The sequence below is a fragment of the Mobula birostris genome, chromosome 15 (assembly GCF_030028105.1).
Source record: "Mobula birostris isolate sMobBir1 chromosome 15, sMobBir1.hap1, whole genome shotgun sequence".
Classification (NCBI taxonomy): Eukaryota; Metazoa; Chordata; class Chondrichthyes; order Myliobatiformes; family Myliobatidae; genus Mobula; species Mobula birostris.
Genome location: NC_092384.1, coordinates 18,262,719 through 18,373,891, shown reverse-complemented (window position 1 = coordinate 18,373,891; position 111,173 = coordinate 18,262,719). Strand labels below are relative to the sequence as shown.

General features: G+C 42.9%; 1 protein-coding gene and 1 long non-coding RNA gene across 4 annotated transcripts in view; both read left to right on the top strand.

Moving 5' to 3' along the window:
• Window positions 1–29,462: 29,462 nt before the first annotated feature.
• LOC140210435 (palmitoyltransferase ZDHHC1-like) lies at window positions 29,463–85,048 on the top strand. 3 transcript variants are annotated; one of them, XM_072279388.1, is made up of 11 exons: window positions 29,463–29,549; window positions 49,521–49,724; window positions 54,491–54,666; window positions 56,689–56,790; window positions 60,848–60,972; window positions 69,094–69,249; window positions 72,300–72,412; window positions 76,535–76,605; window positions 77,812–77,896; window positions 79,848–79,950; window positions 84,298–85,047. In XM_072279388.1, the coding sequence occupies exons 2-11, from the start codon at window positions 49,521–49,523 to the stop codon at window positions 84,684–84,686; spliced, it is 1,524 nt and encodes a 507-aa protein (XP_072135489.1). In that variant the 5' UTR covers window positions 29,463–29,549; the 3' UTR covers window positions 84,687–85,047. The 3 variants fall into 3 exon arrangements, with proteins under 3 accessions (XP_072135489.1, XP_072135488.1, XP_072135490.1); XM_072279387.1 differs by having other exon boundaries at window positions 77,812–77,914; XM_072279389.1 differs by lacking the exons at window positions 29,463–29,549; window positions 49,521–49,724; window positions 54,491–54,666 and adding an exon at window positions 51,179–53,597 and having other exon boundaries at window positions 77,812–77,914; window positions 84,298–85,048.
• Window positions 85,049–110,027: 24,979 nt separating this feature from the next.
• The window catches only part of LOC140210249 (uncharacterized), a 16,658-nt gene continuing 15,512 nt past the window's right edge, over window positions 110,028–111,173 (top strand). Inside the window, exon 1 of the long non-coding RNA XR_011889187.1 lies at window positions 110,028–110,135. This is a non-coding gene — a long non-coding RNA (uncharacterized lncRNA). The remainder of the gene's footprint in view (window positions 110,136–111,173) is intronic.

Below are 111,173 nucleotides of genomic sequence, written 5' to 3'. Positions count from 1 at the left end.
GAAGCTGGAGGTCACGGTGTCAAAAGTAGTGTCACGTTGGAAGGAGGAAACGGATGAGGTCCTCCGTGACTGCTTCGAATCAGTGGACTGGTTAGTATTCAAGGACTCGGCAGCTAACCTCGATGAGTATGCCTCAGCTGTCACAGACTTTATTTGGAAATGCACAGAGGGCTGTGTGTCTCGCAAGATGATCCAGGTATTCCCAAACCGGAAACCTTGGATGAATTATGAGGTCAAGTCCCTTTTAAAAGTTAGAGTTGCAGTTTTTAGGTGTGAGGATACCAATCATGCACGGAATCCAGGCGTGAACTCTGGAAAGCCATTAAGGGTGCCAAGAAGCAATATTGAGCCAAGTTGGAAGCCCAGGCTAACCAGAGGGATGCCAGTAGACTATGGGAGGGTCTAAATGAGATCACTGGATGCACAGAAAAGGCTGGGAATATCAATAACTGTGGCGCTTCTCTTCCTGACAAACTTAACGTATTATACGTAAGATTCGAACAGAAGAGGAGCTCCCTCCGGGTGAATCGGACCTGGTGGCATCGAGATTCATCGTCACTGAGGAGGACGTTAGAAGGGCCTTCCTGAAGACAAATCCAAGGAAGGCGACGGGCCCAGATGGCGTCCCAGGACGGGTTCTCCGGGCCTGTGAAAGCGAGCTAGCTGGAGTGTTTGCTGACATCTTCAACTGCTCCTTGCTTCAGTCTAAGATCCCCTCGTGTTTTAAGAAGGCAACGATAATCCCAGTGCCGAAGAAGAGCAAGGTGGCATGCCTGAATGACTATCGACCTGTGGCTCTGACATCAATTGCTGTGAAGTGCTTCGAGAGATTGGCTATGGCACACATCAACCACAGCCTACCAGTCAACTTCGACGCTTTGCAATTCGCCTACCGGAGCAACAGGTCAACGGCAGATGCCATCTCTCTGGCCCTATATTCCTCCTTAGAACACCTGGAGAATAAAGATGCATACGTAAGGCTCCTTTTCATTGACTACAGCTCTGCCTTTAATACCATCATTCCAAATAAGCTGATTCCTAAGCTCCGGAACCTGAGCCTTAGCACTCAGATCTGCAGCTGAATCTTCAACTTCCTCACAGACAGGACCCAGGCTGTTAAAACAAGGGACAAGCTCTCCTCTACAATCACTCTGAGCACCGGTGCCCCACAAGGCTGTGTACTCAGCCCCCTACTGTACTCACTGTACACCCATGATTCTGTAGCCAAGTTTCCGTCAAACTCCATATATAAGTTTGCTGATGACACAACAATTGTAGGCCGTATCTCGGGTAATGATGAGTTTGAGTATAGAGAGGAAATTAAGAACCTGGTGGCATGGTGCTAAGACAATAACCTATCCCTCAATGTCAGCAAGACGAAGGAATTGGTTGTTGACTTCAGAAGGAGTAGCGGACCGCACAACCCAATTTACATCGGTGGTGCGTAAGTGGAACAGGTCAAAAGCTTTAAGTTCCTCGGGGTCAATATCACAAATGACCTGACTTGCTCCAACCAAGCAGAGTTCACTGCCAAGAAGGCCCACCAGCGCCTTTACTTCCAGAGAAAACTAAAGAAATTTGGCCTGTCAAGCATTCTTCTAGGGTGCATCACAACCTAGTATGGAAGTTGTCCTGTCCAAGACCGAAAGAAGCTGCACAAGATCGTGAATGCGGCGCAGCACATCACACAAACCAATCTTCCGTCCGTGGACTCACTTTACACTGCACGCTGTCAGGGCAGTGCTGCCAGGATAATCAAGGACACGACCCACCCAGCCAACACAGTTTTCGTCCCTCTTCCCTCCGGGAGAAGGCTCAGGAGCTTGAAAACTCGTACGGCCAGATTTGGGAACAGCTTCTTTCCAACTGTGATAAGACTGCTGAACGGATCCTGACCCGAATCTGGGCCGTAACCTCCAAATATCCGGACCTGCCTCTCGGTTTTTTTGCACTACCTTACTTTCCATTTTTATATTTTCTATTTATGATTTGTAATTTAAATTTTTATATTTACTAATTTTAAACTATTTTTAATATTTAGTATTTGTAATCCAGGGAGCAGGAAGCGCAGAATCAAATATTGCTGTGATGATTGTACGTTCTAGTATCAATTGTTTGGCGACAATAAAGTATAAAGTCAAGTCACGGGAGAAAGCCTGCCATTCCCTTGCCTACCTGTCTCAATGTTTGTTTCGGTAACACATATAGAACTGCAGAGCATAAGAGGGAACTTATTTTGCCATGCCATGCAAACCCTACAGTAACGTCCATTTGCCCTATTCTTAACCCATGACCCCTCAGGCAACAGTTATACCAGTGCCCAAGAAAAGCAGTGGGAGCTGCCTTCATGACTATCATCCAGTTGCACTCATATCTATGATGAAGAAATGCTTTGAGAGGTTGGTCCTGGCTAGAGTCAACTCCTCCCTCAACAAAGACCTGAATCCACTGCAGTTTGCCTAGCACCACAATAGGTCTACAGCAGACGAAATCTCAATGGCTCTTCGCGCGGCCTTAGATCATGGAAACACCTATGTCTGAGTGCTGTTCTTTGACTATCAGTGCAGTGTTCAACACCATTATTCCTGCAGTCCTGATCGAAAAGCTCCAGCAGCTGGGCCTTTGCAATTGGATTCTCGACTTCCTAACTGGAAGACCACTATCTGCGCGACTGGTATAACATCGTCTCCTCGCTGACAATCAACACTGGTGCACCTCAGGGATGTGTGCTTAACCCACTGGTCTATCCTTTCTATAACCATGACTGTGTGGCTAGGCATAGCTAAAATGCCATCTATAAATTTGCTGACGATGCAATCATTGTTGGTAGAATTTCGGATGGTGACGAGAGGGCATACAGGAGCGAGATATACCAGCTATCGAGTGCTGTTGCAGCAACAACCTGGCACTTGATGTCAGCAAGACCAAAGAGCTGATCGTGGACTTCAGGAAGGGTAAGACAAGGGAACACGGAACAATCCCCAAAGAGGGATCAGAAGTGGAGAGATTTAGTAGGGGAGGGGAGGGGGGCAGGGGCAGACGTGAGGGCAGAACTGGGACTCCTAATCGCACGAGCGTCAGGAGTGGAAAGCGGTCGCAAGGAACAGCGCGCGCAACTCAGGGGCGGCCATTGTGTAGATTAGATTAGATCAGATTCAACTTTATTGTCATTGTGCCGAGTACAGATACAAAGCCAATGAAATGCATTTATCATCTGACCGGAAATGCTAGAAAAGAATAGTGTTATTTACAAAATAACTGCGAGTAAAAAAAGTGCTACAGCACACAGATATAAAAGTACTGAGACAGTACAATACGAATGCAATACTGCTTAGCTCTGTGATGAGAAGTTCAGCAGTGTCACAGCCTCAGGGAAGAAGCCCTTCCTGTGCCTGCTGGTGTGGGAGCGGAGGCTCCTGTAGAGCCTACCGGATGGAAGGAGAGTAAAAAGTCCATGGTTAGGGAGAGATGCATCCCTGATGCACGCGCGTAGCGAGAGAGGCCGGTATTCCAAGGTGCACGCGCAGGGCGAGAGACCGGAGGGTCCTGGGTGCACGCGCAGGGCAGGAGGCCAGTGGGTCAAGAGTGCGCGCGCAGGGCGGGAGGCCAGAGGGTCATGGGTGCACGCGCAGGGCAGGAGGCCAGTGGGTCAAGGGTGCGCGCGCAGGGCGGGAGCTCGCTGTGTCGAGAGTGCGCGCGTGTCTTCGGGATGGTTTTGTTCAAAATGTTTGGAGGGGTCGCGGGAGGGAAAATCAAACGGACATGGGACGTGAATTGATTCGGGCTGCGATGCTGAAGTAACCGGAGACTGAGGTAAAATAGCGGACCAAGGTGCGACTAGCATGATATAAAAGTGTTGTTTTAGGCACTGCTGATTAACACCTTGTCTGGTAGTGAATGATTAAAAAATCTCCTTAAGCCTACCCTCCGCCACCTCCAGTTTAAATTCCATGCGGAATATTTTGGAGGATCAAGAACCAAGAATCTACAAAACTATTTTTGTCCATTCCAACCCGGGTTTAAACAAGGATATTCTTTAGGGAGAGAGATTAGTTGAGATCGTCTCTCAGTGGAGGAGCTCAGAAAAGCTGAAATGGAGATTGGTTCTTGGTTCTTGATCCTCCAAAATATTCCGCATGGAACTTAAACTGGAGGTGGCCGAGGATGAGCTTAAGAAGGAGATTTTTGAAGAAGAAAAGAAATCACTGACTTTTGGCAAAGAAAGATTTTCAGATGAATTTTCGAGTTTACAAAGGGGGTGAGAAAGCTCCTCAATTCTACCATGAATATACAGAATTTCCACACAGCTCTTTGTGAAGTGCAGGCTATTATCAATGGTCCTTCGATCCTAGTCATCGGAAAGCATTAATGCCCAACCATCTGTTGCTTCTGAAGGCTTCATCGTCCTTACCACCACAAGATTTCCAAAAGGAAAATGTTTATGTTCTTTCTAGACGAAAGCAAGTCCAATATATGTCAAACTTGGGTAACCTTAAGGTTCAGCTAGCGGCGTTAGTCTAAGGGAAGACAGTCTCTGGCCCCGCCAAACTTGTGAAATCTCAAGCAACACACATCAAAGTTGCTGGTGAACGCAGCAGGCCAGGCAGCATCTCTAGGAAGAGGTGCAGTCGACGTTTCAGGCCGAGACCCTTCATCAGGACTCTCGGCCTGAAACGTCGACTGCATGTCTTCCTAGAGATGCTGCCTGGCCTGCTGCGTTCAACAGCAACTTTTATGTGTGTTGCTTGAATTTCCAGCATCTGCAGAATTCCTGTTTTTTGTGAAATCTCGTTTGTTTGGATGCTGCGTGGTGTGTTACCCTTGGTTCTTGATCCTTCAAAATATTCCGCATGGAATTTAAACTGGAGGTAGCGGAGGATGGGGTTAAGAAACAGGGCTTAATCCTGTTACAAATCAGTGCCACGAAATATCAGATATATGCAATTAAACGATTGAACTTTATAATTTGTAATAGGGTTAGTAAAGAAAACGAAAAAGAAAAAGGGGCCCATTTTAATGGAACAGTCTAATGTGCATGTTGGAGCTCACGGTTTTCCCATCCGTTAATTCTCCATCGATTTCCTTTGAGCGTCGTTGACTCCCGACCCCATTCCAAGGTCCACTCCTTCCTGCTGTTTACAACCTCTCAGTTCTGACATCTTCTCTCTCCATCTTCCGCCGAACAAAAGATCTCGAACAACTTGCTTCTCAGGCACACAACAAGAAAAAAACAATCCCTTCATTGGATGGCAGAACATTCCACAGCCCCTGTTATCTCTGCTCATAACCCAAACACTGCTGCTGCAGAACAACCCTTACGTTAGCAGTGAAACCTTTCCCAGGGCGTTACACTTGTTTTGGAAATGGTGGGTCAAGGAGTAACTAAGTAACCAAAAGGCAGGGGTTTGAGGAGCTACAGTTCTGGAAGCTTCGTAATTTTGATTTGACTTACTGACTTGACAGAGTAGGGGTAAAGATCACTCTGTACTGGGCTAAATACTGGTACCATCTGGCCTAGATGACTGTTGCAGGACTCATCTGGAAGAAGAAAGAGGACACTTGTATGAATGTTAGCATTTCATGGCATAATTTACATATTACTATTTAACTCCTGGCATAATTTACATATTACTATTTAACTATTTATGGTTTTATTACTATTTATTATTTATGGTGCAACTGTAACGAAAGCCAATTTCCCCCGTGATCAATAAAGTATGACTATGACTATGTCTCCTATTTTTCAGTAGTATATAGTTGTAATTATTATAGTTTAATAAAACTAAACAACAAAGATTTTGCTTCCTGACTATCTTTGGGTGTATTTTATTGATTTGGGGCTGCTCATCATGAAAATCACCATGAAATTTCCCTTTTGCACACCATTGTTTTGAAATCGTCTATGTATGTTATTTCAATTCATAATGCAAATCAATTAAATTGTTGCCTACAATGTAAGCTGAAAAGTTGAGGCAGGATGTATGCTGCATGTTAGGGCAGGTTTTAAAAAACAGGACATGGAGTCAAGAGGAGGCAGACGAAGATGCCAGGATGCTTGAACAGGAATGGAAACTGACACTGATACACAGATTTTGAATGTCTAGTGAGACTCAGATAACTTAATCTGAGTTAAGTGACCTGGTCAGAGACTTGAGTTTTTCAATGGCAAAAGCAGAATTACTGGGTTCAAGACTGCAGGGATGGAATCTGCTGTCACCAGGCACAAAAATCTCCATGAAGGATTTTATTTATGACTTATGTATCCCAGAATAACTAATGCTAAGATTAAGGAAGGATTTTTTGTTGGTCTACAAATCAAATAGGTCATCAATAACAGGCAATTCAAAGAACTTCTAGTGGGACTGGAGAAAGTCGTATGGAAGGCATTCAAGGATGTTGTTGAAAATTTTCTTGACAATGACAGAGCACCAAACTACATGTAGCTGGTTGACAATATGCTTCAAACATACAAAACCATGAAGTGCAACTTGTCACTAAAAATTAATTTTCTGTATTCCATTTAGACTTCTTCCCTGCAAATCTTGATGCTGTCAGTGATGAGCATGGTGAAAGGTTTCACCAGGAGATTGCGATCATGTAGAAGCAGTATCAGGGCATCTGGATTCCAAAAGTGCTGGCAGATTATTGTTGGACACTTAAGTGAGAAGCCTCAGACACTGAATACAAATAAAAATCATCAACAAAACATTTTAGCTTAGTTGAACTATTGCAAAGCGTCAGCAACGTTATGCAATTAAAATCATTATATTCATTAAAAGTTAATTTATTCTTTCTCCAAATTCCTATATGATATAAGTAGTCTGAAATTTTGTACTTGTGTTCAGCTCCAAGCAGTCTACCATAAACAGAAAACAAAAATCTGATGAAGCAACACTTACAAAAATATTTGTTGCCCTGTGTAATTAAGGACTAGGGTATAAGGGGCCATGTATCTATTTTCTGTCTGTCCATATTGTATTTTGTATTGCACATTTTTTGAGTGAAGAGTATAGTTACATATTCGTGCTTTGTCTTTCAGTTTTAGTCTGGTTAGAGTAGGGAGTAAAGGGAATTATAATTTTTTTATTTAGTGCTTATCATTTAAATATGTTTAAGAATGCTTAAGTACATTTGAAGAAACTTAGAATGTTTATTTTGTTATATCATTAGTGTTATTGTTACAAAACAATTTGTTTTTGCTGGTTTTCTTATTAAAGAAATGAGCCTAATTTCTTCAAGTTAGACTTTTGTTTTTGGAGTGCATCATACAGTGTCAACCCGCAACCCCCCCCCCCACCCCCCATGCTTAGTCGCTGAGTGGTTTTGAATTGTTTTTAAATTACCTGCTACTGGAGAATTAAAGCGTTAACATCTCTGCATTATGTGGGAGCAATCTTGATTATGTTTAGGTATTTTGCGCTGAAGGGACAAGGGGCTATAAGACATTTGAATGGCTCTTAGTGCAATAAGATGAATTCTTGACCTTATAATCCACCTAATTTTGATTTTGCATCTTATTGTCTATCTGCACTGCACTTTCTCTGTAGCTGTTGCACTTTATTCTGTATTCTGTAATTGCTTTTATCTTGTACTATCTCAATGCTCTGTATAATTGGTCTCTATGAATCGTATGCAGGACAAGTTTTGCACTGTACCTCAGTACATGACGATAGTAACCCAATTCCAATTCTAAACAAATATTCATCTGTCTATCATGAGTAAACTGTTTCTAAGTTCTGTTTGTTTAATCTAGAGTATATGTGGTACAAAGTACTTAAATAATTTGATACAGGAGCTAACTGTAATGTGCTTCAGAAGAATAACTAAACATTATTTTCTGTTTAATTTTAAAGCAGTTCCACCAAAGGGAAGAAATATAATGGCACCAGGAGACTATCAAGAAGAAGATTCTGTGTATTTCAATGTAGGAGGCTGGCTCTTTTCAATTCCAAAGTCAAAACCTTTACAGTTCCGTGACTCAGTATTGTGGCAAGAAGCTTCCAGCCTTCTTCATTCTGAAGATGCCAGACTTTTTATTGACCAAGATGGATATACTTTCCGCCATGTTCACTATTATTTGCATATATCAAAGCTGTCTTCTTCTTGCCTTTCTGAAATTGGTTTCTTGTCATAGTCATACTTTATTAATCCCGGGGGAAATTGGTTTTCGTTACAGTTGCTCCATAAATAATAAATAGTAATAGAACCATAAATAGTTAAATAGTAATATGTAAATTATGCCAGTAAATTATGAAATAAGTCCAGGACCAGTCTATCGGTTCAGGGTGTCCGAAGCTCCAAGGGAGGAGTTGTAAAGTTTGATGGCCGCAGGCAGGAATGACTTCCTGTGATGCTCAGTGCTGCATCTCGGTTGTATGAACAAGCTACAGCAATGTGTCTAACACCTTTGCAACAAGTATTAGTAACAGATAATATGTAGAGCAGTGCATGATTGCAAGCCCAATAGAACAATGTTTGTATCCTTGTGGACAGTAATATCTCTACCCTGTAAAGGTCATCCCCAGGTTAAGAACTCCCAACTTACAGCTTCCCTTGCACTCAAGTAAGATCCAATGATATTAAGTTCAAAAATCTGACTTGCGTATGTACGTTTGTTCCTATGAGAACCAAAATTACTGTTATTTCCCATTTCTTTCCACTCTTAGAAATTGTTTTCTCAACAGTCATGTGCTTTTCATGCCATTCATTACAATATTGTAGAGCTATGGTTATCATAATGAATTTTTTTTGTGCATTTTCTGACTTATGAACATAATTGGTTAAAAATGGAACCTGTTTGTTACCTGGGGACATCTTGTATTGTGCTTTGTTGCAGAAGACATGATCAAAAAATAGTTGAGTGTGTTCATCAGACATCTAATATTCCCATCAATATGGTGAGCAACTAAAATATGGTAATTATGAAATCATTCATATACAAGTCTGTAGATGCGGATTTGAACAAACAAAGATGGTCCAAAAATTTAGCAAGATTTATAGCGATATTAATTGATTTGTCATAGAAAATATGTTCAACCTGAATTTAGATTTAATTACTAAAAATTCCTTAGAATTGGAAAGGCTGGTTTAGTTTCTTTGGATTTGCTTGGGAGCAACAGGTATAAACAACATGGCCCTACAAACATGTGAACTCCACAAATTTCAGGAGTTTAGATTTTATTGTTCAGATTAACATTAAAAACCAGCTGTTTATACGTTCCACGTACAATTAAAAGTGATAGGGTTGAATGGTGTAATTTTCACATTCATTAATAATTCACGTTAGTCAGCACCATTTTTATTTATTTTTAAAATAATATTCTCATGTTTGGTAACAGGGACATTGAGTTCATTGCCATGCCTAGTTTCCTGAAACAAATGGTGAATAGTACAATTTTGTGTTTTTTTTACAAAAAGATTCAATCAGTTTGTGATAAGATGTACTAAATAAGAGGTAGTCCTGCACATTGTGGTTTGGCTGCATCAAATCATACCAGTGCACCTGGATGAAAGAAAACTGCCTGAGATCCTTTGTAAAAGGACAGGTATTTGCAGTGTTTGGTGGTACCCTTGATAATTTGCATTGTAACTTAGTACAGCTGCTAGCACTTTGCTTAGTTACTTGACATTCGAGCGCCAGCCCTCAAAATCAATACTCTACTAAGGCAATAGAACAGTGGTGAGAATACTTACAGGGAAGAGAATATACACACTTTCCTTGACATGGGCCTCCTTAACAGGGATGTGTTGGAGCACAAATTATTTATCCTCTTTACCAAAACAGAATTGAAAAGGAGGTGGCAGAGAATTTCTGCTGGAGTGTCCTCTGGAATCTTAGAGTAATGGCTCAAGAAATTCCATGATTTTCCAAGATATGCCAAGTTAAGTGCTACAACATTTTGAACCTGCGCCATATTTATACTGATTTCAAATACAATACGGTTACATAGAAACATAGAAAACCTACAGCACAATATAGCCCCTTTGGCTCACAATGCTGTGCCGAACATGTACTTACTTTAGAAATTACTTGGGGTTACCCATAGCCCTCTATTTTTCTAAGCTCCATGTACCTATCCTAGAGCCTCTTAAAAGACCCTATTGTATCCACCTCCATCACCGTCACCAGCAGTGAGTGTATTCCATGCACTCACCACTCTCTGCATTTAAAAATGAACTTAACCCTGATATCTCCTCTGTACCTACTTCCAAGTACCTTAAAACTGTTCCCTCTCGTGTTAGCCATCTCAGCCCTGGGAAAAGTCTCTGTCTATTCACACAATCAATGCCTCTCATCATCTTATACACCTCTATCAGGTCACCTCTAATCCTCAGTTGCTCCAAGGAGAAAAGGCCAAGTTCACTCAACCTATTCTCATAAGACATGCTCCCTAATCCAGGCTACATCCTTGTAAATTTCCTCTGCACCCTTTCTATAGTTTCCACAACCTTCCTGCAGTGAGTTGACCAGAACTGAGCACAGTACATAGTTACTTGAAAGTTGCAACACAACTGGACAGAGGGATGAAGGTTTGCTTTTCCAGTGAAAATATTGGGGTGGCAGGGTGGAGATTCATCTCTACCAAAGGAGGTGTAAGGTGCTCATTCCCTCCGCTGGCCTGCAGGTCGCCTTTGGGCATGTGCAGCAGCTGCTTAGCCACCTGATCATGTTCATGTAAAGCCATGGGAGCAGGTGGTGGTTGGTTATATGAGTAGCTGGAGCATATCAGAAGTCCTGGTTATGTGACCCACTGATGCCAGGTGATCTCTGAAGTGTAGTGGTAATAGCTGGGCTGCCTGTCTTGTAAAAGCACTGCCCAGAAGATGATGATGCCCAAAAAATTCCTTTGGAAAAATTTGACAAGAACAATCATGATCATGAAAAGACCATGATCGCCTATGTCATACAAGATGGTATACAGTATAACGAATGAGTCAGGATATTGAGTACAGGAGTTGGGACATGGTGTTGCAGCTGTACAAGACATTGTTAAGGCCACGTTGGGAGTCTATCTGCATTTGTGGTCACCTGTTATAGGAAGGATGTCATTAAACTGGAGAGGGTATAAACAGGATGTTTCTGGGACTGGAAGGCTTGGGTTTATGAGAAGAGTCTGGATAGGCTCAGGCTGTTTACTCTGGAGTGTGAAAGGCTGTGGGGTGACCAAACAGAGGTTCATAAAGTCATTAAGGGTGTTTGTACGTTTATATATAGGATGCTTAAAACCTCTGCACGATACTGCAGTAATTCTTAAAGATTAAAGTATGTCACGATACTTGTGGCCCATCAGGCCAGTGCTTATGCCGGTTTCCGTAGCGTGGGTAGACTGGAGCATTGTGTGGTAAGTGCCTTGCTCAAGGACACACACGCTACCTCGGCTGAGGCTCGAACCCACGACCTTCAGATCACTAGTCCAAAGCCCTAACCACTTGGCCACGCACCACACACTGCAGTAATTTAATGTATTTCAATGTACTGCCGTCGGAAAAAGAAGCAAATGTCATGACGTGTGAGTGACGATAAATCTAATTCTGATATGGGTCTCCCTTGTGGACTGAGAGTGGGAAATGAGCAGGGAGAGGGGAATCATAGTTGGGAAAAGGAGAAGGGAGTGGGGAGTGAGTGGGAGGCACCAGAGAGACATTCTGTAATGATCAATAAACCAATTGTTTGGCCTGGTGTCTCAGGGCCGGGTGTAACTGCACCTGCGCCACCCCCTGAGATGGCACTCCTCTATCGGCTTTCCTGCACCCCTTCTGCAGTGCTTCATTCTCACCATTCCCAAAGTCCTTTGCTCTCTCGCGATTTACCTGTGCAAGTACAGTACTGGGCAACAGTCTTAAGCACCCTAGCTATAAATATGTACCTAAGGCTTTTGCATAAAACAGATGGTGTTGTGTGAAATAAGCTGCCAGAGAAAATGATAGAGGTGGGTACCATTACAGCATTTAAAAGGCATTTAAACAGGTGCGCAGATCGGAAAGGCTTAAGAGGGATAAAGGCCAAAGGCAGGCAAATAGGATTAGTTCAGTTTGGCAACTTGTCTGTGCAGATGAGTTGTGTCTGTTTCTCTGCATCCAACTCTATGATAACCAGTGGCAAACTCAAATTTTGCATAGGCTGCCATCTTTCTTCTCTGGCAGTCAATATCCTGCGTTTGGTAAGTCAAGGTTTAAGATCTCCTTGGTGTTTTTACAGCAACACTGCAGGTAGAAATATTTTTTAAGTTTACTAATTAGTACATTCTTGTACTTCTGTGGCAGGCAACCTGACATGCTACATGCTTTCTGCATTTTTTTATGTTTTGTAAATATCTGCATTTTGATTTTTATATTCCTCATGAGTCTCACTGTGTGAATTAATACTTGATGCCTACCTAATAATGGCTATCCAACTGCAGAATCTGTTGTACTGTAGATCTGGGTCACAGAATTATAACTTCCCTGGCTTTGTCAGTAGTGATATTGAGAGAATTATGAATATCATTGTTTTCATAAAGTATCACAGGTTAGTGCAGCTCATAGAATTTCATCCTGAGGATGCCGATAGTGTTCTCTTGTTGGATCTTTGGTGATCCCTTTGCAATAATTAAAATGGCACTCTGATTAACATAGATTGGAGGTGGATGGCAAGGAAGAAGCCTTTGTCCACAAAACTCTCAAGTATTCTCATGGGCAACTGCAAATTGTATATTCAAAATATGTAAGCCTCTGAAATTCATAAAGAGTTCCTGATTCATAGTTGTAATGTATTTAAGTAAACAGTGAGGTCTGATTTACCCCACCTTGAAAATCAGCAGAAATGTGTACTTGTGCCTGAACTCTGGATATGTTGTTGCCTAACATAGAATATGCCATTCTTGTAGAAATAACAGTCTGACTGTAGAACATGGAAGAACCATCAAAATCTCCCACATCCCCTGATGATCTCATGATTTCAGTGTCTGAAGCTGACGTGCGAGCTGCCTTCAGGAAGGTCCGTCCATGGAAAGCATCCAGGCTGGATGGAGTACCTGGCCACGTAATACAGACATTCTGATCAAATGGCTGGTGTATTCACTGAGATATTTAACTTCGCATTTTATCAGTGTGTGGTATCCACCTGCTTGAAGCAAGCTTCAATTATACTGGTGCCCAAGATGAGTGTTGTGACCTGCCTTGACGACTATTGCCCAGTTGCACTTACATACACGGTGATGAAGTGTTTTGCCTGAGAGGCAACTTAGGTCTACTCCAAATTGTCTACCGGAGTAACAGGCCCACATAAGATGCCATCTCCTTGGTTCTTCACTGAATCCTGGAACATCTGGTCAGCAAAGATGCATACATCAGGATGCTGTCTATTGACTACAGCTCAGCATTCAATACCATTATCCTCAAAATGAATCAATAAGCTCTAAGACTTGACCTCAATACCCCCTTGAGCAATTGGATCCTGGATTTCCTCACCTGTAGATCCCAGTCTCTTCGAATTGACAACAACATAGCCTCTATATTCTCCATCAGCACAAGTATGCCTAAGGCTGTTTGCTTAGCCCCCTACTCTACTGGACTTACACATATGACATTGTGGCCAAGTACAGCTCCAATGCCATATTCCAAATTTGCTGAGAAAACCACTGTTGGTTAAATCAAAAGTAGTGATGAATAAGCATATAGATGTGAGATTGAAAATCTGTCTGAATGGTATCATTACAACAACTCAATGTCAGACCAAGGAACTGATTATAGACTCCAGGAGAGGGAAACCAGAGGTCCATGAACCAGTCCTCATCAGAGAATCAGAAGTGGAGAGGGTTAACAACTTTAAATTCCTGGTGTTACTATTTCAGAGGACCTATCCTGTGCCCGGCACATAAGTGCAATTGTGAACAAAGCACGCAGTGCCTCCACTTCATTAGGATTTTGTGAAGATTGCGGGCTGACATTTAAAACTTTGATAAACTTCTGTATCTGTGTAGTGGTGAGTATATTGATTGGCTGCATCACAGCCTGGTATGGAAACAACAGTGCCTTTGAACAGAAGATCCTACAAAGACTTGTGGATTTGGCCCAGTACATTATAAGTAAAGCCTTCCAAACCATTGAGCACATTGACTTGAAATGCTGTCACAGGAAAACAGCATTTATCATCAGAGATCCCCACCACCCAGGTCATGCTCTCCTTGCACTGCTGCCATCAGGAAGAAGGTACAAGAGCCTCATGACTTACACCAACAAGTTCAAGAATAGTTACTACCCCTCAACCAACAGGCTCTTGAACAAAAGGAGATAATGACACGCAACTTCACTTGCCAGAGCATTGAAATGTTCCCACAGCCAATAAACTCACTTTCAAGGACTGTTCATCTCATGTTCTCATTATTTTTTGCTATTTATTTATATTTATATTTACAGAGTTTGTTGTCTTCTGCACTCTGCTCAATCTTTTGTTGATCCTGTTATAGTTAATATTCTATAGATTGTTGAATATGCCCATAAAAAATGAATCTCAGGGTTGTATATAGTGACATGTATGTACTTTGATAATAAAATTAACTTTGAAATAATGTGAATATGAGAAAAGAGTACAAAAAGATAAAATTTGCATTTGACATTTAGAAATTGTGTTTTGAAAAATGTATTTCCAATTTTTCCTATTTTCTCAACCATTGGTGTATTTTTGGTGACATATTTTGACAAGCAGAAAACTATACAACGATGCAGCAAAACCTATAAAAATTAGCTTTACTGTTAATAAAGATTAACGACCTTGTATGAAAATATCTGTAAATATGTGGTAATACATCAAATTGCAAGTAGTTCTGTTATAATGCAAGAATTTTATTCCAAAGAAACTTTGCATTATAGCAAGTCAGGTTATTGGCAGAACAAAGCACAAACTTTAAACTAGTTTTCCCAATCATGATGGTGCTGTAATCAATTCAGTCCCACATAATGCTGTAATAGTGGTCCCAATTCCATCAATCACCTTATAACTAATTTGCATTATGGAAATGAACATTAGCAGAACTATGTATGCTAATACATAGCAGCTGAGCGTCAAGGTGTGTTCTTTAAATTGGCACTCGAAGTGCTCAAGTATTAAGATTTCACATATTGTGGTCCTGATGAAGGGTCTCGGCCCAAAAGTCAACTGTTCACTCTTTTCTATTGATACTGCCTGACCTGCTGAGGTCCTTCAGCATTTTATGTGTTTTGCTTTGGATTTCCAACATCTGCAGATTTTCCTCTTGTTTGTCATATAGTGATAGTCATACTTTATTGATCCCAAGGGAAATTGGTTTTCGTTACAGTTGCACCAATCAAGAATAGAGTATAAATATAGCAATATAAAACCATAAATAATTAAATAGTAATATGTAAATTATGGCAGGAAATAAGTCCAGGACCAGCCTATTGTCTCAGGGTGTCTGACCCTCCAAGGGAGGAGCTGTAAAGTTTGATGGCCACAGGCAGGAATGACTTCCTATGATGCTCAGTGTTGCATCTCGGTGGAATGAGTCTCTGGCTGAATGTACTCCTGTGCCCAACCATATATTTTAGATGTTGCTTTAAGGATGAGCTTGACATGTATCACTTGATATGAGTCTTTTGTTGCCAGATCAGGAAGAAAATGTATGCCAAGTTACTAGCTCCCCAGAAAGCTGAAGTTGCAATGTGTTTTGTTGCTGAGGACCTGAATGAGGGCTTCAGTGGAGGAGCCAAAACTACAAGCCTAGTAAGTGCACAGAAGATGTATGCTGTAGTATTAAGCCTCTGTGACAAGAAGCATGGATGATCCAGCTCCAAATCTATAACTGGCTTTACACAGTGTAAATATTGGCTGGTCTTTTTCAACACTTGCAGATGAGCAAATCATACAGTTGCTATGATACAGTGGCTTTCATTGCAGTATAAATGGAAAACTGTAGAAGAACTTGTCTTCATGCCTCAATTCATTGTGCCTCCCGGAAGGTCAACCTGCAGGTTGAGTTGGTGGTGAGGAAGGCAAATGCCATGTTAGCATTCATTTCAAGAGGTCTAGAATACAATGTGATATTGAGGCTTTATAAGGCAGTGCTGAGGCCTCACCTTGAGTACTGTGAACAGTTTTGGGCCCTTCATCTTAGGAAAGATGTGCTGGTGTTTGTGAGGGTCCAGAGGAGATTCACAAAGATGATTCCAGGAATGAAAGGGTTATCATACGAGAAACGTTTGATGGCTCTGGGTCTGTACTCACTGGAATTCAGAAGGATGAGTGGGGGATCTCATCGAAACCTTTTGAATGTTGAAAATCCAAGACAGAGTAGATGTGGAAAGGATGTTTTCCATGGTGGGAGAGTCCAGGACAAGAGGGCACAGCCTCAGGACAGAGCGGCACCCTTTCTAAACAGAGATGCTGAGAAATTTCTTCAGCCAAAGGGTGGTGAATTTGTTGCCATGTGTAGCTGTGGAGGCCAGGTTATTGAATGTATTTAAGGCAGAGACTGATGGGTTCTTGATTGGACATGGCACGGGAAGAAGGCCGGGAACTGGGGTTGAGGAGGAGATAAAAAAGAGGATCAGGCATTGATTATGGGGAGCAAGGACATGGCAGACCAATTGAATAATTACTTTGGTTCTGTCTTCACTAAGGAGGACATAAATAATCTTCCAGAAATAGTAGGGGACAGAGGGTCCAGTGAGATGGAGGAACTGAGCGAAATACATGTTAGTAGGGAAGTGGTGTTAGGTAAATTGAAGGGATTGAAGGCAGATAAATCCCCAGGGGCCAGATGGTCTGTGTCCTAGAGTGCTTAAGGAAGTAGCCCAAGAAATAGTGGATGCATTAGTGATAATTTTTCAAAACTCATTAGATTCTGGACTAGTTCCTGAGGATTGGAGGGTGGCTAATGTAACTCCACTTTTTAAAAAAGGAGGGAGAGAGAAACCGGGGAATTATAGACCGGTTAGCCTAACGTCGGTGGTGGGGAAACTGCTGGAGTCAGTTATCAAAGATGTGATAACAGCACATTTGGAAAGCGGTGAAATCATCGGACAAAGTCAGCATGGATTTGTGAAAGGAAAATCATGTCTGACGAATCTCATAGAATTTTTTGAGGATGCAACTAGTAGAGTGGATAGGGGAGAACCAGTGGATGTGGTATATTTGGATTTTCAAAAGGCTTTTGACAAGGTCCCGCACAGGAGATTAGTGTGCAAACTTAAAGCACACGGTATTGGGGGTAAGGTATTGATGTGGATGGAGAATTGGTTAGCAGACAGGAAGCAAAGAGTGGGAATAAACGGGACCTTTTCAGAATGGCAGGCGGTGACTAGTGGGGTACCGCAAGGCTCAGTGCTGGGACCCCAGTTGTTTACAATATATATTAATGACTTGGATGAGGGAATTAAATGCAGCATCTCCAAGTTTGCGGATGACACGAAGCTGGGTGGCAGTGTTAGCTGTGAGGAAGATGATAAGAGGATGCAGAGTGACTTGGATAGGTTGGGTGAGTGGGCAAATTCATGGCAGATGCAATTTAATGTGGACAAATGTGAAGTTATCCACTTTGGTGGCAAAAATAGGAAAACGGATTATTATCTGAATGGTGGCCGATTAGGAAAAGGGGAGGTGCAACGAGACCTGGGTGTCATTATACACCAGTCATTGAAAGTGGGCATGCAGGTACAGCAGGCGGTGAAAAAGGCGAATGGTATGCTGGCATTTATAGCGAGAGGATTCGAGTACAGGAGCAGGGAGGTACTACTGCAGTTGTACAAGGCCTTGGTGAGACCACACCTGGAGTATTGTGTGCAGTTTTGGTCCCCTAATCTGAGGAAAGACATCCTTGCCATAGAGGGAGTACAAAGAAAGTTCACCAGATTGATTCCTGGGATGGCAGGACTTTCATATGAAGAAAGACTGGATGAACTGGGCTTGTACTCGTAGGAATTTAGAAGATTGAAGGGGGATCTGATTGAAACGTATAAAATCTAAAGGGATTGGACAGGCTAGATGCAGGAAGATTGTTCCCGATGTTGGGGAAGTCCAGAACAAGGGGTCACAGTTTGAGGATAAAGGAGAAGCCTTTTAGGACCGAGATTAGGAAAAACTTCTTCACACAGAGAGTGGTGAATCTGTGGAATTCTCTGCCACAGGAAACAGTTGAGGCCAGTTCATTGGCTATATTTAAGAGGGAGTTAGGTATGGCCCTTGTGGCTACAGGGATCAGGGGGTATGGAGGGAAGGCTGGGGCGGGGTTCTGAGTTGGATGATCAGCCATGATCATAATAAATGGCGGTGCAGGCTCGAAGGGCCGAATGGCCTACTCCTGCACCTATTTTCTATGTTTCTATGTTTCTATGATTGAATGGTGGAGCAGACTTGATGGACCAGATGGCCTTATTCTGCTCCTATGTCTTATGGTCTTATTATGTGCCGCATTGTAGGATGTGGATGATCATGGTCTTTCCATGACCATGATTGTTCTTGGCAAATCTTTTTACATAAGTGGTTTGCCATTACCTTCTACTGTGGACTATGTTTACAAAACAAAGTAACCCAGCCATTATCAATAGTCTTCAGAGATTGTTTATAACTGGAACTTATGGTATACACCAGCTGCTCATGCGACCAGCCAAAATCTCTTCCCATAGCTTCATATGACCCTGATCGGGGGGGGGGGGAGGGGCAAAACAGCTTCTACACTTTGTCCAAGGCTGACCTGCAGGCTAGTAGATGGAAGGAGCACCGTGCACCTCTTTTGAGATGTATCTTCACCCCACCACCCTCATGCTTCTAATACTAGTGTTTAAATGTGACTTGGCATTTCCAGAGGGGTCTGGCAATGCAGTGCACTGGCTTCATATACTGGTAGTATATATTGGAAAACTGAGCATACTGCCCATAGTTTATTTATCTTGCATTTATGTATGAGTAAGCTGCCTAGTGTCCAGCAAGTACTCAGAAATACCTCAGTGGTAATCATCCTCACTAAGCAGACTGTTTTGCAGATAAAAGCAATCCACTGCTTTCAATAATATTGAAACATCAGGCTATAGAGGGACACCTAGCTAGCAAAAATTCTAATCTTCAGTTTTTAGTAATGGAAAAAAGAGCTAACTGATTTGTTTTGTGCTACTTGCATAATTTTAGTTTGATTACTAAGCAGCAAGCACTGTATGGTGTTACTAGAATCAATCACTTGCTTGATTTCTTGGCTCAAGAATGATGTAATTGGTTGCAAAAGCCAATGCAGGAAAAGTGTTCACACAAAATGCTGGAGGAACTCAGCATGCCAGGTAGCATCTCTGGAAAAGAGTACAGTTGATGTTTTGGGCTGAGACCCTTCAGTAGGACATTTTCGGCCCGAAACGTCAACAATTAGATCATTGTTGACTTTTGATAATTGTAAAGAAAATTATTTGTAATGCCTTGGGTAAGGTTTCTACTGCTATGCTGTGAGGTATTTTTATTTTAGCAGTTTTCTTTAAAAGCAGTGTGTCTTGCTTTAAAAGAGTGTTTTGGCTTCGGCTAAGCATAAGGAGCCATGTTGCTCAACTTAAGAAAGTTGTGTCAGCCAATTAGGACTGTCTGTGTACATGTTGTAACTTTCTGCCCAGTGAGATATGAGAGAAGATTCTAGAGAACTGGATGGGATGAGATTTCTGAAGGACAGTAGTCTGGTTTGGGTTTTTTTTGGGTGGGAGATGTAGAGAACACCAGGGAAGATGCCTGGAGGATCCTATGCAAAGGGGAGACCATAATGTAAGAAGTGCTTTGAGAATCGAAGGATTCCAAGAAAGGAAGTTCTCCCTGTGGTTGGTGATGGGAATTCAGCGCCGTGAGTAAAGCGATACACCTATCTTCTATGGAAATGAGCTGCAATGTTTATGTGCACATTTAGACTGGTTTAATTGTCATGGGCCCTTTTATCTTTCTTTTCTTTTCCTGTTAACCATTTGGTAAAGTTGAAAAATTGGTGAATATATTTTCTTTATAATTTTATACTGCTGTACAATCTGTCATTTCTTGGCAACTGATAATTGTGTGTGAGCAGTATTTGCACAGCATTTGCTACAATCAATGTTCCTAACTTTCTAACTTTCCTATTTGGTTGAACCCCAAATCATACCAACCCTAGACATATATTGTTTATGAAAGGTGGCCTTCTCACCACTGAGTCACGTGGCTGTTAGCAGAATTAGTTAATGAGCCAAGTTTGTATATGAGTCCGGTGAGAAAGTTGCATTGGTGGGGTGGTCATTCAGGTTTTGGATGCTGTGTGAATGCTTTATAAAGATTCATTAAGTACTTTATTTGTGTGTTTATTTAAGTCAAAGTTTAAACTAGTGTTTATGGAAGGTATGTTGTAATTAAGGTACTTTATTATGAATGCTGCAGGGATAAAGGTTTGGTGCGATTCAAAGAGGTTATCCATAAGTAATGCTTGTGTTGTGAGTGGGGTGGGTATTTGAACACCCAACGAACTGCTACTTAGAGTGCTGAATTCTGTAAAAGTATTGAGGAAAGTTACCCTTGTTGAACAATGTTTTGACTAATCAGCTGGTGAGAATGTCATGTTAGTCCAGGCTACCCATGATATGACTGAAGTTGTGCTGTCTGATAGATGGGCAGGGCCATGGGAAGTCCATATTTTTTAAAGGGAGAGGGGAATAGCTGAGGGTGAAGAATTTAAAGTGAAGTGTTCTTGTTTCTGTGAAGTCAAGGAAAAGAATTGTCTGATGTGAAAGATCTAAAGAGTCCTTCAGCGATTGATTTAAATTCTGAGCTGATTTCAGCTACTATATCACCAGTTGATAAATGCCAATGTATACCTGCAGAGAGCCAAACTTATTGAAGTCTGAGAGTGTTCTGTACAGGAAGAAGAATATGAGGCTTTGGCGGAGCAGACAACTCAGTTACTGGATGAGTGATGGTGTTCAGTTAATATGAAAAAACAATGACTGTAGAGAGTTTCAAAAGTTAAGCTGCTGAGGTGGTGAGGTCCTTAAAACAGAAAACTCGTTGGCCACGTCTGTGGACTACATGCATGCATTAGAAAATGTTTTTGGCACGATGGCCCAACTGATCTTATGATGAGGTTTAGGCACACGTTCCAGGAGAAAGGAGAGAAACCTTCTACCTATCTTTCCAGGTTAGAGATTCAGCTGCATTGCTTGTGCTGTAAAGGGGGCCATTGAACTGGCTGAGATAAATCAATTAAGGGTGGAGCAAGTTGTGAAGGGTGCACAGTCACATGAGGTGATTGCTTTAAGTATTCAAATATCTCATAAAATGTGCCCCTCTCTTGTTTGTTGAACTGTTCAGAGAAGTAAAAGAGGAGGAAAATATGTTGGAGGAGTGGAAGGCCTTCACTAGTCGGGCAATGTCCTCAGTGGTAGCCCCTGTTGCTGAAGCAATTCCTGATGCCACACAAGTGGAGATTTTGTAAGATGAAGTGGAAAAACCTGCAGTCAAGGTATCTCGGCTGATGTCAGCTAATGCTGCAACCAAGTGTGACAAGTCCGATAGGAAACCTGACCCAACCGTAGGACGTGCAAAACAAAGGAATGGTGCTGAAAGGAGTCTTTTGATGGGGGAAACGACCAGTATTTTCTGTTACATCTGTGGAGAGGACGGACACTTCAAGTGGGTATTTATGCCAGAGCTATACTTGGCACAGGTTGTCAAGTTACTTCACAAATCCTTTTACAACTGGTATTTGATGTATTTACCATTGACTCCACTCAGTGCCCTAGAAATTTGGGGCCTTGGTACTGATGATTATCCATATAAAGGTTACTTGTAGTTAGAACTGGAGTTTTTGGAAGCAGATGTTAGAGTAGCTGAGACCCTTGATACACTAGTGTTGGTCTGTCTGGATCCAGTTGAAAAAGGGGAAGCTTCCATTCTTGTGGGAACAGATGCCTCCATCGTGAGAATGCTCTTGTGAGCATGCAAAAAGAGAGAGGGAGGAAATTTTTTGAAAACCATGTCCATTCACTCGATGAGCTGTTTTTGAGAAGGTCCAAGTTCCTTCTAAGCAGGATGATGAGTATAGACGAGGAACTGTGTGGTTTACCCAGTCCAAACCCATCATGTTATGTCCAGGGGAAGTAGCTAGAGTGACGGGAATCCCCAAGTTCCCTGGAATGCCCAACACCGAGTCCCTCCTGGTGAATACTCCAGAGAATCACGAAGAAGAGTTGTATTTACCTGTCAGAGTGCTGGTGAGACCTGAACCGCAGAAACCTTTGGCTATCCGTCAAAACAGGATGACAGTGATTGTCAGAAATACCTGAGAGAGAGAATTTGTCCTCAGACAGAAGATGCTGATGGCAGATCTTTTCCCTGTGATGGTAATGTTTTGTTTTCCGGTGAGAAAACAGGGAGAGAGACAGTGTTTTGGATTGGGAAAGTTAATAGTAAAGTTATTCAACTTTGGTGTCTCCCTGGTAGCAAGGAATGGAAAAGGAGACTGACTGAGAAGATGCTGAAGCTCGAAGATGTCCTTTCTACTGAAAGTTTTATGGTGGGTGCTCCAAGAGTACTTGCCACACTATTAGAGTGACAGAGGACTCCCCTTTCAGAGAAACTTCTGGATGGTTATTACCAGTGGAGATTGAAGGTGCTCAGCAGCACCTGCTGAAACTGAAGGAAGCTGGCATTATCACTGAGTCCAGAAGTCCCTATTGGTCACCCATAGTGGTGAGGAAGAAGAATGGGAAGGAACGGATGTGTGTTGACTATTGGACACTGAACAGACGTACAGTCCTTGACCAATATACTGTTCCATGGATCAAGGATGCTCTGGCCTGCCTGAGTGTGTTGGATCTAAGGAGTAGGTATTATCAGATACGCATGAGTGAAGCTGATAAAGAGAAGACTGCATTCATATGTCCACTTGGATTCTTTCAGTTGAAAGAATGCCCCAGGGCATATGAGGAGCACCAGCTAATTTTCAATGTGTTATTGAGAAGACTGTTGGAGATATGAACCTGTTTAAGGTACTCATGTACTTGGATGATCTCATAGTGTTCAGGACCACACTGGAGGAGCGTGAAGTGAAGCTACTGAAGCTATTAGACCATCTGAAAGCTGAAGGTTTAAATCTGTCACTGGACAAGTGCCAGTTCTGTAAGACGTCAGTTATGTCAGACACATAGTCTCTCAGGATGGAGTGGCTATGGATCTGTCCAAGATAGAGGCGGTAACCACATGGCCAAGGCCCAAGAATGTGAGTGTCCTATGTTCATTTCCTCTTTGTGTACTACCTGAGATTTGGGAAGAGCTACTCCAGAGTAAACCACCCTTTGAATCAGCTTCTGTGTGATTACTCTCCCTTGGGAAAGAAAGGGAGAAGAAGGTAAGGTTTATCTTAGACCTTCAGAGCCTTTTGGGGAAAGATGGAATGCCAAGTGTGAAGAGGTCTTTCAGCTGCTGAAAGAATTGCTGACTAAAGCACATGCTGGCCTTTGCAAACCCTCAGTTGCCATATGTACTGCATACAGACACCAGGCTTGAGGGTTTAGGCAGTGTCCTTTATCAAGACTTTTGCTTTTGTTCACCGGGGTATGTCAGTATCTGATTGAAACTGTCCTATGCACAAATTGGAGTTTCTGGCAATGAAATGGACAGTGGTGAATAAGTTAAGTAACTATCTATATGGTGCCAAGTTTCAAGCAAGAATCAACAGCAATCTACTGACTTGTATCCTGACCTTGGTGAAATTGGATGCCACAGGTTATCGCTGGTTGGCAGAGTTGCCTGTGTATGATTTCAACCTTCAATATCGGCTGGGGAGTTGGAACATTGATGTGGTTGCATTGTTCCGGCATTCGCATGAGGTGCTGGAGATGGATGGAGAGTGGGAGGGCATTCCTGCCTCTGGTGTTTAAGCAATGTGCCAGTTTTCCACAGTGGGGAAATCAGAGGCAAGGCTATGGCCTGATAGAGCTGTGGATCATTTGGGGGCTTCTAGTCATGCCATTTCTGAAGCTTATTGCAATTTGACTGTTCTGAATACAAAGCAGTTGTCCACAATGTTGTGCCAACCCGGCTAAAAAGCAAATCAAAAATACCCAAACACTAATCCCTCCAAATACACAATGTCCATATTCCTCCATCTCCCTTACATCCATATGCATATCCAGACGCCTCTTAAAATCCTCTAACATATTTGCAAGTGTCAATAATCAAATTTCAGTAAACATGGACATATGAACCGATTCAATAATTATCAACAGAACAAGGAGAGCAGGAAAGACCATTTATTTAACAGATGTTGGGTTGGGACATTTGGGATTTTATACCTGAGTGAGATTTGTTGAGAAGCTGGATAGCTACAGGAAAGAAGCCTTGGAGATGATGTGTAGTCCTGGTGGTGATGGACTTGTAGCATCTTCATGATGGCAGATTGGTGAATGTATGACCGGTGGATGGAGTCAGCAGTATTTTTTTAGCTCCTCTCTTTGCTCAGTCGAGGAACAGGTTTTTAACAATAAAGTTCAACGTAAAATTTATTATCAGAGTCATATGATTAGGAATAGTCAGCATGGCTTTGTCAAAGGCAGGTCGTGTCTTAGGAGCTCGATTGAATTTTTTAAGGATGTGACAAAACACATTGATAAAGGTAGAGCAGTAGATGTATTGTATATGGATTTCAGCAAGGCATTTGATAAGGTACCCCGTGCAAGGCTTATTGAGAAAGTAAGGAGGCATGGGATCCAGGGGGACATTACAATGTGGATCCACAATTGATTTACTCACAGGAGGCAAAGAGTGGTTGTAGATGGGTCATGTTCTGCATGGAGGTCGGTGACCAGTGGTGTGCCTCAGGGATCTGTTCTGGGACTGTCTCTCTTCGAGATTTTTATAAATTACCTCGATGAGGAAGTGGAGGGATGGGTTCGTAAATTTTCTGACACAAAGGTCAGGGTGTTGTGGATAGTGTGGAGGGCTGTCAGAGGTTACAGCAGGGCATCAATAGGATGCAAAACTGGGCAGAGAAGTGGCAGATAAAGTTCAACCCAGATAAGTGTGAGGTGGTTCACTTCAGTGGTCAAATATGATGGCAGAATATAGTATTAATGGTAAGACTCTTGGCAGTGTGGAGAATCAGAAGGATCTTGAGGTCCGAGTCCATAGGACACTCAAAGCTGCTGAGCAGGTTGACTCTGTGGCATTGGCCTTTATCAACCGTGGAATTGAGCATAAGAGCCGAGAGGTAATGTTACAGCTATATAGGACCCTGGTCAGACCCCGCTTGGAGGACTGTGCTCAGTTCTCATCACTCACCTCACTACAGGATGGATGTGGAAACTATAGAAAGGGTGCAGAGGAGATTTACAAGGATGTTGCCTGGATTAGGGAGCATGCCTTATGAGAATAGGTTGAGCGAACTTGGCCTTTACTCCTTGGAGCGACAGAGGATGAGTAGTCCTCAGGAATTGGAATGACTTGTTCAGACACCGCCTGGACATTAATTTCCAAGGTGAGGGTAGGGTGTTGTTGACAAAAGTCAATCTTCATTTCCTTTGTCTTTATACATGAGGCTCTGAGTTGTTACAAGCATACCATGCAGCAAAGTGGTCTACCTCTCTTTGATAGCCAACTACAGTCCTGTCATCAGCGGACTTCAGAATTTTAATGGATTTGTGTGTGGAGGTACAATCACTTGTATAAAGTGAGAACAGGAGGGATGAAAGAACACAGCCCTGGGGACTGCCTGTGCTTACAGACATTGGATAGGACAAGTTGGACCTCAGCTTTTCTAACTGCTTACTTTCTGTCAGTATGTTTGCAATCTACTGACAGATGCTGTAGGGTTCGCTTGGTGTGGAGCAGCTCCGGGATAATAAAATAAAATAGACAATAGACAATAGGTGCAGGAGTAGGCCATTCAGCTCTTTGAGCCAGCACTGTCATTCACTGTGATCATGGCTGATCATCCACAATCAGTACCCTGTTCCTGCCTTCCTCCCATATCCCTATCGCTATCTTTAAGAGCTCTATCTAACTCTTTCTTGAAAGAATCCAGAGAATTGGCCTCCACTGCCTTCTGAGGCAGAGCATTCCACAGATCCACAACCCTCTGTGTGAAAAAGTTTTTCCTCAACTTCGTTCTAAATGGTCTACCCCTTATTCTTAAACTGTGGCCTCTGGTTCTGGACTCTCCCAACATCGGGAACATGTTTCCTGCCTCTAGCATGTCCAATCCCTTAATAATCTTATATGTTTCAATCAGATCCCCTCTCATCCTTCTAAATTCTAGTGTATACAAGCCCAGTCGCTCCAATCTTTCAACGTATGACATTCCCACCATCCCTAGAATTAATCCAGTGAACCTACGCTGCACTCCCTCCATAGTAAGAATGTCCTTCCTCAAATTTGGAGACCAAAACTGCACACAATACTCCAAGTGGGGTCTCACCAGGGCCTTGTACAACTGCAGAAGGACCTCTTTGCTCCTATATTCAACTCCCCTTGTTATGAAGGCCAACATGCCATTAGCTTTCTTCACTAAGTAAAACATTAAAGAGAAGGCAGCAGAAAGGTTTAAACAAGCAGCTGGTTAGTACTTTATCTATTACTCAGCCTGCTCTGGCTAAATCAGTGAGCAAGAGAGAAAGGAGCAGTAGGAGGCCATGGCCTGGTATGTGCTGGGAAGTGGTCTCCAGAAGTTGCTGGATGAAAATCAGATTTAGCTGTGGTGGAACGCTTAGACCAGTGATTCCCAGTGGGGGCGGTACCACCCCACATGAGGGTGGCTACCTGTCCTAAGGATTCTTGGGTGGGGGGGGTGGTAAGCGGCGCCCCAAGTTGAGGCACTTCCAAACAAAAGGATGAGCCACTGGAACACGGGAAGAACCACAGGTCTGCAGGCGGTGAGCACTCGTCGTCACAATGCATCTGAAACTCGGTAATCTCATCCGACCTTACCGACCAAACAGACGTTATTGGTGATGCATAAATTAGCAACCGCAGTGCCCAACAGTTCTGCTTGACTCGCGGCACTGAACTAGTTCATGCAATTTAACATTTGGTAAGTGAAGTACAGATATACCGGAAACAGGTGAAATAGAACCTGCCTACCCTGAGGATTCCTCCTGAGGTGTTCAAAGCGACCTCGGCTGCATATGTGCGGTCAACGACCATCTTATGGTTTTATGGGACCTTACGTGATTGATCAATCGCGCTAATTGGAGTGGTAGAAAGGTAGCTTGCCGAACACCAGCTCTGTCCCGACTAACATTCAGATCCCAATCTGAATCCTCGTCAATGTAATTTTCACTGTTGTGATCATCTTCAACTTCGCCTCGCCGTTCCTTTGCATGCCGCTACCATCGTTTCGTCCATGTCAACCCGCTGCTGTCGTCAACATCCAATAGGCATTTCCAGATTGTGTTCATTTTTTAATTTTAGCTTATTCCTGATAACGATGGATAAATATCCTGCTGAGAAATAGAAAGTGCGTCAATACAATGTTGGAGTACGGTTTTATTCGGTTCTCATCAGATCAGCAATGCTCCATGCGTCGTATTTGGATTGTCTAATGAAGGAATGAAACCATCAAGATTGTAGGGACACTTCTGTAAAAGACACCCTGAAAAGACCACTTATGGTATTACTCAGTTCCAGAGGATGAAAGAAGCATTTGAAAAGCATTGCACACTCAGTTACTTTCCCAAGAAAACTAAAAATGACCTTGATATTGGTCTCATTGCTTCTTACAACATTTCCAAAATTATAGCAAAGTGTGGAAAATCTCATGGAATAGGTGAAAGGTTAATAATGCCACTGCATCAGAAATGCTCACCACTGCTCTCAAAATGGATACCCCTATTTTAAAATCAATTCCTCTGAGTAATAACTCTGTAGCTCGTTGTATTGACAAAATGAGTGACGACATTGAGAATCATTTATGCACAGAGGAACAAAAACAATATTTGTGATACAGCTGGATGAATAAACAGTGCGAGGCAATGATGCATTGCTAATGGCATATGCACTATTTGTCAAAATTGGAGAAGTTTATGAAGAGATTTTGTTTTGTAAAAAGTTAAAAACAAATATCAACAGAGAATCAATTTAGGACGAGTTCAAAATGTAAATTGAGGATAAAACTATTCCAATTAGGAACATGATTTCTTGTGCAATGGATGGAACACCATATATAACAGGGAAGCAATGCTGGTTTAGTGGCATATATGAAGAAGGATATTCCAAGTAATTTGCAATCCATTGTGTAATTCATCGTCATCATATCGTAGCTAAAAACCTCAGCCAACTTTTTTTAAACCATTATGTTATCACAAAATTAAAGCTCATCCGTTAAACAGCAGAATATTTCACCAGTTACCCTAAGATAACGTGTTTGAACGCTTGCTTCTTCACATTGGCTGTCAAAAGGCTGCTGCTTAACACGTTTCTATGATCATTTTGACACAGAGGTTCAATCTTTGCTCCAATTCAACAAGAGCTTGGGAAGCAAGATTAAGCTTCTATATGGAGCTGTGGCATACCAAGCTGATCTGTGTGATGAAATGAACGTTCTAAATATGAAACGGTAGGGTGAGAATTTTAATTTAATCCAGGCAAAAAGCAGTGTCCACTATGGGTAAGGAGTTGAAAATTTGGAAATAAATAAGCAAAACAATGGGAGAAGAATGTTCTCACAGTTTCCCTGCATTGAAAGTCTGGCACCCTCTTTCACATATGGTGATTTGCAAGAGTACTGCTTACATCTGCAGTCACTGAAGAAGGACTTTCAGAATTGATTCAAGGATTTGAACGATCTGGAAATTCTGGACTGGGTAATTAACCCACTTCTTTGCAAGGTGGAAGAACAGGGAGAGCGCTTGCAAGAAGAAATGATCAAAATTCAAAATGATAAGTAATTTTTTTTCAAAAATGTTGGCTTTTGTGGTGTGTGGTTACACTGTCATACAAAGTTTTCTGGTCTTTGGAGAAGAGCCAAACTGCTCTTCATTGCATTTCCCTCCTCCTACCTTTGTTGAAAGAGGCTTCAGTGCAGTGAACCACACGCAAAAAAAAGAGAAACCGCTTGGACATTGTTACGCCTGGGACTTAAGCCTTTTGCTACCGCAACTTGAACCAGAGATTTCAACTCTTGCTAAAAACCTTCAAGCTCAAAGGTCACAATGATATCGAAGATGCTGTACAACGTAGTGTGTAAGATAGGTTTAAAGACCGATAAAAAGTTAAAGCAGAATCACTTTAGCATAGGGTAGACTTGTTTTTACACTATGGGGGCGCCGGAAAGTATATTGTGCCTAAGAGGGGCGTTGGCAAGTATGAAAGTGCTCTAGGGTTAAGAAAGGGTCGGAAAACACTGGGACTATTCGGGAAGGGGAGGAGCGGGCAGACGATCAGAGGGAGTACGGAGTTGGAAGAAGAAAACATCCTTTCTCGGCACAAATCCTCTCCCACGCCCCGCAAGCGTCGGGACGCGCAGGCGCAGTTCGCTGCATTGTCGCGTCACGATGAAAGGAAGTTTGAGACGTAGACCGTGGTGACCGTGGGTGTTTACCGTTCTAATGGCTCAGAACACCGTTGAGAGGTACGGAGGATGGATGTGTTTTCCACTTGGGGAGTAGAGAGGGCGGGCAGTCACTGTCCGCTGTGGCAGGGTTCATGCCAGGTGAAATCATTGCTGGTCTTTTAACCCGCCCTCCGGGATGGTGCGGGTGGCCGTCCGGCCGCTTCGATTGCAATCAGTGCTGAGCCCCGGGTCGGGCTGCCTGTCCGTGGGAAGAGGATGGTTGTGTATTGCTGAACCGAGTTATTTTTCACAGTAACGGATTTAACCATAATGATCCGCTTCGCGCTTTGTAAGGATCTCAGACCCAGAGCCAATGTCACGGCCCAAGGTAGGAGTGTCGCACTTGTAAACTTGCATTGCAATTGCCTTGTCGCCAACCTCGTCTAGTACTCTTATAATACTTCCCCGAACGCGTGAAGAAGTGACCAGGTATGACGTTCACACCACCCTAGCCAGTTTTCTTTCAATTGTCAGCACAAGTATTCATCTTCATCATCGTTACATGCCGTGTCAGCCAAAGTATTAGTGTTGTCATATGGGACAATCTCCCGTAACCTGGGCTTGGGTGCCCATGCCTGGTTTTGCCTGGATCACACAGTCTAGGTGCAAATGTAGATGAGACAGCAATTTTCCAGTAGTGAGGTGAGAGTGACCAACATTGAGGCAATTCAGGGTCTGCGATGGCTTGTGGTATCAAGGAGTCCTGGTACATTTGAAGCCTGCTGGTATCACTCTTCTAGCCCAGATAGTGCCAGTGAACAATGCCACCTCAGGTTGATGTCCAGTCACAGACTGGAGAAAATCTGCAGATGCTGGAAGTCCAAGCCACACACAAAACGCTGGAGGAACTCAGCAGGCCAGGCAGTGAGTACAGTTGACGTTTCTGGCCCGCTGTACGCTTTTCCATAGATATTGCCTGACCTGCTGAGTTTCTCCAGCATTTTGTATATGTTGCTCAGGTCGATGTTCTTGTTGCTGTTTGCAGGATTTGTTTGTTGTGCGGTGGGGGGGGGGGGGGAGTGATGTTCTTGTTGCTGTTCAGGGGATTTTTTTTGCAGGGGGAATGTTTGTTTTTTTTTGAATGGGTTTTGTGGCTGTCTGTGGAGAATTTAAGTCTCAGGGTTGACTACTGCATGCAATCTTTATATAAATATACTTTGACCTTTGATCAAAGGGACAGTAGAGAGATAGTAGAGATTAGGAGTGCTGGAAATCTGCAGCAACACGCGTGCTGGATGCTGGAGGGGTTTAGAGGTCAGGCAGCAGCTCGGAGGGAAATGGACAATCCCTTCATCAGGGCTGGAAGGGAGGAGGACATGAGCAAGAAGGAAAGGGCGAGAGGGGAGGAGGTGGTGATGGGCAAATCCAGGTGGAAGGTAGGTAAGTGGGGTTACTGTCAGGTGGAAGAGGCAAAGGGTTGATCAAGATGGAATCTGATAGGAGAGGGCAGTTGACTGTGGAATAAAGGGAAGGAGGTGAGGAATCAGAGGGAGGAATATGAAGGCGGTGGGCTGTGATGTTGATGCAGGTTGGAGTCTATCAGGATGGTATTGCTTCTAGCAAGCCTAACACTCTAACGTGGTAGTCGAGGAGGCTGTGGACAGATACATCAGTGTGAGAATTGGAAGTGGAATTGAATGGCTGCTCACGAAGATATCCTGACCTTTGGGGCAGCTGGAGAGAAGGTGCTCAATGCAGTGGTCCCCCAGTCTGCTTCGGGTCTCTGCAATGTAGAGGAGGTCGCACTGGGAGCACTAGATGCAATAAATGTTGTTGATGGAGTCACATGTGAAAAGCTACCTCTCCTGGAAAGATCGTTTAGGGCCCTGAATGCTGGCGAGGGATGATGAGTAGGGGCAGGTTGCTGGGATAAGAGCCTGGAGGGGAATTAGCGAGGGCTGAGCAGATAAGGGAGTTGTGGTGAGTGATCGCTGCAGAAAGTGGAGAGGGGAGGAATATGTGCCCTGTAGTGGAACTCTTGTAGTTGTTCACTCACATTTTGGACTGGGTCGGGAGTTTGCCTTTTCATTGCAGTGCTTATAAATCAATGAGATTCTCCATTGTCCCAATGCATTGGAGCTGATCGACTATCTTCATAGCTGAGACTGACAGCTTTTGGCAGAATGATTACATGTTATAACTCTTCAGTCTTTATATCAACTGTTCAATCTCAGCAGTCTTCAGAAAGAATTTTAAATTACTTTATATATTTAAAACAGTTTCCAGTTGCTACCTACATGATAATATCTTGTAGTTACCTTCCATTTCAAAAAGCTATCAGTCACACTGAGTGCCTACAAGCTGATGGGCTGGGAAATTTCAAACATTTTTTACCCTCTCAGTGAAAAGGTCTTTGTCACTCAGTCCTAAGTGATCGTTATCTCCTTAGATTTAAGTCTTTATTTTCAGAATATACATCAAGGCTCATAGATTTTTAAAGCCTATTGCAAAAATGTTTCAGTGTGGTCACCACTGGCTTCTTTAAACTGAATGGGATGGGCCTGTTTGGATATATGGAGTAATTTCCTTATCTCCAGAAACAGGAAAGTGCTGGATGCTTTTGGAAAGAGGTTAAAGCTAAGGTGAAGGCACAGAAAAGAATGATTTGTTGGAGTGAAAGGTTTTATATATTATGACAGACTTAAAAATAACTTGTTTTCACAAAGAGAATGTTAAATGAAATCTAAATGTGTTGTTTGAATTTGGGAGGTTTTAGTAAAACAGGAGTGTGGCTGACTGAAAGATAAAAATCAGAATCAGGTTTATTGTCACTGACTGCTAAGTCATGAAGTTTGTTCTTTCGTGGCAACAGTGCAACACAAAGATACAGACTACTATAAGTTACAAAATAAATAGTGCAAAAATAGAACTAATGAAGTTGTCTTTGTGGACTATTCAAAAATCTGATGGCAGAGGCAGGAGGCTTCTGTACCTCCTCTCTGGTGGTAATTAATAGAAGCGGGCATGCTTGAGTGGTGAGAGCCCTTAATGATGGATGCTGCTGCCTTCTTGGGACACCATCTCTTGAAGATATCCTTACTGGCGAGGTGGCCTGTGCCCATGATGGAGCTGGTTTAGTCTACATCTCTCCGTGTCCTCTGTCAATCCTATGCTATCAGTCAGAATGCTCTCCACCACACAACTAGAGAAATTTGTGACATGCCAAATCTCTTCAAACTCCTAATGCAGTATAGCCACGAAGGTGCTTTATTTCAATATTTTGGGCCCAGGATAGATTCTCTGACACACAGAAGTTTGAAGCTGCGTACCCTTTTCCACTGCAGACCCCTCAATGAGGACTGGTGTGGGTTCTCCCAGCTTCCTCTTCCTGATGTGCACAGTTAATTCCCTGGTGTTGCTGACGTTGAGTACGAGTTTGCTGGACATCACTTCTCAACCAGCTGGTGTACCTCACTCCCTCATGTCTTTCATTTTCAGATTACTAAAAGAACATGGGGAGGTTATACTAGATTCTTCTGCACAAAGGGCTGTTCGGTTAAGCATTCAGACAGTTCTCAGTTTAACTTAATATCCCTTCATAACCTCTCTCCTCATTCCTGTAGTGCTGTCCAAAGGTCTTAGGTACCCTAGAGTTTTTTAATATAAATTTTGATTTAGATGTTTATTTTGTCTTCTGTATTAGCGTGCCAGTAGAAAAGAGAGAATTTTAGATTCATTTCCCCAAAAAATTAAAGGTTACACAGATTTTTTTTGGTGTCTTATTAACACAAGTACCATGTAAAAACTTAATTTGTAAGCATATAGCTCAGCGCATGATTAAACAGAGGTAACAACAGGGGCTAATGATCAATGACATAACGCGTTAAACAGAAATGGGTGTAGAAGGAATCAAACTGGGTGAAAGACAACCAAACTAGAAGGGAGGGTGTGACGGTTTGGCATAATCTGAACTGTGAGTGGGTCGGGCTGGCAGATAGTCTTTCTGGAATGGAAGAGAAGGATGTCAGGGACATGTGGAGTGGAAGAAAGTGCAGACAGATAGGAAAAGTGGAAGTAGAGGAGAAAATGATAAGGATGATGAGAACAACGATCAACTTGAAAGAAGGTGACAGGAGAGGAGTGTAAAGTAATGTGTAAGTCTAAGCAAGGCAGTGAAGTAAATGCATTGAGTCCACTAGCAGTGACTAACAATCTAAAGAAGGTAACAGGAGATGTAAGTATTGCAAAGGTTCTGTATGATGGAACAGAGGGACAAAGTAATGAAGGTACTAAATATTGTCAAAAAGAGAGGTTATGGAAAAGAGAGTGTAGTGGAAAAATGGTATTGAAGAGGTGACAACGTGAATACCAATTAGAGAAAATTTAGAGGAACTAAAGAAAAATATTAAAACCGGATTGGTGACTGAAATTAAGAGATTAAAAGCAGTGAGGAATGGAGAAAAGGTCAATAGCACATCTGTTATATTAATATTTCAGGGTTCAATCTTAGCAGAAAAACAAACCATTGGATTCATATGCTTTAGTGTCAGAGCCTATGTTCCACTGCACTTAGGTGTTATAAATGGGCATGTAGCACGGGTATGTAAAGGAAGGCAGAGATGTGGTAGATGTGGAGCGGAACGCATGTATGAACTGTGCAGACAAGGTGAACTGGTAAAATGTCATTGTGGTGGGGCCCAGACAGTGTCCAATGGGGGATGTGAAATTAGAAAAAAAGCAATGGAAGTCCAACAATTGAAGGGACAGCGTAATATGTCGTATGTGGAAAAGGTTTGGATAGTGAACAACAAGAGAAGAATGAAAAAAGGAAATAATGCAAATGCAAGACAAGGTCAGTCAAATAATTCAGCATTAGTGATTAGTGCAGATAAATTAGTTTTCATGGTAAATGTTATTGTTATGAACAGCAAAAACTAAATTGGGGAAGATAAAAACAACGGTGAAGGCAGCAGTGAGGTTTTTGAATATAAGAGAGCTATCATGGGAGCAAGTGCAGGTAGAACTGGGTTGGAATGATCCAAGTTTTGAGGCTTATTTGCAAGGTAACTAATACTCATCCTGTAAACTCTTCCGAGGAATGCTGGAAGTTGAATAGCTGTTGGACAGGAATTTAAGAGTCATGTGAGAGATTTTGCTAAGACACCAGATGTGATATGTGTGCAAGAAAGTTGGCTTAACCCAACACTAGATTTTGTAATTAATGGTTATGATAGTGTAAGAAATGAGAGAGTTATTGCAAGGGGGGCAGGTGTGTGTTTTTGTGTGTGTGTGTGTGTGTGTGTGTGTGTGTGTGTGTGCGCGACTTCTGTTAAAAAAGCTTTTACAGTATTGACAGCTAAAGAAAGGAGAAGAGCTAGAGTACCTAGTAACCAAAGAATGGCCAAAGGAAATTACAATTAAAATCGTTAATGTCAATAGTCCTTGTAAAAAATTAGGAAAAGGTTTGGAGAAGCAAATTGGTACCCAGGGAAGTACAGTATATGTGGGAAGCATGATAACATTAATGGAGCAGTGATAGAGCTTATGGAAGAGGAAAATCTGGCATGATTAGATTTTGGAAGTGGGGCAAAAGTAAATTTTAATGCAGTTTCTGAACCAACAATCGATTTAACATTAGTTACAGCACCTTTATCAGGAAAATGTTGATGGGAGGATTTGAAAGAAACAACAATAGGCAGTTATCATTATGTCAAATCGAAATGGAAATCATGATAGATCAGGAAGTATGCTGGAACGCTGGCTTTTGAAAAGGCTGACTGGGGAAAATTTAAAGATTTAAGTGATAAAGAATTACAGAATATTGAAATCAATCTGCATGTAGATCTTTTATGTGACAAGATTGTAGAAGGGATAATGACAGCGGCAGCAATAAGTATACCAAGGAAGTAGAGTACGGCTCAAATGAAAGACATCGCAATAGACCAGTTAGGGTGTTTAAAGAGGAGGCACAATTTGCAAAAATTAACTTGAGTACAGAAAAATGCAAACAGTAGTAAAAAAAAAATGGAAATTGGAGTAGGTTTTGCAACTTGAGGAATACAGACACGTACTGAGAGAGTTTGGGAGGTGATAAAAGAATGAATAATCTGACCAGGGAAATTGGATTCCCAGTGTTTTATGATGGAGAGAGAGCTGTAATATCAAAGGTAGAGAAAACTGAAATGCTAGTACATACTTTTGTTAAAATACACAGTTCTGACAATACGAGTAATGAAGGAAACGGAGAAGAGAGGAAAGATTATTAGAGAACTTGGGAGCATTAAGCACAAAAACATTAGAGATGGGTGGAAATTTTGAGGGTTTATTAAATGTGATGTTCTCCATGACAGAATTTAGTAGTGTTTTAGAAAGACAAAGGAAATATCCCCAGGAAGCATCAACTAAGTTATCTAATTTGAGTGAGAAAGGGAAGGAAGTTATTTAGTCATGTATGGGGGAGAAGAGAAACTTCCTAAAGCATGGAAAGAAGCAATCATAGTTCCAATACATAAACTAAACAAAAATCCTAACTATACAGAAAGTTACAGAGCACAAACAAGAGAAAATCTGCATTTGCTGGAAATCTGAGCAACACACATAAAATGCTGGAGGAACTCAGCAGGCTAGGAAAAAAAGTACAGTCAACATTTCGGCCAAAACCCTTCAGCAAGGCTGGAGAAAAAAAGTTGAGGAGTAGATTTAAAAGGTGTGGGGAGGGGAGAGAGAACCACCAGGTGATAGGTGAAACCTGGAGGGGGAGGGCTGAGAAGTGGATTGGTGAGAGAGGGAAAAGGGGAGGGGGGTTGGGGGGCATTACTGGAAGTTAGAGAAATCAGATTGAAGACTACCCAAATGGAATATAAGGTGTTGTTCCTCCAACCTAAGTGTGGCCTCATCCCAACAGTGGAGGAGGCCATGGATTGACGTATTGGAATGGGAATGGGAAGTGGAATTAAAATGGGTGGCCATTGGGAGATCCCGCTTGTTCTGGCGGACAGAGTGTAGGTGCTCAACGAAGCGGTCTCCCTGATATACAGGAGGCCACACCGGGAGCACCGGGCACAGTAAATGACCCCGACAAACTCACAGGTGAAGTGTCGCCTCACATGGAAGGACTGTTTAGGACCCTGGGTGGTAGTGAGGGAGGAGATGCAGGGGCAAGTGTGGCACTTGTTCTGGTTGCAAGGATAAGTGCCAGGAGGATGATCAGTTGAGGTGGACGAATGGACAAGGGAGTTGCGTAGGGAGAGATCCCTGCAGAAAGCAGAAAGTGGGGGGGCGGGGTGGGGAGAGGGAAAGAAGTGTTTGGTGGTGGGATCCTGTTGGAGCTGGCAGAAGTTTCGGAGAATTATGTCCTGGATGTGGAGGCTGGTGGGGTGGTAGGTGAGGACAAGAGGAACCTATCCCTGGTAGGGTGGCAGGAGGGAGGGGTAAGAGCAGATGTGTGTGAAATGGAAGAGATGCGGTTGAGGGCAGTGTTCATGGTGGAGGAGGGGATGCCCTTTTCTTGGAAAAAGGACAACATCTCCTTCATTGTAGAATGGAAAAACCTCATCCTGAGAGCAGATGTGGTGGAGATGGAGATATTAAGAAAAGGGGATGGCGTTTTTACAAGTAGTAGGGTGGGACAAGGTGTAGTCTAGGTAGCTGTGAGAGTCCATGTGTTTGTAATGGACACCAGTGGATAAGCTGTCTCCAGAGATCGAGAAAGGGAAGGGAGTTGACAGAAATGGACCAGGTGAATTTGAGGGCAGGGTGGAGGTCCCCAGAAAAGAACAAACAAAAGGCCTTCCTTGTGGGGGATAGAGGTGTATAGGGTCTAGATGTCCATAGTGAAAATGACCAATAGGATTAACCTCATGTTTATGTAAAACCATGGAAAAATCATTAATAAGAGATTGACATATAACATTGAAACAAGATGGGGTAGTTGTAAATATCAGAGTGTATTTAGGAGTGGAAGAGGAGCCATGGATTCAGTTTGATGCCTAAAACATGAGGTGAGGAGGGCTCAGTTGAACAGAGAAAGCATAGTAGCAGTCTTTTCTGATGTAGAGCAAGCATATGAAGTGATGTGGAAGGAAGGTTTGATCTTAAATTATATAAATCGGGAATTAGAAGTTGAATGCTAAATAGGATAAAAGGTTTTTTAATTAGTAGATCCATCGTGGTGCAAGTAGGGAAATCTATGTCAGGTAAACAAATTAGAAAATAGAGCCCCTCAGGGAAGTGTTGTTAGTCCACTATTATTTGCTAGGGACATGCCTGTCCTAGCATGCAAAGTCAGCTGCGGCAGCCGGAGCAGATGAGATCTACAGTGAGATCCATCAGCTAGGAATGTGGTAGTGCAACACTCCGTGGAGTGCAAAATGCATGACACAGCACAGAAGATGTGATGGTCATCCACTACAACCAAGGAAGACCCCAGCTTATGACACTTATTTGTAGCACTGGACCCAGACTTCTGAGGTCAAGAGAGTAGAACTGTCCCAGTGCAACAGTTCTTCCATTTTCAAAACTCTCCTGCACGGGTTTCCTGTCATCATTGGATACGATGGACAACCACCATTATTTGCTATGATGATAAATGATATCTTTTCTAATATAAATAGTAGCATTGGAGTATTATTATTTGTGGATGATGGAGTGATGTGGAAAAGGGGTGGGAACATAGAATTTATAACATGGAGACTTCAGGAGGCAAAAGTTAAGGTGGAAGATTGGGCATGAAAATGGGGATTCAGATTTCCAGCAGAGAAATCCAAAATAGTGTTTTTCATAGAGGATAAAACAACACTTAAAACTAAAACTTTATGATACAGAATTTGAAAGTGTGAATGCCTTTAAATTTATAGGAATTTGGTTTGATAAAAGACTCGCATGGTCAACACATTAAAGAATAACAACCAAAAGTAAGAAAGGGCTAAATGTTATGAGGTGTTTAATATGAAAGGAATGGGGAGCTGATTGGAAATCCTTGACAGTAAGCTATATGGGATTAATAAGATCAATACTGGACTATGGAAGTATGATATATGGATCAGCATCACACTGTGTGCTCAATAAGCTGGATATAATTCAAAGTCAAGCATTAAGGTTAACCAGTGGGGCAATAAGGACAACACCAGTGGTGGCAATGTAGGTGGAGTTGGGAGAGACACCTCTGAAACTGAGAAGAACAGAGCTTGTGTTAACATATTGGGTACACCTACAAGAACCTGGAGAAAATCATCCAACTACAAAGCTTTTAGATTCATGCTGGGAAAAGGAAAGAAAGAAAATCAAAAGTTTTGCATGGATTATTGAAGGAAAAGCAAAAAGGACAGGGATTAGTAATAAGGTTGTGAATGATACAGTGCCTTTCCCTGGGGTGTGTGGTAAGCACCAGAGGTAAATCTTAAATTATTCAAAAGCAAACAGGAAATAGCAAAGTGATTTTAAATCAAAATATAGTTGAATCTTCTGTAAGCAGGAATTGTTAATGGATATGTACACGGATACTTCAGAAATAGTAATAATTGTTGAGGGGTAGGACCCGTGTGCCTGATTTTAACATGAAAGAGCAGGTAAGGATAGATGATGCTTTCTCAATGTATACAGGTGAAATGACGGATTTGCAGTGGGTAGAGGAAGTGCGACTAGGGAAAGTGGGAATATTGTCTGATTCTAGAACAACAATCAGCAGTCTAAGAGATTTACAGTTAGATGCAGGACCAGACATTATGTGTGAGATAGTACAAACCTTGTTTAGACTTCAAATGATGGGACTCTGTGTATGTTTTATGTCAATTCCAGCACATGTTGGTATTAGAGGGAACAAGCAGGTGCATAAATTAGCAAAGGAGGCAACTAGACAAGCTGAAGCGGACATTGAAATAAATTATAGTAAAGGAGAAATGAAAACATTATTAAAAATGAAATTTAAAAAATGTGGAGAAAACAATTTGATGAAGAGAGAAGAGGAAGACATCCTTATAATATCCAGAAAGAAGTGGGATGGCTGAGGAATGCAGTGGGGAGGAGGTGATTATATCAAGATAAGAGTGAGGTTTGGGCACATGAGGTTAAGTAATACATTGTTTTTAATGAAGAAACCACAATAATGGGAGGTGTGAATATTGTAATCAGTAAGAAATAGTTGAGCATGTACTGGTGAGGTGTCCAGTTGTAGAATGCACTTCTGGTGCTGCTTGGACACGTCTTCAGTGATGAACCCGGGGTCATAGGGTGTTTCGGATCTTTAATCATCAGACACCCCCGCCCAGTCAACCCAGCCGGGGGTGATCAGCCCCCGACTTGTGTCCAAGAGGCCTTTTCAGCAGTGTCCAGAATGTTCTTGGTGGCTCTTCTGCACTGCAGTCCTTTGACTCCAGGGGGTTTAAGAGTCCGCTGTAATGAATGATCAGCAAAGCCCCGGCACCCAACTTCGACTGGCTCACAGCAAGCTCTCCAGCCATTGCTCCAGCATTCTGCAACAAGATCTGTGTATTTAGCCCTCTTGCACTCGTTGGCCTCTTCAATCCGGTCTTCCCAGGGGAGAGTAAGTTCCAGCAGGACACTTGCTTTGTAGACTCCGATATTAACATCATGTCCAGGCGGAGCATAGTAGCTGCAATATTCTCTGGGAACTTGAGCTGCCTCTCTAGATCGACTTGGAGCTGCCAGTCTCGTGCAGTGGTAAGAAGCCCTCCCGAGGAGCTAGGCCGATGCTGAGCCTTCTCCCCCGCTCTAATAAAGGTGATGGGCTGTTTGGGAGCATACTGATTTTTGCTGTCTTGAATAGCTGTGCTGATCGTATCTGCCATGGACCTTAGGACTTGGTCATAGCGCCAGCGGTATCACCCTTCCCCCAACGCCTTTGGGCAACAACTGAGGATATGCTCCAAAGTGCCCCTCTTCTGGCACAGTTGGCATGCTGGAGTGTTTGCCATTCCCCACCTCTGCAGGTTGCCCGGGCTTGGGAGAACGTCATAAACTTATTGGATGAGAAACTTGATGCACAATGGTTCGGCTCTCCAGAGCTCTGTCTAGGAGAACTTGCTCCCATCTAGTCCAGGCTGGCCATCTTGCTGTATCGTTCTTCCTCCACTTCTGCTCGTATCTCGTCCTGAACAAGTTGACGCTTCACCTTTCCGTGGGTTTTGTTGTAGCGTGGTTTGGGACAACAGCCCAGTCCTGCTCGCCCCACCGCCACAGTGCCCACCAAAATATTGTGCCGCGGCCATGCTTCCGCTCTGTCGACAGCTTTCTGTGCCTGCCACTTCCTTCCGGTCTTTACACGGATTTCTGCCGAAGCGACTTTAATGTCAGAGGAGTCTCGGTACATCATAACCTCCCTGGCTCAAGTGACTTTGAATTCCTCTGATAGGCTGCTGATGAGGAGCTGCAGCTTGGTGGATTGCCCATACGGGGCAACGCTGCTCAAGGTCCGGGGCAGTGCCAACCACCTCCGAAAAAACTGACTGATGGTCTTCTCTAGAGCTTCCACTGTTGACATTGACACCTCGTAGACTAGAAGGGGCCAGGGTGGCCTTGGCAAGACTCTGTGTTGGTACATCCAGGCTTAGAATTTTCCTGGAAGCCCCGATTTGTCCAATCGCAGTGAGCCAGGTTATCAAGTTGCTTCTAGTTTGCTGAAGTGCGGCTGTGTCCTTCAGGGAACTGTCAAAGATCCTGCCTAGGCTCTTGACTGTTTTTTCTGTCACCGTTGGAATCTGGCTCCCTCCCAGGGTAAAGCGGAACCGGTCGGCCACTCTTTCCTTCTTCAGGACCAGAGACCTGGACTTGGCTGGTTTAAAGCTCATCCTTGCCCATGAGATGAGCCGTTCCAGCCCTTGAAAGAGCCATCTGCAACCAGGGACGGATGTTGCCATCACTGTCAGATTGTCCATGAATGCTCTTATGGGGGGCTGCTGAGTGCCAGATCTAGACTTGGGGCATATACATATATATATAGTGTCCAATATATAATTAAGTGAGCATGGTTAATTTTAAAGTTATCATGGAATAAAATACAACAACATTAGCAGTATTTTGCAGAAAGGGTCTCAGGATTATTGATTTAAATATATAGTGCAGTTCCTTAGAATACAGGCCGAGTCTCCACTTAGCAGCTCATGGAGTAAGACGTTTTTGTCATAGCTCCATCTTTTACAACTTACTTTCCATTGCTAGATTCGTTTCAAGTTTGAAGATTTATTAATTTTGCTGAAGGATTTACGATTTAATTACGATGGCTGATATTCGATCTGGAACCAAATTAAGAAGTGGCAAAACTCTTCCCAAAGCTCAACAAACAAAGAAATCAGAGGAAGTTTCTACTTCAGAAAGAATGCTCTCTTTAATAGAAGCTATTAATGCGAAGATTGGTATGGTGGATACCAAAATCAATAAATTGACAAACGGTAGTGAAATGCTTGAAAAAACTATTCTCGCTGTTCAGGAATCTGGAAGATCGATATCTGATGCTTAAGCAGAGCACTCACAGAATTGAAAGAGAACAGGAGTTAAAGTCTCAAGCTATTAATGAGCAGGATTTGAAGATGGCTTTTATGGAAAAGAAAATTAATGAGACTACTTCGGAGTTATCAAGAATTAAGAAGAAAACGATTGATCTGGAAGGCATAAGTCGCAGGATGAATTTACGCATACTAGCTTTGCCTTAAAATACGGAATTCGGTGAGCCATTAAAGTTTTTTTCAAACACTTTATACTCACTCTTTAGTGACATTCTCGAAGCCTGTCTGATATTGGACAGAACCACCAAATTCCACGTCTTAAACCTTCAGCTGAAATGAAACCACGTCCTGTAATTCTGTGTTTGCATTATTTCACAACCAAAGAAGCTGTTCTTCGGGATGCAAGGAAAAGGGAAAGCTAATTTATAACGAAGTTAAGATTCGTATAGTTGAAGATTTTACCCCAGAGATTTATGCTGAAAGAATTAAATATCGGGAAGTTATGGCTGAACTTTTTAAGATTAACTGTTGCCCTTCTCTGCATTATACAGCTCGTCTAAGATGTATTGACTCTCCAGAAGACGGTTGGAAATTTATAAAGGAGTTTAAGTCCATTTCATAAGCAATTTGAAAAGTGGATCCTTAGCTGGGAGTTGTTTGTAACGGCTTTGATGAAAATCCGCTCCACGTTTTATGAGTGCCCAGACACGGACGTGGTTGATTCACTTAGATCTGTTGTTGTTTGCTTTAACAGTTAATATAGGTTTGGATTTAATGTATATAGATTTACTTTTTTTTCTTTGATTTGAGTTAATTTTTGGTTGGGAGTTGTTTGTTACGGTTTCGATGAAAGTCCACTATATGTCTTACGAGAGCTAAGATATGGATTTTGTTGACTTTAATAGTTAATGTAGTTTTGAATTTAACATATATGTATTCACTTTTTTTTAAATTTGTAAGTCTTTAAAATTAGTTGTATATTAGTTGGTTGGATTTATCCTTTTTTTGAATACATGGTTGCGTATTTCAAATGGATTTAAGATGGCCATCGGTAATTTGTTCTTAACTGTTGTTAGACATAATATGAAAATATTTGGAATCTGTTTACTTTATGTATTCTTTGTTATGTCTTTTTCATGGTGGTAATGTGTTACTTTGTAAGCAGGGGCTGCTATCTGGAAACGGGTTAAAGGTTATTAGAACAGCATGCCATTCACCTGTTGGATGGTTTTAGGGTTTCCGGGGGAGGAGGGTCAGTCTATTAAATTAGTTTTTTTTTGACTGGGCAGTCCTGAGGATTTTTTTGTCACTCGTTTTGCTTTTCTTTCTGATCGAGTCATGCTTCTCCCTTTTCTCGGACTTAGTTGGCGCCTGCACATTAGTTTATAAAAATTTTAAATTAAACTTTAAATATGGATCTTAATAAAATGAATATAATATCTTGGAATTTAAATGGTATGAACCAACCTATTAAGCACAGAAAGATTTTTAAGAGATTAAAAACATTTTGTGCGGATATTATTTTTGCGCAGGAGGCTCATGTCCGCAGGCAGGATGAAGCTCGTTTTTTTAAAATTTTGGAAGGGACCCTTATTTCATTCTTTATCAGTAAATAAAATAAGAGGGGTATGTATTTTTATTAATTCTAAAATCCCTTTTGTTCATTTTAATACTATTATTAATTTAATTGGAAGATATTTAATTGTCACTGGTTTGTTATATAGTTAAAAGATGGCTTTGGCGTGTGTATCTGCACCTAATATAGATAGCCCTGAATTTTAAAAAAAATTATTTTTTGTATTGCCGAATTTAAATGAATATAAGTTGATCATGGGCGGTGACTTTAACTGCTGTCTCAGTCTGTCGATTGACGGAGCGTCCACCAATCTGTCACTTCCTAATAAAGCTGCGACCTGTATTAATTCTTTTTTATTAGAGTACGGTTTGGTGGATATTTGGAGATTTAAATATCCTAAAGAAAAAGACTTTTCTTTTTTTCACATGTATACCACAAATATTCAAGAATTGATTATATTTTGCTGGACACGCGATTGGTGCCCTCTGTTGAGTGTGCATATGATGTGATTGCGTTGTCAGAACCTATGAAACTAACTTTGAAGTTTTCTGATAATATTCAGATACCTCAGTGGAGACTTAATGTTTCCTTGTTACAAGATTCAACCTTCGTAAATTTTATTAAAGAGCAAATTACTCTATTTTTTGAATTAAATACAACTGAGGGAATGTCAAATTTGGTTATTTGGGATTCGATGAAATCTTTTCTTAGGGGACAGATAATTTCATACTCAGTAGGTTTAATAAGGAAAACTAAGGCGGAACTTTTACTGAGTACTAATAGGATTAAAAAAAATAAGGTTTATTCAGTCATGCCTAGTGAAGATCTCTTTAAGGAAAGGGTGGAACAGATATGAATACATTAGATGCACCTATTAAACAAGAGGAAATAGCAAGAGTTATATCTTCTTTCCAATCAGCTAAGACTCTGGGACCGGATGGATATACAGTGGAATTTTATAAGACTTCCACTGACATACTTACACTTCATTTATGTCAAATTTTCACTGATTCTATATCCTCTGGGACTCTACCGAAAACTTTTTATGAAGCTTCAATCTCTACTTTCTAAAAAAGGTAAATATTATCTGAATGTGCTTCCTATAGACCAATCTCTCTATTGAATGTGGATTTTAAAATTCTTTCTGAGATTTTGACTAATAGACTTGAGAATATTTTACCTACTGTTATTATGTGTGTTGCTTGAATTTCCAGCATCTGCAGAATTCCTGTTGTTTGGATTTATTAAAAATAGGTATTCACATTTTAACATTGGAAGATTATTAAACATTATTCACTCTTCTCCATCCAAAGAATCTGAATGTGTTGTTTCTCTTGATGCAGAAAAAGCCTTTGATAGGGTGGAGTGGTTTTACTTATTTGACGTTTTGGAAAGATTTTAATTTTGGCCCGGGATTTACTTCCTGGATCAATTTGATCTATCATGCCCCTATGGCTGCCGTTATAACTAATAATCAAAAATCTCCCTATTTTAAATTATGTAGGAGTACTCGGCAGGGATGTCCTCTTAGCCCTTTATTATTTAACTTGGCTTTAGAACCCCTTGCTATTGCTCTTAGAGATTCTAATACTGTTCAGGGTTTTAAGAGAGGGGACAAAATACACAAGGTTTCGTTATATGCAGATGACCTGTTAGTTTATATTTCAGATCCTAGGAAATCTATTCCTTCTATGTTATCTATATTTTCTGAATTCAGTAGATTTTCTGGGTATAAATTAAATTTACATAAAAATGAGTTATTTCCTATTAATAATCACTCAGATCCAAATCATCAAGTATTGCTATAAATTACTTTACCTATCTTGGTATTAAAATTACTAAAAGTTTTAGGGACCTCTATAAATATAATTTTTTTCCATTAATTGAATACACCAAACAAATGCTTTCTAAATGGTCGCCTATGACATTATCAGTAATAGGTTGAGTTAATGCTATTAAAATGATAGTTTTGCTGAAATTCTTATATATATTTCAGGCAGTTCCTTCCTTTGTTCCTAAAATGTTTTTTGACAGAATAGAATCCATAATCTTATCTTATATTTGGAACAATAAAAATCCTAGATTGAGTAAACCCTTATTGCAGAAATTAAACAAGGATGGTGGTATGGCTTTGCCAAATTTTAGAATGTATTACTGGGCAATTAATATTCGATATATTACTTTTTGGATTCACTATTCAGATATACATGAATGTCCTTCACGGTTGGATTTGGAGGAAAACTCGGTGAAAAGGTTTTCTTTGGCCTCTTTACTGGGAGCTCCTCTTCCTTTTTTGTCTTCTAAGATCAGTAGATAAGATTTTAATCCCATTATTAAGCATACATTAAGAATTTGGTTTCAGTTTCGTAGATTTTTGGAGTTAAGTAATTTTATTCTTTCTAGTAATATCCATCTTAATTTTTTTTAAACCATCAATTTTGGATAAGGCCTTTTTAATTTGGAAAACCAAGGGAAGAATAATTTTCTCAGATTTGTTTTTAGGGGATTGTTTAATGTCTTTTTCTCAGTTAGTGGATAAATATGATTTATCTAACATACACTATTTTAGATATTTACAAATTAGGAATTTTTTATGTGGTTTGTTGCCAGATTACCCTTCTGCTTATCTACCTAATATGATAGATACCCTCTTTCAGTTTAAGCCATTTCAAAAAGGGTTGATAGCTATAATCTATAAAGTTATTGAATTCATGAATGATATCTAATGATAAAATTAAACGTGCTTGGGAATTGGAATTTCAAGAGTCATTTTCAGATAATCAATGGAGTAAAATATTTCATTTGGTTAATAATTCATCTATGTGTGCCCGTCAGTCCTGATACAGTTCAAGGTAGTCCATCGGGCCCATATGTCAAAGGATAAACTAGCGCGTATTTTTTCCAATATTAATCCTATTTGTGGCGGATGTAATATTGAGGTGGCCGCTTTAACTCATATGTTTTGGTCTTGTATAAAGCTAGATAACTTTTGGAGAGATGTTTTTAAAATGCTATCAAAAGTCTTGGATCTTGTTGTACAGCTACAGATTGGCAGGTATGATATTGTGGCCATCACTGAGACCTGGCTAAAGGATGCATGTCTCTGGGAGCTGAACGTCCAAGGATACACGGTGTATTGGAAGGATAGGAAGGTAGGCAGAGGGGGAGGCATGGCTTTATTAGTGATAAATGATAGTAAATCATTAGAAAGAGGTGATATAGGATCGGAAGGTGCAGAATCTTTATGGGTTGAGCTAAGAAATAGCAGGGGTAAAAGGACCCTGATGGCAGTTATTTATAGGCCTCCAAACAGCTGCAGGGATTTGGACTACAAATTACAACAGGAAATAGAAAAGGCTTGTCAGAAGGGCAGTGTTATGATAATTGTGGGGGATTTTAACATGCGAGTAGATTGGGAAAATCGGGTCAGCACTGGATCTCAAGAGAAAGACTTTGTAGAAAGTCTGCGAGTTGGCTTTTTGGAACAGCTTGTTGTTGAGCCCACTAAGGGATCGGCTGTACTGGATTGGGTATTGTGTAATGAACCGGAGGTGAATAGAGAGACTGAGGTGAAGGAACCCTTAGGAGACAGTGATCATAACATGATTGAGTTCACTGTGAAATTAGAAATAGAGAAGCAGAAATCTGATGTGTCGGAATTTCAGTGGAGTAAAGGAAATTACAGTGGCATGAGAGAGGAACTGGCCAAAGTTGACTGGAAAGGGACACTGGCGGGAAAGACAGCAGAGCAGCAGTGGCTGGAGTTTATGCGAGAAATGAGGAAGGTGCAAGACAGGTATATTCCAAAGAAGAAAAAATTTTCGAGTGGAAAAAGGATGCAACCGTGGTTGACAAGAGAAGTCAAAGCCAAAGTTAAAGCAAAGGAGAGGGCATACATGGAAGCAAAAATTAGTGGGAAGACAGAGGATTGGGAAGTTTTTAAAACCTTACAAAAGGAAACCAAGAAGGTCATTAAGAGAGAAAAGATTAACTATGAAAGGAAGCTAGCAAATAATGTCAAAGAGGATAATAAAAGATTTTTCAAGTATATAAAGAGTCAAACACAGGTGAGAGTAGATATAGGACCGATAGAAAATGATGCTGCAGAAATTGTAATGGGAGATACAGAGATGGCAGAGGAACTGAATGAATATTTTGCATCAGTCTTCACTGAGGAAGACATCAGCAGTATACCGGGCACTCAAGGGTGGCAGGGAAGAGAAGTGTGCGCAGTCACAATTACGACAGAGAAAGTACTCAGGAAGCTGAATAGTCTAAAGGTAGATAAATCTCCTGGACCGGATGAAATGCACCCTCGTGTTCTGAAGGAAGTAGCTGTGGAGATTGCAGAGGCATTAGCGATGATCTTTCAAAAGTCGATAGATTCTGGCATGGTTCCGGAAGACTGGAAGATTGCAAATGTCACTCTGCTATTTAAGAAGGGGGCAAGGAAGCAAAAAGGAAATTATAGACCTGTTAGCTTAACATCGGTGGTTGGGAAGTTGTTGGAGTCGATTGTCAAGGATGAGGTTACAGAGTACTTGGAGGCATATGACGAGGTAGGCAGAACTCAGCATGGATTCCTTACCTATTACAACTTTTTGAGGAAATTACCAGTAGGCTAGACAAGGGAGATGCAGTGGATGTTGTATATTTGGATCTTCAGAAGGCCTTTGACAAGGTGCCACACATGAGGCTACTTAACAAGATAAGAGCCCATGGAATTACGGGGAAGTTACATACGTGGATAGAGCGTTGGCTGATTGGCAGGAAACAGAGAGTGGGAATAAAGAGATCCTATTCTGGTTGGCTGCCAGTTACCAGTGGTGTTTCACAGGGGTCAGTGTTGGGGCCGCTTCTTTTTACATTGTACATCAACAATTTGGATTATGGAATAGATGGCTTTGTGGCTAAGTTTGCTGACGATACGAAGATAGGTGGAGGGGCCGGTAGTGCTGAGGAAATGGAGAGTCAGCAGAGAGACTTGGATAGATTGGAAGAATGGGCAGAGAAGTGGCAAATGAAGTACAATGTTGGAAAGTGTATGGTTATGCACTTCGGCAGAAAAAATAAACGGGCAGACTATTATTTAAATGGGGAAAGAATTCAAAGTTTTGAGATGCAACGGGACTTGGGAGTCCTCGTACAGGATACCCTTAAAGTTAACCTCCAGGTTGAGTCAGTAGTGAAGAAGGCGAATGCAATGTTGGCATTCATTTCTAGAGGAATAGAGTATAGGAGCAGGGATGAGATGTTGAGGCTCTGTAAGGTGCTGGTGAGACCTCACTTGGAGTACTGTGGGCAGTTTTGGTCTCCTTATTTAAGAAAGGATGTGCTGACGTTGGAGAGGGTACAGAGAAGATTCACGAGAATGATTCCGGGAATGAGAGGGTTAACATATGAGGAACGTTTGTCCGCTCTTAGACTGTATTCCTTGGAGTTTAGAAGGATGAGGGGAGACCTCATAGAAACATTTCGAATGTTGAAAGGCATGGACAGAGTGGATGTGGCAAAGTTGTTTCCCATGATGGGGGAGTCTAGTACGACAGGGCATGACTTAAGGATTGAAGGGTGCCCATTCAGAACAGAGATGCAAAGAAATTTTTTTAGTCATATGGTGGTGAATCTATGGAATTTGTTGCCACAGGCAGCAGTGGAGGCCAAGTCATTGGGTGTATTTAAGGCAGAGATTGATAGGTATCTGCGTAGCCAGGGCATCAAGGGTTATGGTGAGAAGGCGGGGGAGTGGGACTAAATAGGAGAATGGATCAGCTCATGATAAAATGGCGGAGCAGACTTGATGGGCCGAATGGCCTACTTCTGCTCCTTTGTCTTATGGTCTTATGGAAAGTGAATTGAAACTACATAAGAACTACTATGAGAATTCATTTTACACTCATGACTGGGTATAAAGTTAACGCAGTGTAAACTGAATTGCCTCTACAGTGGAACTACATAACCTTCATTGCCATTTCAACGTTAGCTTAGATATGACTTTTTGATGTTACATTGCAGATGGAGGGTAGTGAAACTGCACCAGAGGAAAATCGTCGTACTGGAAGACGCTGCACCCCCAGGCGCCCAAAGATCAATGGTTGGAGCTGGCCACCACATCCCTATCAGATATTGGCTTGGACAGCCTACTTGTATTTTCTTATCGTTGTAGTTGGTGTACTTATCCCTCTTCTTCCACGGCATTGGATACCTGCTGGCTACATTGTATCCTTTTTAACAGGACCGTAAGACCTTACTAGTACACGTTTAAGGAAGTAATTGCACAGTCTAACCTGTTTCCTTACAGTGATTTTATTTGCAAGTTGCATCATGCAAAGATGCTGGTTTCAGTTTTGGTGAGCATGGAAATGTAGGTGCATTTGAACTGATAAAGAACTGTAGTAGAAGTGGGTATTAATCATTGTGTAAAAATATACTGCATGAATTTTATAATTAAGTTTATTCTTCTGACTTAGCACATTTTTCTGTAATAAAGTAGAGTCTAAAGTATTAAAGTAACTACAAGACCAGGAAATGTTATTGCAAATGGCGAGCAAGGACTGCCTGTCCCTGCAGGCAAACAGACAAGGGAACCCTATCATAGAATGGTTACAGCATAGGAGGAGATCATTTGGAGAATTGTGTTCATGCTCGTTTTCCATTCCAGTAGCTTGTTAGTTCTACACATTGGCCATTTCTCTGCAGCCTTACAAGATTTTCCTCAACATTTATTGATATTAAGGGAGAGAAGGTGTTGGAGTTGTTAAAATACATTAGGACGGATAAGTCTCCGGGGCCTGACGGAATATTCCCCAGGCTGCTCCATGAGGTGAGGGAAGAGATTGCTGAGCCTCTGGCTAGGATCTTTATGTCCTCGTTGTCCACGGGAATGGTACCGGAGAATTGTAGGGAGGCGAATGTTGTCCCCTTGTTCAAAAAAGGTAGTAAGGATAGTCCGGGTATTTATAGACCAGTGAGCCTTACATCTGTGGTGGGAAAGCTGTTGGAAAAGATTCTTAGAGATAGGATCTATGGGCATTTAGAGAATCATGGTCTGATCAGGGACAGTTAGCATGGCTTTGTGAAGGGCAGATCGTGTCTCATAAGCCTGATAGAGTTCTTTGAGGAGGTGACCAGGCATATAGATGAGGGTAGTGCAGTGGATGTGATCTATATGGATTATAGTAAGGCATTTGAGAAGGTTCCACATGATAGGCTTATTCAGAAAGTCAGAAGGCATGGGATCCAGGGAAGTTTGGCCAGGTGGATTCAGAATTGACTTGCCTGCAGAAGGCACAGGGTCATGGTGGAGGCAGTACATTCAGATTGGAGGGTTGTGACTAGTGGTGTCTCACAAGGATCTGTTCTGGGACCTCTACTTTTCGTGATTTTTATTAATGACCTGGATGTGGGGGTAGAAGGGTGGGTTGGCAAGTTTGCAGACGACACAAAGGTTGGTGGTGTTGTAGATAGTGTAGAGGATTGTCGAAGATTGCAGAGGGACATTGATAGGATGCAGAAGTGGGCTGAGAAATGGCAGATGGAGTTCAACCCGGAGAAGTGTGAGGTGGTACACTCTGGAAGGACAAACTCCAAGGCAGAGTACAAAGTAAATGGCAGGATACTTGGTAGTGTGGAGGAGCAGAGGGATCTGGGGGTACATGTCCACAGATCCCTGAAAGTTGCCTCAAAGGTAGATAGAGTAGTTAAGAAAGATTATGGGGCATTAGCTTTCATAAGTTGAGGGATAGAGTTTTAAGAGTCGCAAGGTAATTATGCAGCTCTATAAAACCCTGGTTAGGCCACACTTGGAGTGCTGTGTCCCATTCTGGTCGCCTCACCATAGGAAGGATCCTCCTTCTCTTTGGAGAGAAGGAGGATGAGAGGAGACATGTTAGCAGTATAGAAGATATTAAGAGGAATAGATAGAGTGCATAGCCAGCGCCTCTTCCCCAGGGCACCACTGCTCAATACAAGAGGACATGGCGTTAAGGTAAGGGGTGGGAAGTTCAAGAGGGATATTAGAGGAAGGTTTTATTACTCAGAGAGTGGTTGGTGCGTGGAATGCTTTGCCTAAGTCAGTGGTGGAGGCAGATACACTAGTGAAATTTAAGAGACTACTGGACAGGTATATGGAGGAATTTAAGGTGGGGGTGTTATATGGGAGGCAGGTTTTCAGGGTCAGCATAACATTGCGGGCCAAAGGGCCTGTACTGTGCTGTACTATTCTATGTTCTATTTATTTATGCAAGGACAGAATGGAAGCTGCCTGTATCACATATGCAGATTACTCTCATTCCAGATTCTCACTGGCCACTTTATTGATGACAGGAGTGGAACTTAGTGTGGCTTTCTGATGCTGGAGCCCATCCACTTCAAGGTTCAGACATGTTGTGCATTCAGAGATGCTCTTCTGCACACCACTGTTGTAATGCATGGTTACTTGAGCTACTGTCACGTTCCTGTCAGCTTGAACCAGTCTGGCCATTCACATTTCTTCCCTTTTCTGATGTTTGGGCTGAGTGTCAACTTCATTGATTAATTCACTTAATTAATTAACTCTTAATTGATTTTCCCTTAGTTATATACAGTTGAAGTCAGAAGTTTACATACACTTTAGCCAAATACACTTAAACTCAGTTTTTCACAATTCTTGACATTTAATCCTAGAAAACGTTCCCTGTCTTAGGTCGGTTAGGATCACTACTTTATTTTAAGAATGTGAAATGTCAGAATAGTAGTAGAGAGAATGATTTATTTCAGCTTTTATTTCTTTCATCGCTTTCCCAGTGGGTCAGAAGTTTACATACACTTTGTTAGTATTTGGTAGCATTGCCTTTAAATTGTTTAACTTGGGTCAAACACTTTTTGTAGCCTTCCACAAGCTTCTCACAGTAAGTTGCTGGAATTTTGTTCCATTCCTCCGGACAGAGCTGGTGTAACTGAGTCAGGTTTGTAGGCCTCCTTGCTCGCACACGCTTTTTCAGTTCTGCCCACAAAATTTCTATCAGATTGAGGTCAGAAAATGATGTCAAGTCTGGTTCATCCTTGGGAGCAATTTCCAAACGCCTGAAGGTACCACATTCATCTGTGCAAACAATAGTACGCAAGTATAAACACCATGGGACTACGCAGCCGTCATACCGCTCAGGAAGGAGATGCATTCTGTCTCCTAGAGATGAACGTACTTTGGCGCGAAAAGTGCAAATCAATCCCAGAACAACAGCAAAGGACCTTTGAAGATGCTGGAGGAAACAGGTAGACAAGTATCTATATCCACAGTAAAATGAGTGCTGTATCAACATAACCTGAAAGGCTGCTCAGCAAGGAAGAAGCCACTGCTCCAAAACCGCCATAAAAAAAACTACAGTTTGCAAGTGCACATGGGGACAAAGATCTTACTATTTGGAGAAATGTCCTCTGGTCTGATTAAACAAAAATTGAACTGTTTGTCCATAATGACCGTCGTTATGTTTGGAGGTGTATGTAAACTTCTGACTTCAACTGTACCTGTGACTTTTAGTTCTTTACCCCTTCACCAAAGGGGACAGCCTCCTACTATCCCCTCTGTCCAGACGCCTCATCACTATCAAATCTACACTCAAGAGTCCTCTAAGAAAAGTGGTGCAAACTTTTGTAATATCTCTAATTGTTGTATCACATTCCAGGAATCACTCTCATAAATTTTTTTTATTGCACTCTGTAAAACCTTCACATCTTTGCTGTCATGGGATGACCAGTACTGAATGTGATGCATATGTTTATAAAGGGTCTGCATGACTTCTGAGTCCAGTGTAACTTTCATATCCCTCCATGGGTTTACTCCCCCAATTCATTCTGGTGAAACTTTGAACTTTGTTGCTCACTGTTTGTTGTACACCTTTAGTCCACCTAAAACGTGTTCCAATTCTAAAACTCCCTCTCCCCCTCTCCCCCATTGTGGCGCTCTTAAACCGTACTACTTTAACTTGTTTAAATTTCTTCAGGTACAACACCATGAAATTTGATGATGCTCTGTTGAAGTATGGCTTACCAGTCTACTGGATCAGACACCTTCTCTCTGGAAGAAGGGGTTTTCTCGTTATTTTTCCCGCTGGTGTGAGTGTCGTGCAAACATATCAGCCACATCAGCAATTTCTGAACCACAACTATACTTGTGTTTAACCCCTTAAGGCTGATCTAAATCCTACCCCTCCTCCTTATGTGCAGCAACAGTTATAATATAATCATGGTGCACCTTCATTTGCATGTGGGTGGGCAAAGTGACTGAGCTGCAAAGACATGCAGGACAAATTTATGAATTATGAGAACCTTTAGGTTGAAAAACCCACAAGGAAGTATGAATTAATGACAGAATATTAAGGAAGAATGGTCAGTATTATCAGAGATTTGCTTCAATATTAAATCTAAGCTTTAAATCTGAATACACTACAAAACATGCAACATAAGTTGGGGGAAACTACATTAAAGAATATAATAGTAAACAAACAATGCAACAAGCCATAGAGCATCTATAGAAAAGAATAAAGAGTTGATGCTTTGGGCCGAGGCCCTTAGTTAGGACTGAGACGTCGACTCTTTAGTAGAGCAGGGTTTAATACAAGCAGCCTAATGATTTTACCACCTTAGAAGAACTTACAAATGTTTTTTCAATATTCATGCATATATTTTGGAACTATTCACTTTTACAGTCCTAAGAAATATTAGCATGGATCAAATTGATTAAACTATTTTACTTGGGTGTTGGTTTGACCAGCTTAACACCAATAATGCAAGGCATTTAACTTGGATCAAAGCTGAAATAGCTGACTTGCATGTCTTAATACGTGTATAAAACTACTGTATTTAGTACTTCCAGCTTTAAAATTATAGGTGGTTGTTATTTGGTTTGGTCATGTCTAATTTTACTTCAGTGTTTTAAAACTGACGTGCAAAGAGTTACAAAATTTCATCCATAGCATTCAGAACATTTTAACCTTAATCCGTTTTAGTATTTTGGCGCTGCTTTTACTTGGCACTTAGCTTTTTATGTGATTGCGACCATCATTGACCCAGCTGATGATAGCGTTCGGGCCAAGGGATATAAAAAATTACCCCCAGTGTTTCGCCACAGAGCACACAAAACTAGTATCCGGAATCGTTACTGCCTGCTTTGTGAAGTTGACGTGTAAGTACCGAACCGAGTAATGCTTCTGTTGCTTAGAACTGAAAAATATACAAAGTAGAGGATCATCATTTGATCAATGGCAGTGTGACAGCTGGAGTAACACTTTATAGCACTAGCTGTAAGATGGGGTTCAATTCCCAACACTGTAAGGTGTTTGTATGCTCTCTCCGTGACTGCGTGGCTTCCCTCCAGGTACTCTGGTTCCTCCTATATTCCAAAATGTATGGGCTAGGGTTACTAAATTGTGAGTATGCTACGTTTGTGCCCGAAGCATGCTGGTACTTGGGGGCTGCCCCCAGCACACGTGATGGAGTTGTTCTGACTGTGTTGGCCGCTGAGACAAAACAGTGCGTTTTACTGTATGGTTTGATGTTTCAATGTACATGTGACAAATAAAGCTGATCAGATCAGGTTTGAAGAACTTTATACCTAACCTCCGACCTTATGTCTTTGTAGACCTATGATGTCGTAAGCTATTAGAATAATACAAAATTAGGTATATTATTCAATGCAGATATAAAATTGTCTAAACTGATTTCTTTATGTCTACACCATTAATACTAACAGTTTTGGCCTCCAACCAGTAGTTATTTGATACCTTTCTAGTAACTGCAAATTATTGCATTGTAAAACTGATTGAAAAAACTTGCAACAAAGAAATTATTTCTTTAAGTTCACTGCACTACTGTTTCAAAGTTCAAATTAAATTTATTATCAAAGTGCATGCAAATGCAGTATGTTACCATATACAACCCTGAGATTCGTTGTCTTGCCTATATACACAGTAAATGCAAGAAACACAATAGAATCAATGAAAGATTGCAACCAATAGGACGGTCAAACAACCTTCACGCAAAGGGCAACAAGCTGTGCAAATATAAAAGAGAAAAGAAATATATAACTAAGCAATAAATGTTGAGAACATGAGATGAAAGAGTGTTTGAAAGTGAGCCCATAGGTTGTGTGGGAACAGTTCAGTGACGGTACGAGTGAAGTTGCCCCTGGTTCCAGAGCCTGATGGTTGAGGGGTAATATCTGTACCTGGATCTGGTGATGTGGACCCTGAGGCTCCTGCACCTTCCTGCTGGCAGCAGTGAGAAGAGAGCTTGTGCGAGGTGGTGGGGATCCTTGATGATGAGGCCGTTATCCTGCGACAATGCTCCACAGGTACTTTTGATATTGAAGAAAAAGATGCAAATACTAAGTAAGGTTTTAGAAAGCATGATATTCAGAACATCTAGAGTAAAACAGCACGGTACTGTATTATCTATCAAACATAATACATTGGAGCACAATTAGGCCATTTGGCCCATCAAGCCTGCTCTTCCATCCATCATGGCTGATTTATTATCCTGCTCAACCCCATTTTCCTGCCAACTCCCCATAAACTTTGACACCCTTACTAATCCAGAACTTGTCAACCTCTGATTTAAATATTACTTGGCCTCCATAGCTATCCGTGGCAATGAATTACACAGATTCAGCACTCTGGCTGAACAAGAAGTTCCTTCTCATCTTTGTTCAAAATGGAGTCCTTCCATTCTGAGGCTAGACTCCCCCGCTACTGGAAACATCCTCTCCATGTCCAATCTATCTAGGCCTTCCAATATTTGAATGAGATTCCTCCTCATTCTTCTGGACTCGAATGAGTACAGGCCCAGAGCCATCAAACTCCTCTTCATTAACCCCTCCACTCCCAGGATCATTCTTATGAAGCTCTTCTGACGCTCCTCAATGAATATTCTGATCTGTGCTCTCCTTGAGACTTTGACTGTTCATCTGTTACAACTTCCCGCCATGTAGTTTCGTTACAGATGCTGTTTTAGAATGCTCTACAATTTGTAGGCTATTTGCACTGCAGTGTTAGTGCAATTTATTCGTATTTTGACTAAATCAGAAGTACACTAGGACCCTACAGTTATTCCTCTGTGGGAAAAGTATAGAAGTTCCTATTTTTTCATATTTATTATAATTTTAGGATAATAGATCATTATAGATTTTTTTTGTATATCTGATTCACAGGGGTAAAAAGTCCAAGCACTGCAAAAAATGCAACAAGTGTGTCTGTAATTTTGATCATCATTGTAAGTGGCTCAACAATTGTGTAGGAAGCAGAAATTACCGGTAAGTCAGATTTTTGTATGCTTGTCTTTTCTTTTTCAATATTTTTATTGATTTCTTACATGAAAGAATACAGAGTACAGTAGGATATATAATATATATCGATTACAATATATTGGAATCACAAATATAGTCTCATTACCCCATATCCATATTAATTAAATTTAAACATAATATTGAAAAGAGATAATTTTATTATACAAAAAAATCTAAACCCAGTACTGGAAAAAAAACAGCTGTTTGGTTAAAAAAAAAAGGAAAAAATCCCTATCATATATTAAAACATATTATTAGCCAACATCTGTGCTTAATAGCAAATCATAGATTTTGAAAATAATTCAAAAGAAGGTCCCCACAATGTTAAAAAAAAATCTTGTCTAGGTTCAGAAATTGAACAGCGAATCTTCCCTAAATTTAAGCATGACGTAACATCATTTAACCATTGAGCATGAGTAGGCGGAGTGGCATCCTTCCACTGAAGCAACAATGTCCTCCTGGCTGTAAGAGAAATAAAGGCCAAAATATGCAAATCATGTGTCTCCAAAATAATATCATTTCCTCCAACAATACCAAATAAGGCAGTCAAAGGATTAGCTTTAAAATTTACTTTAAAAAGCACCAAGAAAGTTTGGAATACTTCCTTCCAATATTTTTCAAGACTCGGACAAGTCGAAAACATATGAATTAGTGAAGCATCTCCATTGTTACATCTATCACAATAGAGAAATATATCTGAATAAAAACGAGACAGCTTATCTTTAGTCCTGTGGGCCCTATGAACCACTTTAAATTGTAGAAGGGAATGACAGGCACATAACGATGCGGTATTAACCAATTTAAAGATTTCATTCCAAGTATCCTCAGAAATTGGAATCTCTAAATCTTGTTCCCAGAGATTTTTAATTTTGTCTAAAGGAATATTTCTCATTCCCAACAATGTACCATAAATATTAGATATAGATCCATTATGAAAGGGTTTCAAATTAAAAATTGTATCAAGTAAGTTCTTATCTGGACTTTTAGGAAATGTATGTACTTGAGAACACAAAAAGTCTCTAATTTGTAAATATCGAAAAATGTGGGTTTTAGCTGACAGTTGTTCAAATGAAGAGAGACTATCTCCAACAAACAAATCCTAAAAACATTTAATACCCAATCTATTCCACTCTTTAAAAACTACATCAGTCATAGAAGGTTTAAAAAAAAGTTAGAAAAAATGGGACCTGGAAGTGAAAAACTCAATAAACCAAAATATTTTCTAAATTGTACCCAAGTCCTCAAAGTGTGTTTAACTACAAAATTATCAGTTAAGTTACTTAAAGATAAAGGAATTGAGGATCCTTTTCCAAAATGATTCTGAGACAAGCAGGGTCACAAAGAGAGGGTTTAAAACCTTTATTACACAATTCCGACATAACCTTTTTAAACTTGAAGTGTTCATTCGACACCTGGGATGAAAAATCCTCCACAATTCTGATATCTGGCCTTCATAATCAATCATACCTTTCCAACGAAATTCACAAATTAAAAGTTCCTTTGTTTGAAAGTCGTGAAGAAAAATTAACACTGAACGAGGTCGTTCTCCTGGAGGAGGTCTTGGTACTGGTGATCTATGAGCTCGGTCTATTTTAGGTGGAGATTTTAAAATATTCAGAAATAAGTTAGCCAAAAGGTTTGCAAAAAATTCCAAAGGCTGATTGCCTTCCATTAACTCTTTAAAACCCAGAATTTGTAAATTATTTCTTCTGCTTCTATTTTCTAAGTCAATAATTTTCTGTCTTAATTTTTCATTAACCTTTGACTGTTCATCACAGATCTTTTCCAGGTCATCAGTCTTCGTATCCAACATCTTCAAAGTGTCTTCATTCTCTTTTATCTGTTTATTGTGTTCACTTAAAGTTTTTTGAATAGAATCTAATTTTACATCCATTTGTTTAAATTCAGTGCTGAGTTGGCGGAATTTCTGCTGGAACTCCTCCGAAAGTTCATTTTTATGCTTCCAAAGTGTCTCCGTAAAAGATTCGAAAGTTATAGGAGGGTCCTCTTCTTTTTTAGTAGCTTTGGCACCCCTCTTAGTAAAACAATATTGCGTTTAAAAGTAAATTTTCGAAACAAGTTGGAACCAGTAAATTAAGTAGAGTAGGAGCAACTATAAAAATGCTGCTACTCCATTGGCAGCCAGTAGGTTTCTCATGCTTGTCAATAAGAAAAAATATACATAGCTATTTCCTAATATTTTTGAATGGAACAAAAATTGAAATTAAACTGTTATGACAATGTATAGTCACGTGGTCCTGTTTAACATCAGTAAATTGAAACTTGGTCCAATCAGAGCCCATTCAAACACAAACCAAGCTAAAGTACTTAAATTTTCAGCCAGACCCTGACCATCACTGTGAGTGTAAGTCTCGTATATGCTATTGATTGGAGGTATGATGTAATGGTCCTGATGTGCAGTATTAAGTGGTGTATCGATGGTTTTGCCTAATTCTGAGTGCTGACTTACGTAGAAATTTTATTTCAGTACATCTGTTAAGGTTTTCATTCAGTAAGGTGCAGATAATTTAATCCAGTGTTACTGGACTCACTGCTTTCAGTTTTACTCACGTTTGGGAGTGCTGGGTACCAAATGGATCTCCAAAGTATGTTCAAAAATCGGGTAACTGTACTTTGCACCTTGACATTTAAAAGCTGTGTTTGTTGTGAGGATGCACAGAAATATAATGTAGAAGGAAATTTACAGAATATACTATTCACTATGCACTGAACGCTTTGAATATTGGAAATCAGAGCTGGAAAATGAATGCCTCTTTGCTTTTGAGATCAGTTTTGCAGGTACTACTGGATGAGGATATTTAACCTCCTGTTTGATTGTGGGACGAGCATAACACTTCATTTTTCAGTTCAATATTATTTTGCTTTCCCTGATTAAGCTCATCCCATCTCAGCATTTGCTTCAGTGTCCAGATTTTGGTTATTGGTTTTTTATTGTTATGTACCGAGATACAGAGGAAAGTTTGTCTTGCATACTGTTCATATAGTCAAATGCTTTGAAGTAGATCAAGGTTATACAATATGATGATACAGAATAAAAAGTTACAGAGACCGTGCAGTACAGGTAAACTGTATAGTACAGCATCATAATGAAGATTGCAAAGCCGAGAGTCTATTTTATTTCACAAAGGAGCTGTCTTATAACAGCAGGATAGAAGCCACCTTGAGCCTGTTGTAGTTGCTTTCAGACTTGTGCATCTTCTGCCCAATGGGAGAGGGGAGAAGAAAGAATGGCTGGGGTGTTGGAGTCTTTGATTATGCTGGCTGCTTTACAGAGGCAGCAAGAGGTATAGACAGAGTTCATAGAGATGAGACTGACTCCTGTGATGTGCTGAGCCGTGAACACAACTCTCTGCAGTTTCTGCAATCAAAGCCAAGATATGATGCATTCAGATGATCTGATGGCTCTCCTGTACAGCGACAGAAGGTTTTGGAGAATATTCACAGGCAATAACTAGCTGCTTAAAGGTTAACAGATTGGCTGCCATGTTGATTGTGTCAGGTGGACCTCACCACTGTAGATTCTTGCCAAAGACCAAAAGCTAAGGAAGGTGTTCCCATTTCCTCCCAAATGGCAAAGGTGGGTTAATGAGCTGCTGTAAATTGCCCGAATGTGCAGGTAACAGATTGATCGGGGGAGCTGGTGAGAATATGAGGAGGATCAACAGTGAGAGTACTGCAGGATTGGTGTCGATGGAGAGCGGCTGTAACAGGCAAAATGCCTGAGGAACTGGTCAGGTCAGGCAGCATCATGATGAGAAATAAACAGTCAACTTTCTAGCCTGAGGCCCCTCAGGACTCGCTTGACTGTTTATTGAAGAAAAAGTTCATATTTTCTTAATCTTTGCTAGAATTGCTCAGCCATCCCTTCTGCACCACACCTGTTCAATAGGCTCTGAGGGCAGAAAGTCAGTAGAATTTTAACAGTTCCGGTCACTGACGTCTTTACATTGCGCATGCTTTAATACTCATTCACTTGATGTTTTGAATCTGCTTTCTCATGCAGGTACTTCCTGAACTGTGTTATCATTGCTCTCCTTGGTAGTGTGGTAATCGTCATCATTTCAGGCTTTGTGCTTGTTGCATTCTTCATCAATCCAAACCTGCTTCGAAGCAACCCAAAATTTGAATGTAAGTTTATTTGCTAAATTTTAATTTCAATGACGTTATGTTTCAGATGCTTTGTACAAGGCAAGTTGTTATGCTCCCTGTTTTAATTGACTGTGTCTGAATGATGTGAGGATTCTTTCAGGAGTCACTTCTGTTTTCAATCTTTTTCTTGTGTGTTCATGAATAGAGATGTCTGATGTTTTTGCCTCCTTTCGGCAGGAGCCCAAGACCACGTAGAAAGACACTGCAGTTCCATTGGCTTATTTTAGCTAATTTTCCAGAGATGATTTCAATTTCCCTATCAAGGGGTAGTGGTAGATGCAGGTACAATAGGGGCACTTACACAACACTTAGAAAGGCACATGGATGATTGAAGGAGGGAAGGGTTAGATTGTGGTTCAATGGTTGACTCTGAAGAGCCTTTACTGTGCTGTAATTTCTATGAATCCCATGTTACAAGTGGGGATGTATAGTTACACAATATTTGCTCTTGCATTAAGCCACTTTATCAGAGAGGACAAAATAACCCACTGCCGTTATTTATTAGTTGAGGCTAACATTAGACTCTGGGATTGGACAAGACTACTGCGGAAGAAACAACACAAATTGTCAGATTTCACTTCTAGTGACTGTGCTGTGGATCCATAAGATTTGGAAATGAGTCACTGCTTTGAGTGGGTTAACAGCCACAGGCCAGTCTCTCCTTTGCCACACTCTCTCCAGTCCAAGGATGCGAAGATGAGAAGAGGTGGTTCATAGTACTGTGTTCCCCTGTGAGGCACATTTTCCCTGGCGCATGAGTCTGGGGCATTAGGAAAAGGTTCAACAAATGGGGCTATCGGAAATGGATGAAATTCAAGGATTGGGGATCACGGAAGAAATAGAAGCAGATTGGGGGGATAATGGGTTCAAACATTGTGACTGAGTGGAAGTGCAGTAAAGGCTTTGGGAACACAGGTTTCCCCCACCATCCGAAGGTAGAGCGTTCCTATGAAATGGTTCATAAGCCGAAATGTCAAAAAGCGAAGAAGCAATTACAATTTATTTATATGGGAAAATTTTGTGAGCGTTCGCAGACCCAAAAATAACCTACCAAATCATGCCAAATAACACATAAAACCTAAAATAACAGTAACATATAGTAAAAGCAGGAATGATATGATAAATACACAGCCTATATAAAGTAGAAATACTTCTCCACAACCATTGCTGGCACTGTTCTCCGAAGCGGAAATCTCACGCAAGCACTCTCGGCAGAAAATCTCACGCAAGCGCTGTTGGCAAAAACACTCTCTCCAGTAACCTTTAAGCTATGAAGCTGCCAAATTATACCAAATAACACGAAAAAATACACAGCCGATATAAAGTAGAAATAATGTATGTACAGTGTAGTATCACTTACCGGAATTGGGAAAGCGCGGAGCACACTGATGATCGTGTGTTAGGTTGAGTTGTCGGAGTTTGGCTAGTGCAGTGGCCCCCACCCTCCGGGCCACCGACGGATACCGATCCATGAAGTATGCAGGAATGCAGCGGTAGCCGGGAGGCACACAGCACATCTTTAAGAAAAAAGCCAAAGTACACATGCTAATTAATTAGGTGCCACCCGACACGTAATTGTCGGGCGACACCTAATTAATTAGCATGTTTATTTTGGCTTTTTTCTTAAAGATGTGCTGTGTGCCTCCCGGCTACCGCTGCATTCCTGCATACTTCGCGGATCGGTATCGGTCGGCGGCCCGGGGATTGGGGTGGTGGGACACTGGGGTGTCGTCTGTTTCCATTGGAGCAGGCAGCTCATCTTCTCCTATGACTGCCTGCCTCGATGTTGAAGGTCAAGGTTGGTCGTCTGCTGTGGCTGATATGGAAGGCTTGCTTGACTGCTGAGCCTCATGCATTTTTCTATCATACAGTTCTTTATAAGCACTCAAACCGTCCTGCAAATATCCCATAAACCGACGTACCCTTTCAAAATTAAAGTCGTACTTTATCATTGCAGCGAAAATCTCACGCAGTTGCTTCACTTTCGCTACTGCATTCGGTTTCGATAGTTATCCTTTCCTCTTACAATTGCATCAGCTCTTCATCTATCAGTTCTTGGTCATGGGATCCCAAAACCTCTTCAACATCATCTTCGTCAGCTTTCACAAGACAAACTCACATTGTCCTTACTTCGTTCACTACGATCGAAACGCTTAATTATGTCGTTTTATGCTAAGTGTAACACCCTTATGAGCACTTTTAGGCTTTTCCGACACCTTAGAACTCATCTTGCAAACAGTTGCTCACAGAATGTGTTTCAGCAATGCCGGCGAGAATGCCGTTCCGAATCCAGGGGAGAGCGGCTGCTCGGGCCGCGCACTGATTTTTTATCGTGTGCTGATTTTTTTCATAACAGTGAAAACGCCTTCTGAAAGCGAAAACAGGGTACTAATGTAGGTCTTTCGTAACAGTGAGGTTTCGTAAAGCGAACGTTTGAAAAGCGGGGGACACCTGTACTTTAAGGAGCTGGCCATGGTACTACATCTTCCCACAATGCTTTGCAGGTGCTGAGCTTGGCAGCGCTGCACTCTGACCTGTGTGTTCCTGTGTCAGCTGACTGGAGGAACTCAGCGATAATTTTAAATACAATTGACATTATACCAAATCTTATTTCCTCACTCCTTTGTGTGAATAAAAACTGACAATATTCTTTTGTTTCTTTTAAATATTTTGTTTTTTTCCTGACATAACTTCTGTATGAGTGAAATTTATCCTGTATCTCAAAATTTTTGGATACTGATTTGTGAAATCTGTAAGTTAATTTCTTGTAACCCAAATGCTATCATCAAGAAGGAGGTACAGGAGCCTGAAGATACACACTCAACGTTTAAGCTTTTTTCCCTTTGTTACAATATTTCTGAATGAACAATGAATCCAAGAACCCTCCCTCACTTTTTACGCTACTGACGTAATTTAATTGTATAGGCAGCGAGACAGAGAGATATACTTATTACAGTACAGTGCAAAAGTCTTAGGCACACATGTATAGCTGGGGTGTCTGAGACTTTTGCACAATACTGTAGTAAGCTTATTGCACTGTACTGCTGCCACAAAAATAAAAAATTTCATGACATATGTAAGTGCTGATAAACCTGATTCTGACGTGAGTCCCTATTGTGGACTGAGAGTGGGAAGGGGACGGGAAGAGTGGAATCATGATTGGGGAAAAGGGGAGGGGAAGGAGCAGGAAACATGAGGGAGACATTCTGTAATGATCAATAAACCAATTGTTTGGAATCAGGTGACCTTGCCTAGTGTCTCAGGGCCGGGTGTGTCTGCACCCACATCACCGCCTGCCCCAGCACTCCTGCACTGCCACCTGTCCCAGACCACTCCTGCCGTACTCCCCGCTCACCATTTCCAGCATCCTTTGCTTCTGCAGATTTACAAGTTTGCTCACCACTCCGCGTTGACAAATACAGCACTGTCCAAGAGTGTTAGGCACCCTATTTATATATTTATAAATACAAAGCCTTTTGCACAGTACTGTATATATACCTCATGTAAATTATAATTTTATAATGATGTATTGCAGTGTACTCCAGTGATATTAAACCTGATTCTGATTCTTATGGAAATATTTCTGGGAGAAGAGCAGTGAGTTCTATGGTTGGTGACTTTAAATTCAGACCATTATGTTTACAAAGGGAATGAGTGCATTGCAGCCCCATATAGGCAGTACTCGTTAGGTCAGTTTGGGTAATGGATATTCTTCCTTGCAGAATTATCCCTAAAATCCGATGCAGAGTAAGAATTTGTTCTTAAGAAATTTATGTATGGCGGGGATGGCAAACATATAAGCAATTATATTCATCTCTCAGTTCTTTATGCCTGTTTAGATAATGTGGCTTTGTATTATGTAGGATAGTCATGTGGATTGCTTTCTAGGAGCAGAACCCTAGCTCCACCACATCCCCACCAAATAACCTAGGTTTGCTTGTATTCACCAGCTACAGATTTGGAAAAATAATAGTTTGATTGTTGATTCTAATGCATATTTATAATTTTCCAACTTTATCCCACAGTAGTGTCCTGGGTATGACTCTAAACTGCAACCAGTGATGAGGCTCTGATTGGGATTTTCAGAGCTTTGCTAGATACTAGGTTTCCTAGAATCTATTTGCTAAGAAAAACATGGTCAAACTCACAAAATGTATCACACAACAACAGCGTCAAGAGGATCTTCAAGACAATTCTGAAGATGCTTTGCTCGGTAGGGTTGATTCTGGTTAGCAGGGGATCCCCGACCATCATCAAGGTAGTGCTCATAAAATTCAAGTAACACAAAAGAAAATTATTGCCAATTGGAATGTAAGAACCCTATATCAAGCAGGAAGATTGAATAATGTGATAAATGAAATGGAAAGACTAAAGGTTAACATCATGGGAATTAGTGAAGTTCGTTGGATAGGTGCTGGAACTTGTCAGAATAGAAATAAAACACTAATTTATTCTTGTGGAACATCCCATACTAATGGAGTAGGAATTCTTATGGATGAAAACATGGCAAAAAGTGTTTTAGGACATTGAGCAATATCAGATAGAGTGCTCCTTGTTAGATTCAGAGGACAACCATTTGATTTAGCAATTATACAGGTATATACACCAACAACAGATGGAACAAATGAGGATATAGATAAGTTCTATGAAGAGCTTGAACAAGCAAAGAATGGATGCAAATCTCAAGATATTGTTATTGTCATGGGAGATCTAAATGCTAAAGTAGGACAAGGTGCTGATGGAAATACCATAGGAAAATTTGGACTATGGGAAAGAAATAAAAGAGGTGAGAAATGGGTAGAATGGTGCAAGATGAATAATCAGGTCATTATGAATACCTACTTTAAAAACCATCCAAGATGCTTGTGGACCTGGAAAGGTCCAGGTGATAACACTAGAAATCAAATTGACTTTATTACAGTAAACCAAAGATTTAGAAACTCAGTGACTCAATGCAAAACATATCCAGATGCAGACTGTAATAGTGACTGTAACCCAGTAGTATGTCATGTAAAAGTAAAACTTAAAAAACTAAAGAAGCAAAAACCTGAACAATCCCTTGACTACTTGCAATTAATTAAAGAAGAAAACTTAAAGACAAAAATTTACAATTGAAGTAAGGAATAGATTTCAAAGTCTAGAAATAGAATCTGTTGAAGATGATAGCAATCATGTAGAAATGAAATTTAATTCTCTAAAAGATGCCTTGGTAGAATCAGCAAAGTCAGTGATTCCTAAAACAGAAAAAAGCACACAGAATAAATGGATGACAGATGAAATCAAAAAACTAATGGAAGAAAGGAGACAGAAGAAAGCAAATCCTATAGAATATAAGTCCTTAGATAAAAAAGTTAAAAGCTTATGTCAAAAAGCTAAAGTAGAATGGTTAAACCAGGAATGTGAGCAAATAGAAAGAATCCCTATTACTGATCCAAAAAGGTTACATCAACAAATCAAGAATATCACTGGTAAAAAGCTCCTCTGTTCTTCAGGTGGATATTTGAAAGCAAAGGATAGTACCACTATCATGGAAAAAGATGAGATGATGAACAGATGGACTGTGTATATTCAGGAATTGTTTGAAGACGATCAAGGCGAAAAACCAGAAATTAAGAAAAACATTGAACGTCCAAGTATTTTAAAATCTGAAGTTCGTAACGTAATAAATAATATGAACAAAGGAAAGGCAGCAGGTCCTGATGAATTAGTAATAGAACAAATCATCACCCTTGAAGATTATGGAATTGAAAAACTTACTGATTTAATCAATGACATTTTTGAGACTGGAATAATACCAGAAGAGATGAAAAAATCAGTATTTATCACTCTTCCTAAGAAACCTGGAGCAATAGAATGTGAATTACATAGGACCATGAGTTTAATGAGTCATATCACCAAGATACTTCTAAGAATTTTGATTTCAAAAGCTAAAAGTAAGATACAAGCTGAAATAGGTAAAGAACAATGTGGTTTTGTGAAAGACAAAGGACAAGAAACACAATATTGACGTTAAGGATACTATCAGAACGAGCTATTCAAGTGCAAAAAGATTTGTTTGTTTTATCGACTACACAAAAGCATTTGATAAAGTGAAGCACAATAAGTTATTTGAAATATTACAGAAAACTCTAGATCTAGATTCAAAACATCTCCACCTAATCAGGAATCTTTACTGGGAACAAACTGCCGCTGTAAAAACAGATGGAGAAGTGAGTCAGTTTACGAAATTCAAGAGAGGCGTTAGACGAGGGTGTGTTTTCTCCCCGATTTATTTAATGTGTACAGTGAAACAATATTACAAAAAATAAGAGACATCTTGGGAATCAAATTTGGCGGTGAAAACATCAATAATTTCAGACGTGCAGATGAGACTGTGTTAATTGCAAGTCCAGAGGAAGAACTACAAAACTTAAAATTGATATAGTTGTTGAAGAAAGTGCAAAAATGGGTCTATCTGTCAATTGCAAAAAGACAGAATGTATGGTGATATCAAGAAGAAGGAGAGTCTTATCTGCAGGCTGAGAATAAATGGGAAAGACATAAAACAAGTATAGAACTTTTGCTACTTAGGAAGCTGGGTGACATCAGATGGCAGGTGCGACATGGACATCAAAACAAGAATAGGGATGGCAAAAGACACCTTTACGAGAATGAAGAGTATACTGACCAACACTAAACTAAGCATGACAACCCGCCTCAGAGTACTGAAATGTTATGTTTATCCAGTTATGTGGTATGGCTCAGAATGTTGGACAATATCTAGTAACGAGGAAACGAATTGAAGCAGCAGAGATGCGGTTTTTGAGGAGGATGCAAAGAATATCATGGACAAAATGAATATCTAAGGAGGGTGTCATGAACAGAGCAAGCACAAAAAGAGAAGTAATGTATGAGATCATGAAAAGGCAACGTAACTTCATTGGACATGTGATTAGGAAAGAGGAGTTAGAATGCATGGTAATTATGGGAAAGATTGAAGGGAAGAAAGCAAAAGGAAGGCAAAGACAAATGATGATGGAGACAGCAGCCAGAGAACTGGAAATGAATACCAATGAATTGATCCGATTGACTCGAAACAGGAGTGTGTGGGCGATGGGAGTCAAAGCTCAAATTGGGCACGGCACCAGATGATGATGATGATGATGATCCCACAATAAATGAGGTTTTGAACAGGCTCTCATCTTGATAAACTCCAATTTGCTTGTATTTGCTAGATGCAACAGTTTTACTTTGCCATAGGATTAAACATTCAAAAATCAATATCAGTTCAAGTTTTTTTAAACACTTAATTCAAATGACTTGATAATTTGAATATAAACTGTAAAGACATAGGTATTTAAAATCCTGAATTGAAATTCTTAATTCTGTTAATGTTTTGCGGAAAATATATGGTAAACTATACTCCTGCATCTTGACTTAAGTGTGTTTTGGAGATCCATATTAACTAAGGCATTAGGAGCTTCTGGCTTTCATGCAATTACTGTATGCACAAGAACGCTACATTATCAATATTTATTTATACTCAGTTATTTTTCATTGTTATAATAATTCCTTGACTCTAAACAGAACATCAAAATATTGTATATTAGTGTATACAGTGTACACACACCCCCACAGTGACTGAAATATTATTGTATATTAGTGCATACAGTGTACACACACCCCCACACAGTGACTAAAAAGCTTATGTTAGTGTATTTATTTTCTTCAAACATTTGTTAGTCTCATTGATTATATTGCTCTGATGGAATTATTTTATCACTTTAGGTACTTTATAAAAATCAGAAAGTCATTGAGCTTTTAAAATGTTTGAAAACTTTAACGTTATGTTTGTGGAAATATGGATAAAAGGGCATGCATTGCAGATCAAGTTTGTATAGTTTTATAACCCAAGCACATTTCACGAAAGAAACAATGAGGGCTTTTATCCAGTTTAAGTCCTTTTATGGAATCAGGCAGGCTGAATGTCAATAGATTGTTCAGAGCAATTACTGCTCTGAATCTTCAGCATTATACCTCGAACCTTTAAATGAAGGGTAGATTGGGAGAGATCTGGTGGAACTTAAATCCAGTTTAAACTTGTACTCTTTATTCCAACAGCGGTAAATGATGCAAATACCTGGCTTGCATTTCTGCCATATTTTTCCGTTCGTATAAGCGTACCTACTCTTCTTGTTCTCGCTGTGGTCACTATTGGACTAAGTCTGATTGCACTGATAGCTTTGTGCTACCTTCTGTTCTTCCACTCCTACCTCAGTAAGTAATGTACGAAATGTCTGCTCCAGTTTTAATGTAAGATTCACCGCTAGTATTCTGTTTTTTTAAAAAGAAATTAAGACTTCTTTAAGTTATGTCTCATTCTGTTACAAGCAAATGATTGTTTAAAAGTTGAACTTGATCAATTCTCTACTATGGAAAGTACCTACTCTGACAGATCATAGAAATTATGACAGATGATAAAATAGGCTTGGCATACAGTCGAGCAAACTAATCCTATTTTTCCAATAGAGAACTCCAATTTTTTTTTTTTACTAAAACGTTGGTTGCCCTGGACTGTTCCTTGTAATTATCAGCACCAAGGTAATGCTCCATAGTTTTAGTTTTACTACTTCTGTTCTGCTTCAAGGGTGCAGACCTCAAACCTTGCATTTCTTTACATTTATTCTCATGAAATAATTGAAAGGAGGACGGGCATTTTGTTAACCTCACCCAGAGGGCAGCATAAATGTAATATTTAATTGGATTACTAATCTAGATGAATGGCAGGGTGGAGAAACGTCTCTACCAAAGCAGGTGTAGGACGTTCCTTGCCTCTGCTGATCTACAGGTCATCCTTGGACAAGGTGTAGCACCTGCTTAGCGCCCCCCCCCCACCCAAGACCAGTGTGACATGAAGCCATGGGAGCAGTGATGGAAGGTCATATGAGCAGCTGGTGCGTATCATGTCCTGGTTATGCGACTGCTGACACCAGGCAATCTCTGAAGAATATTGATAATGGTTGGGGTCATCTGTCTTGTAAAGACACTGCCCAGAAAGTGGCAATGGCAAACCATGTCTGTAGAAAAATCTACCAAGAACAATTGTGGTCATAGACAAACCATGATCCCACAGGTGATATGACACAGTACAGAATAAATGAACTAGCAAACTAATCTAGAAGCCTGATGCCTGAACAAACACAGTTAATCATTCCTGATTCTGACAGGACAGGTTCAAAATTTGGAACAGATTCAAAGAATGTCGAAATGAAGGTAAATAGAAATGGCCTTTGCACTTCTCATACACATTCAATTGACCAACAGATCACTTGCGTCTCATAGTTCTGTGGCTCTTGGTTGTATTCAGATTGCAAAGCCAATTCATTATTAGCGAAGTGGACATTCTGAGATTGAGTTTTTTCAAATAAAGAAATTATTGTATTATAGAAATCAAAATATAGTAATTGAAGACAATAAGACACGGAAGCAGAATTAGGCCATTCAACCAATGAGTCTGCTTGCCTTTGTATCATCACTGATTTATTTTCCATCTCAACCCCATTTTCTTGCTTTCTTCCCATAACCTTTGATGCCCCGACTAATCAAGAACCATCAAACTACACTTTAAATATATCCATCTGGTGAGGCTACCCAGAAGGAATATGAGTTGTTGCTTCTCCAGTCTGAGAGTGGCCTCATGACAGTCTTTGAGGCCATGGTCTGACATTTTGGAATGGGAATGGGAAGTCAAATTGAAATGTGTGCCCACGGGGAAATCCCAACTTTTGTGGCAGAGGGAGCAACAGTGCTCATCAAGTGGCCACCCAACCTACACCAATGTAGAGGGGGCGTCACCAGATACAGTAGATGACCCTGACAGATTTGCAGGTGAAACGTCGCCTCACTTGGAAGGACTGTTTGGGACCCTAAATGGAGGTGAGGGAGGGGCAAGTATAGAACTGGTCATGCTTGCAGGGATAAGTGCCAGGAAGAAGATGAGTGGGGACGAGTAAGTGCCCCAGGGAGTCATGTAGAGAGCGATCATGGAGAGTTGGGAGAGGTAAAGATGTGCCTAGTGCTCGGATCGTGTTGAAGAGGGCAGAAGTTAGGGAGAATGATCTGATGGATATGGAAAATCAGATGTTTTTGTACCATCTTTTACAGCCTTGGGTTATAACTTGAAGACAATTGAATAATTCTAGATTGCAGTAGCTGTGGTAATTAAAGAAATACAAGTTTTATTTCAGAAAGGTTGTTGGATCCAACCTGATGACATGGGCATTAATTTCTCTAACCTATGGTAATTTCTTCTGCTCTCCCATCCCTCTTGCATTCCCCAATCTGGCTCCCCGTTGCCCCTTCTTTTCTCCTCACCTGCCCATTACTTCCCTCTGGTGTCTTTCCTCCTTTCCCTTCTCCGATGGTCCACTGCCCTCTCTGATCAGACTCTGTTTGCCTTTACCTCTTCCATGTATCACCTCCCACCTCTTCGTCTATCATTACCCTCCCCCAACCCATTTACTCTGTCCCTCCCCTTGTTTCACCTATCATCCCTCACCACCTTATTCTGCCGTCTCCCCCCCCCCCCCCACTTCTAATCCTGATGAAGAGTCTCAGCCTGAAACAGCAACTGTCTATTCTACTCCATTGATACTGCCTGGCCTGCTGACTTCCTCCAGCATTTATGTGCATTGTTCTAGATTTTCAGCACGTGCAGAATCTCTTCTGTGTTTCTGATTTACTGATGGCTCATATGTTTTGCATGTGTTTCTTCTGTCCATTAAATTAAGGCCAGAGTTACCTTTTTGTTTTTCAAGATATACCACATGCACGTGTGCCAATTCTCCAGCCATAAGCATATAACCGGAAAATATCTTGCTAATATTCTGCCTAATTGTGTTTTTTATATGAAAGCAATGTGCTTGGCAATTCAGAAAGCAGGCTTTAAGAATAATTGCAAAAACAGTGCATTGCGTCCAAAACCACTGATATATCACATAGTAGCAAAAATGAACATTTTAGCGTTTATCAGATAAACTTCTCAATGTTTTCTTGATAAAAGTAGGTTCTAATGGTGTTCAGCATTAAAAAATACATTTTGATTTTCTTTCTAAAGTATCAAAAGCTTTTAAAACATTTTACATGTATTTTTCAGTTAGCTATCTTAATAAATTTTACTTCTAAATTTGTTTTTCATTTATGTCTAAAGCCCAGCACTAACATCCAAAATGAACTTAATAGTATTACTCATTTTGCAAGACATTGTTAGAGATTCAGTGTAGAATTTGCAGGCGGCATATAACTTGGACATGTTCTTTCTCTGACAGTGTGGAATCGACTAAGCACTTACGAATACATACTTTTGCACTCTCAACATCAAAGGTCGGAAGTCTCACCACAAAATGATGATGTAGATGCTCCACGATTGAGAGTTATTCAGGTAGCAAGGTGCCAGTTTTCTATAAATGATATGTGCATTGTATAACTTCTGATACTGTCCTGTGCCTGTTCAGAAAACCTTGCTTATGTTCTGGGGTTAAGCTGATTAAGATATTGACACTGGATTGTGAATCATGAAAGAGTGGCAGAAACAGGAAGAATTTTGTATGTAGAGAAATGAACAGAAGTTAATAGATTCTAACTAATAAACTGACAAGGGTTGGAAGTTAGGATATAAATAGTCTAGGAAGATTTGAGTAACAGTGAAAAAACAGTAACGTGGAGGTCTACTAAACATTGAGACATGGTGCTAGGAAACATGAAAACGTACAGTACATCTGTGCTCCAGTTATGGACAATGAGGAAGGTTGTCCAATGATTCAGCAGGATCTTAACCAATCAGGAATGTTCTCAGAGAAATGATGGCTGGAGCTTCATCTGGACCAGTGTGAGGTGCTACACTTTGGGAATTTGCACGTAAGATGAAGGGGTAGAGTTTCTGGGAGGATTGATGTACTGAGGGATTTTGGAGGACGTCCATAGCTCCCTAAAAGTAGCACCTATGGTGTGAAGGTGATAGAGCAGGCAGGACAGGTTTCCCGTCGTCGGCAGTGGTGCTCAGTGTACAAGAGGGGAAGTCACTTTGCAGCTGGTCTGCTACAATTTGCAGAATTGTGTGCAGGTCTGCTTGCCTCATTACAAGAAAGATGTAGAGGCTTTGAACAGGGTACAGATAAGTTCACCAGGATGTTGTCTGGATTAAAGAGATCAGCTATAAGGAGAGGATGAACAAGCCTGGACTAGGGAAGACCTGACTGAAGTATACGGTCTGAATGGAATGACGTGTTGGGACGGCACTGAAGCAAAAATGTTGCATTGTATCTCAGTACATTGGACAATCATAAACCGATTTTCAATGTAAACTTGTCAAGCACAGATAATCTAGACAGTCAGAAGCATAAGGGAGTGTACGGTTGCTGGAAATCCTGAACAACACACGAAGTTCTGGAGGAACTCAATAGGTCAGGTGGCAGCTGTAGAAGGAATTAAACAGTCAACATTTCAGGCCAAGACCCTTCAACAGTCTTTGTTTCAGGGTGGAAATGTTAAATGCTAAGAGGGATAGCTTTAAGGTGATGGTAGGGGCGGGGGAGGAGAGTTCAAAAGAGTTTACATGGCAAGTTTCTTGTACAGCGGTGAGATCAGCACTGGGCTTGTGGTTGAATAATAAATTGAAGAGATGTTGACTGAGGAATGACTAGAGGAATTCTCTTTTTACTTCAGGGTATCTCTATTGTCTTAAAGATATTTTCAAAGTATCTTTTGTTTGTACTTTTGAGCGGGTAGATCAAATCTCCCTCACATAGCACCCCTTCCTCCAGTATTGCACCGATTACTGTCCAAGTTTATTTTGACAAAATTGATAATAAGATCACTCACCATTATGTTCCTGAAATTACTTTAAATATGAAAATGTTTCCAAAGACGGGGGAGTGAAAATTATTAACCACTGATGGAGACGTGAATTCGATAAAATAATAGATCAGTTAGTTTCTGCTCATTATGGATGAACTTCAAGAGTTGATGGAAAAGGCACCAGCTGATGAAAGGTGGTCAGTGGTGTTTTAACTAATTCTATTTTGTGAGAAAAGAACATGAATTTCTAACAGGTTTCAAAGGGTGTTGATAAGTTGCTATGTAAGAGATGTGTTGATCTTGGGAAAATAGCTGGGTAAATTTGTTGCTTTTTAGATTTGCTTAGTATGTGTACAGGTATTAGTGTCCCACAGAATCAATGCCGAGACTTTTTTTTATACAAGCATTGGTGTAAGTGAATATGATAAAAGCTTGTTAATGGCCATATAAGGACCATGTTAAAAAAAAAATTTAGAGTATGCCCTAAATGATACAGTTTTAAGGGGATGAGATTGGCAAACATATTTAAAGGTGAATGTACGAAAAGATAAAATCTGAAACAGGTCTACTTGTCACATAAACCCTCTCCACTCTGCAGAGGTACCTGCAGGTCCAGTCTCACTCTCTGCCAAAGCTGCAGGCCTCTTTATCCTTCACCTACCATAGACCCATCCAACATATCATCTTCCACCATATCTATGCCTTCAAATGCCAGTTCTTTGCCTTCTTCGCTTCCACGAAGGATCAGATCTCAGTACTCCAGACCACAGATCCAGTTGTCTCCGACCCCGGTTCCGACAGCCCTGGACGCCTTCATTCCGGGGATACAATCATCGCCAACTCCAGTTCCAGTGAACCCGGGCAGCACCAGACCTCAGACCCCACTGCCAACTCCAGTTCCAGTGAACCCAGGCAGCACCAGACCTCAGACTCCACTGCCAACTCCAGCTCCAGTGAACCCGGGCAGGACCAGACCTCAGACCCCACTGCCAACTCCAGTTCCAGTGAACCCAGGCAGCACCAGACCTCAGACCCCACTGCCAACTCCAGTTCCAGTGAACCCGGGCAGCACCAGACCTCAGATTCCACCACTGCCAACTCCAGTTCCAGTGAACCCAGGCAGCACCAGACCTCAGATTCCACCACTGCCAACTCCGGTTCCAACAAACCTGGGCAGCACCAGACCTCAGACCCCACTGCCAACTCCAGTTCCAGTGAACCCAGGCAGCAGCAGACCTCAGAACCCACTGCCAACTCCAGTTCCAGTGAACCCGGGCAGCACCAGACCTCAGACCTCACTGCCAACTCCAGCTCCAGTGAACCCGGGCAGCATCAGACTTCAGACTCCACTGCCAACTCCAGTTCCAGTGAACCCGGGCAGCACCAGACCTCAGACTTCACTGCCAACTCCAGTTCCAACGAACCTGGGCAGCACCAGACCTCAGACTCCACCACTGCCAACTCCAGTTCCAGTGAACCCGGGCAGCACCAGACCTCAGACCCCACTGCCAACTCCAGTTCCAACGAACCCGGGCAGCACCAGATCTCAGACCCCACTGCCAACACCAGTTCCAGGGAACCCGGGCAGCACCAGACCTCAGACTCCACTGCCAACTCCAGTTCCAACAAACCCAGGGCCTCAAATTCCACCTGGCTTGACCTTTCCCCTTTTCCGTCCCTACTTTTTTATTCTGGCATCTTCCTGCTTCCATTCTAGTCCTGAGGAAGGGCTTCGGCTCGAAATATCAGCTGCTTGTTCATTTCCAGAGATGCTGCCTGATCTGCTGAGTTCCCGCAGCATTTTGTGTGCGTTGCTTTGGATTTCCAGCATCTGCAGAATTTCTTGTATTCACTAATTACATTACTTGTATTCCTTGAATACAACATAATAGGCAATCTGCTTGAGACGTTAGTTGAAAATAAAGGAGAAGCAACAATTGTTAAGAATTCAAGAATAAAAGGTTTTAATATTAGAGATCAACCATTTAAAGGCAAAATAAAAATTTCTCTTATACAATCTGTAACTCAGTTTAAAAGTAAATTGGATAAGCTTCTTGGAGGAAGTGGCCAAAGGAAATTCAACAGAATAAAAGTAATTTTCTCTATCCAAGGAAGCACTATCATTGGCTGAAATTATATGTTGTACTTTTATTTTCAGATTTTGGCCATTGATAAAGCAGTTACTGGTTCTGAACTTGATATTTAATTTTCAAATATGGACAGTTATGTTCCGGTATAACAATTTGAATTGGCCAAATTACTCTTATTCCCTTTAATCCATTTCTAAAGAGAATGACTCGGTGAGAATTCAGTTTCGAGGGTAAATATTCTTTAATCTGGACAAGTTGCACCCAATGTCAGCCGTCCAAACATGTGCATCTTCCAGCAGAGCTTCTTAAGATTGACAGTTTAGCTTTGAGCTTCGCAGGCTTGGTTTATGTCTTTACAAATGTGTACCAATCCTAGCGGTATATTTATCATTAAACCATAAACAAAACTGAAATTCTGCCATTTTTACCTTTAATTGTATAATCATTAACCTTCAGTTGTACTGATGAAAAGTTTTGCTTCCATCCCGAGAGACCAGTTTATTGGTAAAAATGTGTGTTTCTACCTGGGCCACTGTGAAAGAAGCATGTCTTCAGTGAAGATTGTATTTTTAAAAAAACAGAAGCTCAAATGGTATGGTAACCTCTCTGTTTTCCAGAGGATAAAAAACATGGCATCTCGTCAAAAGGGTAGTGTTCACGTTCACTTTGAAAGCACCTCAACAAATGGGTCAGTAACAAATGAATAATTCTTCGTTTTAAGTTTTCTCGGCATCCAAAGCTAAATTGATCATTTTAAAAGAAGTGTTAGAATAAGTGTATAAAATAGCATTATGTTAATTTACAACATTAAATCAAATCAATTTAAATTAATTTGATGGCGGAGGAGAGGGAAGTATTCCTGAAACATTGAGTGTGTGTCTTTAGGCTCCTGTACCTCCTCCTGGATAGTAGCAATGAGAAGAGGGCATGTCCTGGGTGATGGGAATCCTTAATGATGGATGTCTCCTTTTTGAGGCATCACGTTTTGAAGATATCCTCGATGCTGGGGAGGTGAGTGCCACATGATGGAGCTGGCTGAGTTTGCAGCATTCAACAGCTCTTTTCCATCCTGTGTGGTGGCCCCTCCATTCAACCATATACCGCCAAGTTGAGTCTTAACATACAATATTCATTTATACCAACATGTAGCATCTTAATTTGCTCACATTATCTAACTATAACCCTGCAGTAGTTGTATTATTGACATTGGGTGTATAATTTTACAACAAAGTATTCTTTTAAATAGGTTTGTTGGAATTCAAATATATTTAAATCTGAGGACATGTTTATAGTGAATGCCCGATTTGGTATACAGTACATGATAGTCTTTAGATAAATATTGGTACTGGACCAGGAAGCAGATATATTTTTTTTAATTTGGAGGTGTTAGGTGTTTTCTGCAATCAAAATCAGTTATGAAAAATATACAGGGAACCATAGTAGAGTGTAGAAGAACTGATTTTGTTCTGTTTCCTAAGTGCTTGAGATTTTGTGTACATCAGAAGAACAATACAGTGAAATACCTAAATGGGGCGTGATAGAAATAGCAAGATAGACTTTTGTCGATGGGAAGAGAGAAAACTCAGAAACCAACCTGTTAGCCTAACATCAGTAGTTGGGAAAATGCTGGACTCTATAATAAAGCTTGTGATACCAAGATTCAGAAATAATAATAAGATTGAACAAAGTCAACAGCAAAAGAATGCTTGACTGATGTGTGCATATCGGTAAAGTTAGACCAGACACAGGATTACAGGTGTATATAGATAACTATCAGACAACAAGGTGAATTTATCTGTTGTTTCTCTCTTTACTAGTGTGAAGAATCTTGCACCTCATCACTGACTCTGTACCCCATTTTGTTTTACTTTGTATCCTGTCGTCTGTTTCACAGGTCAGGATCAGAGAATCACGGGGGTGGCTTCAGGATAGAGGATAAAATTTTGCCAACAGTTCCTTCTAATCATAAACAAGTCAAGGTAAAGAAGATTTTGCAGGTGAAGGAGGCTGATGCACAGAACATACAAAGTATTTGTAATTCATGAATTCAGGATTGATCTTCAGAGATATTGATTAGGATCAGGTTCATTATCACCAGCATGTGTTGTCAAATTTGTTCACTTAGCAGCAGTTCAATGCAATATATAACACAGAACAAGAAAAAATAATAAAATAATAATAATAAATTACAGTATACATATGTTGAATAGATTAAAAATTGTACAAAAAACAAATAATCTGTATTTTTAAAAAGTGAGGTAGTGTTCGCAGGTTCAATGTCCATTTAGGACTCGGATAGCAGAGGGGAAAAAGCTGTTCCTGAATCGCTGTTCCTGTGCGCCTTCAGGCTTCTGTACCTCCTACCTTATGGTAACGGTGAGAAAAGGGCATGCCCTGGGTGCTGGAGGTCCTTAGTAATGGACTCTACCTTTCTGAAACACCGCTCCTTGAAGATGTCCTGGTTACTTTGTAGACTAATACCCAAGATGGAGCTGACTAGATTTACAACCCTCCGCAGCTTCTGTCAGTCCTGTGCTGTAGCATCCCCACCCACCCCCCCCCCCACCGTATCAGATAGTGATGCAGCCTGCCAGAATCCTCTCCATGGTACATCTATAGAAGTTTTTGAGGATATCTGTTGACACACCAAACCTCTTCAGACTCCTGATGAAGCATAGTCGCAGTCTTGCTGTCTTTATAACTACATCGATATGTTGGGACCAGGTTAGATCCTCAGAGATCTTGACACCCAGGAACTTGAAACTGCTCACTCTCCCCACTTCTGATCCCTCCTCCATGAGGATTGATGTTATGTTGTGCTGACTTCCCCTTTCTAAAGTCCACATTTAATCCTTGGTCTTACTGACATTGAGTGCAAGGTTGTTGTCACACTTCCCTCGGCAGCATCTGAAATTCTGCCAACAGTAGTTGTGTCTGCAGCAGATTTATAGCTGGGATTTGAGTTGTGCTTGGTCACACACAGTTGTGTGTGTAGAGGGAGTGAGCACCTGTCCCTGAAGTGCTCCGGTTTTGATTTTCATTGAGGTAGAAATGTTATTTCTGATCTGCACAGACTGTGGTCTCTTGGTGAGGAAGTTGCAGGGGGAGGTACAGAGGCCCAAGTTTTGGAGTTTGTTCATTAGAACAGAAAGTGAGATAACATTGAGCGCGGAGCCATAATCAATAAACAGTAGCCTGAAGTAGGTATTGCTATTGTACCAAGAGCCAGTGAAATTGCATCTGCTGTAGACCTATTGTGGTGATAGGCCAATTGTACTGGATCCAGATCCTTGCTGAGGCAGGAGTTGGTTCTAGCCATGACCAAGCTCTCAAAGCGTTTCATCACAGTAAATGTGAGTGTCAATGGGTGATAGTCATTGAGGCAGCTCACTCTGCTCTTCTTGAACATTGCTGTGATTATCACCCTTTTGTAGCTTGAACCAGTTTGACTATTCTCCTCTGACCTCTCGCGTTAACAAGATGTTTTTGCCTTCAGACCTGCTGCTCACTGTATGCTTATTGTGTTTTGCACCATTCTCTGTAAATTGTAAGGACTGTTGTGTGCGAAAATCTCAGGGGATTAGCAGTTTCTGAAATGCTCAAACCACCTCATCTGGCACCAACAATCGTTCCATGGTCAAGGTGACTTAAATCACATTTCTTGCCCATTCTGATGTTTGGCCTTGAGAACAACTGAATCTCTTGACCATGTCTGCATGCTTTTATGCATTGAGTTGTTGCCACACGATTGGCTGATTAGATATTTGTATTTACAAGCTGGTGTACAGATGTATCTAATAAAGTATCTACTGGATGTAATTAAAGTAGTACTTTGCATGTGAACAGCTCTGTCGATTTCTGAATGCAATGTATATATCCTTCTGGCAGAGTTTTACATTCGATGAATAACTGATATTAATCTTTCTGTAGTTGAAGAAAAAACGAAGACGTAAAATGGCTGCAGGTAGAATTAGACACAAGGCTGCAATCTGCACCACTAAAGGACCATTTCCACCTTCTCAACTACCACCAGGTAAGGATTAAATAGTTATTATCTAAAGTAAAGTTTTTAAAAACGTTTGTACTTAGAATAAATTGAAGGAATTGTGAACTACTATACTGTCCTAATGGCCTGATTTTCTAAATTTTCATAATTTGAAATGAACTAATCTATTTATCAAAAGAAAAACAATTTTTTAAATGGTATCAACGTATTGCAACAAAGCTAATGTAAAATTCTATTGATTTTAGTTAATAGATACCTAAAGCATCATATTTACTGCATTTTATTTGTCTTCTGAAATATATTCAGCTGTTTGAGTCATGTTGTTAATCATCTCATGCTGAATTACTCAACTAGTTTCTTTCACTGTCCTTTTACTGACCTTCATCCACTGTAGGTAAGGGGCAAGAAATCACTCTGGCTCCCCACATTCCAGATAGTCCCTTCCCTTGTACTTGTGCTATACTCTCCCACCCACTGCTGGAAGCTTTTCTATCGTGGCCACTTTCTCTTCGGGGTTCTGGGGCATTCTTGATCGTTCTAATTGTAGGTGATCTTTGAGGCGAGGGTCTGTTTCTCAGGCTCTGTCAACCTTGAGTTGGTACAGCCAGCTTCCCCTGTAGGGTGTAGGTTGGTTTTAAGAGGCAGTTTTGTTTCTTCAAAGGTCTATTCATCCTCTTAATCAGCCCTGATGCTTAGGCAGTAATGGAGCATGTGATACACCTTTGCTAGTGGCTCAGTCTTTCAGGCTCTTGTTATTTAGAGATACAGTGTAGAACAGGCCCTCTGGCCCAGCAAGCTACACCAGCCAGCAACCCACCTATTTAACACCAGCTTAATCACAGGACAATTTACAATGACCAATTAACCTGCTGACTGGTACCTCTTTAGACTGTGAGAGGAAACCCGAGCACCCCATCCTGCAAAATGAGACCCGTTAGCCCATTGTATTTCTTGCGGGTCCCCATAACAACGGATCGACTTCTGCCATCCCTTCAGTGTATGGTCCTGATCAGACTGGAGTACGTCTCGGCCATGGAGAGCAAGTATTTACGTCGTCGCTGCTGTGGTATCCATCTGCCATATTAGGGCTGAACCAGTTTCCCTTTTAGTGGGGTGGGGGTAGTGGTCTTTTGGGGAGAGCTATCCCTTTAACCTGCTGGCAAATGAAGCATGTAGCGACAGCTTCCTTCGTTATGCCCACGGGTTGCAAGCCCATTCAGTGGTGTCAAGTAATCAGCCGTGTTCCTTTTCCCCAGGCACTCAGCAAGGTTCATTAGGCTATACTCTTATTCTCCTTTCGTTTAGGAAACCCTATCTCATTTAACAGAGTGACTTCCTTAGTCAAGAGGCTGTCACTAGTGCTTTTCATCAACATGTGGGAGAATACCTTCATAAATAGGGACATCAGAGCTTAAAAATTCAATATAACCCCTCTGTACAAAAGATCACATCTGAAGTATAGCATCCAGTTTTGGTTACTGTACTGGGGAAAATATGTGAAGGCCTTCGAAGGCAAAGGAAAGATTTACTGGAAAATTTCCAGGAATGAGTGATTTTTGCTTCAAGATTAGATAGGAGAAGCTGGAGTCATTTTCCTTACACTAAAGAAGATTGACTGGACATTTGATGGAGTTGTACACAATGATGACCCGTTGGACATTTGATGGAGCTGTACAGGATAATGACCTGTTGGACATTTGACTGACCTGTACAAGACTATGACCCGTTGGACATTTGATTGACCTGTACAAGACTATGACCCGTTGGACATTTGATCGACCTGTACAGGATAATGACCCATTGGACATTTGATGGACCTGTACCAGACGATGACCAGTTGGACGTTTGATTAACCTGTACAAGACTATGACCCGTTGGATATTTGATTGACCTGTACAAGACTATGACCCGTTGGACATTTGATCGAGCTGTACAAGACTGTCACCGATTTTAGGGTAAAACCAAGAAAAGCTCTCTCACTAAAATATGATTTAAGGATCTTATTTTGGGGGGGGGGTGTTGGAGCACAGAGATATCGTGGAAATGAAAGGGAAGTACAGTGAAGGAGAGGTATAAGGAGAAACACTATCACACAGACGGTGGTGGATCTGGAACTCTGTGCCTGGAAGAGTCCTAGAAGCAGAATCAGTCAGCGGTGAGAGAAATGGATAGGTGCTTTGGAGAAAATAATCTTCAGAGCTCCAGTGAAAGAAGATAGTTTGGGACCAAATAAGTTGCTCTTTGGGTACCCACAGTGGACAATGTGCTGACAGGCACACTCCTGTGAAGCAACTGATCTGTGATTCTGCAACAAGCCAAGAAGGTTGGGGGTGGGGGGGGGAGAGACAGACAGACAGACAGACAGACACGCTTAGGACTTTGACAGCTCAAAGCATTGATATTAAGCGTGGAGAATTTAATACAGAGATCCTCAAAGGGCTAGACTTAGAAGAGCGCAGATATGGTAAATTATTCATGAGCTTACAAGAGATATAAATATGAAAAACAAATGTTTATGAAATTGAGATATTGCTTTACCATAAATCAACAAGCAAGAGTAGAGGATGTATGAAATACAGACAACAGAATTCTGAATGATTATATTTATGGAGAAGAAAAGGAGAAAGTCAGGCCAGGAATTCTTTGGGCTTCATCAAGTGTACAGATAACAAAAAAAGAGGTTTGAGTGGTAGAGCCTTGGCAGGGATGAGGGGATGTCCATAAATAGAGGGGAATACAGGAGATCTTACTAATGGCATGCGCAAGACCAGTCTATTAATTTTGAGGAAGTTTAGGATCAAGAGAAGTTGTCAAGTGGTAAAAGTGGGTATCATCTGTGTGTAAGCTGAGGCTGTCATTTCAAATAATGTTGTCAAGAAGATGCACATAGAGAGAGAAGGGGGAGATGCGATCACCAGAGGTAACGGTGCAAATGATGCAAGTGCTGTACAAAATTCTGCTGATTGCAGTCTGGTGAGAGCAGGTGAATGTGATTCCATTCATCCAGAAAACACTGAATAGATAGAGGAAAAGGAAAGTGAGATCGACATTGAAGGTTGCAGACAAGTTGGGAAGGAAGGATAGAAGTTCTTGTTTCAATCAAATCGAATGATAGTAGTTATCAGAGCTTTAACAATAGTGTGGCACAGGTGGGGATTTGATTTGGTGGATAATGAGATCTGAGTGAGATCGACAGCGATGTAGGAAGCCCAAATATCCTCATAAACTTTGGAAAGGAAAGGGCAATTGGAGCTGAGGTGTTCTACAAAGAAAGAGTGAGGGACTTGTAATTATGACTATCATGTTTTAATGAAAGAGCGTTGTACCTGAGTGACCAGAACTATCCACAGAAGACCAGCACTAGAAGCAGGAGGGGTGATTCCACATTTATTAGTTTACTGCAAATAAAATCAGAGTGGGGGGTGTGCTGGGGCCCCACACCACCAGGTTCAGAGTGGGGGGTGTGCGCTGGGGTCCCACACCACTAGGTTCAGAGTGGGGGGGTGCGCTGGGGTCCCACACTGCCAGGTTCAGAGTGGGGGGAGTGCACTGGGGTCCCACACCGCCAGGTTCAGAGTGGGGGGGTGCACTGGGGTCCCACACCGCCAGGTTCAGAGTTGGGGGGGGTGTGCTGGGGTCCCACACCACCAGGTTCAGAGTAGGGGGAGATGCGCTGGGGTCCCACACCACCTGGTTCACAGTGGGGGGGGGGATGTGCTGGGGTCCCACACCACCAGGTTCACAGTGGGGGATGCGCTGAGGTCCCACACCACCAGGTTCACAGTGGAGGGTGTGCTGGGGTCCCACACCACCAGGTTCAGAGTTTTGAGAAATAAGATATGGAGGATTAGGTGGGGTGGAGGGCCCAGGTGGGCAGAGGCATGAGCATATGACCCACATACTCAGTCCTGACTATCATTATCCCCGGGCCTGACCGTAATCATGCCAATTCCTGAAGGTTAAAGCTGTCATGTGACATTCTTCAGCTTTTCAGCCATATACTATATCAGAACAAGCACAGTTTTAGTGCAGGATTTCTGTTGGTGTTTGAGAACTTTGTGATGATTTGTCCCATTAAGATGATGAACTGAACACTGAGGCTTTGGGCCGACTCGGGGCTGCTCTGGAGATTTGGATCAGGGACTCAGTTTGGTTCAGAATGCTGTTGTTGTTGCTTGCTTCCATTGTTTGCATGATTTGTGTTATTTTTTTCTCTGGTGGTTGGTCTTTATTTTTTTCAATTGGGTTCTCTTCGGGTTTGTCTCTTTGTGGCTGCCTGCAAGCAGACAATTCTCAAGATTGTATTATTTACACATTCTTTGATGATAAATGTACTTTAAATCTTTAATTCCACTTGCTTCTTCCATTCCACAGCTCTTGCGGCTGCTTTTCAGACTTCAGTGCTCTCTCTCCAAACCTTCCCATCGATGGATTATCTGTCTGCTTTATCAATGAGCACTGTCCGCTCCGTGCAGGCTGCAGGACCTCCAGGTGAGTACCATTCAGATTCTGCAGAGTCCATGAATGAAATCCCGGTGGTCCAGACAAAACTAGGCAGTGCAGCAGTGGCCATGCAGACCAGCACAACCTTCCACAACACAGAGGACTCCTTTGGAAATTCCCTTCAGAATGTGATTTCCAAAGAGCACCATAAGAAAACACCAGATCAGCCAACTACAAGCAAAAAATCCAAAGGCTTGGATCCAAGAGATCAGCCTGTGAATGACAGGCACAAGAGTGATGAAATGCCTCTTCCTGAATAAGGATAGGGCCTAAACCTGGATCTGTGAACCGGAGACCGTCCAGATTCTTTCCCCATGTCAAGGATAACTTGGCTGAAAAAGCAAACACAGCATCTGAATGAATGTCGTGTTCAATTGGTTTCAAGGTGCGCATGTTAAAGCTGGGTCCCAGTGTGGTTAACGATGGTGCAACTGCAGGAAGTGGTTTGTGATACTACAGATCCATTGTGGATTAAAGTTGCTCATGACTTTGGAATTTAAATAATTAGCATATTTTTTTCCTTTTTTATATACATATATAAATGAGTTGATGTTTTCTGCAGAGATTCTAATATATTTCATTCTGGTATTTTTGTATGGATGCTATTTATCACAGCATGGATCTATATACATGTAACGTTCGGTTATATTGGCTCGTGTATGTCTAGGGGAAATCTCACCCAGCACCCGCCTCAACACTCTCCACAGGTTCGGTTGCCGCCCGAATCAAGCCCAAACATCAATCATCAGCCAGCACACCCGGTAAATTTTAACAAGTACACTTTATAGATATTACTAATTCTATGACATTAATATAAATTCGATACAGAAAGGGAAGCAATGAAAAAAAGGCGCCAACACTTATCAAAGTCCAAGTTCTTCGCACGCTACCGTTGGAGCTCAATCGAATCCGGATGACCACCCGGATCCTGTCGACTCACGGCTCAGGACCACCCGGAGTGCTCAACCGGAGCCTCTCCGCACGTCCGCCGTCCTCCCCGTCTCTCCCCCGACTCCCCACCAAAACCCCGTCCACCGTCCTCCCCGTCTCTCCTCCGACTCCCCGTCAAAAACCCCGTCCGCCGTCCTCTCCGTCTCTCCTCCGACTCCCCGTCAAAAACCCCATCCACCGTCCTCCCCGTCTCTCCTCCGACTCCCCGCCAAAAACTCCCGCACGTCCGCCGTCCTCCCCGTCTCTCCTCCGACTCCCCGCCAAAAACCCCCGCATGTCCGCCGTCCTCCCTGTCTCTTCTCCGACTCCCCGCCAAAAACCCCTGCACGTCCGCCGTCCTCCCCGTCTCCCCCCAAAAACCCCGTCCACTGTCCTCCCCCTCTCTCCTCCGACTCCCCGTCAAAAACCCCCGCATGTCCGCCGTCCTCCGGGTCTCTCCTCTGACTCCCCGCCAAAAAACCCGTCCACCGTCCTCCCCGTCTCCCCGCCAAAAACCCCCGCACGTCCACCGTCCTCCCCGTCTCTCCTCCGACTCCCCGTCAAAAACCCCCGCACGTCCGCCGTCCTACCTGTCTCTCCTCCGACTCCCCCCAAAAACCCCTGCACGTCCACCGTCCTCCCTGTCTCTCCTCTGACTCCCCCCAAAACCCCCCGCACGTCCACCGTCCTCCTTGTCTCTCCTCCGACTCCCCGCCAAAAACCCCCGCACGTCCGCTGTCCTCCCTGTCTCTCCTCTGACTCCCCCCAAAACCCCCCGCACGTCCACCGTCCTCCTTGTCTCTCCTCCGACTCCCCGCCAAAAACCCCATCCCCAGTCATATGATACAGCATTGTATCTGAAAACAAAACGATACATGACCATCCATTGGTTAATAGCACCCTGCTATCCGTATTAACCCAAGAACTGTCTAGTTAGAGACTTTCTCAGCATTCCCCAGTATAACATAACAAAAGAAGCCATTTTAAATTTAACAAGAAGAAAGACCCCGTACACTCTCCCCCCACCAATAAAAGTCATGCCCTCATGACGTTAACAGAGTTCACCAGTGCTCCTTGTAAAACACAAAACCCAACCCAGGTGCATAAAGCAGTGACATAATTTTCCAGGGCAGTAGAGATCACACCCTGCTCTCCCGGCGCTGTATAAGTTAGTCTTTCCGGGGGATGCCTACTCCTCTGAGGCCTCTGGACTTCCTCTGCTGACTCTCCCTGTTGAGACACCCCAGGTGACTCCCCCGGGCCTATCTGTCGGACCCTCCCCCTCACCGGGATCCCTCAGCACCTGTGGGCCTACCTGTCGGGCCCTCACTCTCATGGGGACCCCTCGGCCCCTGTGGGCCTACCTGTCGGACCCTCACCCTCAAGGGGACCCCTCAGCCCCTGTGAGCCCTCTGCCTCGAGTTCTGGTTCCACCCTCTCTTCCCCCAATTCCGGCTGTATTACAGGCGGCTCCTCAACACCCTCCCTCCTCTCCCCTAACTCAGTGGGGGAAGGGCCAGGAGCCTCTTCTCCCAGCACCGGGGAATCAGCGAACGGAAACAGGTACCACACATCCGAATCATCATCTTCCGATGACGTATCCCTTTCCGGGGTGGCGACCAGCCCCGTCTCCTTCTCAGTGGGCTCTTCCCTCGCCCCGCGCCCTCGCAGAGTCCTCGTACTAGCCGTAAACTCCCATTCGGGCTCTGGGTCTACCTGCACCTCTCGACCCAGAGGCAACAGGTGGTTCCGATGGAGTACCTTGACAGGCCCCTTCCCATCCTCGGGTCTCACCCGGTAAACCGGGAGATTCGGCATCTGGCTCTCCACCACATAGGGGATGACTGCCCAACGGTCCGCCAACCTGTGTTTACCAGGTAGTCCTAAATTCCGGATAAGGACTCGGTCTCCCGGCAATAGCTTGACGAACTTTACTTTCTGATCATACCTCCTCTTATTCCCTTGATTCTGCTTGGTGGCTGCCGCCTCAGCCGACTCATGCGCCCTTTTCAACTCTCTCCTAATATCGGACCCGTACTTCAGATATGGCTTCAAAGGTAATTCACCCGCTTCAATCCCAAAACACAGATCAATGGGCAACCTCGCTTCCCGTCCGAACATCAGATAAGGCGAGTACCCCGTAGCGTCATTGTGAGTACAATTGTAACAGTGAACCAAATGGGCGATGTGCTGACTCCACTCACTCTTCTGTCCGATCTCCAAAGTGCCGGGCATGTCCAGCAGGGTCCGGTTAAACCTCTCGGGCTGACGATCACCCTGCGGGTGATCGGGGGTGGTTCTGGATTTCTCAACCCCAAGTATATCCAGTAATTCATGGATAACCCTGCTCTCGAAGTCCCGTCCCTGATCACTATGGATCCGCTGGGGAAGACCATAATGAACAAAGTACTTCTCCCATAACACCTTCGCCACTGTAATTGCTTTCTGGTCCTTAGTGGGAAAAGTCTGCGCGTATCTAGTGTAGTGATCCGTGATGACCAAGACATTGGCGGTGTTGCTCGTGTCCGGCTCAATTGACAGGAAATCCATGCACACCAGGTCCATGGGTCCCGCACTCTGCAAGTGGGACAAAGGAGCCGCCTGCGCAGGTAGGGTCTTCCTCCGGATGCAACGACTACAGGTCTTACAGTATTCTTCAACCTCCCCCCTCATCCGGGGCCAGTAAAACCGGTCCTTGAGTAATCCATAGGTCTTCTCTACCCCCAAGTGCCCGGAATCATCATGTAGTGCCTGGAGCACGGTCTTTCGATGCTTCTCAGGCATGACCAGCTGCCAGCGCCGGGGATGGTCCGGAGGTGACGTGACCCAGTACAAGATTTGGTTCTTCAGCTTCAACCGAGGCCAGTCTTTCAGTAGTAGGGGCACGGAGGCGTGCTTCGCCTTCTCCACCTGCCCCACCTGCCCCATATCACCCTGGCTAACCGCGTACCAGACAGTGTCAATGCTCGGGTCATCACGCTGAGCCGCCCCCACTTCCTGGGGGCTCAATTCCGGCAACTGCCTGTTCCTCAGAGCAGTCAAATTACAGTAAACAGTGGGTAGCGCGTCATCGTCAGCCCCCAATTGATCCACTGCCCGATCCGGCCCCATCGGGGCTCCTGCTTCCCTGTCGCACCCAACTTGATACATAGCCTTTACTCCCGGGGCAGGGACACTCTTCCACTCCTCGGCCGTGCCCGACCAATCATGCGCCCGCCGAGACAGGGCATCTGCATCGATGGTCCGACTCCCCGGCCGGTACTTCAGGCTGAACTCATAGGCAGACAAGGCCGCTAACCACCGGTGCCCAGTAGCGTCCAGCTTTGCCGAGGTCAGGATATAAGTGAGGGGGTTGTTATCAGTTCTCACCTCAAACTGGGCCCCGTATAGGTAGTCACTCAACTTGTCCACCACCGCCCATTTCAACGCCAAGAACTCCAGCTTGTGAGTGGGATAGTTTTTCTCAGATGGCGACAAACTCCGACTGACAAACGCCACTGGCCTCAATCCGTTTCCCTGTTCCTGGTACAGAACAGCCCCCAGACCGTCGTGACTGGCATCAGTGTGTAGAACATACGGCTCCCGGGGATCAGCAAAAACCAACACTGGGGCCTGAGTCAGCGCCCTTTTTAGAGATTGGAACGCCTCCTCACATTTAGCATCCCACCTCGATCCAAAAGGCTCCCCTAGGTTCAAGTATCCTTCTACCTCCGGCCCTTGGTCTCCCTTCCTCTTCCTCCCCACAGGTGGATAACCACATAACAGCTGGTTCAATGGGTGACTCATTTTCGCATATCCTTTCACGAATCGCCGGTAATATCCGCAAAACCCCCAATACGAGCGTAAGGCGCTCACCTTCTGAGGTCTCGGCCGGGTGGTCACTGCTGCTATCTTAGCCGGATCAGTGGCCACTCCATTTCGCGAGATTATGTGCCCGGCGTAACTGACCGACGTTTTACAGAACTGGCATTTATCCGGGGAAAGTTTTAACCCTTCCTCCTCCAGCCGACTCAGCACCTTCAGCAGCCGCTCCTCATGTTCCTCCAACGTAGATCCAAACACTATCAGGTCGTCCAGGTACACCAATACCTCCAGCAGGTTCATGCCCCCCACTGTCCGCTCCATAAGCCGCTGGAAGGTGGCTGGGGCCCCCGAGATGCCTTGGGGCATTCGTTCGAACTGGAAAAATCCCAGAGGGCAGATAAAGGCCGTCTTCTCTTTATCGGTCTCACTCATCGGAATCTGGTAATACCCACTCCGTAAATCCAATACACTAAACCACGGCGCCCCACTCAAACAGGCCAATGCGTCTTCCACCCTCGGGACCGTATATTGGTCGGGAACAGTGCGCCGGTTCAGGGTCCTGTAGTCCACGCACATGCATACCTTCCCATTTTTCTTCCTTGCCACCACTATGGGGACGTATAGGGGCTTCGGGACTCCGCGATAATCCCTGCATTCTTCAACTGCCGCACAACTTCCACATCTGCTGGGGCCAATCGCCGCGACCTTTCTCTAAACGGGGTGCCATTTGTCACCCGGATAGTGTACCGAGTGCTCTTGGAACATCCCACATCAAACTCGCCCTGAGAAAAGACATCCCCTAACTTCAGCATCTTCTCCACCAGCCTGCTCTTATACGCCGGCGGTACGGGGGAGTCTTCAAAATTAAAGGCCTCCTCGGTCAGCCGCCTCCCGTTTCCCAATAGTTCTCCTCCAGTGGGCTCCACGGGGGCGCTGGACATCACCGTCACCGGGAACAAGTGCGCGAGGGGCATCCCGCGCTTAAAGGTGGTCTCCCTCTCCGTTATGTTCCTTACCATCACCCCCATCCGCCGTGCCTGTACAGCTGAGGGCCTCTGCAATTCAGGTCTCACCAGCGCCCCAGCCGGGAACCGGGACTCCCCTTCCAGGTCATCGGGGCTGTCTACTAGCAGGGCCTCGCGCGCCGGTACTCCGGGGAATCTGGGGATCCCCAACACTAGTGCCACCTCCCCTGGCCGTATCACCTTAGGCTTCGCTTGAGTGCACCACACCGTCCCTCGTTTGCACTCAGGATCCAGCCCCTGGGGGTCACCCACTCCTTCGTACACCGCTCGGAACACGGGGTGGACCGAGAGGGTCTCCAGAAAGTTCTTCCCCGCCTTCTCCTTTCAGGCTCCCAAGAGCCGTCGCACCAGAGGGGAGTTAGTCCCCATCAGCAGGGCAGCACCACCGGTTTCCACCGGGTCCGGACAGACCAACACCAACGTCTCAAGGGCTTCTGACACTCCCACATCGCCCTCCGAGAATTCCAATCTCACTGACGGGTACCCATCGTACAGGTAATCATCATCATCTATGCCCCAAGTCTCCAGTGCATTAAACGGAGTTACTGGCAAATGCTTCAGATATTTGTTGTAGAACGACCGGTACAGTAAGGTAACCTGCAATCCTGTGTCAAGGATGGCTCTTGCAAAGATTCCCTCTATCCGTAGGGACACGCTGGAACGGGTTCCCACCAGTCCATCCGGAATAAGGGCTTGTACTTTCTGGGGTTCCATAGCTGTTTTCTGGGAACGTGTTCCTCCCGAGACTCCAGTCCGTTCCCTCACTGAGCCTCTCCTAAGTTTCCCAACACCTTTCCCTTCTTAGTGGCCCGGGGGCCCTCCCCCCTCGGAGCATCTCGACTCTCACAATCCCTCCGCAAGTGACCCGCTCCCCATAGCTGTAGCACACCCCGGCCACTCACATTCCCGCCGGAAATGCCCCTCCCTCCCACAGTTATAGCACCCTCTACCCGCCGCCTCTCTCCTCCCGGTACGCCCCCCCCGGGACCCCTTGGATTCTCTGATCTCACCCCGGCTACCACCTCCTGAATCGCTGAAGACCGTCCCCGGGGGTCCGAGCCTCCGGTCGGCCCGAAGCACTCTCCTCCGCCCGTACCTCTCTAATCAGCTGCCCGAATGATGGAGGGGGGCTCCTCTTATATGACTGCCGGATACTCCAAGCCACCCTGTCATCCTCCCGGGAACCTCTACATTTCTGGCTCATCCTCAACTTCGCCGCTTCGTCCGCCCTCACTACCCCCGGCGCCGCAGTCCCGTAAGTTTCCCTTCCAGCCGGAAAATGTATCCTGAGAGCTTTTACCCTCTTCTCTGCTCCATCTCTTGAAACTCCGCTAAATGTTGCCAGGGATCTCCTGACAGTCCAAACACTTCCTCCAAAACGTCAAAACACTCCACCAGGAAAGCCGAAGGGCGTTCCGCTCTCAAATCTCGGACCACACGGGCCGCCCCACCCCTTAAACTTTCCACCAATCGCTGTCTCTTTTCCTCATCCGAAACTGGCCACACCTCAAGCAACACACATCAAAGTTGCTGGTGAACGCAGCAGGCCAGGCAGCATCTGTAGGAAGAGGTACAGTCGACGTTTCAGGCCGAGACCCTTCGTCAGGACTAACTGAAGGAAGAGTTAGTAAGAGATTTGAAAGTGGGGGGGGGAGGGGGAGATTCAAAATGATAGGAGAAGACAGGAGGGGGAGGGATGGAGCCAAGAGCTGGACAGGTGATTGGTAAAGGGGATATGAGAGGATCATGGGACAGGAGGTACGGGGAGAAAGACGGGGGGGGGGGGAACCCAGAGGATGGGCAAAGGGTATAGTCAGAGGGACAGAGGGAGAAAAAGGAGAGTGAGCGAAAGAATGTGTGTATAAAAATAAGTAACAGATGGGGTACGAGGGGGAGGTGGAGCATTAGCGGAAGTTAGAGAAGTCGATGTTCATGCCATCAGGTTGGAGGCTACCCAGACGGAATATAAGGTGTTGTTCCTCCAACCTGAGTGTGGCTTCATCTTTACAGTAGAGGAGGCTGTGGATAGACATATCAGAATGGGAATGGGATGTGGAATTAAAATGTGTGGCCACTGGGTGATCCTGCTTTCTCTGGTGGACAGAGCGTAGGTGTTCAGCAAAGAGATGCTGCCTGGCCTGCTGCGTTCACCAGTCTGCGTCGGGTCTCGCCAATATATAGAAGACCACATTGGGAGCACCGGACACTGTATATCACCCCAGCTGACTCACAGGTGAAGTGTCGCCTCACCTGGAAGGACTGTCTGGGGTCCTGAATGGTGGTAAGGGAGGAAGTGTAAGGGCATGTATAGCACTTGTTCACACCTCTAACAACTGGGATGTATCCTCAACCCAGGCCTCATATTCGTAATGGCAGCTGCTAACTCGGAGGTCTCAGCCCTAACTGGGGGACGGGGCCTGGCCAAGCCTTCCCACTCTAACCCTCCACCACTGGCTACTGGTACCTCCCCTGGGGCCTCATCTAGCTCCTCCTCTGGCACCTCCTCACTTTCTTCCTCTGGGAGGGTGTGGAGCCCCCACGGCCCCGCCTCCCCCTAGACGTGGACTGTCGCTGGTAGTTCCAATGTCATGACGTCGGCACTCGTCCGCACCAACATCCAGCTGGACTCCAGTTCTTTCCCACCCCTTCTAGCTACAAGTTCTACCTGCCCGATAACCTTTAATCAAACTCAACCCTCGCACTAGTACATCTGTGGGAATGAGAAAATCGACCCCACTTACCACGCACGCATGATTCACCGGTACCTCCTCCAATTCACACCAGCTTATAATTGTATCTCGATCCATCTTCGCACCACTTAACACGACGACTATACAACTTTACCAAAAATCCAAAGCCGGACAATACCCCACTTGTAACGTTCCGTTATATTGGCTCGTATATGTCTAGGGGAAATCCCACCCAGCACCTGCCTCAACACTCCCTACAGGGTCGGTTGCCGCCCGAATCAAGCCCAAACATCAATCATCAGCCAGCACACCCAGTAAATTTTAACACATACACTTTATGACATTAATATAAATTTGATACAGAAAGGGAAGTAATGAAAAAAAGGCGCCAACACTTATCAAAGTCCAAGTTCTTCACGCACAACCGTTGGAGCTCAATCGAATCCAGATGACCACCCGAATCCTGTCGACTCAGGGCTCGGGACCACCCGGAGTGATTGACCGGAGCCTCTCCGCACGTCCGCGGTCCTCCTCGTCTCTCCTCCGACTCCTCGTCTCTCCTCCGTCTCCCCGCCAAAAACTCCCGCGCATCCGCCATCCTCCCCGCCTCTCCTCCGACTCCCCCCCCAAAAACCTCGTCCACCGTCCTCCTCGTCTCTCCCCCGACTCCCTGCCAAAAACCCGTCCACCGTCCTCCCCGTCTCTCCTCCGACTCCCCGTCAAAAACCCCCGCACGTCCGCTGTCCTCCCCGTCTCTCCTCCGACTCCCCGTCCCTCCTCCAACTCCCCCCCAAAAACCTCGTCCACCATCCTCCTCGTCTTTCCTCTGACTCCTGCCAAAAACCTCGTCCACCGTCCTCCTCGCCTCCCCGCCAAAACCCCGTCTCTCCTCCGACTCCCCGTCAAAAACCCCCACACATCCACCGTCCTCCCCGCCTCTCCTCCGACTCCCCGCCAAAAACCCATCCACCGTCCTCCCCGTCTCTCCTCCGACTCCCCCCCAAAAACCTCGTCCACCGTCCTCCTCGTCTCTCCTCCGACTCCCCCCAAAAACCCATCCTCCGTCCTCCCCGTCTCTCCTCCAACTCCCCACAAAAACCCCCGCACGTCAGCCATCCTCCCCGTCTCTCCTCCGACTCCCCGCCAAAAACCCCATCCACCGTCCTCCCCGTCTCTCCTCCGACTCCCCCCAAAAACCCCCGCACGTCGGCCGTCCTCCTCGTCTCTCCTACGACTCCCCCCAAAAACCCCATCCCCAGTCATATGATACAGCATTTTATCTGAAAACAAAACGATACTTGACCAGCCATTGGTTAATAGCACCCTGCTATCCGTATTAACCCAAGAACTGTCTAGTTAGAGACTTTCTCTGCATTCCCCAGTATAACATAACAAAAGAAGCCATTTTAAATTTAACAAGAAGAGAGACCCCGTACACTTACATTATGAGGCTATTTCTTCAATGGAACTGCTTCTCAGGGACAGCAACACACATCAAAGTTGCTGGTGAATGCAGCAGGCCAGGCAGCATCTTGAGGAAGAGGTACAGTCGACGTTTCGGGCCGAGACCCTTCGTCAGGACTAACTGAAGGAAGAGTTAGTAAGAGATTTGAAAGTGGGAGGGGGAGGGGGAGATCCAAAATGATAGGAGAAGACAGGAGGGGGAGGGATGGAGCCAAGAGCTGGACAGGTGATTGGCAAAGGGGATATGAGAGGATTATGAGGCCTGCTGCGTTCACCAGCAACTTTGATGTATGTTGCTTCAATTGCCAGCATCTGCAGAATTCCTCGTGTTTGCGTTCTCAGGGACAGGTTCAGTGTGACGATTTTTAACTATCACATCAGTTGTTTTTTAACATTCTGTTTACCGTCCAATTAACAAATTGTTCATTGTGACAATCTGAGAGGGAAAAGAAAACACCATTTAACAGCTTCTTTACAACACTTTTCTTAAAACCATAGCATTTATTTTGCGTGGCCTTGGCAATCTTTTAATGGCAATGTGACATTTCTCTTGTTTTATTGAGATTTTATTTGTATGTTATTTAATAGCTAATCTCTTAAGTGCCAAAAGTATGACCTATCGGTATAATTTTAATTTTATTTTTTAAGACTACAACATTGTTCCTGTGCTAAAATAAATTGTTTTAAAGTATACGTACCTCGTGAAGTTTATTTAAATATTACTGCAGAATACCTACATCATTAAAATGTCATGTCGTATGCACATCATTATGGTTATTTCCTCCTCTTGTTTTTTATTAAGCCTCCACACTGGAAGACCAATTTAACACCTTCATCTCCTTACCACACACTGAAACCTTTTCCTCTGAACTCACGTTAGCAGAGATTAGTATTGCTCCATCACAAATGGTTGTGCAGCTCAACAGAAAGGCAGGCATCACTCCAAGATAGCACTTGTGGAGCTAAACAAGGGCACGTTACTGAGATCAGAGCCCTGCATTCAACAGCCACGGACCGTCTCCCAACAGTAACACACAGAGAATCCAGAAGTCAGGCATCTGTTTTCTGCTGCATTCATTATATCCCTGCAAACCCAGCACTCTTTTCCCATCATAGGATGGAGAACAGACCAAATCAAAACAATGATGGTGCGAGAAATTCCAGCCTGATGTCCAATTTATTGGAGGTCTGTCTGGAACAACATCATGAATAAAATATAAACTGTTACAAACCATACAAAGGGGATGTAACTCATTTATCCCAGCAGAAGCCCTACTAAGCCATTGTGATACGCAGTGGCTTTGTTTCGTTCCTATTACGAGCATTCTGGTTTTCTTTGCACAACCGAGTGGCAAGGTAGCGTAGTGGTTAGCCTGTTGTTTTGCACTGCCACAGACCCAAGTTCAGTTTACGGTGCTGTATGTAAGGACCATGTAGATTTCCTCCGGGGACTCTGGTTCCCTCCCACATTCCAAAGACACACAGTTTATGAGGTGAATTGGTCACGGGTGTAATTGGGCAGCGCAGGCTTATCGGCTGGAAGGGGCTGTTACCATGCCATGTCTCTAAATCTTAAAAAAAATCTAAATCTAACAACGTAAGCAATGCTTGATCTCAAATGTTTCTTAGTACCTGAAGCATTGAATCTGTTTCTCCACAGATAAGACCATAAGACATAGGAGCAGAATTAGGCCATTCAGCCCATCGAGTCTGCTCCACCATTCCATCGTGGCTGATCCTGTATCCCATTCAACCCCGTACACCTGCCCTCTCGCCATATCCCTTGATGCCCTGACTGCTCAGGAATCTACCAATTCCTGCTTTGAATATACCCATGGACTTGGCCTCTACCACATCCTGTGGCAGAGCATTGCACAGATTCACCACTCTTTGGCTCAAAAAAAAATCTTCCTCCTGTTCTAAAAGGTCACCCTTCAATTTTGAGGCTGTGCCCTCTAGTTCTGGATACCCCGATCATAGGAAACATCTGCTCTACATCCATGCCATCTAGTCCTATCAATATTCGGTAGCTTAACCCCTTCATTCCTGGAATAATGCTGCCTGACCTTCTGTATTTCCAGTGTTCTCTGTTTTCATTTCAGTTTTGCAACAACAGGAGATTTTTTGAAAATGGTCCTGTTGTGATTGTAACAAAGAAAGTCAAACTTTTGACTATATCATCAAAGGTGGCTTCCTAAATCTTTCCCAGATCTCATGACCAGCATTCGGCAAACCAGATCTATGTTGTTATCACTGTCTGATAAGATGGGAAGAGATCTAGTTATGTCTCTTACCAACTATGGATAGTACCTAGCCTGATGAGGAATTAGGGAAGATTTAGCTTGCTCAGCCACAGGGGATTAAGCTGGGCAGATCAGAAGAGATCCAGCTTCCTTGCTGAAATCTGTGCTCCTCTCAAGTGGTGGTGGATATTCTGAAATTTGCCTCTGTAGGATCAAATGGGTGGAAAGGTAGGAGAAATCAGACAGGGTTTCTGATGTGCGCTGAAACTCCTGCTGGAAATGCAGCTTAAATAATAACTGCTGGAGTTGTTTGTAACAATATATTTCCTTTGGCAAAGAGGTCAAACTATGTATGAACAAAACTAAATGAATTGGGAAAAGGATTAAAGGGTATTAGAAGAAAAGTTTGAGGGTAGGAGACTGGGACTTGGAATAAGTAACCTACAAGCTAGAGCTGCTGAACTGAAAAGTGAATTTGGGATGGGTATCTCTTTTACAGTGGATAAATGGCCAGACATTTCTATGAACCATTATTTTAGCAATCCAGCGTTCTGTCACACCAAGGGGCTGCGTGGCCTTTCGTTGCATACGTACTATCATATACCCAGAGATGCTTGGCTTGTTTCCAGAGTAATAGACCATGTGTTCTGCACGTAACAATTATTATCTACTCTTTGATTTCTCAAAATGCAGGTGGTAGTTTGCACTGAAGTGTCGGGAGATCAGTATCAGGTCTATTACCACTGACAAGTGACGTGAAATAAATTGTTTTGCTGCAGCAGGGCGGCAAGTGTTATCAGACAAAAAATCTTCCCCTGAACTGCATGCTGATGCACTAAATGTTTGTGAATTGAGTAATTGAGTCACCCTTCAGTGTGGGAAATCAGCAACCCTCCCAGCAAGTACTGACTCTGCTTTGGCAAGACAGCATGAAATCTATTTAATTCCCTTTGCAAACAGAGGGGGAAGATATCAGAGGTGGGGAGGGGAGGTATTATTACACTGAGAGTGGTGGGTGTATGGAACCCACTGCTAGGTGTGATGATAGAGAGAAATTTAATAGACTCTTAGATAGGACCATGGATGAAGGAAAATTGAGAGCTATGTGGGAGGGAAGGGTTAGATTGATATTAGGGTAGTTTAAAAGGTCGACACAACGTGGGCTGCACCGTTCTGTGTTCTATTATTGCTCTTGGAAGAAGGTTGCCCTCAAGGATCGGCCGAGTCTGTGATAAGGATTTTGCTTTTTCGTTTGATTTCATCCCTGACGTCAGTTGCTGAAAGGAGCGCTCTACATGGAGTTCGCACAGTCTCTCTGCGATCGTGTGAGTTTCCCCGGCCACCAGGGTTTTCTAAGGGTATGGTGCTTGGTACGTTGATTGGCTTCCGCAGCTAGGTGGAATCGGGATAGAGTTGATCAGCATATAAAGAAAGAATAGTTTAAGGGGAAACATGGGGCATTCTCCGTGTTGTAAGAAAAATATGATGTTCACAGTTGTCCTGCTGACAATCTGGCTGAGCAGCCAATGAATAATTCTCACAGGCAACTAACTGGCAAGTAAAAAGATGCACCTTAACTTTTTCACAATGACTAAAGTAAATGTTAAACTGTGTTCATGGATGAAAGCTACAATGAATTCTCAAAATTCTTTAAAGATGTCGAAGCAATTATGAAGGATTCCACACATGTAAAATTAGTATTTTGACCAGAGAGGTTTCCAAGCAGTAATTATGCCTTAGCAAACTATTGAAAATTCAGTTACATCTTATACAGAAATCACAGTATTGCAGTCAGAATCAGGTTTATTATTACTGTCCTGTATGATGTCAGATTTGTTGTTTTATGAAACTTAATGTTTGAATCATTGATATTCTTGTCAATCAACTGATTTCTCATGACACCAAAGAAATCCCCAACAAGACATTCAGTAGAAAAACAAGAAGTTGCCTACAGCAGCTTCTGTCTTCTCAGATTCAGTTATGCAAATGCCAAGTCATTCAGCTGATGCTGGATGTTCTCTTGGTAGTGGTGAGTACTGAATTCACACTGTAATCTTTATCACAAACCTTGGATGAATTCAAAAAGACCATATTGCACCACAGAATGAATACACAAAAACAATGGAATGGAAGCAGACCTTGTATCCTCAGTGTTATTTCTAATCCATATACTCATCTGTTTCTTATTACAAACAGCAGAATTTCTGTTGACAAGATAAAGAGCGTGTGAAGTGTCACGGATGTAGGTAGGAAGGGGCTGAACCAGGGGAATAAAACCGAATCAAGGTCTGCTGATATAAGTTCGGTGTGGCAGGAACAGACCCCTGGCCCTGGTCATCTCGTTTTCACTATGGATGTCCAGTCCCTATACACCTGCGTCCCCCACCAGGAAGGCATCAAAGCCCTCTGCTTCTTTTTGGGCATCAAAGCCCTCTGCTTCTTTTTGGGCACCGCAGCCAACCAGTTCCCCTCCACCAGCTCACTTCTCCGTCTTTCTCTGTTTTTTCTCACTGTGATCTTTTATCTTGTACTTGGTGCAGAGCGCAGTGGTTACTGCAGCTCTTTACATGACCCAACAGGATCTACCACTCCCTGTAAGACATTTGTGCCTTCTCCCTGTGACCATGTGGGTTTCCAACAGCTGCTCTGGTTTCACCTCACATTCCAAAAAAAGACGTCGACTTAGGGTCTGCTATGATCATTACAAAAAGCATGAAATACCACAAACTGTCATTATGATGTCCATGTTCTAACAACCTTACACAGCTTTGACCATGAGCCATAACTCTGCCTTCTGCTCATTTGTGCTTATCTTCAATGAATTGAATAAAGTCAATCAAGCATTCACCTAGTCCTAAAGGAATACTTCAAAGTTCAAAATAAATAGTACAACCTTGAGATTAATCTTGTTGCAAACACCCACAAAGAACAAAGAAACACAATAGAATCCATGGAAAACCATGTAAAACTAAGATTGGCAAACATCGAGTGTGCAAAAAAAAGAAATCATGCAAAAAATATAAGCAAGTAACCAAATACAGGGTGACACACTGGAGGAACTCAGCAACTAAGACAACATCCATGGAGATTAATAATAGTCGATGGTTCAGCTGAGACCCTTCTTCGGGACTGGAAAGGAAGAGGGAAGATGCCAGAATTAAAAGGTGAAGGGAGGGGAAGGAGGTGAGCTAGACAGTGGTAGGTGAAGCCAGGTAAAGGGCTGAAGATAAAGGAATCTGACAGGAGAAGAGAGTGGACCACAGGATAAAGGGAAGGAGGTGATAAATGAGAAGAGGTAAGAGGCCAGAGTGGGGAATAGAAGGAGGAGAGGAGGGATTTTTTTTTTACTGGGAGGAGAAACCGATATTCATGCCATCAGGTTGGAGGCTACCCAGACAGAATATAAAGTGTTGCTCTTCCACCCTGAGGGTGGCCTCATCATGGCACAAGAGGAGGTCATGGACGACATGTCGGAACGAGAATGGGAATCAGAATTAAAATGCTTGGCCACTGGGAATTTCCACTTTCAGCAGATGGAGCAGAGGTGCTCAACGAATCTGTCCTCTCCAATTTACGATGGGTCTCACTAATGCAGAGGAGGCTGCATCGGGAGGACCAGAACCATTAGACGATGCCAGCAGATTCGCAGGTGAAGTGTTGCCTCACCTGGAAGGACTGTTTGGAGCCCTGAATGGAGGTGAGGGAGGAGGTGAGTCAATAAGTGTAGCATTTTGTCTGCTTGCAGGAATAAGTGACTGGAGGGAGATTCGTGGGGAGGGATGAATGGACAAGGGAATCATGGAGGGGACTATCCCTGTGGAAAGCAGAGAGAGGTGGAGAGGTACAGAGGTGTTGGTGGTAGGATCCCTTTGGACACGGCGGAAGTTGCACAGAATGAAGTGTTGGGTACAGAGGCTAATGGGGTGGTAAGAGGAACTCTATCACTGTGATGGTGGTGGGAAGATTGAATGAGGGTAGATGTTCTGGAAATGGAGGAGATGCAAGTGATGGCAGCATCAAAGGTGGACAAAGAAGGAGGACATCTCTGATGTCCTGGAAAGGAAAGCCTCATCCTGGGAACAGATGTGCAGATGAAGGAACTGAGGAAAGGGAATAGCATTTTTACAGGAGACAGGGTGGGAAGAGGTATAGTCAAGATGGCCATGGGAATGTAGGTGTTTAAAAGGTGTCGTTCGACAGTTTGTCTCCAGAGATGGAGACAGAGAGTTCAAGAAAGGGGATGGAGATGTCAGAAATGGACCAAGTGAATTTAAGGGCAGGGAGGAAGTCGGAGGCAATGTTGATGAAATTGACAAGGTCAGTATAGATGCATGATGTGGCACCAATACTGTAATCCAGGGGTCCCCAACCTTTTTTGCATTGCGGACCGGTTTGATATAGACAATATTCTTGCGGACCGGCCGACCGGGGGGTGACGGGGTAGGGTTGCCAACGGACGAGAGTAACAGTCAAATACGTTGGGTTTACCCAGAGTAAGACTACAATGACCATGAAGCCTTGCACGGGCACCTGTGTGCGCATGCGTGTACGTGCCGATTCCCCACCGCCACAAATCGTTTTTGGCGATTCTGTTCGGGGAGGGGGTGTTAATCGTGACCAGAATATCGGTGATAAGTGGCTAATACACTCAATTTCGTTTCTAAGAGGGTTTATCTAACGAATTTAATATTAAACACACAGCGCATATTTTCCTCGCATGAATATAGTGATAAGTCAATTATCAGGGGAGCTTGAAGTAAGTGTTGAACGAACTTCCAGTGGAAGTGGTAGAGGCAGGTTCGATATTATCATTTAAAGAAAAATTGGATAGATATATGGACAGGAAAGGAATGGTGGGTTATAGGCTGAGTGCAGGTCGGTGGACTAGGTGAGAGTAGCGTTCGACACAGACTAGAAGGGCAGAGATGGCCTGTTTCCGTGCTGTAATTGTTATTTGGTTATATAAGTCAATAGCAGCATAACATTTTAAGTAACGTTTGGATATTAAACACACAGTGCATATTTTCCCCGTATGAACATATAAAATCATTGCAACACACCAATATCGCTGAATCAGTGGGAGCCCTGGGCTTGTTTCCCTGCAACAAGACGGTTCCATCGAGCGGTGATGGGAGACAGCGATACTCGAAGGGGGTTCCTTATGTCCAGTGTATTCCGCAATTTAGTTTTCGTTGCATTCATTGCAGAGACAGCAACGTTTTCAGTACTTTCGTGGCTACCTCAGGATATTTAGCCTTGAATTTGATCCGGAATGCCAGCAGAGATGTTCTGTCAAACATACTTTTCAGCCCGCTGTCATTTATAGGCTGGAGGAGTTGATCTCCTTCCCGCGCTGACATGGATGACGCGTGGGTAATGACCGCGCGTGCGTTCAAGCTCAACAGTGGGTGACAGGGAATGAGAAAAGGTGCAGCTGACTCATATCGCCAAATCATATCGTTTCCTGGCGGCCCGGTGGTTGGGGACCGCTGCTGTCATCAATGTAGCAGAGGAACAGTTGGGGGGCATTACCAGGGAAGATTTGGAACATGGGCTGGTCTATGTAGCCAGCGAAAAGACGGGCATAACTGGAGCCCAGGCTACTCCTCGAGCCTGGAGAAAGTGGGAGGAGTCGAAGGAAAACTTACTGAGGATGAGGACCAGTTCTGCCAGACAGAGGAGGGTGGTGGTAGAGGGGAACTGGCTGGTCCTTTTATTGACATATGCAATGAACTGCAGAGTGCCTGAAAGTGATTCCATAGCTGTGGAGTCAGTTAAGTGTTGAGGTGAGTGAAGCCGGTCCAGGAGCCCAAAGGCTGCAGGCTGGGATTCCCAACCTAAGGTCCACAGACCCCTCAGTTAATGGTAGGGGTCCATGGCATAAAAAAAGTTTGGGAACTGCTCGCTGCAGGGCAACAGCTGCTCCCGAACATGGTTAGCACTGAGAAGTGAACTAAGCACCAGTTCATTTTCTGTTTTGTTCTTTAATTTAAGTGATAAATACTGAGAACTTGAGTTGTAATGTTCTTGAAAGTGATTCCATAGGTTATGGAATCAGTTCGGTATTGGGGTGAGTGAAGTTGTCCCCTCTGGTTGGAGAGCCTGATGTTTGAGGTGTGGGACCTGAGGCTTCTGTTCCTCCTTTCTGATTAAGTTTATAGTTTGGTTTTGAGGGGATGATGGTGTTGAATACAGAGCGGTAGTCAATGAAGAGCAAACTGATGTATGCATCTTCACTGTCCAGAGTTCAAGGATTGAGTGAAGAGCTGTTGACCAGTTGCTGCAGTCGGCAAATTGGAGAGGGTCCAAGTTGCTCCTCAGGCATATTTAATCACCAGCCTCTCAAAGCACCTCGTCACCGTGGGTGTACGTACTACTGCAAAGAGTCATTGAGGCAGGTTACCATGTTCTTTATGACTTTATAGTTAGGAGTTTATTTTCTGGAGCATAGGAGAATGAGAGGAGATTTGAAAAAGAGATACAAAATTATGAGGGGTATCGATAGAGTAAGTGCAAGCAGATATTTTCCACTAAGGTAGGATGAGACTAGGACTAGAGGTCATAGGTTGTGGGTGAAGGGTGAAATTATTAAGGGGTACCTGAGGTGGAACGTCTTCACTCAGCGGGTGGTGTGAGTGTAGAACAAGCTACCAGCAGAAGTAGTATATGGGTCCACTTAAGAGAAGTTTGGAAAAGTTGTGGATTGGAGGGTATGGAGATCCTGGTGCAGGTCAATGGGACTCGGCAGAATAACAATTCGGCATGGACTACATGTCTGTGTTTCTCTGCTATAGTGTTCTCTGACTTCTATCTGCCATCTTCTTGCAAGATGCCATTTACATTTTAAAAATAAATTTTCTATGATTTAATTATGTTTATATCTCATTGATTTAAACCCATAGATAAAGGAGGTTTCTCTTAATTTTCTTTTGCTGATGCTAGACACTCTGACTTTCCAGTTCTATCAGTGTTATGCTCTAGATAAAGGTGTAACCTTGCACTCACAGGTTGTTGCAATGGAAGGGAGTATTGCTCTCATTACGCTGCCTGGCCTGCTGAGTTCCGCCAGCATTTTGTGTGTGTGTGTGTATCACTCACATGGTGTCTGCTCATTCACGTGCAGGTCTGCGAAATGCACTTCTATTTTATACACTCTGTACATTCTCAGCCTGATGAAGTAAGAGTCATCATCATGTCCTTGAAAGCTGTCCTGTCCCAGTTGGAAGCTTTGGAATATATTCAGGAGTAGGTTGTTATTTCCTCCAGCAAGCTCATACATTCAGAAAGACAATGATCCTTGCCTCACTTACTCTATCCTGCCTGTTTCCCAAAGTTTTTGACCCCTTAATAATACCTGTTCCGTCTGTCCTGAAGGTGTAAAACTAGTCAATCGCTACCACCATCTCAACTCTGAGACTATGCCCCCTTACTCTAGATCTCGTAAAGAGGGCAGGCACTCTCTCAGCCCTCTGACACCTCAGGACATTAGGGTTAGAAGTAGCAACTGGCCATTTGGCCTCTTTATGTGTGCTCTGCTGTTTAATGAGATCATGAATGATTATTTTCTTCTGCACCACTTCCCTCATCAGCCCCCTGTTCACTGATTCACTTCGTACCCAAAGATCTGTTGAATTCTGTGCTGAATATGCTGAGTGTCTAATTCTCTTGGGTAGAGAATTCCAGAGTTTCACTGGTCTCTGTGCAAAGATATTTCTCTTCAGTTCACAGAGAAAACATCTCAGCCTGCAATAATGATGTCCAAAGTGCTTAACAAAGTGCTCACAGACCCTTCAGCTAAGGAATCGACTTGGCCAAACTTCCCCCAACTGTCTGTGATGTAAGTCTATGCCTCCCTCAATAAGGGGAACAGAACTGAACACATTACTCTGGTCTGATCTCGTATTCAGTTGTAGCTAAACTTCCCTGCTTTTATACTCTAATCTTTGTTTAGAATAAAATGCAACATTGCATTTACCCACCTTGTTACTTGTTTTACTTGCAAGTTACTTTTCTCAATTAGAACCCTACAGCACATTGCAGGCCCTTCGGTCCACAATGTTGTGCTGACCATGTAACCTACTCTAGAAACTGCCTAGAATTTTCCTACCGCATAGCCCTCTATTTTTCTAATCTCCATGTACCTACGAGTCTCTTAAAAGAACCCTATTGTATCCGCCTTCACCGCTGCCTGCAGTGCATTCCATACACCCACCACTCCCTGTGTGGAAAAACTTACCCCTGACATCCCCTCTAAATCTACCTCCAAGCACCTTAAAACTATGTCCCCTCATGTTAGCCATTTCAGCCCTGGGAAAAAGCTATCCACATGATCAATGCTTCTCGTCATTTTCTCCCTTATTAGGAGAGAGAGAGCCTGAAGCAAATATACAGCACCTTTTGTGTGAGGAAGTTGCCCCTGATGTCCCTTTTGAACGTCTCACCCCTGATCTCAAACTTCTGTCCCTTTGCTGTGCAGGGAATAAAGATTGTGCTTCCACCCTGTCCGTGGAGGATGATCTTGTATGCCTCCATCAGGTCATACCTCAATTTCCTACACTCTACAGAATAAATTACTAGTCTATGAAACTTATCCTTGTAACTTGGGCCCCGAAGTCCAGTCAACATCTTATTAACATTCTTTCTCTCTCTGATTCCCCTCTTCCTTCCCTTTCTTCCATGGCCCACTGTCCTCTACTATTCGATTCTTCCTTCATTCCTTTATCTCTTCCACCAATTCCCCTCTCATTTTACTTCATTTCTCCTTACTCACCCATCCACCGTCCCCTTCACCTGGTCTCACCTGTCACTTGACAGCTTGTACTCCTTCCACTTCCCCACCTTTTTCTTTTTTTCTGCTACCCACCTTTCCACTCCTGATGAAAGGTTTAGTCCAAAATGTTAGCTGTGTATTCCCCTCCATGGATGCTGCCTGACTTGCTGAGTTTCTCGAGCATTTTGTGTGTGTTGCTGAAGAGTGACAAGAGCCTATTTCACCACTTTTTCTGTGATACTGCTTTCTTTGAACTCAACTTCATAACACCCAACCCAGCCTCCCATGGACCCCGCGACCTTTGCCAATCCTCAGCCCACATACAAGGTCCTGTGATCAAGGATCAAGGTCCTGTGCTGAATTTTCCTATAACCTTCTACACCATCTACACCCCCACCTATTTTTTCTATCATCCACAATGTTAGTAACCATGCTTTCTAATTTCACATCATAGCATTTGTATAAATTACAAGGTCCCAACACTGCCCCCTTGTGTCCCACACTAGGCACAGGCTCCCAGTCCAAGAAAGAGCCTCAACTATTACTTTCTGCTTTCTACCACTGAGCAAATTATGAATCCAGTCCATTTTCTTCTCCTGGATCTCATGCAATTTAATATTCCAGACTAATGCGCCACAGGAACCTTGTCTAAGGCCTTACTAAACTCCATATAGGCAACATCTCTGCCCTAGCCTCATTGACCTCTTACTTTCCTCCTTGAAGGACTCCATATTTGTCAGACACAGCTTCCCATGCACAAATGATGACTATGCTGAAGAATAAAAGGATGACAGGAGTGAAGGCTGGACCGATTAGAGATAACGGTGGGAAGATGTGCCTGGAGGCTGTGGAAGTGAGCGAGGTCCTCAATGAGTACTTCCCTTCGATATTCACCAATGAGAGGGAACTTGACGATGGTGAGGACAATATGAGTGAGGTTGATGTTCTGGAGCATGTTGATATTAAGGAAGAGGAGGTGTTGGAGTTGTTAAAATACATTAGGTCGGATAAGTCCCCGGGGCCTGATGGAATATTCCCCAGACTGCTCCACAAGGTGAGGGAAGAGATTGCTGAGCCTCTGGCTAGGATCTTTATGTCCTCGTTGTCCATGGGAATGGTACCAGAGGATTGGAGGGAGGCAAATGTTGTCCCCTTGTTCAACAAAGGTAGTAGGGATAGTCCGGGTAATTATAGACCAGTGAGCCTTACGTCTGTGGTGGGAAAGCTGTTGGAAAAGATTCTTAGATCTCTGGGCATTTAGAGAATCATGGTCTGATCAGGCACAGTCAGCGTGGCTTTCTGAAGGGCAGATCATGTCTAACAAGCCTGATAGAGTTCTTTGAGGAGGTGACCAGGCATATAGATGAGGGTAGTGCAGTGGATGTGATCTATATGGATTTTAGTAAGGCATTTGACAAGGTTGGCTTATTCAGAAAGTCAGAAGGCATGGGATCCAGGGAAGTTTGGCCAGGTGGATTCAGAATTGGCTTGCCTGCAGAAGGCAGAGGGTCGTGGTGGAGGGAGTACATTCAGATTGGAGGACTGTGACTAGTGGTGTCCCACAAGGATCTGTTCTGAGACCTCTACTTTTCATGATTTTTATTAATGACCTGGGTGTGGGGGTAGAAGGGTGGGTTGGCAAGTTTGCAGACGACACAAAGGTTGGTGGTGTTGTAGATAGCGTAGAGGATTGTCGAAAATTGCAGAGAGACATTGATAGGATGCAGAAGTGGGCTGAGAAGTGGCAGATGGAGTTCAACCCGGAGAAGTGTGAGGTGGTACTCTCTGGAAGGACAAACTCCAAGGCAGAGTACAAAGTAAATGGCAGGATACTTAGTAGTGTGGAGGAGCAGAGGGATCTGGGGGTACATATCCACAGCTCCCTGAAAGTTGCCTCACAGGTAGATAGGGTAGTTAAGAAAGCTTATGGAGTGTTAGCTTTCATAAGTCGAGGGATAGAGTTTAAGAGTTGCGGGGTAATGATGTAGCTCTATAAAACTCTGGTTAGGCCACACTTGGAGTACTGTCTCCAGTTCTAGTCGCCTCACTATAGGAAGGATGTGGAAGCATTGGAAAGGGTACAGAGGAGATTTACCAGGACGCTGCCTGGTTTAGAGAGTATGGATTATGATCAGAGATTAAGGGAGCTAGGGCTTTACTCTTTGGAGAGAAGAAGGATGAGGGGAGACATGATAGAGGTGTACAAGATAATAAGAGGAATAGATAGAGTGGATAGCCAGCGCCTCTTCCCCAGGGCATCACTGCTCAATACAAGAGGACATGGCTTTAAGGTAAGGGGTGGGAAGTTCGAGGGGGATGTTAGAGGAAGGTTTTTTACTCAGAGAGTGATTGGTGCCTGGAATGTACTGCCTGAGTCAGTGGTGGCGGTGGATACACTCGTAAAGTTTAAGAGACTACTAAACAGGTATATGGAGGAATTTAAGGTGGGGGGTTATATGGGAGGCAGGGTTTGAGGGTCGGCACAACTTTGTGGGCTGAAGGGCCTGTAATGTGCTGTACTATTCTATGTTCTATGTTCTAACACCTATATCAGGTCACCTTTCATCCTCTGTCACTCCAAGGACAATTCTATCCACAAGATCCTAACCCCTCCCATATGACATTCAACTCAAATATTATCTTTTCTCTCAACCAAGAGAAAATCTGCAGATGCTAGAAATCCAAGCAACACACACAAAATGCTGGAGGAACTCAGCAGGCCAGGCAGCATCTATGGAAGAAAAGTACAGTCAACATTTCAAGCGGAGACCCTTTGGCACGACTGGAGAAAAAAGAGGAGGAATTTTCTTGTTATTTACTTTAATAATTTCACAATTCCACTCATTGTACTTCATCTCCCACATGTTCACCCATTTGCTGATCTATCTGTGTTGTTTTTTTCAGACTCTGTGCTCCTCATTACCGGTTTCCTCAAATATCTTTGTGTCGTCAGCAAATCTGGCTGCAAAATACTCGTCTTTCATCTAAGTCATTAATATGAATTAGAAATAGTCAAGTCACGTTATCCTTCTGTTTATATCTGATTCCCCCAGGCACTGACAGCAAAACATACGGTCAAGGAACACACACAAAATGGTGGAGGAGCTCACCAGGCCAGGCAGCCTCTGTGGAAAAGAGCGAGCAGTCGATGTTCCAGGCCGAGACGAAGCGTCAGGACTGGGGAAAAAGGGTGGGAAGTCTGAAGTCAAGGTAATGTTTCACATATTCTGGACAGCGTATAGAGTCCTGCGGCATGCAATCCATTGAGACTGCCAGTCATCACACACCCATTTAGAGTACACTGACATTAAACGGATCCTATTTTATTCCCCTCACAGACCCCCTGACCCTACCGTTCACTTGTGCATGAGAGACATTCAGCCTGCCAACATTCACATGCTTGGGATGTGCGAGGAAACTGACGACGTGGAGGAAACCCACAGGGGGGCGGGGGTGGGGGTGGAGTGTGCAAACTCCGACAGAAGTCAGGATCAGACCCAGGTCAGTGAAGCAATGAGGAAAAGGCCCTGTTACATATGCCGTTGTGTGGAGATGTGTCCACGCGCTCATCTTCCTAGACTAAGTGGAACTCAGCCATGGTGACACAACCACAAGCCCATGAGCAGGATTGCACCTTCTAAAGCAACTGCTTGCCTGGGGACCTCTGACGCAGAGGCACTGGACACACTGACTGTGAGTAATCACAGAGCCTCCTCTTCAGTCACCCTTCTGAAGGGGAAACCCACCCGGTTCTGAGGTGGTAAGCTGCTGCCTCTCTCCCCGGAGCATTTACCTTAACCAGCTCCGATAAACAGGAGGGAACTGTAGGTCACACTGACTACTTGCAAGAAATCCACTGCCCAGCTTTCACTGTCAAGATCTGCATTACAGGCATTACAGTTCTGTCTATGAGGGCAGTCTTCTGTACTGTTACATGCAATAAAATGAATAAGGGAAAGTCATCATAAAATTATCTTTTTTCTCTTTTTACTTTGATTCTAATATTTTATGACATCATCCTGTATTAGAGGCTGTGGCTCATGAATCGATAACTCAGTTGGACAGTCTTTTATAAAATCCCATTGCTCTGGTTGCCATGGGGAGGGGATGGATAAAGCGTCAATGAATCAAACCAAGCGATAGTTCCCTTTCAGTTAGTTCATTCCTGGGATTTGGACGTGGTGGGCAAGGCCGGCATTTAACGCCCACGCCTCATTGACTTTCCATTGATTGGCATCCAGCTTCTCTAAGTGGGCAGTACACACTGTTGTGGGTCAGACCGCACGAAGGTAGCAGATTTCTTTCCCTGAAAGACAAGACATTAGGAATAACATTGTGAATAAAGAAGCTATTTGGTGGTTTCATGACTGGTACAATCTTTTGTTAAAATATCAAATTATTAAAGTTCCTGTGATGGGATTTGAATGTCTATAGATCGGTGATTTGGGCCTCTAAATTACCAGCCCATTAACCTGACCTGTATGTTAAGATCCCAATGATACTGTATATATGTGTCCCTTAAATCTACATTTAAGAAAGGGTAATCCTTTGAATTACTATTCTACCGAAACAAGGCTGTTGCTACTATAACTGTAACTAATGACCTGGTCACTTTGTGTTGTGCTATTTTATCACGCCCTCTTGATGTTACACAGCTTGTTGCTATGGCTGCAGGAAAAACAGAAAATAACATCCCTTCACTTTAAAGGAACATTTTGTAACTGAACGGGAACAGCAGAACTTAGTGGAGAGATTCTCAAGACAACGGCGAAAGAGCTCAAAGGTGAGAACAGTGAATCCTCCTTATTTAATACATTAACTATAGCCAGATAGGGTAGGGCTTGTACAGAATGAAAGATTAAGGAGCATTGATTTGTTTTCAGAGTTTTTGCTATTTCAGGTTATTTTATGCTGAGTTTGATCTTTTTATATCTCTTCCTTCCAAGACTTGTGCCATTGCCTCAGTTTTCATGCGTTGTAACACTTCCACCAACATTTGCTGAAATGCGTCCCAGTTCCCCCAGGTCACAGTCCTTTGACCCCAGTGTTGTGTGTAGTTAGTGAAGCGATGGTGTAACACAATGAAAAGAAATTGCTTCCCTCTGGTTTGCATCAGAATCAGGACATCGCTAAGCATGAATGTTTTTGACGTCCCATCCCATACAACAGGGGTTCCCAACTTTTTTCATGCCATGGACCAATACCATTAAGCAAGGGATCTATGGACCCCAGGTTATACAACAAACTAGACCATATTAAAAGGAGCCGCAAACAGCAACCAAATCATGACAGATTTTGCTTTTGATGATAACTAAGGTAATAACTCTTCGAGGCTTCAGAGGAGAGAGGCCTCAGTCAGAGAAAGCAAAGAAAAGAAAAACCCCAGATTAAGTTTTTTTTCTCCTTCCCTTCTTATATCTGCTTATTTAGGACAATAGACGATAGGTGCAGGAGTAGGCCATTCAGCCCTTCGAGCCAGCACCGCCATTCACTGTGACCATGGCTGATCATCCACTATCAGTACCCCTTTCCTACCTTCTCCCCATATCCCTTAACTCCACTATCATGAAGAGCTCTATCAAACTCTTCCTTGAAAGCATCCAGAGAATTGGCCTCCACTGCCTTCTGAAGCAGAGTATTCCACAGATCCACAACTCTCTGGGTGAAAAAGTTTTTCCTCAACTCCGTTCTAAATGGCCTACCCCTTATTCTCAAATTGTGGCCTCTGGTTCTGGACTCCCTCAACATTGGGAACATATTTCCTGCCTCTAGTGTGTCCAAGCCCTTAATAATCTTATATGTTTCAATCAGATCCCTTCTC

Excerpts from the sequence above, each read along its gene's own strand:
- LOC140210435 (XM_072279387.1), top strand. The coding sequence starts at position 49,521 with ATGGAGGGTAGTGAAACTGCACCAGAGGAAAATCGTCGTACTGGAAGA. Across the intron at positions 49,725-54,490 it reads GGATACCTGCTGGCTACATT|TATTTTGGCGCTGCTTTTAC; the intron begins GTATCCTTTTTA and ends AATCCGTTTTAG. Across the intron at positions 54,667-56,688 it reads CTGCTTTGTGAAGTTGACGT|GGGTAAAAAGTCCAAGCACT; the intron begins GTAAGTACCGAA and ends TCTGATTCACAG.